Source organism: Henckelia pumila, chromosome 2 (assembly GCF_033568475.1).
Source record: "Henckelia pumila isolate YLH828 chromosome 2, ASM3356847v2, whole genome shotgun sequence".
Lineage (NCBI taxonomy): Eukaryota > Viridiplantae > Streptophyta > Magnoliopsida > Lamiales > Gesneriaceae > Henckelia > Henckelia pumila.
Genome location: NC_133121.1, coordinates 142,858,057 through 142,978,348, shown reverse-complemented (window position 1 = coordinate 142,978,348; position 120,292 = coordinate 142,858,057). Strand labels below are relative to the sequence as shown.

At 33.6% G+C, this 120,292-nt stretch overlaps 7 protein-coding genes across 12 annotated transcripts; 4 read left to right on the top strand and 3 right to left on the bottom strand.

Moving 5' to 3' along the window:
* The first annotated feature begins 33,218 nt into the window (after window positions 1-33,218).
* LOC140882874 (L-ascorbate oxidase-like) lies at window positions 33,219-41,466 on the top strand. The gene is made up of 5 exons (XM_073289106.1): window positions 33,219-33,687; window positions 34,171-34,263; window positions 35,244-35,456; window positions 36,551-36,748; window positions 40,282-41,466. Exons 1-5 carry the CDS (start codon window positions 33,421-33,423, stop codon window positions 41,257-41,259), a joined length of 1,749 nt encoding a protein of 582 aa, XP_073145207.1. The 5' UTR covers window positions 33,219-33,420; the 3' UTR covers window positions 41,260-41,466.
* Window positions 41,467-47,983: 6,517 nt separating this feature from the next.
* Window positions 47,984-52,619, top strand: LOC140880623 (GCN5-related N-acetyltransferase 6, chloroplastic-like). 3 transcript variants are annotated; one of them, XM_073285220.1, is made up of 9 exons: window positions 47,984-48,381; window positions 49,476-49,698; window positions 49,861-49,913; window positions 50,070-50,106; window positions 50,601-50,672; window positions 51,159-51,263; window positions 51,597-51,753; window positions 51,866-51,942; window positions 52,317-52,619. In XM_073285220.1, exons 1-9 carry the CDS (start codon window positions 48,269-48,271, stop codon window positions 52,380-52,382), a joined length of 903 nt encoding a protein of 300 aa, XP_073141321.1. In that variant the 5' UTR covers window positions 47,984-48,268; the 3' UTR covers window positions 52,383-52,619. The 3 variants fall into 3 exon arrangements, with proteins under 3 accessions (XP_073141321.1, XP_073141324.1, XP_073141322.1); XM_073285223.1 differs by having other exon boundaries at window positions 49,827-49,913; XM_073285221.1 differs by lacking the exons at window positions 49,861-49,913; window positions 50,070-50,106.
* A 1,736-nt stretch (window positions 52,620-54,355) lies between these two features.
* Window positions 54,356-86,010, top strand: LOC140880540 (uncharacterized). The gene is made up of 35 exons (XM_073285084.1): window positions 54,356-54,615; window positions 56,392-56,559; window positions 56,641-56,730; window positions 64,755-64,891; window positions 64,995-65,085; window positions 65,294-65,376; window positions 65,873-65,979; window positions 66,255-66,407; window positions 67,815-67,879; window positions 69,010-69,097; window positions 69,188-69,266; window positions 69,349-69,457; window positions 69,542-69,601; window positions 69,739-69,857; window positions 70,298-70,676; window positions 70,779-70,963; window positions 71,053-71,125; window positions 71,338-71,488; window positions 71,567-71,742; window positions 71,912-72,256; window positions 72,756-72,923; window positions 73,024-73,317; window positions 73,941-74,117; window positions 75,196-75,459; window positions 76,023-76,121; window positions 76,208-76,392; window positions 79,649-79,984; window positions 81,091-81,244; window positions 81,368-81,478; window positions 82,603-82,770; window positions 83,670-83,793; window positions 84,997-85,149; window positions 85,245-85,357; window positions 85,458-85,517; window positions 85,714-86,010. Exons 1-35 carry the CDS (start codon window positions 54,403-54,405, stop codon window positions 85,915-85,917), a joined length of 5,481 nt encoding a protein of 1,826 aa, XP_073141185.1. The 5' UTR covers window positions 54,356-54,402; the 3' UTR covers window positions 85,918-86,010.
* A 133-nt stretch (window positions 86,011-86,143) lies between these two features.
* Window positions 86,144-90,518, bottom strand: LOC140880544 (hydroxymethylglutaryl-CoA lyase, mitochondrial-like). 4 transcript variants are annotated; one of them, XM_073285086.1, is made up of 9 exons: window positions 90,173-90,518; window positions 89,704-89,882; window positions 88,772-88,964; window positions 88,454-88,633; window positions 88,271-88,351; window positions 88,031-88,194; window positions 87,814-87,950; window positions 87,589-87,704; window positions 86,144-86,930 (listed from the first exon to the last, which is right to left on the bottom strand). In XM_073285086.1, the coding sequence occupies exons 2-9, from the start codon at window positions 89,871-89,873 to the stop codon at window positions 86,679-86,681; spliced, it is 1,293 nt and encodes a 430-aa protein (XP_073141187.1). In that variant the 5' UTR covers window positions 89,874-89,882; window positions 90,173-90,518; the 3' UTR covers window positions 86,144-86,678. The 4 variants fall into 4 exon arrangements, with proteins under 4 accessions (XP_073141187.1, XP_073141188.1, XP_073141189.1 ...); XM_073285087.1 differs by lacking the exon at window positions 90,173-90,518 and adding an exon at window positions 90,032-90,165; XM_073285088.1 differs by lacking the exon at window positions 90,173-90,518 and adding an exon at window positions 89,956-90,070.
* A 3,224-nt stretch (window positions 90,519-93,742) lies between these two features.
* On the top strand, window positions 93,743-94,979 carry LOC140885130 (uncharacterized). Its single transcript, XM_073292064.1, has one exon. The coding sequence runs from the start codon at window positions 93,754-93,756 to the stop codon at window positions 94,819-94,821; it is 1,068 nt and encodes a 355-aa protein (XP_073148165.1). The 5' UTR covers window positions 93,743-93,753; the 3' UTR covers window positions 94,822-94,979.
* Window positions 94,980-95,024: 45 nt separating this feature from the next.
* On the bottom strand, window positions 95,025-98,298 carry LOC140880541 (calcium-dependent protein kinase 34-like). The gene is made up of 8 exons (XM_073285085.1): window positions 97,425-98,298; window positions 96,655-96,798; window positions 96,411-96,563; window positions 96,198-96,313; window positions 95,947-96,114; window positions 95,724-95,851; window positions 95,496-95,595; window positions 95,025-95,419 (listed from the first exon to the last, which is right to left on the bottom strand). Exons 1-8 carry the CDS (start codon window positions 98,089-98,091, stop codon window positions 95,315-95,317), a joined length of 1,581 nt encoding a protein of 526 aa, XP_073141186.1. The 5' UTR covers window positions 98,092-98,298; the 3' UTR covers window positions 95,025-95,314.
* Window positions 98,299-113,456: 15,158 nt separating this feature from the next.
* Window positions 113,457-115,622, bottom strand: LOC140878589 (uncharacterized). Its single transcript, XM_073282203.1, has one exon. It carries the CDS (start codon window positions 115,620-115,622, stop codon window positions 113,457-113,459), a length of 2,166 nt encoding a protein of 721 aa, XP_073138304.1.
* Between the last annotated feature and the right edge of the window lie 4,670 nt (window positions 115,623-120,292).

Sequence of the window (120,292 nt, the reverse complement as noted above, 5' to 3'; positions counted from 1 at the left end):
CCAAGGTATGCATTGGGGACTTCGATATATCCTTCAAGGAATCCAGCCAAAGACATTTGAAGAATTAGCTACTCGAGTCCATAACATGGAGTTGAGCATAACTACAAGTGGAGGGGAAGGGCCTACAACTCAAGAATACCATAGAGCAATAGAAACAAAAATTTCCAAGAAAGATGATGAGTATTTCACCAATACTCCTGACCCACAAGAGTATAAACTGTGAACGGTATCCACCAAGGTATTACATGTGTTTAAACTGTTATGTCCCCACCAATAGTGAATTCATGTAGTTAAAATGTATTTCTCCCATTTATGATATTTTATGTGGCTAAAAAATATTAAATCCCCACCTAATCTAGGATGGTTAAGAAATAGATACTCCTGGCCCGCATGAGTATAAACTGTGCATGGCACCCCATCTCAAACAATCAAATTTTTGAACTACGTTATGACTTGATCCCTATATTGGGTACGTAGGCAACTTAGATATATTCTGAGCACAATCATGAATTTGTTGTTTTCTTTTCACGAGAAATATTAATATGTCTTATATTTTCAGTGAAATTTTAACACAATCAAAATATCAACAAAAAAAAATCTTCAAGTTTTTTAAGGCAACTTCAAGATGGATCATCGACGTGTTCAAATTTCTGATAACGTCATCATCGGAAAGAGAAATATTTTCAATCATAGTGTATTTTTTTTCTCAATCTTATGAAGTGGTTGAGCAGTGAAAAACATTCTTCATTGCCTCTTCAAGAAAGTGGATGAGATTTTTTCACTTCTTCAAATCACCAAGCCCTTCAAATTATGCGCTTCCACCATCTTGAGTTGATTGAACTTGATCCACATTTCAAAATCTCTCGAAATATGTGATGTGTAATCGCAAGATTGAAAAAAAAAATTCAAATATCCGCTTCATCAATGCTGGTGAGTTCTTTGGAACTTTGAACGACTTCATCATATATATGTCCAGTGATGAAAAGACCCAACAAAGAATGAAAATCACACAAACATGTAAATGGTTCACAATGTAAAAGTCAATGGTTTATTATTGAGTGGACACCATGCTTCTCAAATGTCTTCATAATGTTGGAATATCGATCAAATGTGAATAATGACGCATACACGAGATCGTATATTTGCACCGCCTGGAGCCTATGATCACCCTGACAAAGAATATCTTCCGTACACTTTCAATATCATTTGATGTAATGAAATTCGCAAAATAATTGAAGTGTATTGTCTCGTATTGCCTTTTGTTCAATGATCCGTCGCTTCGATGATGGATATGAATAGAAGGAAGAAGAAAAAATTTTCATCCAAAGAAGATGCATGAAGGAAAAATAAAAGTTTCTATATTTCGCTTGCTTGGTGAAGAAGAAAATATGAATGCAAGAAAATTTGAAGGGAATTAAATTTGAATTGAGGATTCGTGAAACCTCAAAGAAATTGCTACAACTAAATTATCGTGACTTATTCACTCAAAAAAAATCATTTGTGAATAAGTCTCGAGGGGGCATTTGTAGACAATTAAATTTGTCAACCCTCAAATATGGCAAGTACAAAATAATTAAATATCAATAAACCAATTAGCTATTTTTGGGAATATTAAATTCCTAAAAAATAAATAGTTAATTAATTTATATTTTAATATATTTTTGATTAAATCAAGATTTTTAAATCAAGATTGCATCTTGCATAAATTGGAAGAGAATACTAATATTTTTAGTATTTGAGATCAAATCTTGCATCAAATAGAAGAAAATACTAATATTTTTAGTATTTAAAATCAAATCTTGTGATTAGTGGAAGATAATCACCAAATAAATCAAGATGAGCCAATCAAATTGCGACACCTCATAAAATAAAAATGGTAGAAATCTGCATCCTTCAGCTATAAATAGGGGGCAGATGATCAAGAAGAAAATACAACAAAGAAGACTGAAGCAAATAAGTTGAAGAATTCAAGATTTTTCTCTCAAGTCACATTCAAGAAGTTCAAGGCGCAATTCAAGACGTTCTTCTTAATAATCATCAAATTCGAGAAGATCAAGGCATGATTCGAGGGATTAATTGTGTTCTTCTTCAAATATACTTAAATTCATTCAAATTCAAGAAGATCGTGTTCTTCATCAAATTCAAGAAGTTCGTGTTCTTCATCAAACCAATCAAATTCAAGAAGATCGTGTTCTTCATCAAATTCAAGAAGTTCATCTTCTTCAACAAATAAATCAAATTCAAGAAGATTGTGCTCTTCATCAAATTCAAGAAACTCACATTCTTCATCAAATAAATCAAATTCAAGAAGATTGTGTCCTTTATCAAATTCAAGAAGTTCATGTTCTTCAACAAATAAATCAAATTCAAGAAGATCGTGTTCTTCATAAAATTCAAGAATATAGTGTACTTCATCAAATTCAAGATAACAAATTTCAAGGCGCGATTCAAGGAGTTTATCGCGTTCTTCTCAAATTTTAAAGTTTAATTCGATATCAAGGTGTTAACCCATTGAATTAACTTTATCAAGAAATCAAATCAAATCTCAAGACATCAAATCTTCCAAGATGATCAAATACTCAAGAAATTCAAATCCATCAAGAAATTGTCATTGAAGAGAAAAATCAAGGGATTATTTAGAGATCGTATCCACAAATATTTATTTAATTTCTCAAATTCACTTTGTATCAATTTTTTATTTTTTAATTTTAAGAAATAAAGAATTTTGCGCTACACACTCTCCCGGCCCCTGTAACACTCTTTATTTGGTTTCATGTTCACTTAATTCGGACTTGAAACTCTGAGTTTGGATTTGATATAGTTCATCAAATTTTAGATAGCACCGACTATTTCTTCACAAATCTATACATTATTTTTCAATACAATAAATTTTAAATAAAATAAAACAGTTCTGAATTCTCCACCGTGGGAGAAAAGTATTAATATATAAAAACTGGTATTCTAATTAAAGGCCACGAATAAGCGCAAAACATGATGAAAAAACTTCGTTTCGAGTAAAAACATAAATAGAACTATCAACATAAGGTCGACCATGTTAAACCCAAGAAAAAAACCTTGTATCTCGTGCTAAACTCACAACCGTAAAACTTGAAATTTCATGTTTTTTTAAACGTTAAAAGACACTAATTTTTTTTTTCTTTTCCAAAAAAAAAAAGACACTAATTTTTTTTTTTAACTGGAAAAGGTACACTAATTTTTACTCAATGTTTGGCGGTCTTAAGTAGAGGCTGAGGGGCCACATCTCGGATTCTTCTATTTGCATGGAGCGCCTCCTCGCTCTAAAATTTGATTGGTATATAATAAGCACCACCAAAAATATTGTAAATCTTAATACTTCTTCAAATTATACAGTGTATAATACTAAGAATGAGGAAATAGCGTAAATTAATAAGTTAATAAATAACTCAATCTATACCATGCATATGTTGTTCATTTTAGTGAATGGATAAAAATACTCATTTTCTCTTCTAATTAAAATTGAGAGCTAATTAGTTTCGTCAACACCTTTTATAAATTTAAAAAAAATATTAATAAAAAACTCAAAACACCCTACAGCAAATTAATATCACCACAGTTTTTTACGAGAATATCACCACAGTTAATTAATTGTATTGGTTAATTGGTTTTGGAGCCGAAAGTTGATGGGGGTAATATTGGATGCATGGAATCCTTTGCTTTCCACGTCTATTAATTATTAAGTACTCTTTATCTCTTTAATCTGGTCCTTTTGATGAAACAAAATAAGTCAAAAAATAATAATAATTATAATAAAGTGATATCTAACGTATAAACGAAGAATGTACGTGCGCCACTCACAATCATTAAGCGTGAGTTTTCTAGCTAGTTAGACAGTGTTTGGTTCAATTGATATGATTATTGAATGATTATTAAATGAATGATAAAAGAAATGATAAATAAAGATTGATAATTTGTGTTAAAAATAGTATTGTGTTTGGTTTGATTTTTAGGAATAAGATTAAATAATGGTTTAAAATTTTTTGCCAAAAATACCATTTATATTTTATTAGATGGGTGAATTTTAGATTGGAGGAAAAGGATAATTATGGAATTTATGAATAAGATAAAAACAAGGATAAATAATACTAGGGTGAGAGGAGGGTTTAGTTAACCTACTATAAAACAACTTTATCCTTTTTAGGTTAGTTTAGCTTGTTTTAATAAAAATCCTACCAAACAATGGATTAAATAAAAAATTACACACAAACCTACCTAATCCTTTGTACCAAACACTGCGTTACTCTACTGTTCTGCAAGTATGATCAATATGTAAATGTATTAATGTTTCATTCACCTACAAATAAAATATAATAAAATACAAACTCAAAAATGATATTAATAACTAATATATTAAAAATCAAATTTAACATAGATACATGGACTAACAAATATTTATATATATGATTTTGAATGTTTACCTTTTGAATAATCTATGTTCCAAAAAAAAAAAATTGTTTTGAATATATAATTCTTCCGGTTTAAGCTAGCTAGTTTCTTTTTGGCACCCACCTTCCATGCACCCACTTTTTGTCGACACCGGCCGTAGTTTTTTCAGCCATCTTGGAGACGTACGTTAAAGGAGAAATTTTGATGTTATATATTCTTTCGTGACTTTCGGTAATGTTATCGAATTAAGGGTATCGTCGAATGACGACTCAAATTCATTTGCACCTCACTTGTAAATGAATTTGGGTCGTGGATAGATGCTGATGCTGACACACATATATACATTGTCCGTCTACCACCATCGATTTTTCCTGTGAAAAAAATATATCTTAAAAAGAATAAGAAATGATTCGTTCGCATTGAAGAATATGAGATGTTCGATCTGTGTTCATCAATTCATGGCCCACATCACATAATTAATTATTGCCTGAGCTTTAAATTATCCGAGGGAGGATCATGCGGAGGCTGACAAAGAATGTGACTGAAAAAATCTAATGTATCACGAGTCTGTAAACCACATATTATTATATACATGGTCAATGATATGCCATACGCCTTAGTTTTGAATTTTGATACATTAAATATTCCAACCTACAACTTATACTCTTCATCCGATGAGTCGTATTTACTTTTTGCACGTGCATGAGTTCACATTCTGCAATAATAATAATAATAATAAAAACTTGACCCTTTGTGATCATTAAACCAAGAGTTAATTAAACGATAAATTGCTGAAAAATCTTCAATGCAAACATGTTTTGTTCTGCATTTTTTAGCCATTTTTTTGTACCACAATTTTTATTAATTTGTATCACATTTTATATGGTTTTGTACCACATGATGTATGATGTTGTACCAAATTTTATAACTAGGGATCCCAAAGCAAAACATGTTTGCATTTGGGGATTTTTGGGCAAATTACCCTTAATTAAGACACTACTCATATGCTAACATGAACAAATTCGTTTATGACCAAATGGCAAAATTTTAATTTGTTCAACGTGGAGTTAACCCGAAAAAAAAAAAGAGAAAAAGTCCACGTGCTTTTATTTATTTATTTAATATCTTTTTATATGATAATTACCAAAAATGACATAGCTCTATTAAAATAATACAATAGTCATTTTTAACATATTATTTATTTTATTAAAAAATATATTATTTATTTAAAAATATTAATTATATTAATAATAAATAAAATTATTAATATTAATTATATTTATAATATTTTATTAATAATTATTATTATATTAATAATACAAAAATATAGGCACGGTAAGTTGATAACAATGATTTATAATAGTAATAACATAAATAATCTTATTGGAATATAATAGAATAATTAATACAATCAGTTTATAATAATAGTATTCATGAGTAATAACTATCATTAATTACTAAGATTATTAGTCTTAATTGTTGAAAATATGTTATTATTATTATTATTTAAAGTTGAATGTTGAATGTTGAATATTGAGTTGTAAAATGTGAAAAATTAGTGTGTGATGATGTAGATGATGATGTTTTAATTTTTGACCTATCTCAAATGTGGATCTATAAATATGTCTTCATTTGTGATGAAAAATACAATTGAGTTGAGAGAAAAATATTATAAAGTGTAGAGTTTGATATATTTTGAGTTTTAGAGTTTTTATTTTTTTACCATAAATTTTTACTTTTTCACAACACGTTATCAGCACGATCGCTCGAAGATTCTCTATAATTTTCGACGCTCAAAAATACAAGAAGAAGTAAAAAATATTCAACAAGTAAGAATATTCATTTTTACTGTTTATATATTTTTATTGTGTATATATTAATATATAATTTCCAAGGTTCTAAAAAACGCGAAACGCGTCGAAACGTGAAGGTCAAGTTTCAAGTTTTTCAAGTTTAAACGAGATTACTACGAGTTTAAACGTGAAAAAAACGTTTTCAACTTTTATTAAAATTTTAATTATATTAATTCAAATAATAAATAAAATGATAAAATTATCATAAATTTAATATTAAACGAATAAATTTCAAGTTCTTAAAAACATAAAAGTATTAAAATTATATTAATTAATTGTTTTCTGCATATCTAAAAAATAATATAATAAAAATAAGCTCATTATCAATTAATAATATGTTCTAAAAAGCGCGAAACGCATCGAAGCGTGAAAGTAAGCAAGCGTATGTGGTATTAATACAAGCTTAAACGTAAAATTTTAAATATGTAACACAAATTAATGGAGTAAATAATGCATAAATATAATAAATTTAACTAGAATGCATTGATTTTTTTGCCAAAGTCTAATTCAATTTATTATATCATTCATTTTATATCAGTTATCATTAAATAAACTCAATTTAACTAGAATACTTTAAAATATTAGTATTAATATTCTTCAATATGTACTGCATATACTCATCATTGGTGCACTTAACTATCCAAGATTGTACAATTTTTACATTGCTAGCATTACTTACAAATAAATTTGATAATTCATGTTCTTTCCTCGTGTTATTAATCAATTTTATTATTTTAAAAAATTGCACTTAAGCATATTTAATTACACTTAATATGATCAACATGTGTTTGACCGTTTGTAGCCGAAATGAGTTTTTTACGTTTTTAGCTGAAACGAGGCGTTTTTGAGAAGTTTCAAGCTTAAACGAGATTAAATGAGGTTTAATCAAGTTTTTAAAAACACTGATATTTATTATGTATAGATACTAACTGTGTTAATGAAAGAGTGGGTGCCCGGTTAGCCAACTTGTGGCTAAGGGCTTTTATGACTCTATGTATAAACAATCTTTGTTTAATATAATATACATTCATTAATGACATTTTCTTTGTCTTTCTTCATATTGTTATATTGTGATATACTATTGTTGTTTTGATAAAGACTTTGAATATACTATAGTGTAAGTAAGATGAGATAGTGAATAAAGAGAGATCACTATTATGAAACACATCTTATAGTCACTGTATATTCTAAACAGTTTCTAGTCAATTGAGCCGTCCGCTAATAAGGATAAGGATCGTTCGAGATTGAGACTAGCATTTGTGATGCCAAGTACCACGTTTCATTGGTAATGGACATGGAGATATTCAAAGCATGCAAATGGATATTCATATGATGAATGATCGAACTACCCTATTCGGACTTTTCAAGTGGTTATTATTATTTGAGTGGATAAGTCCGCGGTTTTGGTTGTACACCATTAGTCCTTACTACTTGAAACATCATTGAGACTCTATATGCTAGTACTGTACTTTGACTCGTTTACCGACTCTATTGGGGTCATCAGGTGCCGGGATTGGGTACAGTTACGACACATATAGGAGTCGATGCCTTGTTGTCAAGGATTCACCACATACTTGCGAGTGTGGATATCCTATGCGATCTGAGGAGATATTAGTGTGACGAATCTCTGGCCAGAGTACATGATGTGTTTTAGGTTACTCGGTTTCCTAGTAGCACATGCGATGTCACTATTTGATCTTCAAGATGCATTGCATAGTTATCGAATCTCGAACGACTCTCGATGCACCAATGGTTGTTGATTCGATCGGGATATATGGATGAAGGGACTGTACTGTACGCTAACCAAAACTTACTGGTTTTTGCAGGCACTATCAGTGATACCTAGGGAATCATTGGGCAATGTTGCTAGACGCTCTTACCATGATTCGTTGGGTAAGTCGGAAATCATTGTTCCGAGTCACAAGGAGTTGTGAGCCCACGACTAGCTGTATCCCTGAACCATTGAGGGTCACACAAGTAATGGATTACTAAACCCCGTTGAGATAGTTAAATTTAAAGAGTTAAATTTAATGAAAGAGAAGTTGGACTTTTTAACTAAAGGGAGTGGAATTTCCTAAAATGACATATGGATGGGCATTTTTGGAAATCACTGAATTCGGATTCAGAAAAATTATCTTGACTTTAAAAAATGCAGAAATGGTTTCTGTGCACATTGGTGAAATCAATTTATCAATCGGAGTCATGATGAATTTTATATTAATTTCTATAATAACAGGCTTGGCTTGTTGGCTTAAGTTATGGATTATGGGCCCTAAGGAGTTAGAGTCCTAATATAATTATAACTTAATTTAGTCTAAAAATTATCTATAAATATAGGTGTAGTGTTCAAAAATTGCATGCATTTCATCCTTGAAATTTTCAAAAAAACACTTATAATATTCTAAGGGAATTTCGGATTCTCTATTATCCTTTTTGAGAAAATTCGGTATGTGATTTTTCTGAAAAGTCACTTTCTGAATTAACAGATCAAATCTGTTTATTCTCTACGATAAACATCTGATTAATTTCTAGTGCAATCAATCAGAGAGTTTTTGTTTTCTATTCGTGGACCTAATTCCGGAGATTGATCGAGCGAGTCATCGGTTCCCGGGATTTACAACAAGAGCAGATTAAATCTGTTGGAGTCCATAATCAAGCCTTAGCTTGAAGAGGTAAAAATATTTAATTGTGATTTTTATTTTTACTTGCAAGATTTTAATCGTTTGGATTTGATACCCACGATATGGAATCGTTCCATATCGAAAAATAAAATTTTTAAACTTCCGCTACTCCGGGTATCACATCCGTGTGATCAGAGAACGCGTGTTCCAACAGTGGTATCAAAGCCAGGTCATTCTTTGATCAAACGATTAAAATTAATCGATTGTACAAAATTTTTAAGCCTCGGTTTTTGGAAAACAAAACAAAATTTTAAACGAAAATTAAATTTGAACAGGGCAACGGGGCAGCGATCGTCGTTGCCCGGGGCAGCATGATCGCTGCCCAAAAGGGCAGCAAGATCGCTGCCCAGGGCAGCCAAGGGGCTGCCCTACACCCCACGTGGGGGCGGGGCTGCCCCAGAACGTCCCGGGCATCCCGAAAAATTAATTTTTTTTATTTTTTTTTCAAAATTTTAAATTTTTGAAATTTTAGTTTTTGGTCCGATCGAAAATTGTTTTTGATTGGTCCGCGAGGCGTCGGATCAAATTGTTTGAGTCCGAAATTTTTAAAATTGATTTTTGGATAAATTTAATTTTTTGGAAAATTTATAAATTTTATCCGTTAAATTAGATTTTATAAAAATTAATTATTTTGGTACAATTGATGATAAGATATGATCTTATGAAAGGATGAGATAAAATTTGATTTTATCTTTTTAATTATGATGTCATTGCATGTTATCTAATTATTTAATTATTGAATTAATTATTGGATAAAAGGATGATCGATTGCCATGACCAATATTGTAGGTGTATGTAAGGTTATTTACATTTGGTTTTATTGTTGTTGGGTTTTATTAATGGGCTTGGTTTATGGCCCAATTTGAATTGTCATTTGTAATAAAAAGTGGGCCTGGTTTATGGCCCGTTCCCACCCTTAAATATGTATCCCCTACTTGTCATCGAAATTTATTGTAAATTTATTAGACTTAGTGGAAGATAAATATTTGAAGACAAAGGTGGGCCCAACAGACAATAAAGACCAAGAAATGTAAATTGGAAGCTCAATGTAATAGGATTGCATTGCATACTTGCATATCACCTAGGATTGGACTTAGACTCGTGATTGGAAACCACGGGTCGATTAGTGATTGGGATCGATCATCCTTTAAATAATATATGATATTATTGTTGTATGCATGTTTAGACTAAATTGTATGAATCCCGCAAGCATACAAATATTGCATGATGAGACAATTTTCAAAATTAAAAATCCTTCATTTTAAATATGATTTAAAATTGATATCAAGATAAACAAAAGGGAATTTAAATATTGTTTAAATGTTCCTACCTTTTATCAACGATCAATGTATGAGATGCTACCCGCGGGCACGGTTCGGCTCATATTATTGGGGGGCCCGTTCGTCGAAAGCTGTACATTGGATCGACACATGTTGTAAGTTGTGTGGAACTCCCATAGGATTGACTCATATTATTGGGGATCCACATGGCGACCGTCCATCACAACTTAATATTGATGGGTCATCTTGACATGTCACATTAAACGGCGTCATATTATTGGGCCCTTATTGGACATGAGGTAAAAACATGGGGGTTGCTTTGGAAGCAATTGGGCTCTACCTTTTGAAAATTATGGTTGGCTGATATTATTCGGGACTATAGTTTGTCAATTGGACTCCATGTTCCCACTAAGAAAACCAGTTTTCCGTTTTCACTAGAGGGTAGTGAAATCGTTAAAATAGTGGGAGTGAAATTCATAAAATAAATTTCGCCATATTTTATGTTTTAGTAAATTAATTAAACAATCATCGATTATTGTCTGTTTTATCTCAGTATATCATTATGATGAATCTTCGTAATCCATATGTTTCAATTCTCGAACAAAACAAACTTTCTGGCGCAAACTATACGGAATGGTTCCATAAGTTAAGATTGTCCTGAGTTCGGAAAATATTTTCTAAGTGTTAGAAAAGGCTCCTCCGAAAAACAGCCCCGGCTGATGTAACTTCGGAAAGGTTGGCCGAACTAGAGAAATGGTAGGACCATGATCTCAAGGCCAAATGTTACATGCAAAGATGGACAAGTCTAAATAAGTTTGTCATCACTGCAAGAAACCCGGTTACTGGAAGCGCAACTGCAAAGAATGTATATCGAGTAGTTACGAACTACAAAGGATATATTTTATAAATGTTTCACTTAATATTATTTCTTGGGCATTGGATACTAGATGTAGATCTCACATTTGCAATGAGTTGCAGATGATGACAAGAAGTCGTAAGCTTAGGATGGGCGAGACCTAGTTAAGGCTCGGGAATGGTTCCAGAGTTGAATCCAAAAGCTATGGGAAACATTTGTTTAATTTTGCAAAAATAATTTAATCTATATTTTGAGAGAGATGTTTTTATTTGTACCAAGATTTCATTAAAACATTATTTCTTTTTTTATTCTTGATAGAGAAGATATTTCTTGAAAATTTGCGAATGAGATTTGCAATATTTACAAGAATGAATGTTTGATTTGAAATTGACAATTTAAAAACGATCTAACTTAAAATTAAAAGATGTTCCAATTAATTATGTTGATAAACCGGTAACAACAAATAAAAGGAAAAACGATAGTCAAAACCCGGCAAACCTTTGGCATGCTAGGCTAGGTCATATTTCCTCAAGGAGGATGAACAAGCTAGTGGAAGAGGGCATGTTTGATATGTCTGATATTAACTCTCTACCTACTTGTGAGTCCTGCCTAAAAGGAAAAATGACTAAATCTCCTTTCAAAGGGAAGCCTGAGCGTAGTCAAAATCTGTTGGATTTGATCCATACAGATGTTTGCGGACCATTTAGTATCGGTACTAAATTTGGTCACACCTACTTCATTACGTTTACTGATGATTATTCTAGGTATGGGTATTTATATTTAATGAAATATAAGTCTGAATCATTTGAAAAGTTCAAAGAATTCAAGGCTGAAGTAGAAAACAAACATGGTAGAAGTATTAAAGCACTTTGATCGGATCGAGGTGGAGAATACTTAAGTACCGAGTTTTTGAGCTCTCTAAAAGAGAATGGGATTCTCTCTCAGTGGACTCCTCCTAAGACACCTCAGCTGAATGGTGTCTCGGAGCGTCGCAATCGAACTTTGTTGGACATGGTTCGATCTATGATGAGCTTCACTGAGCTCCCTCCTTCGTTTTGGGGCTATGCACTTGAAACGGCGGTGTTGTTGTTGAACAATGTTCACACCAAAGCAGTGAATAAAACTCCATACGAGTTATGGAATGGCAAAGCTCCTAAGTATTCGTACTTGAGGATTTGGGGATGTCCTGCTTACGTGAAGCAGACAGTGGGAGATAAGTTGGATAGTCGATCCACCTTATGTTATTTTGTAGGATATCCGAAGAGTTCAATCGGATATTATTTCTATCATCCTACTGAAACAAAATTCACTGAGCTCCCTCCTTTGTTTTGGGGCTATGCACTTAAAACGGCGGTGTTGTTGTTGAACAATGTTCACACCAAAGCAGTGAATAAAACTCCATACGAGTTATGGAATGGCAAAGCTCCTAAGTATTCGTACTTGAGGATTTGGGAATGTCCTGCATACGTGAAGCAGACAGTGGGAGATAAGTTGGATAGTCGATCCACCTTATGTTATTTTGTAGGATATCCGAAGAGTTCAATCGGATATTATTTCTATCATCCTACTGAAACAAAAGTGTTTGTTTCGAGGAATGCCACCTTCATGGAGAAGGAGTTTTTATTACATAAGAAAGACAAGATGATGGAACTCGAAGAAATTCGAGAAGAACCTGGGATACAAAATAACGATCCCACACCTCAAGAACCTTCAGTGGACACGCCTACATCTAGGAGATTCGAGAGGACTTCTAGACCTCCTATTCGATATGGTCTTCTTCTTGAAGGGGATCAAAGTGAACCCGACATTGGATGTGATCCAAGAAACTTCAAGGAAGCAATTTTTGATGCGGATTCGAATTTATGGCTTGATGCTATGCAGTCGGAAATAGACTCGATGCATACAAACCAAGTTTGGTCTTTAGTAGATCCTCCCGATGAAATTGTTCCAATAGGGTGTAAATGGATCTACAAGAGAAAACTTGGGCCTGATGGCAAGGTACTCACATACAAGGCACGATTGGTAGCAAAATGTTATACTCAAAGACAAGGAGTTGACTATGATGAAACCTTTTCACCAGTCGCAATGTTCAAGTCCATAAGAATCCTTATTGCCATAGCAGCATGGTATGACTATGAGATATGGCAAATGGATGTGAAAACTGCATTTCTTAATGGAAACATTAAGGAAGAAATCTATATGATGCAGCCCGAGGGATTCACATCCATGGGAAGCGAGCATAAGGTATGCAAGCTTCAGAGATCAATTTATGATCTCAAACAAGCATCAAGAAGTTGGAACCAAAAATTTGATGAAACAATAAAGGACTTTGGTTTCATCAAAAACCCGGAGGAACCGTGCGTGTACAAGAAAGTAGTTAAGGATGCGGTGATGTTCTTAGTGCTTTATGTTGATGACATCCTACTCATTGGGAATGACGTAGGGATGTTGCAGTCAACAAAGATATGGTTATCAGGTAGATTCTCGATGAAGGATTTGGGTGAGGCCTCCTATATTCTAGGGATACAGATCTATAGAGATAGATCTAATAGAATGATAGGACTCACTCAAGCAACCTACATCGACACTATATTGAAAAGGTTTTCTATGGATGAGTCCAAGAGAGGACATCTACCTATGTGTCATGGAGTTTCTCTATCCAAGTCTATGTATCCCAAGACTGACGAAGAGATAGAGAAAATGACACACATACCATATGCGTCAGCCATAGGTAGTATTATGTATGGGATGATATCTACCAGACCGTATGTAGCCTTTGCTTTGAGTGTCACGAGCAGATATCAGGCCAACCCCGGTCAAATTCATTGGAAAGCCGTGAAGGATATTCTTAAGTACTTGAGAAGAACTAAGAATATATTCTTGGTTTATGGAGGAAGAGAATTGAATTGGAAGGCTATACCGACTCTAGCTTCCAAAGCGACGTGGATGACTCGAAGTCAACCTCTGGATTTGTATTCATGCTCAATGGCGGTGATGTCTCTTGGAAGAGTTTCAAGCAGGACACCACAACGGATTCCACCACTGAGGCAGAATACATTGCAGCATCAGCTGCTGCTAAAGAGGCCGTTTGGATGAGGAATTTTGTCCAAGAGTTGGGCGTAATTTCAGAAGCTGTTGGTCCAGTTCCGGTGTACTGCGACAACACTGGTGCCATTGCTCAGGCAAAGGAACCAAGGTCTCATCAAAGATCCAAACACGTACTGAGGAAATACCACATCATCCGGGAGATTGTGGAAAGAGGAGACATCACTGTCGAGAGAGTGACTTCTACAGACAATATCGCAGATCCACTTACTAAGCCCTTGCCAGGACCATTGTTTGACAAACATCGCGAAGCAATGGGATTACGTAGTATGACTAGTTGGCTTTAGGGCAAGTGGGAGATTGAAAAAGTGGATGCCCGGTTAGCCAACTTGTGGCTAAGGGCTTTTATGACTCTATGTATAAACAATTTTTGTTTAATATAATTTACATTCATTAATGGCATTTTCTTTGTCTTTCTTCATATTGTTATATTGTGATATACTATTGTTGTTTTGATAAAGACCTTGAATATACTATAGTGTAAGTAAGATGAGATAGTGAATAAAGAGAGATCACTATTATGAAATACATCTTATAGTCACTGTATATTCTAAACAGTTCCTAGTCAATTGAGCCGTCCGCTAATAAGGATAAGGATCGCTCGAGATTGAGACTAGCATTTGTGATGCCAAGTACCACGTTTCATTGGTAATGGATATAGAGATGTTCAAAGCATGCAAATGGATATTCATATGATGAATGATCGAACTACCCTATTCGGACTTTCCAAGTGGTTATTATTATTTGAGTGGATACGTCCGCGGTTTTGGTTGTACACCATTAGTCCTTACTACTTGAAACATCATTGAGACTCTATATGCTAGTACTGTACTTTGACTCGTTTACCGACTCAATTGGGGTCATCAGGTGTCGGGATTGGGTACAGTTACGACACATATAGTAGTCGATGCTTTGTTATCAAGGATTCACCACATACTTGCGAGTGTGGCTATCCTATGCGATCTGAGGAGATATTAGTGTGATGAATCTCTGGTCAGAGTACATGATGTGTTTTAGGTTACTCGGTTTTCTAGTAGCACATGCGATGTCACTATTTGATCTTCAAGATGCATTGCATAGTTATCGAATCTCGAACGACTCTCGATGCACCAATGGTTGTTGATTCGATCGGGATATATGGATGAAGGGACTGTACTGTACGCTAACCAAAACTTACTGGTTCTTGCAAGCACTATCAGTGATTCCTAGGAAATCATGGAGCGATGTTTCTAGATGCTCTTACCATGATTCGTTGGGTAAGTCAGAAATCGTTGTTCCGAATCACAAGGAGTTGTGAGCCCACGGCTAGCTGTATCCCTGAAACATTGAGGGTCACACAAGTAATGGATTACTAAAACCCGTTGAGATAGTTAAATTTAAAGAGTTAAATTTAATGAAAGAGAAGTTGGACTTCTTAACTAAAGGGAGTGGAATTTCCTAAAATGACATATGGCTGGGCATTTTTGGAAATCACTGAATTCGGATTCAGAAAAATTATCTTGACTTTAAAAGATGCAGAAATGGTTTCTGTGCACATTGGTGAAATCAGTTTATCAATCGGAGTCATGATGAATTTTATATTAATTTCTATAATAACAGGCTTGGCTTGTTGGGCTTAAGTTATGGATTATGAGCCATAAGGAGTTAGAGTCCTAATATAATTATAACTTAATCTAGTCTAGAAATTATCTATAAATATAGGTGTAGCGTTCGAAAATTGCATGCATTCCATCCTTGAAATTTTCGAAAAAACACTTATAATATTCTAAGGGAATTTCGAATTCTCTATTCTCCTTTTTGAGAAAATTCGGTCTGTGATTTTTCTGAAAAGTCACTTTTTGAATTAACAGATCAAATCTGTTTATTCTCTACGATAAACATCTGATTGATTTCTAGTGCAATCAATCAGAGGGTTTCTGTTTTCTATTCGTGGACCTAATTCCGGAGATTTATCGAGCGAGTCATCGGTTCCCGAGATTTATAACAAGAGCAGATTAAATCTGTTGGAGTCCATAATCAAGCCTTAGCTTGAAGAGGTAAAAATATTTAATTGTGATTTTTATTTTTACTTGCAAGATTTTAATCATTTGGATTTGATACCCACGATATGGAATTGTTCCATATCGAAAAATAAAATTTTTAAACTTCCGCTGCTCCGGATATCACATCTGTGTGATCAGAGAACGCGTGTTCCAACAGTTAATATATAATTTTATGTTATTATATAAAAGGTTGTCTATGACACTAATCTTATAATAACGTGATATGATATATATTATTGTGTATTTATATACTAATCATATTCGTATAATCTCATATTATTATATAAAAGAATGTCTATGACACCAAACTTATAATAATGTGATATGATATACATAATTGTTTAATTATGATTATCATTATATGCATCACATGATTATCACGAATTTTTATTCAACACATACTCGATTTTTTTCCTTACCCCTAACGGTCACAAAACGGCTAATTTTTTGCCTATAAATATGTTCACTCAAACTCATTTTCAATCACACCAAAATTCACTCTTTCTCTCAAAATATTTTTTCCTCGGTTTTTTTCGAAGACAAAGATGATGGCATTTCTATGGCTATTTTTCATAACGATTATGATCATCATGCTCACGAGTCTTGTACTCACCGGCGATTATCCACCGCACACTTTTCATCTATTTTTAAACATACTTGTACTCGTCGTTTATCCATTATTTTGTATTGTCATATTAATGAAAATTAACTAATAAAATGCATTGTTATTTTTCTAGTACCACCATGTCAAATTTGGCAAAGCTTAAATTTGTTGCTCTCGATATCACTAGAAAAGAACAAAGAATTGTTAATGAGAATCATCAATCCCGACCCAATGTATCAATGGCATTTCCAGAAGCAAATGTCGTAAGTAAAAATGAAAACCAAAATCAAAGGCATAAACTAGATTTTGGTCGAGGTCGAGGATGTGGTCATGAACGTGGACGTAGAAATGATCGCGGTCGTGGTTACGGCCGTGGATATGAAAATAATCGAGATAGTTACTTCAATAACTAATCTCAAAAGAATGTCGCAAACCACCCAAAAAGGCAGCATGAAAATATGAGTTAAAATAAAAATCACTCAAAAGATATGAGAGTGTTTGTTATAAATGTGGCACTCCAAGACATTGGTCACATACCCCTGAGCACTTATGTAAGCTCTTTAAAGTATCGATAAAGGGGAAATCTTGTTGAAAACAGTAACCATTTAAGTGGTTCAACTTATTTCAATGCTGCCGATTTTACAAATGATTTCGAGAATATTGATTAATATATTGGTGGGACTGGAATGTAACATGCTATATTTTTCATGCATTCTTATGAAACATGCTATATTTTGCATATATATATTATCCATGATTTTCTTTATTGCATAATTTCTTTTGAAGTTCAAAATGGAAAACGGTATGAGCAAATCTAAACAAGAAAATAATCTCATGGAAGTTTGCATACCCGATAGTGGTACAACGCACACTATTCTCCGAGATAAAAGATATTTCTTGGAATTAAAACGAACAAAAACAATAGTGAATACAATATCAGGTCCTGTAGACTTGATTGAAGGTTGTGGAAAAGCACATTTTTTGTTACCTAATGGTACAAATTTTTTGATAAATGATGCTTTATATTCACCAGGATCAAAAAGAAATTTGTTGAGTTTTAATGACATATATTCTCATGGGTATAATACTGAGACGATAACTGATGGAAATCGAAAATATATGTGTCTTACCACATATAAATCAGGAAAGAAATACGTGGTTGAAAAATTATCAATGCTCCCTACTGGATTGCATTATACACATATAAGATCAATCGAATCAAATATGGTGGTTAATAGTTTTTCAATATTAACCAATTGGCATGATCGATTGGGACATCCTGGTTCAATAATGATGCGAAGAATTATTGAAAATACGAATGGTTATCCATTGAAAGACCAGAAGATCTTTCAGAATAATGAGTTTCAATGATAAGCATGTTCTATTGGAAAACTTATTATAAGACCATCGCCAGCTAAAATCCAAACAGAATCAGCCATATTTCTTGAACGTATTCAGGGTGATATTTGTGGGCCAATTCATCCACCATGTGGACCATTCATATATTTTATGGTATTGATCGATGCCTCTAGCAGATGGTCACATGTATACTTATTGTCAACTCGGAATTTGGCATTTGCAAGATTAATGACTCAAATAATAAAATTGCGGAATCAATTTCCCGATTATACAATCAAGAAAATAAGACTTGATAATGCTGGAGAATTTACTTCCCAAACTTTCAATGACTATTGTACGTCAATGGGAATTACTGTTGAACATCATGTTGCTGCTGTTCATACACATAATTGATTAGCTGAATCATTGATTAAACGTCTACAACTGATTGCTAAACCAATTATTATGAGAACAAAACTCCCTATTTCTATATGAGGACATGCAATTTTACATGTGCGACATTCATTCGCATCAGAACAAGTGCATATCATAAATTTTCACCATTGCAGCTTGCATTTGGTAAATAACCAAATATTTCTCATTTGAGAATTTTTGGATGTATGGTATATGTGCCTATTGCACCACCTCAACGATAAAAAATGGGTCCTCAAAGAAAAATCGATATTTATATCGATTATGATAGTCCATCAATCATTCGATATCTTGAGCCTAAGACAGGCGATGTGTTTACAGCACGCTTTGCTGATTGTCATTTTAATAAAGAAATCTTTCCAATATTAGGGGGAGAAAAGAAACACATCGAAAAAGAAATCACATGGTATGTACCATCATTGTTATATTTGGATCCAAGGACCAAACAATGTGAGAAAGATGTACAGCAAATTGTGCACTTGCAAAGAATTGCAAATCAAATGCCAGATGCATTTGCAGACGCAAAAGGGGTAACAAAATCATATATACATGCTGTAAATACCCCTGCTCGAATTGAAATTCCAAAGAAACAAATTGAAGACACTCATGATGTCATAAAATGCTTGAAGCATGGAAGGCCAGTCGGTTCCAAGGATAAAAATCCTCGGAAAAAAAAGCATAGAGAAACACAATGATCATAAAATAAAAAATGGTGTTCCAGAAAAAACACCTGATGATGAAAATGTTCTGTCAGAACCACAAACTGACGAGAATAGTGAAATCTCTATCAATTATATTAATACTGAAAAAATATGGAACCGAAAAGATATAGAAAATATTGATGAGATATTTTCTTATAATGTGGCATGCGATATCATAAATAAAAATGAGGATCATTTGTCATCCAGGTTGAATTGGATTCGCTAAATAAACGTAATGTTTTTGGACCTATAGTCCTCATACCTGAAGATATAAAACCTGTTAGATACAAATGAGTTTTTATTCGAAAGCGAAATGAGAAAAATGAAATAGTTAGATATAAAGCTAGACTTGTTGCACAAGGTTTTTCTCAAAGGTCTGGAATTGATTATGAAGAAACGTATTCTCCTGTTATGGATGCAATTACGTTTCGATATTTGATTAGTTTGGCAGTATCTGAAAATTTGGAAATGTGTCTTATGGATGTTGTTACAGCTTACTTATAAGGATCACTTGATAGTGATATATACATGAAAATCCCTGAAAGATTTAAGATGCATGTAGCACAAAGTTCAAAACCCAGAGATTTTTATTCTGTAAAATTTCAAAGATCATTATATGGGTTGAAGCAATCCGGCCGAATGTGGTATAATCGGCTAAGTGAGCACTTGATGAAAAAGGGATATGTAAATGATCCAATATGCCCTTGTGTTTTCATCAAGAAAACAACATTCGGATGTGTAATTATTGCTGTATATGTTGATGATTTAAACATCATTGGAACGAATAAAGAAATTTAAGAAGTTATGATGTACTTGAAGGAAAAATTCGAAATGAAGGATCTTGGAAAAACCAAGTACTGTCTGGGTTTACAAATCGAACAAAAAGAATGTGGAATTTTTGTTCACCAGACAAATTGTGGGAACCTCGGGTTGCTAATCTCATCGTAAGGCAAATAAAGATTAATACACAATTCATCTAATCATTTAAAAGAATAATCAAAGCAAGGCACAAAAAAATTTTATTTTTTTTTTAAAAAATTTTGGACAGGATCGATCTTGGGAAAATCCAGGATCGATCCTGGGACTTTATGCAAGTTTCTGCCTAGATCAATTCTTGTGCCAGGATCGATCCTACAAGTTTCCAGGATCGATCCTGGTACCTTGTTTCAAAAAAAAAAAAACAGCAAACTTCAATTGCTGCCAACTTCAATTCAAGGCATAAAAATCTCAAACCAAATCAACTCAATTCAAGGTTTATCAATTCTAGAACATGCATATATACATGTACAAAGTCTAAAGCATCAAATCATGTAATTCTTACGTCGAATGAATAACGTATAAATACAAATCAACGATCTATTCAACAAGTCATAAAAAGTTCTTCACTAAATTTGATGTTATCTAACTACTCTTCTTCCGCTTAAAACCCGAGTCCTCACGTGCTAATCTTCTCTCGTGAGCTATCACATCATCTATGACAAGCTCTTGCCCCACCTGATTTCATGCACACATACAAAACAAGACAACAGCCGGATAAACTCCGGTGAGAATATAATTCTCAGTATAATTGACATATAAAGCGTTAAATAAATCATATCGACTCTAATCATAATCGACTCAACAATTAGAGTAAATAACGCATATATCGATTCAAGATATAAAATCAAAATCTCTCAAATCTATCCTTCGAATTTCTATAGCGCGCTATCTCAAGAATTGATTCTTATCACTTCGTTGCCATCAAGATTCGTATCCGATCTTAACATGGATATCCATATATCATCGTCTCATCAGACTAGAAAATAAGGTCATATCCGACCTTGGCAAATAATCAATTCATATCTTATCTCATCTCTTTTCATAATCAAATAAAGATCCACTACCTGTGATGGATCAACAAGAACAATAACAAGTTCTTAATCAAAATAAAACATAATCCGTATGTGATTTGGCGGACTACTCAAGATTCATCAATATTCAGTATCATAGTCCTGAATCTCGATGTCGTCTTATACCTGTCATTCTCAAGTTGACGGTGTTCCATATCTGAACTATCATCACACAATTCAACTTCCAACTTCAGCTCAATTCATCCTTTACACTTTAAGGTAGGATAATTTCAAATCGTCATCGAATCATTCTCAAGTCGAATCTGTATTCTTGAATTCTTCACATCTAAGAATAGCTGAGAATATAATCAAGAATACATATCACCATCTATTCAATATCAATCAACTCAAAATCAACTCAAGAACATAATTCCATCCTCAACAAGAATGATTCAAACCGTTCTCATTTCTTCATCGGTTTGAAGGCAAAGTTCTTGAGTTGTTCATTATCAATACAATTATGAAATTGAAGAATCAAATGGATACAACATCCTAACATCTTCAAGAATAGTTCAGTTCAATAATCGGCTAGCAAAACAGCGTCAAATCTCAAGTTCGACGAGTAACGATTGAAAATCGGTAACCGACGAAATATCGAAACCAATATTTATTGCATACACTTCATAACCAATTTCTAGTCAACATAACATCATATACATCCTCATATCAGAAGTATAAAGTCGAGATACATGCTGTGAGAATTCATTCAAATGCATACGATGTTAAATAACCAATTAGACGTCGATACAGGAAGATATAAACTGTCAAATATCCAAATTTATACGCAACGTCTGATTTTTCCAATAATCTGATTTTGAAACAGCATGGAAACATCAAAATACTTACACAAGATTGAAGCCCTTGTCTCAAGGATTCCAGAACATTTTTCGAAATTAAAATCGGACGAGCGGATCAAAAGATACGGCAGTTTGAAATAATCAAACTCAAAAGAAATATGAAGAACTCGGCTCCCCTATTTCGTTTTTCTGAATTCCTTCTCATTTGCGCACGTATCCATCTGATATACATGTAATAAAATCGGATATGTATTGCATAATTTGCAATCTAGTCCATAAAAACTTCATAAATTGCAATTTAGTCATCGGCCCTCTTTTTCATTCAATTTCAATCCAAAATAATTTAAGAATATTAGAATTTAAATCAAAACTCTAAATATTTCAAAATTAAATATACTCGGATTAAAATTAACTAAATTTGGATTAAATAAATTAATCTCGGCCATTTGCATTCTAGTCCTCGAAACTTCAATATTATCAAATCAGTCTCTGATCGGGTTTCACCTTTAAAATAACTCATATTAATTCCCGAAACTTGGAATTTAATCTAAAATTCCATAAATATTCAAATCGAATATTTATTCATTTAATTTAAGAAATCTCGGAATTTCATTCTCAAAATCCACAAATTCTCAAATTAAATCCTTTCGGCTCGTAAATTAAATCTATAATCTCTTTACCTTCTCAAATCAATATTAGCCCATAATATGGAATTTAATTCTCAAATCCCATAATTATTAATTTAATATTTCTGGGCCTTACAATTCCTCCCTTCTAATGAATGATTTCGTCCTCGAAATCGTAGTCAATCGAACTATTCAATCTGATATATTGAATGATTATCTGAAGTGATTCTCATTTCAATCATCCAACTCTGATCTTCATATATCATCTCTTCATCTTTTCCTTTGTACTTTAATTCACTGAAAAGAATTCTCTCCGAGCTGTTTCTTTCCTAAATCAAGGATCTGTCGAATAATCGACTTAACTCAGAATCTCGTCGATATCTATTTCATCTGATTAAAGTACATAGGAAAAAATCTAACTGATATTTCCTTAACTTAAATATGTGGAACAAATCAGATCCATCATATCAAACTGAAAGGAATTAAGCTTTTAATCAAATCATCAATTCGGTCTGATATCTCAGTCAATGAAATTCAGTTTCAGTGATGACTTGTTTCTTTTCTAGGTTTATGCAAAACATAGATCAAGTCTACACTTCCATTTTATTCATCGCTTCATGATCTGTGTCTCACATTCATATTCTAAATCTGTATAGCAAACACTGCTCTTTCTCGATTTGAAATCGAATTATATTTCATACATAACTTTTTCTCTTAACTAATCAGTTTCAGCTTCAAAAGTTATATCGATCATTCAATTGTTAACTCTGATTCTTATTCTCTGTTCTCATTCCGTACAGATTCATATTCATAATCTTTGTGTTTCTCAAATCACATCTGATATGATCTCGGACACCTTTGAAATATCATTTCAACACAAAGAAATCTGATCTCTTTCTCATCGTATCATCACAGCACTATCTCAATATCGACTCGATAGCTGTTACAGAATTATAATTATCAAGTGGCAACACATCAAGTCAAGTAATACCGAATCAGGTATTAAAGTTCTGAGAATATTCTCAACATCTGGAAAATCGACTCAGATAATCCATCAATCGAAGAATGGTATAATGCAATCACATATAACCAACTCTCAGAACATCAGTAAATCAATTGATGCCACATTCTGTCGAATAAATCTAAAGTCTTAATCCTGACAATAGATTTTAATCATTCCTGTAATTTCATCATATCTCTATCTTCTTCACAAATCTGAATAGCTAGCTGTTTGTTAGTCACATCTCGTACAGTGTATTCAACAAAATCTGATTAGTCTATTCGGACTATTCATTAATCATAGAATAATATGCTGTATTCATAGAGTTCAAAGTATTCAGAGCTGTGGATAATCGGTATCATGTCAGGTAAAATTCATTCTCAAACTTCGATTCATCTTCTCTGACTATTCCTCCAATTCAAGGATAATATGTTGTACCTTTACCTCAAAAAGTACTCAAAGTCTTCTAATCATCTGTATTACAATGTAATAGTAAACCCAATATTTCAATCTGAAACATTATTTCTTGGCTTACTGTTTATCTTGCAACAAATCTAATCATGATTTATTGATTTGATCATACAGACAACTCAGTGTATACAATAATTTCAATCAATCTGTTCATAACGACCACCTGTTTACATCACATAAACTGCTGCATCTTGGTAGTTTCACAAAATACTCTTTCAAATCATAATCTCATAAAAATTTGGGAGTTTCAAACTGTCACTGAACTAATCTAGTCAGCGATTTTCAACTTCATCAGAAACTCTTTGTACGGTTAACTTCGAAAACGTACTAATTCTGTTACCTCTCTTTGCTTTATCTTATGATAAAACTACTCTTAACTTCATTGTTGTGCATTTTCTTCAAAATCTGATATATCTTTTTCGACACTATCAAGCACAATCATCTAATCCATCATAACAGAATTCATTCATTCTGATCGGAGGCTTCAAGTCATATCTCATTCTAGCATTCATTACTGCATTCTCATCGCTTCAGTTTACTTTCTGTGTTTCTTTCATCTTCTGAACAGATCTGGCTTATTTCAAATCAAAAATTATTCTGATTGGTGATATATTCGTCTAACTATTCAAACCAGACTACACAGAAATCTGGAATCAATTCATCGGATGCCTATTTCATTCCTCATTTCTATCTCCAAAATACTAACCATTCATATCATCTAACCCAAAAATCATGGATCATATTCAAATTCTTCTATTAGTTACGAGCCACAATCTTAAAATACGCTGAAATATCATCAAAGGATCAATAATTCTCAAAATCAAAAGAAATAAATCAAGATTGAGAAATCCCTCAATCAAGGTCATCCAAAAATCAAAACTTCTGGATAACAAACTCGACACAGTGAAAACAACTCACTTGCATCGCATAACTCCGAATGAGTGAATAATTCAGGCGCCATGAATACTCAATATCAAATATTTCAAGAATCGTATCTCCATTTAATGTATCGATTCAGCATAATTAAAGAAAAGACTCAATTGCAACTGATTTTCATACTATCATATAACTTATAACCTCAAAAGCCGTATTCAAGTCATAAACTCATCAATTCATAAACTCATCAATTCGCTATTCAATTTCAGTTCACACCTTAAACTAAAGTCGACAATCTTACTGGAACATATCTATAATCTCTACTCATTGGCATAACTATCAATGCTGATTTAGATCTTGAACATATCTAGTGCATCGAATATACTGATTTCGGAATATTTTTGTAATCAAACATCATATATCAAACCGAAATCACAGAATCCTAATTCGAGATTCCATCACTATCATCATATTTATATGCACATCATGTTCTTGTTGATCTAATTCAATCATTTATTCTATTCATCAATTTTATTTCAGTTCTCCTTTGATCAGACTATTCATACGTCTCCTCAATAACTCGAGTTCTGATCAAGAACCAATTCTACTTTATTTTCACCTAATACATGCTTCCAATCAACTCAGATATTCAGGTAAACATGTACTTTGTAAAGCATAAAGCATACTAATTGGTTAAATCAAAAAATCAAGTGATTCAATAATCTGAAACTATCACTAATCAGTACTAGGTTATAGTCTCATCGTCTATCTTGCATCGTAACCAAATATTTCACATATGAATAACATCATGTTCAATTTCATTTCATCGAAGCAATAGTTCTATTCTTCAGTTCAATTCACAAAGTTTCTTTTCTGATACAGAGGTGATCATATAATAAGCTTTCAGCTATTATGTTTCTATTGCACCAATAGTAAACAGCTCAAAACAAAATAAATCTGTTACCTGAAATTTCATTTTCAGGTGCAATTACGTTCTGATTCTCTGTATACTTCTAGAACTGCTTTTCATTCGAATCTTCTTAGACTCTATGTTTCTTCGAACAGATTCTAGCACATCTGCCTCAAATATCTTTACACTGATTTGAGATATCTCCCTTCACAAGAAGTGCAATAAACTCTAACATACTCTACATTCAGAACTAAACTAATCTGTCTCGGTTCGCTAGAGTTATAGAATTATTTTTGTATCGATTACTTCATACTTGTTCTGGAATAGAAATTGTAACTAAAGTTGTGTTTATCTCACACACTGTAGCATCGTTACAATTTCATTCATTCTGCCTCGTCATTCAACTTCAGTTCTTTTAGACAAAGCTATGTCTTTCAGAAAATGTTTCAGTCGTCAACATTTATTCAAACATATTCTTCGAATTCAAGCCATTCTATAATTCACTCAATCTTGAGCTTTTCATCATTTACAATTCAAAGAATCATAATAGGCTTGAAAATTCTCATAAGGCATACCTCAAAATTCAAACTATTCAATTTCTAGAGGGTATATTTTTCTTTCTCATCAGTTCTATCTGTTGCGGCAAAGAAATATAAACAAAATTCTGTTCTCAGCACTTACCAACAATCAGTATACCTCTGCCTTCTCTTCATTTCTTCATCAGAATTCATCAGCTGATTGCTAGGTTTCGAAGTGGGTATTCATTCAATCTGATACGATATTCATCGGTATCGTAAAAAAACAATTTGATCAACTGATCAAGTTCTCCAAGCCAACCTCTACCTGCAATAACATCTATTCATTTGATGATAACTGTTCTGTTCAATCGGAGGTACCTCATTCAACTGAGCAATACGGTTCTGTTCAGTCTGGGGTGCTTACGTCACCCAAAGAACACTGTTCGATTCAATTCTGGGTGCTTACATCACCCGAAGAATCTTATAACAAAATCAAGAATAAATTCAGAAATTTACAAATCAGTAAATCAGATAATTTAATTTCAAAGATAGATCATGTTCACATGCAATTTATTAAATCATCAAATCATCAAATCAAGTAATGCATAATCATGCAATACTATTCATGCAGGCGACTCAATCTACCCCGCTCAGCTTCTATCTCAATCCAAGAAACTTATGCTCTGATACCACCTATTATGGGGACCTCGAGTTGCTAATCTCATCGTAAGGCAAATAAAGATTAATACACAATTCATCTAATCATTTAAAAAAATAATCAAAGCAAGGCACAAAATTTTTTTATTTTTTTTTAAAAAAATTTGGACAGGATCGATCCTGGGACTTTATGCAAGTTTCTGCCTAGATCAATTCTTGTGCCAGGATCGATCCTACAAGTTTCCAGGATCGATCCTGGTACCTTGTTCCGAAAAAAAAAACAGCAAACTTCAATTTTTGTCAACTTCAATTCAAGGCATAAAAATCTCAAACCAAATCAACTCAATTCAAGGTTTATCAATTCTAGAACATGCATATATACATGTACAAAGTCTAAAGCATCAAATCATGTAATTCTTACGTCGAATGAATAACGTATAAATACAAATCAACGAGTTATTCAACAAGTCATAAACGAACTTCAAATCTAAAGTTCTTCACTAAATTTGATGCTATCTAACTACTCTTCTTCAGCTTAAAACCCGAGTCCTCACGTGCTAATCTTCTCTCGTGAGCTATCACATCATCTATGACAAGCTCTTGCCCCACCTGATGTCATGCACACATACAAAACAAGATAACAGCCGGATAAACTCCGGTAAGAATATAATTCTCAGTATAATCGACATATAAAGCGTTAAATAAATCATATCGAATCTAATCATAATCGACTCAACAATTAGAGTAAATAACGCATATATCGATTCAAGATATAAAATCAAAATCTCTCAAATCTATCCTTCGAATTTCTATAGCGCGCTATCTCAAGAATTGATTCTTATCACTTCGTTGCCATCAAGATTCGTATCCGATCTTGACATGGATATCCATCTATTGTCGTCTCATCAGACTAGAAAATAAGTCATATCCGACCTTGGCAAATAATCAATTCATATCTTATCTCATCTCTTTTCATAATCAAATAAAGATCCACTACCTGTGATGGATCAACAAGAACAATAACAAGTTCTTAATCAAAATAAAACATAATCCGTATGTGATTTGGCGGACTACTCAAGATTCAACAATATTCAGTATCATAGTCCTGAATCTCGATGTCGTCTTATACCTGTCATTCTTGAGTTGACGGTGTTCCATATCTGAACTATCATCACACAATTCAACTTCCAACTTCAGCTAAAATTCATCTTTTACACTTTAAGGTAGGATAATTTCAAATCGTCATCGAATCATTCTCAAGTCGAATCTGTATTCTTGAATTCTTCACATATAAGAATAGCTGAGAATATAATCAAGAATACATATCACCATCTATTCAAGATCAATCAACTCAAAATCAACTCAAGAACATAATTCCATCCTCAACAAGAATGATTCAAACCGTTCTCATTTCTTCGTCGGTTCGAAGGCAAAGTTCTTGAGTTGTTCATTATCAATACAATTATGAAATTGAAGAATTAAATGGATACAACATCCTAACATCTTCAAGAATAGTTCAGTTCAATAATCGGCTAGCAAAACAGCGTCAAATCTCAAGTTCGGCGAGTAACGATTGAAAATCGGTAACCGACGAAATATCAAAACCAATATTTAGTGCATACACTTCATAACCAATTTCTAGTCAACATAACATCATATACATCCTCATATCAGAAGTATAAAGTCGAGATACATGTTGTGAGAATTCATTCAAATGCATACGACGTTAAATAACCAATTCGACGTCGATACGGGAAGATATAAACTGTCAAACATCCAAATTTATACGCAACGTCTGATTTTTCCAATAATCTGATTTTGAAACAGCATGGAAACATCAAAATACTTACACAAGATTGAAGCCCTTGTCTCAAGGATTCCAGAACATTTTTCGAAATTAAAATCGGACGAGCGGATCAAAAAATATGGCAGTTTGAAATAATCAAACTCAAAAGAAATATGAAGAACTCGGCTCCCCTGTTTCGTTTTTCTCAAATTAAATTCTTTCGGCTCGAAAATTAAATCTATAATCTCTTTACCTTCTCAAATCAATATTAGCCCATAATATGGAATTTAATTCTCAAATCCCATAATTATTAATTTAATATTTCTGGGCCTTACACAAATTATACAGAAAAGATCCTTAAACATTTTAATATGGATAAATAAAATCCATTAATTACTCCAATGGTTGTAAGATCATTAAACATAGAAAAGGATCCATTCCGTCCATGTGAAGATGATGAAGTTATTCTTGGTCCAGAAGTACCATATCTAAGTGTCATTGGTGCCCTTATGTATCTTGCAAATTGCACTAGACCTGATATATCTTTTGCTGTAAATTTATTGGCAAGATTCAGTTCATATCCAACAAAGAGGCACTGGAACGAAATTAAACATATATTCCGTTATCTACGTAGAATGACAAATTTGGGACTTTTGTACTCAAAAGACACCAATCAAAGTATCATTGGTTATGCTGATGCTGGATATTTATCTGATCCACATAAGGCACGTTCCCAAACCGGATATGTATTTACTCGTGGAGGCACCGCAATTTCTTGGCGTTCACAGAAACAAACACTCGTAACAACTTCATCAAATCACGTCGAGATTATTGCATTACATGAAGCAAGTCGTGAATGTGTTTGGCTAAAATAAATGACACAACATATCCAAACTTCTTGTGGATTATCAGTAGACAAGAATCCTGTGACGTTGTATGAAGATAATGCTGCATGTATTGCTCAAATGAAAGAATGATACATCAAAAGTGACAGAACAAAACATATCCCCCCAAAGTTCTTTGCCTACACTCAAGAGCTTGAAAAGAATAAAGATATTGATATCTGTTACATTCAATCAAGTGAGAACTCATCAGACCTCTTCACAAAAGCGCTTCCTACGGCAATATTCAGAAATCATATATATAACATTGGGATGCGCAATCTACGAAATATGTGAAAAATCACTCGTGTTAACATGAGGAGGAGTTTATGTGGCTGCACTCTTTTTTTCTTGCTATGGTTTTTATCCCACTGGGTTTTTTCTAGTAAGGTTTTTAACGAGGCAGTATAAAACACGTGATGAAGACAATCATCATATGATCACGATCATCATCATAAGGGGGAGTGTTAAAATTATGTTATTATTATTATTATTTAAAGTTGAATGTTGAATATTGAGTTGTAAAATGTGAAAAATTAGTGTGTGATGATGTAGATGATGATGTTTTAATTTTTGGACTAATCTCAAATGTGGATCTATAAATAGGTCTTCATTTGTGATGAAAAATACAATTGAGTTGAGAGAAAAATATTATAAAGTGTAAAGTTTGATATATTTTGAGTTTTGAAGTTTTTATTTTTTTTACCATAAATTTTTACTTTTTCACAACAGTAATAATTTTAGTCATAATAATTATAATAATTCTATTGAATTTTTTATAATCATATATTAATTAATCAAATATTAATAATAATTAATGTTATAATAATAGTAATGTTAATTATAATAATAACAATAAATAAATATAGGAGAATTAATTATATGAATAAGATTTGAATTGACTTGCATGATATTTTGTACGAGGATAGTTTCAAAATTGATAAAACTAACAAGGGCAATTTAGTCTTCAAGATAAATTAATCTTAAAAAATAAGTTGAGATAATCTTAATTTTTTTTTAGAAAAACAACTTACAACTTATAAGATGTGGAAGGACTTATTTTGACATCTTATAATTATTTGTTTGACTACATTGTTTTCAAATAAATTTAATAACTTATAAGCTCTAAATTTATAAATTACAACTTGTTTGAATAACTTACACCCTCTAAATCAAAATTTTTTTGTTACAAGTTGGTCATCTGGATTAATTTAAATTTTAGTATAAATAATAAAATACACTAATTCTCATCAATCTTAGTGTTCCACATATATAAATACGGGTAATCACATATTTAGATAGTGTTTGAGCTAGAATATTTATAAGAAGCACTTATGAGTTTTTTCATCACAAAAATTAAAAATATCATATCCTTTATTATATTTGGCTTTTAAAATGGGATCACTATATATGGGGTTATTATAAGAGAATTTTATTTTCCTTTTTCAAAAATATTTATTAAAATAATTTTGAAATGAATTGAAATATGGATGTTGGGATATGTTAACTAGAAATAATCGGTCCTCGAGAAGTGAAACGGCTAGGTAAGCAATTATCACTTGATATCACGGTAGCAGTTGATCTCCAAGTTGTTTAAACTTGGTTCAGTTGAGGTTGGTCAACTGAATCTTTTTCTCCCCGCATGTTGATGTTAATTTGTAAACAAGTTTGTTGTGCGGAATAATGCAAACTAACAGATTGAACTAGTGGGTTGGTGGATTGACTGATGTAGTGCGTGAGTGAGATAAACGGAAAGTAAGAACACAGACGTTTGTTTATGAATGTTTGGAGATTTCAAAAACTCCTACGTCACCCCTTCTTTCACCTCGAAAGGATTTACTCTAAAAGACTTTGACTACTACAATCGAATTGCGACAGCCCACTCCAAGACTAGGACTTATACTATTGTCTATCCCAGAACTCCTAGAAACACTTCAAGAGAACACTTCACGACTGCTTCTTGTTACAATGAGATTTGCAGCACCTCAACTGATATATTACAAAACTTTTTGCTACTACACTTAACCCTATATGATCTTGCTATGCTTGAGTGCTATTACTAGTGTTCTTCGACTCTTATATGATGATCTTCAAGATGCTCTCTTCTGAATTTCTCAATTAAGTGAGTAGATTGAATGAGTTCAGTTTACCTCTGATAATTGTAGTGTATATGCGAGAATTTTTATTGAGTCGGATGCCAAATCTGATCTTCTCGATGAGTATTTATACTTGGCGGGCAACAACTCTTTTGAATTTGAATTAATACGGTTAGCTTCTCCCATCCGCAGGCATTCTATGACATGCTCGTGCACTGATGAGCTCTGTAAATGCGGCGTGTTGTCTTGTACAAATAAGTCTATCCAAAAGACATTCGTTGAAATAGTTTAGCTTTCTCATTCTTTTGATAAGTTGGATTGGACATCAGTTTAGCTTTTGAGAGACTGATTCAGTTGCGTACACTTGTTTGCCTTTGAAGAACTGATTAGTTTAGCTCCGTAAATTGAATACAGTTTGCCTGTACTATGAGGTCGACTGCTCGATGCTCTTTGATGACCACTTGATGATTTCAGCTCCGCTCTTTGTCAAAGATAACTCAGTTGATATGGTCTGTTTAGCTTTAGAGCACTTTGTCCAGATTACATCCTTGTACTGGGCATGATCAGTTGATCATTGAGGTAGACTTAATTTGTCAATATCAAAACTCTGTAAGTTCCAATAATAGATTAGATATTTACCCTTTTTCAAAAATTTAATTATTAAATATTTTAAGTTGGAAGAACTTCCACAAATTATAATATATATGGATATAACTATTAGATGAAAACGATTTATTATTATGTCATAAAATTAGTTTGATTAAAATAATGAATAAAATTTGAACAAGAAGAAAAAACTTAATTCGAGTCGTTGTATTAATATTTCCATTGCCACGAGTGTTGCTTCTTTTATTTTCATTTTTATAATCCAACAAATCTACAAATAATGACATTAATATTATATTAGTAATTAATGATATAACTTTGATACTATCTTAATCCATCTTAAACCAAAAAATATTCAAAACGAAAAAAATTCTCAATCATAAACATTAATTTACTCGAATAAAAAAATAATAATAGCAATTGACCTCAGTACTTTATATTTTGATTTTCTGCAATCATACAATAAGATAAACAACAAAACATAATATTTAAAAACATCTTCAACAAATAATATTTTAATATTCTAAACTAAAAAATAACGGAGTAAATTATTAATCTATATATTGCATTTCAAAACCTTTTGAAAAAATAATTTTGGCAAAAAAAATTGAGAGGCTCCCATAAGTCATAACCTCATAAATATATAGGGAACCATTTTGGAAACGTAATTAAATATATATGCTTATAAAAAGGGGCAAATTAGTCTTACAAAAATATGAAATAATTGAATGCTATAAATTTGTAACAGAACACATTAAATCCCAAAGTGGAATGAACATTTCCTACTCTTCACAAAATGAACTATATGGGGTATCGTTGAATGATCGTTGTTTCTACGCTTGTATCACTCTATATAAGCACGTATCTCTATATCTACACATTTGCATATATATATATAGAAGTACTCAAAGCTCTGTCTCTTGATATATATACCACACACAGACCCAAAATTTTTTTAAAAAAAATAAAAAAAAAAAGTGGGATTTTTGTATGGAATCATCAGTTGTTGTTTGCTGTTTGGTGATTCTGATATCGATTATTACACCTGGAAGTTGGGGTGCCAAGTCCAGGCATTTCCGGTGGGAGGTGGAGTATATGCATTGGTCTCCGGATGGGATGGAAGGTGTGGTTATGGGGATCAACGGGCAGTTCCCGGGCCCCACCATTCGGGCCCGGGCTGGGGACACCATTCATGTAGAGCTCACAAACAAGCTTCACACTGAAGGAGCAGTCATCCACTGGCATGGAATCAGACAGGTTTAGATTTTTTTTTTAAAATTTAGCACTGATATATAGATCTCCTGCTGCTGCGGTTTCGGGCCCAAACTTTTAACTCTTTTCATTCCCTAAATTTAGAGAAGAAAATTCCTACGAGGCGGTCACAAGGTCGATTTTGTCGTACGAATCTTCTACCTGATCTCATCTATGAAAATATTATTTTTTTTTATAATAGATAAAGGTCGATGTTTTTATTGTGAATTTTACGAAATTTACTACTACTTTTTTTCAAGAAAGAAAACTTTTGACTTGGAGAGCGGCGGTGTTTGAGTATGAATTTGCCTTTGTATTTCGCATGATGGGAATCATGTAATTGTTGTGGATAGATCTCAAATTTTAGTTTCGAGTCCTCCCAAAATTTCAGTGATTTTCCTTCTTTTTAATAATGAATTCACACACAAGTGAAATATGTATCTTGTTTCCATATTTGTTTATTAAAGTTTCTTGATTCGAAAATATCAGCTGGGAACACCGTGGGCGGATGGCACTGCATCGATCTCGCAATGTGCCATCAATCCTGGGGAAACATTCGTGTACAGATTCAAGGTCGATAAGGTAATTTACATGATGTACCCGGCTGAATCAACTCTGATCATAATTACATATATGTATTTGATGACTCCAAAGGAAAAAAGAAAAAAAAAAAACTCAACTAGTGTGCTAACCTCTCACGAATCAGACCGAGGCTACATTACTGATCATTCGATGATTAATTCGAACACAAATTATATGTTTCTAAAAAAATAATCTCTACTTTCGTTAGTTTTTGATATCTATGCTATTGTTTAAATTTAAAATTAAATTACTAGAACAACGAACATTTCATACTTCTTTATTTTTTAAATTCTCAAAGTATCTTTAACCATACGACTTGATATAATGATTCTCTTCCTATCATATTTCCTCTCTACCATTTTAATTTTAAAAACCGATAACTTCTATTACAAACTTTTGAAAACAGATCTATGGAGTACAAGTAACGTCCAATGGTCCTTGACAGAAAATATCATTCATTGGTAAAATGGTACATGTGGGTCATGGGTAATTAAATGTGAGACTAAAAAGATTTCCAATGCATGTAGAATTAATAGATATTTATAAGCACCACCCGGTTCCCCAAATCATTGACTTAGATAGTATTTTGCAGAGTTTATAAGAAGTATTTTTCTTTTTTGTTTTTGACAAAATTTTCGAACATTTCTTAAAAATTCTCAAAAACAAATTTTTTTTAATGTTTCGTTTCAATTTGGGCTCACATCGAGCCCCTCCACTAGTATACAAACAAAGCAACTTGCTCAATAAAAATATATAATCTACTCATGAATTCCACTACCAATGCAGTCATCCCACTGCCACTTGAATTGATGACTAAAAATAGTCCATATGGTCCAATAGGACAAGTTTCCCGAGAATAAATTATCTGGTATCGATGAGACAAAGTCTTGGGTTTGAGATATATTTGTAATAATTTATTTTTACGATTCTATGTATTTGATGTTACATAGTGATGAAGTGTATTATTGGATATTTTATAGGCGGGCACGTACTTTTACCATGGGCACTATGGAATGCAGAGATCAGCAGGGTTGTATGGTTCTTTGATAGTGGATGTGAGGGAAGGAGACGAAGAACCATTTGAATATGATGACGAATTCAACATTTTGCTAAGTGATTGGTGGCACAAGGGATCCCATGAACAAGAGGTTGATCTCTCCTCCAATCCCTTCCGTTGGATTGGTGAGCCTCAGGTATACTTAATTTCAAACTAGGATGTCACCGCAAACGTCGTCGTATTTTATAAGATGGTGGATGAAATATAAATTTAAGATTCTAAACTAAATTGGAAAAAAAAATTTATTACCGAAAATACATTATAAGAAATAAGAAAATCGTGACATTGATATCAGATGAACCGTAATCGATCTAAGAATGTGAGATTTTAGTTTGGTAATTGTGGCTGTCTATGCAATTGCCATCTTAATTTGTTGTAGACGACCATTATAGAGGTAAACGACTGGTCCATACCTTACTACAAGTAGAATATATAATAAAGAAAGTAGTTGTATTCTATTCTGATTTCTTGGTAGTAGGGAACTATTCTAAAACAGGATTCCTTCAAACAAGTAGTTGGATTTTCAAATTTTGAGCATGATTTTTCAAATTTCAGTGTCACCCCTTCCTACATCTCTTCGTATTTTTGTCCATAGCTTACAGCTCATCCAGTACTAAAATATCAAATTTGGAATGCGATCTCAAATTCGAGACTCATTTATAATATAATAATCATCTCCTTAAATTTTTATTTTTATATTAAAAAAAAACTGTGTTCTTGCTAAATATCCTTTGACCTAGTTGTAAGGTGAGACTCTAACACCCATGTCGTCTTATCCCATTTATGTGAGTTGTAGTTCTATATTAAACACGAAATTCCACCACCTCACTATGTAAAAAAAATATAGGGAAAATTTTTGTTTAGTTTCATGTGTTTGTCTCTTTGCGATTTCGATCTTTTATATTGTTAGATTTGAGTTTTAATCTACTATCTTTGTTTTTTCGACAAATTTAGTTTTTTTTCCGACGTAATGCTGATTTAGAGCTAATGTCTAACTATATATTGTCATATCAGCATTTTCGACAAAAAAAAACTAAAATTTTCAAAAATCGGAACACGTAGGATTAAAAATGAAATCTGAAAATATAAGGATATCAAAATCACAAAGTGAGAAAATTAGCGGAGCAAAATTGCCATTTTCCAAAATAAATACATATCTTTCTATTTTTAGTTGCCAAAATGATTGATATCGGATATTTTAATAATTTTATTCATCATTTTTAACATCAGACCTTGCTAATCAATGGGAGAGGGCAGTACAATTGCTCCCTCGCACCGCAACTTAGCCATAGCCCAGCCAGCCTGCAGTGCAAGCTAAGAGGCAGCGAACAGTACGCACCGCAACTCCTCCGTGTCCGTCCCCACAAAACCTACAGGCTCAGGATAGCCAGCTCCACCGCATTGGCGTCTCTCAACTTAGCAATCGGGGTAACATTTTTACCTTAGTAGTGTAGTATTCGAAGCATTTCAAATTCATTTTAAATAGTACTAGTATTTTTTTTTCTTTTTTTATTTTTTGGCAATAATTCTAGTCTTTTTAAAAGCATACCATCATACATTTTCGTAGGAGTTGGTTTAGAAGTTCAATAAGCATCCATCACTTTTAACTGTCCAAAATAAAATAAAATGTGAGAACAAAAACTATTGTCCCATTTGCAAAAGGCATGATATAGATTTCTCGGGACTAGCATGAATTGAAGCTGCTGGCTAGATTTTATGAATAACTTGACAGAATGTATAATAGATCATTCGCCACTTTATACTTTTTTCCCCCGACATAAAAAAGGCAAGAAAGGGTGGATGAAAGTTAAGAGTGTGCGTCCAAACGCAAGTTGTCATTCAGTAGCGCATGCCTAAAAGAATTGGTTTGGTGACATTGGAGCTATGATTGTGTTTAATTGTTCCTTTATTTTTGTTTAATTTTATGAGTTGCAACTAGGTAAGAATCTTGCACATGTCGCTAAGAAAATTCTATCACGGAGTTTTACTGGATAATACATATTTTTTTTTTATTCATTTCATGTTTGTTTCATTTTTAGTCATTTAAATTTCATCAAATGAAAATTGGATAATACATAAATTTTTTTATTCATTTCATGTTTATTTCATTTTTAGTCATTTAAATTTCATCAAATGGTTCGTGAGGAGTGAGGACCCTATGTGTGAGTTACAACTCACATCATACATCTCTCTATATTAACATGATGAACGAATTATAATTAAATATGATATGAATGAGATTTTACAAATTAATTGTAGCATTTAATAATCATAATTTATTTAAATTTTACAAGGACATTCATATATCATAAAGAGTAAACAAAATAATCATAAGTTTTTTTTTTTAACACCAAAATAATCACAAGTTAAAAAAACATATCTAAAAATATTGTATTATTCATCTTTATCTAGTTATCACATATCTCCCCCATGGCATAAAATATTCATCTTTATCTAGTTATCACATATCTCACCCATGGCATGAAATAGTATCATAAATTACATGCTCTGACGAATATTTTTAAAATTTCCGTTACAAAATTGGCAATGAGCCTGAGAGTAAGGAGATACTTCCAAATATTATTTTGAAAAAACTCCTAATAAATAGCCTAAAATCTTACCCTACAATTCTTTTTTATAAAATTTTAAAAAATTCACAAATAATATCCTAATTTACGTGTTGAATAAACTATATATATATCATGCATGAGTTTAGCTTATTCTTTAATTCGTTAATAAATAATTAAAATTCGACATGTATAAATTTATAATACATTAGCTAGTTAAATTTTGTATTGATGATACATATATATGTTCCCAATGTGATACATATAATACATTAGCTAGTTATGACATATCTCCCCCATGGCATAAAATATTCATCTTTATCTAGTTATCACGGGTTTTTATTAAATTTAATGTAAAATAAAAAACTAATTTCAAAAATAATGTGTTTAAAATTATATATTACAAATATCGCAAAACTCTGTCAAAGACAGCGAACGCTTGAATATTATATTCAAGCGTCCGCTATCTCTGACAGAGGACAATGCCACATGGGCAGCGTCCGCTGTCAGAGACAGAGGACGCTGCCTATGTGGCAATTTATTATTATTATAATTTTTTTTATTTTATTTTCTTTTTTAATTAATTATATAATTAATAAATATTTTTATAAACTTATAATTTATTTATTATTAACTTGTAATTTTGTTTATCAAATTTTTAAATTAATTTAAAATTTTGATTTTATTGTCCATCTAAAAAATTATTAAGAAGATGAAAATAAATAACTAAATTGATTAAATGATTTTTTATCAATTATATTTATAAAAATATTGTTAACCTAAATAAAAATATTTTATAAAAATTCTACACTTACTATATTAATATTATTTTTTAAAATTTAAACACATAATAAAAAGTCTCGTTTATATATAATTAAAATGTGAAAGTTTAATTGTAAAAATTTAAAGTATACTTAGTATAAATAAATAAATATTTGTTAACACAAATCAAAATTTTACAAAATAAATATTAATGATGACAATATATTTTAAATATACAATTTTTTCAAACATAAAATATTTTCCGAATGAACTCATCTAGGTTTGTTAATATAATTAAAATACTATCATAAATCCAAACAAATTAAAATAAGTCAACAACAACTAATATAACAATTTTGTAATTAAAAAATAAAATTTATAATAAATATAAAAATAATAAAAATATATTTTTATTTATGTTAACCAATATTTTTATAAGTATAACTGATAAAAAAATTTCATTTACTGACTTTAATTTTTTATTTTTGTCTCTTTAATAATTTTTTAAATGAACATCAAATAGAAATTTAAAATTAAAATTAATCACTTTTGAGATAAAAAAATTCCACAAAAATATTTTTTAAACTTATAATTTATTTATTTTAAATGTGGAATTTTGTTTCTCAAAATTGATTAATTTTAATTTTAAATTTTGATTTTGATATCCATTTAAAAAATTATTAAAGAGACGAAAATAAAAAAGTATAGTCATTAAATGAAATTTTTTTGATCAGTTATATTTATAAAAATATTGGTTAACATAAATAAAAATATCTTTTTTGAATTTTAATTATATATAAACGAGACTTTTATTATGTGTTTAAATTTTAAAAAATAATATTAATATGGTAAATGTAGAATTTTTATAAAATATTTTTATTTAGGCTAACAATATTTTTATAAATATAACTGATAAAAAAATCATTTAATCAATTTAATTTTTTATTTAAGTCTCTTTAATAATTTTTTAGGACAAAAAATTCGAAATTTTATTAAAATTTAAAAAATTTGAGAAACAAAATTACAAGTTAATAATAAATAAATTATAAGTTTATAAAAATATTTATTAATTATATAATTAATTAAAAAATAAAATAAAATAAAAATTATAATAATAATAAATTGCCACATAGGCAGCGTCCTCCATCTCTGACAGGGGATCCGCTGTTTTGCTGTATTTATGATATATAATTTTAAACACGTTGTTTTTGAAATTAGATTTTTATTTTACATTAAATTTAATAAAAACTCTATCACATATCTCACCCATGGCATAAAATAGTATCATAAATTACATGCTCTGACGAATATTTTTAAAATTTCCTATGTGGTTACAAAATTGGCAATAAGTCCGAGAGTAAGGAGACACTTCCAAATATTATTTTGAAAAAACTCCTAATAAATAGCCTAAAAATCTTACCCTACAATTCTTTTTTTATAAAATTTTAAAAAATTCACAAATAATATCCTAATTTACGTGTTGAATAAACTATATATATATCATGCATGAGTTTAGCTTATTCTTTAATTCATTAGTAAATAATTAAAAAATTCGACATATATATAATACATTAGCTAGTTAAATATATTTTGTATTGATGATACGTACATATGTTCCAAATGTGCATGTAGAATCACAAAATGACGGTGGTGGAGGCCGACGGGAACTACGTCCACCCATTCGCCGTCGAAAACATCGACGTATACTCCGGCGAGAGCTACTCCGTCCTCTTCACCACCGATCAGGACCCTTCCAACAACTACTGGATCTCCGTCTCTGTACGAGGAAGAGAACCCAAAACTCCACCGGCCCTAACGATCCTAAACTACCGGCCAACTCCGGCGTCGAAGCTGCCGGAATCCCCGCCTCCGGTCGCCCCGGCATGGAACGATTACAAATACAGCGTGGCTCTCAGCAAAAAAGTCCTAGCCTTAAAGGGCGGCAGCACCCCTAAGCCACCGGCGAGACCCGACAGGCGAATCGTGCTGCTCAACACCCAGAACTTCATCGACGGGTACACCAAATGGGCCATCAACAATGTCTCCTTAGTCCTGCCCGCCACCCCTTATCTGGGTTCCATCCGATACGGGTTGACCCGCGCATTCGACCAGAAGCCTCCCCCGGATGATTTCGGCCGCGAGTACGAGATCATGAAGCCCGCGGGGAACCAGAATTCCAGCTACGGGAACGGAGTGTACAGGCTGAGATTCAACACGACGGTGGATGTCGTACTACAGAACGCGAACGCGTTGAAGGCCAACGTGAGCGAGATACACCCGTGGCATCTGCACGGGCATGATTTCTGGGTTCTTGGGTACGGGGAAGGCAAGTTCGCGGAGGAAGACGAGGGGAGATTCAACCTGGAGAATCCGCCGTTTAAGAACACGGCGGTGGTTTTCCCGTACGGGTGGACGGCGGTGAGATTTGTGGCGGATAACCCCGGGGTGTGGGCGTTCCATTGCCACATCGAGCCGCATTTGCATATGGGAATGGGAGTTGTTTTCGCGGAAGGTGTTCGGCGGATCAAGAACATCCCCGGCGAGGCTCTGGGCTGTGGTTTGACGGGGAAATTGTTGATGAAGAAGAAGAATGGTACTACTGGCATTTGAAGTTAATTCGGTAGCTGGATATATTAATTTATTTATGTAATGCAGTGCATGATTTTAGCTAACTGACCGATAGGTGTTTTTAAAGTTCGGATAAAACCGAAAAAACCGGAAATCCAAATCGGAAAAATCAAATATCGAACCGAAAACCGAAATTTGAAATTCGAATATAAATGTTAAAACCAAAATTTATTTGGTTCGGTTTCGGATTATATATCTCAAAATCGAACCGACCGAAAAAACCGAAATTTTATTAAATTAATAATTTTATTTATATAATTGTTTATATTATATATTTTATGAGATGATACCTAGTGAATAAAAAATTATTTTTAATAATTTTTAGTTGATTGTTGTTTATTTAAGTCATTTAGACTTTGAATTTAAATATTTTACAACTTATTTTCTGAAATATATTTGTGAGTTTTGTTTGCTTTGATTTATTAAAAAATAATTCAAAGAAAGAGAAAACAGCTCCATTTTCAGTCATGTTTCTTCTCAATTACTCTAGAAGTTTAATTTTTATCAAAACTTTTGTATTTTTTAAAATTATATTTTGTTATTTTTGAATTAATTGATTTTATTGATGTGTGTAATCGTGTGTTTCTTGTAAATAATTGTGAAGTGGACTTTTTGAAATGATTTAATCTTACTTTCTATGACTTTTTATGACATTTTTGTATTTTTTTAATTGGAAAATGGAAATGATTTTTATTTTCAAGTAATTTATTTTTAGGATTTATATATTTTAAGTTTTTTCATTTCTTTGATCTAAATGAGGTGTTTTTGGTTTTTTTTTTTTTTTAAAAAATGAGGTGTTTTTGAGTGGTTCATCTTTAAATTTTTTCATGATGTATTATATTATTTGAAATATCATATTTTTCATTTTGAGTATATTGTAAGGATATCAATTGAATGCGATGGTTTAATATATGTTAGGATCGAAAATATGTGTGTAGAGGGGAGGGGGGGAATACACACTTAAAAATATTTTAGAGCTACAATAGCTCGTTCTTGAAATGTTCAAAAATAAACCGAGCACCGATGAATTATATCGAGTTTGGTTTTCAAACCAAGCGGAATACACTCGAAATAATCCTTCGTAGAAACCAAATAAACATTTTGAAAGTCATTTGAAATAATGCAAGTTCAAATAATAAAAACAGTTTGGTTGAAGCATTTTATCAAACACTTTGTGTGTAATATTTTGGTCTCTGAAGAACACATAAAATGCTTCAACAATGCATCTTAAAACAGTGACAATAATAATGTAAATGCTATAAACAAATAGACACGAATTTGTTTATGGATGTTCGGAGCTCAATCTCCTACGTCACCCCTTCTTCCACCTCGAAAGGATCCACTAGAAGACTTTGATTTATACAAACCCATTTGTACAAACCCAATCTAATTTAGAACTTATCCAATGCCTAAACGAGAACTCCTAGTCACTCTCGATTGTAGGCCTCAACCTCACAATCCGCATATTGTTTAACATCTCTTATGCCAAGACTACAAACACAATGTTTAATGTCTTTGTGCTAAGACTCTTCACTCAACTAATCTATGAATACATCTCTCGAATATGTGAGTGAGTTGGGTGTGAAGAACTAAGGTTGCTCACGCTCAAGATTCTGATGATGTTCTTCACACTTTGGGCTTTGCTCTCATCTAGCTTGTTTTCTTCATGTAGGCTGCCCCACACTTTGAATCTCATGCCCAAGCTTGTGTTTGATCTTCAAAGTGTTGTATTTATAAGCTTCAAGAATGATTTGAATGTTAGATTCAATAATATGACCGTTTGGGATGTTTCTGGACACTTTCTGAAGTTGCAACGGTAATATTTGAGTTGCTGTCCATTTTCTGAAGTTGAGCTGATTTTACTGTTCATCGGACTGGTTTGACCGATTCGATCTGGTCAAACTCATCTGGTCTGGTCAAGCTTTGATCTGGTCTGGTCCGCTTTGATCTGGTCGAACTTTGATCTTGTTCTGGTCAAGCTTGATCTAATCTCGTAGTTGATCATCATTCTAGTTGATCTGGTTTGTTCCAGATTCAAGCTGATCTGTTCATTTGCTTCTAGCTCTTGATTCACTGATTTCTGGGCAAAGTGATAAACATAAAAGTTGTAGCCCTTTCTCTTGGCTTTCCATGGAATTAAGAATCACTCAATTTCGAGTTTGTATGTGAGAGATATACTCGAAATACTACGTTGTGTCAGAAATTCTGTTATGCAGAATTTCTGTGCAGATCTCGAAAATTCATCCTGCTTTATCTGCTTCTTACACTCCGATTCAGATTGAGCTTCTTGAAGATGGTTTGTATATCTTTGTCTCAGATTCGTAACGCATACTGAATAATCCCGTTTGGATAAGCGATCTGTAAGTTATGGCCAAAATACCAGGACTGGTCTGTTTGATCTGGTTTCTGTAACTTCGATCTGATTTGCATCCAGCTTGATGTTGCGACCACCTTTTCGCCTTGATAACATCCGAATTAACTCATCTGGACTGAGATATGACTTGTATATATTTGAGTAAGCTTTCCAACTGTTTTGGCCTCAAGTCATTTGGATCACCGAGCCATGAGATATGATTGATTTACTTAACTGCGCCAAATTGATTTATTTGATTTCCAGCTCAAACACTTCCAACTTTGATCTATCAACTACAACACTTGATTAAATATGTTAGAAACACAATAACAAGTTTTGTTATCATCAAAATCAAGATTGCTTGTGTTTCACAACCCAACAATATATTATATATATAACTTAATTTTTTTACAACCACCAACATTTTTTCGGAGTCATCTCACTTGTACATCGATCACATCTTTAGTAGTTTATATTTTTTGTCATTATATAATATTTTTAGTTATCATTAAATTTGCGAGTGTTCCTTGATTATAAATTATACTTTTAATATATTTTAATTTTTTAATATTTTATTTAAATTATTTTAATTTTTTCATCGAATTAGTCAGCCCAGGGTGAAATTTTTTCTGACTACGCCCCTGATTCACAATTTAAAAAAACTACACCCTTCTATTTACTTTTATATGTAGAATAGATTAAATATATAATCTCTTTTAATATTTTCAGTGAAAAAATATTTGTTTTTAACAAATATCTATTCTTTTTTTTGTAATATTGTTTTTAGATTTTCTAAAAATTATGCTTCGACAAAACGTTATTTTATCAAAAACTTTTTGTTACTATTCACATTTTTTTAGATACTAGTAAAAATCACGTGCGTTGCACGTGGGAACAACTTTTTATTATCGATAAATTTTTTAAATAAATGAGTTGAGATGAAAAGAGATAAACATGCAATTAGTTAATAATCTTCATGATATTTTAGTAAATATTAAGTTCAATGTAATATGATCTTTATAACATTTTTTATAAAATGAGTACGAATAATTTTTGTTTAAATATTTTATATGTTACAAGTCTAATTGAATTTATAGACATTATTGCAAATAATGGTTGTAACAAATACTATAATTTTGTATAAATTAGACATTGAGGAAAATATATAATTTGATGTCATGACATATTTAATAAATAAAATTTAAGAAAAAAATATAATAAATAATACATAGTGTTGAAAAATTATTTCACCACTACTGATTTTGAGAAAATAATAATAATAAAGATAATGCATTCTAAACTCTAAATTAAATTACAGCGTTTTTTTTTCTTTACATAACCATTTTTCTTCTTTCACGATTTTTTCGATTGCCATCCATTATTTATTCTTAAAAAAATTAATTTTCTCATCATACTCGATAATAATTCTTGTGATTTTTTCTCTATCAATTATTTTTATTTTTATATCTTTATTCTTTGATTCTTGTGTTATTATCTTCTATTACTTGTAAGTCAATATCGTTAATAATCAATGTGTTATTGGACGTTTTTTGTATTTTTAATTTCATGCTAAGTTGTTCGAAATCTACTATTGCAATAATTTTTGTTGCTAAACTTTTGCTCGAATTTTGAATGTTTTTGATTAAAATGTTAACATTTTGTCTTGTATTTCAACCTTATTATCCATTTTGAGAATAAATGTATATATTTTTTATTTTGTGTTTCTAAAATCTTGTAGTATATTGAAGTGGTGTTGTCCTATAAATAAAGAAGATTTTATTAATAATTTGTAACAATATATAAGACCGATCACTTGCTGCTTTATCGAAAGCTATAACTGGCGGTAATAGTGCAACTCAAATCTTTTAAACTGCACAGCAGTCAAGCGTCGTGATTCGATTGTTTTACCCAGCAAGGACAATTATTGCATTCAACAATTTTCATTGCACTCAGGGGCGTAGTCAGAAAAAAATTTCACCCTTGGCTGACTAATTCGATGAAAAAATTAAAATAATTTAAATAAAATATTTAAAAATTAAAATATATTAAAAGTATAATTTATAATCAAGGAACACTTACAAACATTTAATGATAACTAAAAATATTATATAATGACAAAAAAATAAACTACTAAAGATGTGATCGATGTACAAGTGAGATGACTCCGAAAAAATGTTGGTGGTTGTAAAAAAAATTAAGTTATATATATAATATATTAAACCATCTCATTCAATTGATATCCTTACAATATACTCAAAGTGAAAAATATGATATTTCAAATAATATAATAATACATCATGAACAAATTTAAAGATGAACCACTCAAAAACACCTCATTTTTTTTTTTAAAAAAAAACAAAAACACCTCATTTAGATCAAAGAAATAAAAAAACTTTAAATATATAAATCCTGAAAATAAATTACTTGAAAATAAAAATCATTTCCATTTTCCAATTAATAAAAATACAAAAATGCTATAGAAAGTCATAGAAAGTAATATTAAATCATTTCAAAAAGTCAATTTCACAATTATTTACAAGAAACACACGATTACACACATCAATAAAATCAATTAATTCAAAAATAACAAAATATAATTTTAAAAAATACAAAAGTCTTGATAAAAATTAAACTTTTAGAGTAATTGGGAAGAAACATGACTGAAAACAGAGTTGTTTGCTCTTTCTTTGAATTATTTTTTAATAAAACAAAGCAAACAAAACTCACAAATATATTTCAGAAAATATGTTGGACCAAATATTGAGCTAATTAAAAAATTTAATTTGGACTAGGAGTACAAGAAAAAATATATTTTTAGTCCTTATACTTTCATATCAAAACACTTTTGGTCCCTAAACATTTCAATACAACATTTTTAGTCCTTAAACTTTAAAAATGGTAACAAAATTAGTCCTTGCAATTTATTTTATAGTTAAATATATTTGTGAGGACTAATTTATGATATTATTAAATTTTAGGGTCTAAAAATGAATAAAATTAATAATAAAATATTGTGAAAAGAAAAAAAAAACATAAAAATAGTAAATGAAACTATATTTTTTTTTTTATAAAAAATGTTTCATCTTTATTTTAAAAAAATTAAAAACTAAAATTAAAATTAGAGTTTCAACTTTCAAGATTAATTTGTATACCATATGTATTTTTTATTCGTTTAATTTATTATTGATGTTTAATATTTACAAACATAATTATATATATTACATATTTATATTTGATATTTTAAGAAAATTAAAATTTATGTAGTTCATATCTTATTATTAAATAAAATTAAAATGCTTATATAAATTTGATATCAAATCAGTTATTTAGTATCAAAGATATTAAATAAATTTTATTTTAAAAAATTATTAGAAAATACATTAAGAAATTTGCTTATTAAAATATTTATAAGATATTTAATTTTAAAAACATATTCGATTATTTTTATGAAAAAAATATATATTCTAAAGTAGATATTTTATGTTTAATAAAAAAACCGTAATAAATTTTATTTACATATAATAACATCATAAAAAAGAATAAATATGTTACTAAAAAAAATGTTTGTGTTGTAGATATTATGATCTTTATTTTTCATGGATTTTTATTTATTTAGGTCTCTATAATTTAAAAATATAATAAATTACTTCCAAAAAATATATTTAACCATAAAAAAAACTATAAGGACTAATTGTGTTGCAATTTGTAAAGTTTAAGGACTAAAAATGTTGCTTTGAAATGTTTAAGGACCAAAAATATTTTGATGTGAAAATATAAGACTAAAACTGTACTTTTCCCCTCCTGGGCCGGAGCCCACCCCAGCCTTTGGGGTGGCTCCGCCCCTGTTGTGAATTATTACTTTAGAATTAAATTGTGCATTGCATAAATTAATTTCATGAAAATTTGATTTAAAAAATTGGATACAAAAAATTAAGGAAAGAAGATATTTCTTAGAATTTATTAGCTAAAACATTCAAGAAGTTGCATCTTTATGTGTGTGCCTTCACAATTATACGAATAGATTAGAGGTTTGCATGCTCAAAAAAAATATAAGAGAGAAAATGAGATGTTTAAACCCGTAATATAATAATATTAACTCATCAAAATTTACAAGAATTTTACAAAAGTATTTGTCGCAATTCATTGTGCGAGAAGACGACACGATTTTCTATTGTTACCCAAAAATCAAAATTAAACACCACGCTATGCTTTGCTTGCAACTGCACCAAATTTAAACGCATTCCGAGCCAGTCAAATATAGAATGCGACTTTAGTTTTGGGAAAAGAAAAAAAAAGGAAAAAAATCTTTTTCAACTTCCTTCCAATTTCCATTTCCACCATCGAACCAAAGTCGTAGACAATTTGTGGGTAAACCAGCGCCTATAAATCTCCTGCTGACCGCTCCACGCTTGCCATTTTCTGAATAAGATTAAAAAAAAAAATCCCAATTTCTATCGATCAGCTCCCACTAATGTGCTCTATATCCACTTCCGATTCTTGCTTTCGTGCGGCGTACTCCAGAAACTCATGAATTGAGATAGATTTTGCTTCGATCGTTCGTCTTTATGCTGATCGGTCGTTTGATGGTCGAGCATTTGATTTGATGACACACGGAAGATAAGATAAAGAGGAGAAGAAATGGAGCTTAAGAGCAGCTTTTTGCCGGAATTTAAAGTACAGCCCCCGAATTTAACGTTCTTGATATCGAGCAACAAACGCGATTCCACCCCTGTTCTCGACATCTTTACTAGGTATTTCTTATTTCACACCTCATCGTAATGTTCTCATGGAGTAAAATCATTTGCGTATTGACGTGTACGCCAATGATTTTTGTGTATTTGATCCTCCACAAATAACTGTTGTATTAAGTAGTGCTTTTGAGACCTAGTTTTTCATTTTACCTACTGAGATGGAGTTTGGAATGTGTGCTAACTTTGAAAATGGAAAGGGAGAACGGTTTGATTAAAATTAGTTTGGTTTGACTTGTTACTTTGAAAACATGTAAGAAAGTGAAGCATATACGGTAGAAGGAATTTTTATTTTTTTTTCTTTTCTCAAATGAAGAATTGTTTTGCTGTATATGGATAAGTTCAAACGTCATAACATGGTAAAACAGCCATAAACCCTTGTCCCGTACTAATATATCACCTTGGATTTCAAATTTCGTAATTTAATAGAAGAAATTTTGTGACCTGTTGGTCTGACTCACGCATTCCGTTTGGAGGAAGCTTCAAATGCTTTTATTGAAAAAAGTTGGGAGGATTACCTGAGTGGCGATGAACTGCTTAAATGTTAGCTGGTCTTTGAAATATTTAGTAACTCAAAATCATCCTTAATAGTTCATGGATTTGAATCTGTGGCTAAGAAACCTTCAAAAGAACCTGTTTGAGATTGGGAGCCAGAACATAGCTTTCAGTGATTGATGAAATTCAGCAATGATTTGTAATCATTTTCTTAAAGCCATTTAATTATTATGATTATGATTGGAGTGATGGTAAAATATTTCAAACCGTTTATTTGGAATATTCTGCAAATGAATGTTTATTGTGCCATGAGAAGATGTGAGAGGCGGACGAGAGTGTAATTGCTCCATCGTACATTTCCTTTCACCCAGTTTCCTGTTCTATGCCACCAATATCTAACTGATAGTCAAAGTGATCTATTGCTTGAAATCATTAAATTGCTCAGGCTTTCCTTTTGCCAATTTATATTCGATCTACCAGCATGTTACCACTTACCAGGAAAACAGTTATCAAGTACTTTTTTCTTCTTTGTCGGACCTTACTGCTTTCTTAATGAACAATTATTCAATTACTTATTCTTTGCACCTTACCTAACCGTATAGGGAGACGTTCCCTGCTCAATATTATAGATGGAAACATCTTGAAGTTCACTGCAACAATGACCAAAATATTCGGAACTTGGGTTCATTCAAGAATGAAACATCAAAGCTACCTGAACTCTCCTTTGACCGTCTTCAACTTACCGATCAGGAGTGCACTGGTCTTCAAAGGCGAAACTTTGGGCGTTTTGTTGCTCGTGGGGCTATCTTGGATGAAGAATATTGGGTTGGTTTTTTTCCTTTTCCCCCTTTCTTTTCCATTCTGTACAATGGATGTGCGATGCACCCAACCAAAATCATCATTGTAGTTGGTGTTTGTATCATGGTGTCTGTATTTTTCTGAAAGAACATCAGATTTCTTGTCTCCATGTTTGACTTAAAATGGCAGACAGCGGCATGGCTCCGAGCAGAAGCCCATTGGGAATCCTTGTCTTACACGAGGTCAATTATCTGAATTTTTTACTTTCTATTTTCTGCTTGATTGTGATTCAACATGCTCCACTAATGCCTTCTCACACAGATTAAATAATCTTTCTGGAGATCCTAAATTGTCATTTATTTGTCAATTGATTACGATGATTATTTTGTCATTTTCAGGCATGTTGATAGTTATAAAAGAAAGTATGCTGAGCAGGCAAGTTATATAGATTGGAAGTGGTTTTTATAGGATCACGTTGTACACCCTGAATTTTCTTTATCGCTGATGACTTGAATTGAGTTGATAAAAATATGTTTTTCTTATTCTATGGTAAGCTTTTTTGGGGGCGGCAAAAACTAATTAGTTTGTTCTAACCAATGCTCCTTAACTTTTACTTTTCAGAACTACGTTACTGTTTTGTCTTGATGCACCGTATCCAAATTATGGCACTTGGATTTTTTCTATGGTGCCAATGCCATTGGTTATGCTTTTAATGGCCCTGTCTAAGTTTTGTCTGTGCACACAAATTGGCTATGCGTTAAATATTATTTTCGAATATGCTTTCTATTTCTGTGAGAAGCTCACTTGTGCTTTAAATTTGGTTCATTACAAGTTCTTGTGATGACCCTCAATTCCTTTGGTGCCATGCAATTTTATGATCTATTCATGGACTATAGTCCTCTCTTAATCCATTCATCTCATATTGGCAGGAATTTTATGCTTTGAAGAGAAGATGTTTTGGCCAGGAAGGGAAATCGTTGAACTGCTTTTGCTTAGTTGCTGTAAGTAAGGCAAACAGTGGCACGAGTATTTCACTCAATCCTTTGAAAGTTTTGAGATAATCGTGTTTGCCAAGATTTTTCCTCTTCATTTGTTCAGTACCCTGACACTGTAGACTGTAGTAGTTCGAGAAAATCTCAAATTTTTTCCTATTTATTAGGCTTTGACACTCTTCCCTTTTTTGCCTTTTACTATTTATTATATTTCTGGTTTTATTGAAAAGAACCAAAACTATTCATATTAAATATGATTTTCTGGCAAAATAATTAGTAGTCTAGTCTATGTTGATGATGTGCCGCAGCTTAGAACCACGGTATATCAACCTTATCCTCTAACCTGTACCAACTTGATCTGTTGGCACCATTCCGCTCTTCCATTTATGTGCATCTTCAATTGTAGGTTATCTGATCATAAAATGTCGGAGCATCTTCTATCTGCTGTTCCTATCCAGGGGCTCAAAATTTACTCTTGTTTTTCTGACCATGCAGGTTAAGAAGGAAGAGAAAAATGTCAGAAGAACGGTCCTAAATAGTATCGTGGGAACTTTGGATTTAAGTATTCGGCAATTTGTGCAAGGGGAGACATATCCTGAGGTACAATCTCATGCCCATGAAATGTTGTGGATTTGAAACATGATCTAGCATTTACTGTGTGTGAGATAGTTTCTTGATTGGAAATGGTGCAGCGTTTAGCAGCTGTAACTCAAGAAGTATCATTAGTCTCAGCAGCTTCACATCTGTTGTTATTTAATTTTTTCCTGGATTGCTTTTCCACTTATCTTTCCGACGAGAGAAGATTCTGCAGCCTCCCATATTGAGCCTCCTTTTGCATTATATTCCACAGATGAACATGTGCTTTTTTTTATGTGATTTATAATTATAATGTGTTCCCCAAAACTCAGTGGAACTGTATTCCTTATTTCGTAGGACGTTAAGAGACATTCTGCTGTTTTGGCGAACCAGGATCCCCTGGATATGCACAAATATGCTTATATTGCAAATGTTTGCGTGGCAAAGTTTGCTCGACGTCAGGGTATTGCTTCAAACATGATATACTTAGCTACGGATGTTGCCATGGTGTCAGGTCTCATCTTAACTTTCAACATTGTTACCGGTTCTGCTTGTTGGTTTTGGTGTGATGTGTTACATATTGCCATCAATTAATATCTTTTCTGTGGTTACTGTTATACCAACAGGTATGAAGCAGCTCTTTGTTCATGTAAATGCAGACAACAGGCCTGCCCAGGATCTATACAGAAAAACTGGCTTCAAGGTACCCTTTCACTACCCTTGCTCGCATAGTCAATAGTTCCTCTTTAATTGTTGTTGAATCGTTATGTGTATTAAATTCTGCATGATGATATCACAAGGGCTTATGACTCTACTGATTTGGTTTTTTTGCCCATCATTAAATGGTGGCGAACAACGTTTATGACCAACTGAAAAGTTTTCACTGATTATACTCATTTAGAATGGACAACCATAGATGCTTCTTGTTTGATAAATCCTATTAATTTTTTCCATGTTACATTTGTATTATATTTTCAAAACTTAGGAAAACCGTTTTCTGGATGGATTGACATACCTTTAGTTTGCTGTAATCTTTATGACGTGAATCTAAAAACAGCTTTTTGGATGGATGTGCAGGTCGTCGAGGCTGCTTTGTCTCCTTTGTCAAAGGATCAAAAGATACTAATGTCCATGGATTTATAGTAGTAATGTAAAAACATACGTACTTCCATCCATGTTTTTTGCTCCAAGAGATCTCGACTCTCAACTCCTTTCACACGGGTAACATTCGCGTCGTATTGTATTTTAATGAATGCGTTCATTGGAGTAAACTTCTTGTGGGTGTTTGTGTATTTGTATTTTTCGATATATACATTCTTGAACTGTAAAAGTTGTAGAAACTATCTTGTCTAGTTACAGAAATTTACTGTTTACATCCATGATCGGTATCATTCTCTAGTTACCAGATTTCTAAATATGTAATACGTGTAGAAGGTCAGCTCAAGCTTCAATGACGTGGAAATTTCATAATATGTTTATATTTTTTCTTTAAACAATTTTTTTTTATGAATACATATGGCAATAGTTGTAAAAATCATCATATATAATCGTTATATTTATATGGTTGAAGGGACGAAGGAACCACTCATAATTTTTTTAAATAAAATCTCTAACTGCAATTTTTTTAAAAAACCTAAATCCCCTAAATGGAAGAAGTAATTTTTTCTTTTAAATGCTCTGCAAATATAAATTTTTAATTAAAAATTGGTGGAATTTTTTTATCAGTTAGCCATCCAATAAATATTCTCTAATAATTTATTTTTTAATGTAATTTCTCAATTAACATGTAAAATTTTAACAAATAAACTAGAGGATTTTTTTTACAAAAATAAATAAACTAAATAAGCATTTGAGATAATAATATATTTAATAATTTTTAACTAAAAAAAATTAACGATCACACATGACAAACAATCTTAACAGATACTTATATATATATATATATATATATATATATATGAAAAACGAACTTGGGTGTTATAAAATAATTTGGGAAAATGAAATTTTTTTTAATTCGTAACTTGAACAATTCTGGGTTGGTCCATTGAGTAGTTAACTTTTGTTTTTGATACATAACTTTTAAGTTCTAGTATTTGCTTATCTAATCATCGAGATCAAAAAGACAATAATTTTCGATGTTCATGTTACATTTCGAATGTCACATTAGTAATTTGATAAAAAAATACTCGAAAATTAAAACCAAAACTTAACTTTAAAAACTTAATAAACCAAAACACAAAATTAAAAAAATAAAATTATTTTCTCTTTGTTAGCACTTAGCCGTGCAAGAAGTCATCGGCTCAACAGAAGATTCAAGTCTAACTTATGTTGGCCCAAGAGATTAAGAGATTCGTAGAAGTATGTCTGCTCTACAAGTTCCTAATATTGAGCTAGTGTTTGAAAGAGCTTGTACACTTCTCGGCTTTTTTTTTTAACAAAATTTTGTTCCTAATATTGAGCTAGTGTTTGAAAGAGCTTGTACACTTCTCGGTTTTTTTTTAAACAAAATTTCAAAATTTTGTTAAAAAAAGCCGATTAGTATTTTCTAGAAGCTCTCCAAATACTACATAAGTGCATTGGTAAGACTCAAAGTGTTATTGCACTGATGTTACTTTTTTTGCTTCCGGTTTCCACGGGTCATTGATCCGAGAATCTGAAAACTTTTCTCATCTTGATTGGAATTTCTTCTAAAAGCCTACATGTACAACCAATTTTGTACAACAAATCTTACAACACAATGCAAAAATTAAATATATCAAAATCTCACGATAAATTGAATACAAAATTTCGCGATAAAATAACAAATATCACAATATAATAATTGTAAATATCGTTGTACACGATATTTGTTGTACCTTTAGCATTATCCTTCTTCTAATAACTCAACTATATCTTATAATAGAATTAAAAGGTTTTGCTAAAAATAAAAAAAAAAGAACTAAAGGATTTTCCAAAACTAAAAAATATTGATTAAAAAAAAAATTTCCTTCATTGTAGGAGGTTTTTTTTTTTCGTAAAAATTTTTCAAATGAATATTTAGATATTTTTATAATTTACCCCGTATTATTATTAACAAAAAATTTTATTGTTCCCAAAAAATAAATACCATACTGAAACAGAAGTTGTACAACTGTGAGAAAAACAAGAGGAAGCAAAGTAAATCATGGCGGAATCGTCCAGCACCACCACGCCCGCAGCCGCAACACCGTGGGCATCGCTTTCGGGAAAGTCGGAGGAAGAGAAAGAAGAACTTCTGGACAGAATTCTGACGCGCTTGGCACTATGCGATGACTCGAAGATGCAAGACTTGCTTGTCAAGATTCTTCCTATCTCCATTGCAGCACTCTCCTCTGCCTCCACCGGTCTCCGAAATAAAGTAATAATTTTCTAATATTTACTCTGATGTTCGTTAATTTGCTACACGGATGCGTGTGAACTTGGATGTTTGTCAAAAAATACAATATTGATTTAGGCCCGAGACAACCTTAAAAAAATGTTCTCGTTGATTCTTATATGTTGGTAAATTCCGTAAAGAAAGAATCTTGTTTGATGAATTTGTGAGAAAGTAAGTGTGGAATTACTTTTTGAGAGGGACAGTTTCATTGATGGTTGTGTGGATAATGATTAGGAATTGATGTTTGTGTGAAATGGTTAGGACTGATTTATTTCAAATTTTATTGGGATATAATATAATCTAACCACTGAAAATGATATATGAATTTAAAAGAAAGGTTATCTAGGGAGTTTTGTATAGATTCGGAACGTATTTTCGAGGATCAGAATGAAATGAGATGGCCATTTGGATAAGTTTTGTGAAATTTTAACAAAGAAATAAGTTTTAGTGTCTTTTACAAATTTGTTTTTGGGTTGTTTTGAAATGACATTCTTTAATGTCATAAATATGCTGGCTTACAAAAATATGTTAGTAATACTACACCAAGGGCACATGTGAAGTGATGATTAGAACCAGAGAGGTACTAAGGTGGCTAGATCGAGAAATGGTAGGTGAGGGCAGAAAATTGTGGAAGTGTGACTGTAAAACATTTTAGCTAGTACAACATAAACGGTAGAGGCAAGGACAAGTGTCTATACCGTTTATATAGTAAAAAACATATTTTAACTTGTCTCGATCAGATGAATATATCAGATAACATGAATATTAGAGTAAATGTAAAATATATAAAGCATAGATTTTCCCTCCATACCTCTCGTTGCCATTCATTTGCACTTCACAACTAGAAAATGCTTTCAGACAATAAAACCAAACATTGCATTTGTTTTTCTTGATCTTGAGAAGTGCAATCTTAGACTGACTAAGGATGTCTTTTGATTTTATTTGAAGGTACTTATTTTCGTTTCCGATAAAATAAAAAAAAAATAAAAATTTGAAGGTATTTATGTTAACAATAGAAAACTGATGCGTGGAATCTTTAGAGTAATTGGAATAGTTTCAATCTGAATTGATTTCTCATGAATTCATAATTCATGAATCTTGATTGTTGTTCCCATACATTCAAGATTTGAAGAAAAAATTGTTCAGTTCGATGATCTCCATCTTTTCCGTCATTTTCTATTATAGGGTTTTTTGAATTCTTATGGAGGGTTTTGCAAGATTGGGTTTATGTATTTTTCTGTTTGAAGGGACAGTTTTTAAGCGTGTTTCATGAATCTTGGGGCGAAACTATAGCAATAGTACATCATCAGGGGTTATGTGGAGTCTTAGAATTATAATGGGAACTGGTTGCTTTCCGTTTTTGGAAGAGAAAATATGTAGTTTTTTGATAATTTATTGTTCAAGTTATGAAAATCTAGAAGGCACAAACTCAACTTTTCATTGTAATTTTTGAAGTTTTGGGCCTCAACAGTGATGAGGGTTCATGCTTTGATAAAACTGCTTGCATGCAATATTTATGATTAAATATCGTGTACACGATGGAGGAACTCTGCACAATTGTGTATCTCATTGTTTCTTGCATCAAATTTCATTTTATTAACCAAACTTCAGCTTTGGGTTAAAGAGAAAAATTGGGAGAGGCAGGAAACTTTACCTCCTACATGGTGTTTATACCAAATTTTGTTGTTTCTTACTATTTGGAATAATTATTTTCTTCTACAATGCTCGCGTATAAACTGTTTGTCTTCTGTATGTTAGGTTATTGAAATCCTGAGTCACGTGAACAAGAGAGTAAAGCACCAGCTTGAGATTGGTCTACCATTTTCTGATTTATGGAAATTGTATGTGGAATCTACCAGTGCTCCGATTGTTAGAAATTTTTGTATTGTGTACCTTGAGATGGCAATTGATCGTGCGAAAAAAGAGGCATGTGTTTAATCTTTGGTAGTCGACATTTTCTCAAAAAAGAATATGTTTTCTTAACTTGGTTTCGGGATGACACCGCAGGAAACACAAATGATGGCTCCTGTTTTTTTAGCAAACATTTCAAAGTTGCCTCCCCAACATCAGGATGTATTACTTAGAGTTACAGCAAAGGTATTTTATTGTTTTATCCATTCTGCAACCAGATCTCCTTTCTTTATGCCATTGGATCGTATGATTTTTGTATTTTAATGTGCTTAGATGAAAATATTAAGCGCCAATTTATTGACCATCAATATTTATGGATTGCCATTATGTTACTTACAAAATAGTGATGTTGTTGAACCGTCCATGGAACTTCGTGTATCCTTGAGGACGAAATTCTTCCAAGAAGACGAAAATGGAAAACATAAGTCGAGACCTACCGTATATTAAATGTGGGAATTTAATGAAGCCTCTGACTTGCATATGATCTTATGCTCTTTGGAGGACGATTACCTTGACTCTCATATAACCAATAATTTTACAAATCCTGATATAAAATTTATTTTCTACTTGCTTAAGCTCTCTATATGTAGTCTTTTGATACAGAGATATGAAAATCAATCTTGGCAACATATTGAGAAATGTATGAATGATTATACCTAAATGACGAGATTCTAGAATGTAGGGGGTGAACGCGATATTAAAGAGGTCAAAGGCTTCATAATTAAACGCGCGGTTTTGTTCAAGGATTTATCGGTAGCTAAAATCAAGGTAAAAGGACCTGATGATGGATTCATTAGCAGTTCGATGCAAGTTCAATCGATGCTTGGTCCTATTGACATTCGCATTAGGTTGGATTCAATTAATTTTCTTGTGAATCCTATTAAGGAGCGCCGGTCTTATGCCCAGGTGGTGGGTAAAAGCGAGATGGTGGCAGATGCTACAAGGAAGGCTGGGGATTTTGAGTGTGTTCAAAAAAAGAATTCCCAGATGTTGTTGAGGAGTGCATGAGTGACGGACACGTGAAGATGATATCGCAAGAATCATGGTAGATGTTGGGTACCATGGGGTGGTGAATTAGGCTCGTTCTCTTAATCTGATGATCCCGATGGAGTCAATTCAATTTCCAGAATCTAAGGCCGTTGAGGTAGGATTGGAGTTGAAGGTTAGTGATATCCCTTCGGGGGGATACAATTCACTCGAAATTATCGAGCGCAATTATCACAGTTGGCGGGTCTGCCCCTCTCCCTAGGGTAGGTAGTTTAAGCTCCTCAAAAGGATTAACCCAAAAGGTTTTGGTGACTTCAAAAAAGGTTTTGTTCAATTATTGCCAAATTCGGTAGGTGGTGTCGAAGATAAGGAAAGAGTTGGAGACACAAGTGGACCTTTGGTTTCTAACTTTGAGAAAGTTTACATGAGAAGGCAATCGTGCTCGACTGTTAATAAAGTTTTTTCTGATGTTAATGCGTTGTTTGAGGAAGGGTTTTCGAGGCAAGAGGATGAGATTCAGGACAATGGAGAGCCAAGGCTGATTGAAGACTAGTCACTTCATGATTTGACTGAAGATTTTTGGTATGGAGGACATTAGCGACTTATTTGCATCATCTCAGAGTTTTCTTCGTTCAGGTAGGCTGTCCCACGACGATTATCTTGTCCCCAAACCAGGTGAGGTCAATCTTCTACTAATTTCTTCTCCCTTGAACAATTTTTTTACCTTAATCCTATCCTTCCATCTTCTTTTTCTTTGTCTGGTTTAATTCGGGGCGTCAATGGCTTCGATGCACATTCACTGACGAACCATGGGCTATTTGTGGCATTGGAATTTGGGTTGAAGGGGGTGATTGGTAAAATTGATTGTCTTTCTCGGATACAGGTGGAGAAGGTATTTATTTATTTATTTAAGTAGAAGGAGTAGAGCGGGACTTTAAAAGAAAAGGGAGTTGAATTGCTTGGCTTTTGGGATTAATTATGAAAGGGGCAGATTTATTCGGGTGGAGAAGTGATTAAATAAAGATTTTGTTTTGGAATATTAGGGTTGAGGGTTCGAGTGTTCGGAGGGGATTAATAAGAGCCATGTTGCGAAAAGAGAATCCAAGCATTAAAGTGCTTCAAGAGATTAAAAGACAGTGGTTGGGCGATAGGAGTTTTATTGCAAGTATTTGAAAGTCAAGGTTTGTCGAGTGGTTGTTTCTACCGGCAGTCGAATGATCAGGGGGTATTTTGGTGCGAGGGATTGTAGATCGGTCTTGGTCAAGGACTTATTATTAGGAGAGTCAGTTTCTATTGAAATTGAGAAAGATGGTGATATGAAATGGTGATTTTCACTTTTCAGCCGTGTATGGGCCGTGCAAGCCAAAGATAGACACGCTTTTTGGGATGAATTGGCTGGATTGAGAGTGATTTGTAGTGACAAATGATGTGTATGTGGGAACTTCAACATGGTGAGATCAATTAGCGAGAAACTGAATAGCAACTCCTTGACTATTAGCACGAAATGTTTTGATGCTTGGATTCGGGAGCCTTGAGTTGTGTGGCGGTGGCCCAACTCCTGAATGGTAAGTTTACCCTGTCGAATTTGAGAGATAATCCTATATGTTGTAGGTTGGGTAGGTTTATGTTCTCATCGGGGTGGATGAAGTTTTTTCTTTTCGCAGTCAGAATGTTTTGCCGAGAATTACCTAAGATCTGTTTCCTTTGATTCTAGATACTACGAATGGGTGTTTGGGGGCCAACCCCTTTAAGATTTGAAAATGCGTGGCTAAATCGGAAGTGTTTTAAGAAAGAATTTTTGAGTTGATGCAATGACAGTTTTTTTAGAGATGGGAAAGTTGCAAATTCATGAAAAACTTAAGGAAATAAAATCTAATCTTAGGAAGTGGAACGAAGAGATTTTTGGGAACATTGATGCGAGATGTGTGGAGTTAGAGAGAAAGATTTTCGAGAGCTAGATTGAGAAGAAACACGAGGGCCGGGGGTCAACGCTTTTATCGATTGAAAGAATGGAGGCCAGGCGTGAGTTAGAAAAGCTATTTTATGTAAAAAATCAATTGGATTGTCAAAAGGCCAAAGTTAATTGGTTGCGGGAGGGGGATTGAAATTCAAAATTTTTCCATTCGTTGCTTAACTAGTGGAGAAGCAGGTCTAACATCAATAAATTGGGTAAGGGGGATGGTTCAATTAGTTCTGATGGAGAGAAGATCGAATGTGACATTGGGGGTTGGGGTATAGAAGGTATAGAGTGGAGTCCAATCCATAATGAGGCAATGATGGAGCTTGAAAGTCTTTTTTAGAGTGGAGATAAAAAAAGTCTTTGACAGTGATGGGCGTTAAGTCACCGGGACAAGATGGATTTACTTTGGCGGTTTACCAAGAATGTTGGGACATAGTAAAAAGGGATTTGAAAAAGGTTTTCGATGAATTCTTCGAGGAGATATTATCAATGGCATGACCAACATACTCAAATATAAGTCTAACTGTATGGGCCTCGTCTGAAGACTCTTTAGACTCTAGAAATGTAGTACCCTCCTTGTAATTAACACACAAATTTAACATAAATTTAACATGCTTCTTCTTCTATCACTACATGCATTTGTCATAATCGATCACCCATTCTTTTTCGTGCTTCTTCAACAGTTGTTTTGTTCTTTCAACTTCAGCTTTCAAAAGTTGCTCCCTAAGTTGATATTGAGTTGGAGGCTTGAACCCGGGTCCAAATTGACCTAGTGTCTCCATTAGTTGTTTGAAGCTATCATTATCAACAACATTGAATGAGATTCCTTTTTCATAAGCCCCGCCCATCTCCCAACATATTGTTGAACTTGTTGAGTTCTCACTCTGAAAAGAGCCACAATTATATTTTTTTGAAGAATTACTTTACTCCCACTTGAACCTACATTTTCTGGAGTTATCACCGATGCATATCTATCCATGGGGCCAAGTCGAAGAGGTATTTCTATTCTGTCCATCCATTCAATTTCATGACCTTCATCTAAAGAAATATTCACCTCTGCTCTACAACTTTCTTCTTCCATTCTTTTGTTTTTCTTTCTGTTCCTACCTTCTAAAATAGCTTGTTTACACTTATTGCGATCTTCTTGAGATGCTTTTTGACAACTAGATACATTTCCGGGTATATTTCCCATGTGCTCCTTGATCCTATACACTCCCCCGACATCGTTTTCCCACACAACTTGCACTTAACTTTGTCGAGGTTCTCAGGATCAATCAACATCCCAAACTCCCATCCGATGTCATTTGACTTTCTCCTAAGAATCCCAGATTCGGGTTGAGTGATAGATGCGATCGAAGATCGATTGCTTGTCATTGTTACATATTGTTAACAACTTAATTCAGTTAATTCATGTAATAACTTGAAAATACATTTAAGAATAAAATCAGGAACTTCAACTTTGGAAGGTATGTGATTTAAATCACTTTAAATCTCTGGTCAGTGTAGGTGGTGGTAATTGGAGGAAACAAGAGAAGGATTTGGGAGGATAGGTGGCGAGGGATTATATTTTCCAGGAACTTTTTTTTTTAAAAATAAGAAATGATATTATATTAAATATGGAGGAACTCTTAATTACAAGAAGCGGAGAAGCAATCCCTACAAGACAAAAGGATTAACATAGACCCTAATCATGTCAACATACAAAAGTCCAATCTCTTCATAAGTTTGAGATTGAGACATTCTTATACTTTACATTGGAATAATCCAAGTAGATGTTAGAATCTTGATCTTATCCTAGCACGTTTCAATCAACTCTTCAAGGTTGTAAAAAATTATCCTATTCCACTTCAACTGAACAACCTCTCCAAAAAATTCTTCCTCTCTTACCAACAAGATGCGTAGTGAATAATTCTTGATTTCTTTGGTTCATTATCAGCCGATCTTTTCCTTTTGTCGAGACAGACTCGTCTCACAACTCTCAAAATAGTTATTGGAATTTGAACTTTTGTCGGGATTTGAGAGATGACAAGGTGTTAAAATTGAGTGAGTTGTTGGAGTTTTTAGACAAGGTTAGTTTGGTTGAGGGAGCTGATGATATTTGGAAATGGGTGTGGAATTCTTTAGGTATTTTCTTGTTAAAATCTTTCTTTCTATCCTTCTTTCCGAACAATATTTCTTCGTATTTTTCAATTTTTCAAATTATTTGGAAAGTGTCAATCCTATTTAAGATTCAAGTGTTTTCGTGGACTGGTGTGCTAGGGAAATTACTAACTTGTGAGATTATACTAAAAATGTATCCCTCTTGTGCTCGAGTTGGTGTGTGTTGTATAGGCAAGAGGTGGAGACTCAAGATCATCTGCTCATTCATTGCTGTTTACGAATATTCTCCGGTTCAGTGCTCTGGAGGAGTTGGGCTTGGTTTGTGTGTCCCCTAGTTCAGTTGGGGATTTATTTGAAGCAAATCTTGGATCTTTTTTTTTTTTTAAGAGAACAAATCTTGGATCGTATCTGGGTAGAAGGGGTAGAATCTTTTGGGTTGTGTTAGTTCATTGTATTTGTTTGATGATTTGGTTGGAGAGAAACATTAGACTTTCAATAAAGGGGAAGAATCGGTTGGCGATTGCGGGGGAAAGATAAAATTCAAGTTCTGTTTTGGATTTCGAAGACTAAAGAGTTCATAGACTTTTCGGTTACAGATTTGTAGAGGGATTGGAGTCTTAGGGCATGTTTGGAATGAGAGAATGAGGTGAAAATGAAAGGAGAATTCTCATCTCATTCCAAGTTATCATGCTTGGTTTGACATTGCAACGAGAAGCTCAATCCCATTGGAATATCATGTTTGGTTTGACATTGAAACGAGAATGCTCAATCCCATTGGAATCATGGGAATAGTCATTCCATCCATTTTGGATAGGAATGACCATTCCCACATACCATTCTTATTTTTGTACAAATGTTTCTATGTTTAGTTTGTTTCAAATAATCTACGCTTATATATTAATACTAATATTTTAGTATAATAATAATATATATATAAATATAAAATTATAAATGATTATATAATTATTGCTTATTATATAATAAATAGTATTGATTTAATATATCGATGTTAGTAATATGATTTATTTATATATAATTATTGTTTATTAAAATATTAATTAAAAATAAATTTTATTAGTATCATTATTGATAATTACTAATCATTATTATTTATAATTATTTATTATTATTATTATTATTATTATTATCTTAATAAAATAATTATTACTATATAAAAAATAATGATAATATACCAATATTATTATTATTATAGGTTTAGATTGGTTAAACTAACTAACAATAATTTTATAATAACTAATAGAGGATCAATAATTATTATTATTTTATTATTCATTAATAATAATAATAATAAAATATTTGGTAGTTATTATTTTTTATTTTTAATTAAAAAAATATTTGATTATTGAAAATAATTTCATTCAATTCCTTTTTCATTTCTTTCCGTACCAATCATTGAATAGAATTTAACTAACATTCCATTCTCATTCTTATCCTATGCCAAATTTGATTTCATTCCTACCTCATTTCATTTTAACGTACCAATCATGCCCTTATATTATGCTAAGTTGACTCTGGCTTTTATCTCTTTTTGTGTGGACCTTTCACTTTTTGTATTCATTACCTTGTATATCTTTATGAATATATTTCGCCTCCTAGAAAAGAGCCTCTTAGGGTGCTTTTAACAGTAGCATCTTTATCAAAAGTCCATAAAGGTATGTGTTAGTTTCAAGCACAGCGCAGCACCGCACCGCGCCGCCCTGCCCCGCCTTTACTCATAGATATAGGACAAGCACGCCTTGATCTTGAAACGCGAGCTGTGGTGTGCTTCAAAGGTTCCACCCCTATAAAAGCACCTTAAGTGGAGAATGGATCAAAAAACATGAATTGTATTAGTCATTCATTTTCATTTATATAGTAATGATACTGCATTTACTGTATTTCTCGTGAAGCAGATACTAGATAATATGTGATGAAATTTTCTTTAAATCTTAAGATATATAGAAGATATCCTTTATGGTGATTTACTTCAATAAGACGCGTGATGAGTTTTAGTAGTGCTTGATGAGTTTTAGACTTTTGGGGATTCAGGGTTCTGATAATCTAGATTTTTTTTTTGATAGGAAACAAAATATATTCATTAAGATATAAAATGTAATAATTACAAAAAGTGGACTAGAGGTCTACATAAGAAGAGATAAAAACCGGAGTCAGCTTAGCATAATACAAGACTCCAATCCCTATATAAATCTGAAACCGAAAAGTCTCTGAACTCCTTCGTCTTTAAAATCCAAAACGGGACCGCAAATTTTATCTTATCCCAGCAATCAGTAACCGGTTCTTCTCTGTTATTGAAAATTCTCTTGTTTCTCTCCAACCAAAGCATCCAACAAATACAACGAACTAACACAATCCAAAGATTTTGTCCCTCCTGCCCATATTACCACCCAGATTTGCTTCAAAAAATCCCTCACTGATCTGGGAGATGCCCATTCCAAGCCCAACTCCTTCAACGCTCTGAACCATAGAATTCTCGTAATCTAGTCTGGAACATTTCGTTTTTGAGCAGAAGAGCTGTCTGAACCATAGAATTCTCGCAATCTAGTCTTTCGATCAAATTAATTTTTTACATCATATTGCTCTGGAAATTGAAGAGTCCCTTTCTAATCTTAAGAAAACACTTGTCTTTATTTTCTCTTTTCCATTGATTACCAATTCGGGATCGTGGTTATTTTGCTAGGGCTGTTAGTTTTGATTTGTTCTCTTTTGCCTTTTGTTTTCTCTTGTGCTATGTATCCTTGTGTCCCTCCTTATTTCTTCTATTAGGTTGCTGGTCATGTGTCAAAATTAAAGAAAAATATAAACTAAGGTAAGCTGCTATCATCATTCTTGGAGTTGACCTGACTTGTTATTTGGTAAGACATTTAATATTTCGTTGTCCTACTTAGTTCTTCATTGAGTGTTGCCTAACACATATTTAGAAATGTGAACACTTGTCCTCTAGGCTCCTTGAGCAAAAAATATTTTGGTACCATGTAATCTGTATTTTAAAATATGTTTCCAAATCAAGATGATGGGCTCCTTTTTGGATCCTATTATCAGGAAATGTAAATATGACAATCTACATTTCTCAAAGGCTCCTTCTGTTGTTTACCATGTCGTCAGATACTGCATGGACTGACTAATGCAACTTCCTTGATTGTAGGTAATTGGTGATTGCCATTCGTCTCAAATCAGCGATGAAGTTGTGGCAAAATATAGGATACTAGTAGGTTCAAAGGACTGTGCTCTATTTCTCGACTTTTGTCTACACACAATTTTGTATCAGCCATCAGCTCAGAGGTTAAATTTTAACTAGATTTATTTGTCTCTATTCATGTATACTATAGTAAATTGAGTTGATATATAACTCTTCACAAAAGTAAGAATAAGGCTGTCTTCGCAGTGGAGGATGCCCAGCTGGACTTTCAATCATCCAATTTGAACGTGTTACTGGAAAACAGCCACTGAAAAGTGATTTGCTTCGGAATAGAAAAGTACGAGTTTTTGACTTGTTTTAGACTGGCATTAAAACTGTTGCCTAACATTTATGATAGAAAAGTACGAGTTTTAGACTAGCATTAAAACTGTTGCCTGATATTTATGCTTGGGATGTTCGCATGTGGTAATCTGTTTTTGTTGAAACATTTCTCGATTTCTCCTTACCCCCCCCAAAAATGAATTCTCTTTGTTTCCATTCTTTAGTTAGGGATGTTAAATATCATTGAAGCTTTGGAGCTGCTTCCTGAAGTTGTTTACCCCATCTATATCGCAGCATGTGCGGACAGGTACTAATTTGTTTGCTCGGTGGTTGTATCATGTGCTTTATGTGCTTTACCCAAACATGTAACATGGCATTTTCACCCTGCCAACTACAACAAAGCGAGAACATATTGAAAATTTAATCGTTCGCATTAGTTAACCTTTCAAATGGCTTGGCGACCAGTTTCTTCATTATTTAGCATCAGCTAGTATTTTTTTAATTATAATATTAACCCTCTGGGGAAATTGTGCCACCACTTGAATCGTGTTCTGTTTTGCTAAAATCAACCAGTACATGTTTTTAGTTTAATTCGACCTAACATTTTGAAGATGTGAATACAGTACTATGCATGCCAATCAATGCGAATCCAACAATTTGAAATAGGCTAAGTTAACAACATCAAATGTTTTGTTATCATAGTTTGGTGGCTTTTGTTATCATAGTTTGGTGGCAAGTGTTACATGTATATTGCATTAAACCCTCATTTCATATATCTGTGTCGTTGGTTTTGTTCTGTCTAGTCAGGAATCTGTTCTCAAAAAGGGGGAGGAGCTCCTGAAAAAGCATGCTTCTGGTGTGAATTTAGATGACCCGGACCTCATCAGCAGACTATATCTACTGTTCAATGGTATCAGACAAGTTTGTCTCAGCTCTGAATAAGCTTAAATATTAAACTTATGCGATTTAGATGTGGTTTTATGTGTTGAATCAATGCTTGATGAATGTTAAGTTTTTTATTAGGATATGAATAATTCAAGAGAGATATTCTGTACCTCCGAAAAAAGTGGAAATGGTATCTTTGATCGAGTCAGTTATTTTGAAGTGAGAATTTTTGGCAGTCCTTTCATCTGTCCATGACCAAGAGCGGTAACTTAGATTTGAGGTGTGTTTCTTATCATGTAGGAACCGCCGTCTCTGAAAACATAGCTCCAGAATTTAAAGTCAGCCCAGGAAATTTATCTTTGAGAGTAAGGCTGATGTCTACTTTCTGCCGGTCAATTACAGCAGCAAACAGTTTCCCATCAACTTTGCAATGTATTTTCGGTTGTATTTTTGGTAAGCTGAAAGCATCTCTATGTGCATTAGTTTTCTGCTAAACGTTCTTGATGTATTTCATTATCTTTTATCTTGATGTATATTCAAGCAACAGTGATGATATCGTACAAAAATTAAACAGCGAGAAGCCTCACCTATCTTTTGTGCTTTGTTTCATGGCCAACCTTAATCGATCACATGGTTTTTTGCGGTTTTACGGCATCTTGTTTCTAGCATGTGAAAAATGTGAAGCTTCAATTGACAAGTGTTAATGTGTCACCCATAGTTGTCAAAAGCGACCGAGGCGCTCGCTTAAGCGCAAGGCGACTCCAGGCGCAAGGCTAGCGCTTCAGGGTACTCCGAGGCGCAGCAGGTCCGTGAAGCGAGCGCTTCAGTGCGCCTCGCTTTGAGGCGAAAAGCGCTCGCTTGCGCGCTTCATGGAAGCCGCACAGATTTTTCATTTTTTTTTTTTGATTTGCAGGCTTAATCGCATCTTGAAGGTGCAATTTTAAGTTTGCAAGGCCCAAACGTTTAAAAGCCCAATAAACTCTTCTCAAAACTCACGACACTCACTGCCTCTCACTCACCCTGCGGCTCTGTTCACTGCCTCTCACCCTGCGGCTCTGGTTCTGCCTCGCCGCCCCACGGCCCCGCCAGTGTTTACTTACCACACCCCTTCTCTTTGCTGCCCAAATAGATAAAACCCTAATTTTATGAATTTCTGTAAATTGTATTCAAGTGTGCGTTTTTATTAAATCAATAATTTGTGATTGTTATTTATTTTTTTAGTTGTTAGAATCATGTCACAATCAAACACAACAGTTCCATCATCGAATCGAAAGGATATTGCTTGGAATTATGCAACTTTGGATTATGAAGATGATGACTATTTTGATATTTGATGTTTATCTGTCAAATTTGCAAAGATTCTTTACCTTGTTTTTATTATTTTGATAATATTTTGTTTATTGCGCTTTTTGTCCGTAAAGCGTGCGCTTCGCTTTACGCTTTGCGCTTTAAGCCCCAACACACTTGAGCGCTTTTTTGCGCCTCACGCTTTTGACAACTATGGTGTCACCTTTGAGTAGTGGTCTGTAACAGATAATTTGAATCTAATGAGTGGACTTAAATCATTAACCAGCATTTCTAGGTTACTGTTGGTAGTAAACCATATCGCAGCTATCAGTGCGGGAATATGCAATGTATACCCAGTGATTGTATCTCATTTTCCTGGTACGAGGTTTGAGTTAATTCTTTGTAGTTGATAAAAACGACAGCAGTACACTCCAATAATCAGAATGAAATTGTCATGACTTGTTTTAAATATGGTTTCAAATCTATTCAAATATAACCTAGTAGAGATTGGTCTTTTGGTCCTTGAACTTATAGTTTGTTGCACCCACCCTGAATCTTCTTGCTTAATTTTAGGAACGGATACTACCTCCAGGTTGAAGCAGTTGGGTATGGAGTTTACAGTTTGGGTTTTCAAACATGTAAGCTTCTGTAGTTTCTTTCATATTTCATGCATTAACACCTTGTAGGGGATGTTAGAAACGATTTAAATACATCTAAAGTGTTTTTCTTTTTTCCTTTTAGGAAATGGATCCATGACCTATCAGATATACTGACATATACATGCTTAATTATTTATATTTTTGTAGAATCACGTGAGCATTGATCTGCCATTTGATCTGTTTCAATTCATTTGCTGTATTCTTCATGTTAGAAAATGAATCAAGAAATGTTATTTACCAAAAACTCAACATTTGTTTTATGTATTATTAGTTCTTAATTTTTTTGTAAATTAGTGGTGTTCGGTAATGTTTTGGCATCTCTGTTCCTATATAGCTGCATTTCATTTTAAGCATCTCCATGCAACACTTACTATATTTTTCTTTTGATGGAATAAATTGTGGTGTTCAAATTTGTTTACTATGGTAATGTTTTGGCATCTCTGTTGCTGTATAGCTGCATTGCATTTTAAGCATCTCCATGCAAACACTTTACTAATTCTTCTTTTAATGGAATAAATTATTGTGGACCATTTAGTTATTTTTTTGGATATTTTCTTTTGTTGTGCTTTGTAATCTTGGTAGACTATTGTAATTCTGTTATTGAGAGGTCTAGTCCTTATCCCCCCCTTGTACGTGGTTTTTTACGTTCAATAAAGATGGCCTTGGTTCTTTTTTTGAATAAATAAGGAATCACTGTGGAATCGATGACTTGGAAGTTATTATATGGTGCGTATGCATCCGAAGAGAATATAATGGTAAAACAAATATAAGGAATTTTTTTTTGCCCCCAATTTCAGCTGAAAGAAAAACTTTCATTTTTTGTGAAATTGTTGTGTTTTCTGTTTCCAGGAAAATGATGCATATCTAACTGTTTCTCTAGTTGTCTGGTATTTCTTTATTAATAATGCTATTTACTGAACGAGTTATTATATTTACAGCTGTTAGATTGGTTGTTACTTAAATTTTCCATTACACCTATTTACTGAATTTTTTGACAGCTTGCTTCTTTATGTACTTGATTGTATTTGTCTGTGGGAAAGTTGAATGGACGTTAACACTACAATGTACATAGGCCTTTTCCCTGTGGTTTATTTCTGTCATACGCGCAGGCTAAGATGGATCAGCTGAAGCTCATGGGCCCTGTTATACTAACTGGAATTTTGAAAACACTTGATAACTTCCCATTGTTGAATTCGGGTCTGTTATTTTATGCTTGTGGTGCAAACTCATGTATCGTCTTGACCAACACTGACATTTATAATCATTATAATCGTCATATGCACACAGATGCTACTGTTAGGGATACAAGAAGTTTTTGTTTTCAAGCTATAGGAATGCTAGCACAGCGCATGCCTCAACTTTTTAGGTATTTTCAGCTTATCATTCCGACTTCATTTTCTGGTTGTTATCTATATTAATTTAATGTCATGCTGGTCCTCGCCATCTAGGGACAAAATTGATGTTGCTATTCGCCTCTTTGATGCTCTAAAGCTTGAGACGCAGAATCTTCGCCTCATCATCCAAGAAGCGACGAATTCGCTGGCTGTTGCTTATCAGGTGTAATATCTGTCAATTGTTTATTTTAAATTCCATTCCATCTTTCAACTTCTGTGTTTGACGGTGACTTGCTTTGAGGGTCAGGGTGCTCCCTCAAAGGTGTTAAAGGACGTGGAGTTGCTTTTGCTGCAAAATTCTCAAGTGGTATGTGCATTCATGCTTTTGTTAACATGTATACGAGTGATAACTCATTTTCTTCTTATTAACTTTGAAGTCCTCATTTGATTTGTTTGACATGTTTAAGATCTTCCACATGACTTTATTATCCTTTTGTGTGCAAGGAACAAAGTGAAGTACGCTTTTGTGCTGTGAGATGGGCAACATCTTTATTTGACTTGAAGCATTGTCCCAGCAAATATATTTGTATTCTTGCATCAGCAGATTCAAAGATGGACATCAGGTAGTTTGCAGCACAGGCAATTTATGCTTGCACCTAAGAGCAACATCTTTGTTTTTTGAGTTGTGTGCAAACTTCTTTTTTTTTAAAAAATAAAAATTAATGAAAACTTCTTTTGAATCACAGTGTGATTGCTTAGTGCAATGGCACAATTACCATGTCCAAGTCAACACCCAAATGCTAGTTAAATATGTAGTTTGGTACAAAGTATAAACTCACTGTTTCCTGTCTCCAGAGCCTTACATCAATAAAGTTTGCTTTTAGTGCCCAAGATACCTTTGTGCCTCGGGCTTTTTACAAGTATGACCCCTGTCTCAAGGGGTATTGATCCCATTGATGTTGTATTTTCCTTGATTGGCAATTAGAAGTTCAGTGCTGTTTATTTTCAAGTTGATTTTAGAATTTCTGCTGTCATGAAACACATTGAACTTATTTATGTCCAGGGAAATGGCATTAGAAGGTTTATTTCCTGGTGAAGACCAGAGAAAGACTGCTTCGCAAAACATATCTGCTGAGTACCCAAAACTTTCTGACATGCTAGCATATATTCTAGAGCAGCAGCCAGCAATCTTAGATTCAGATGGAATGGGAGATGTGAAGCTTATTTTTCCATCCAAAACTTATTTGGCTTTGATCAAATTTTTATTGAAGTGCTTTGAGGGGGAAAACACGCGAACTGACTTAGTTGAAGATTCTGAGTTTTTACACTCAGTTGAACGATTGTGCTTACTAATGGAACATGCGATGGGGTATGAAGGTTCTGTCGAGTTGCATGCAACAGCTTCCAAGGCAATAATCACTTTGGGATCCAAATTTCCTCAGGTTGTTTAATGACGCCGTAATCAAAGAAATTTGATTTTCTGTATTTCAGTGCTTGCTTTGGTGCCTTGATTTCCTTAAAATTCTGATGATTCTTAATGCTAGATGATAGCCGATCATTATTCGAAAAAGGTTGCATGGCTTAAACAATTTTGGAGTCATCTGGACTATGATACACGTGAAGCAATGACACGTTTACTTGGGATGGCTTCCTCTGCACTCCCTGTCCCTTCTTTGACTGAACTTATTGATGAAATTATACTCTCACTTGGTGGAGCACAAAAATTAAGGTTTCATTATCGTTTATCCCTGGAATTTCAGTAGCAATTAGACATCTACTATTGTCTCATTGTGAAACTCATTTCTTTTCCTATCGCAGATTTGAAACTCAGCATGGACTACTATGTGCTTTAGGATTTGTAACAGCAAATGGCTTACTGAGAAGTCCTTCTGTAAGATGTTTGTTTTCTTATTGAGTACTGTGGAATTGACTAGAAAAAATGTGATGAGATATTTGCATGAGTAGTCAGTTGCATACTAGCATAAAATATGTTTGTAAGCTGATGCTTGCTTGTATAAAATCGTGAAGATTTTGTTTGTTGAATTTTTATTCTACCTTTCACATGCATCCTTATCTTTGTCTTTTACTTTCCTGTTTTACCAGATCTCAGACTCACAACTTCAAAATATTTTGAAATGTTTCGTTGACATCATTAATTCCGAGACTATAACATTAGCTTCTGTGGCAGTGCAAGCCATGGGTCATGTTGGGATCTGTATCCCACTGCCTCCCTTGCTTCTCGACTCTACCTCAGGTGAAATTGCTATGTTCTGGTTAAGTCATAATTTATTAACTCATTTACTGAAGCTAGCTGCATTTGTCTTATGTCAAGCCGCTGTTTCCATTTGGACCATCCTGCATGAAAAACTACGAAAGCTTCTCTCTAGTGATGATATCAAAGCTGTCCAAAAAACTGTGATTGCATTGGGGCATATGTGTGTGAAAGAATCATCCTCTTCGCATTTAGATACTGCTCTAGATCTGATTTTCAGTCTTTGCCGATCAAAGGTAGGTGAAAAACTTTTGATATTGATCCTAGACATATCATTGCCCTCGGTAGTTGGCCGAACTTATACTTCATGGATCTCATGGAAATGCATTTCAATTGCTTTGAGAATCTCTGTGTGAAACGGATGTTTAAAAGTAATGGCTACAGTCTTGCTTTACATTGGGACAGGTTGAAGATATCTTGTTTGCTGCTGGAGAGGCGCTTTCATTTTTGTGGGGAGGCGTTCCTATCACTATTGATGTGATTCTCAGAACTAATTATTCTTCGCTATCAATGAGTTCTAACTTTTTGATGGGAGATGTGTCATCTTTTCCGAGAGCCTCCTTAATGAAATTCCAAGATGATGAAAGTTACCATGTTACAGTTAGAAACACAATTACCAGAAAGTTGTTTGATGTCCTCCTTTACAGTAACAGAAAAGAGGAGCGCTGCGCCGGAGCTGTCTGGCTATTATCATTGACAATATATTGTGGCCATCATCAAACCATCCAACAGTTGCTTCCAGACATTCAGGTTAACTCTCGAAATATTGGTTGTGTCAGTACTGCATGATTCCATTTGTTGGTGTCAATAATTTAGTTTTGCAAATGAATGTTATCAAATATCAGACCAACAATTACTTGATTCGATGAGAATTGTATTTCGAGTTGGATTTATGGCACTCAATTTTCTAGGTTGTTTTTCAGAGGTCGCCTGATTTTCATGAGAACTGTTCTTACATTTAACTTTTTTTGTTTTTATGTATCAAGCATGTTTTTTTTGGTGTTAGGTTCTCCTCTCTCTTCAATTTGCACTACTTCATACCACAAGTCATTTCTGTAATTTCTATACTTGAGAACATACTGCTGATTTTAATTAAAGAAAATCACTGGTAGAGAAGCAGAAACATGGTTGAGCAAGTTATGAGTTGGATATGGATCTATTCTCTGCCAGTACCATTAGTTGAAGTTTCTAGAAGAAACTCCTCCATTTGCTCTTTAAATCTCATAGCATTCCATTTCATTTAATTCAGGAAGCATTCTCACATCTGATTGGTGAGCAGAGTGAACTTACACAAGAGTTAGCATCTCAAGGTCTTAGTATTGTTTATGAACTTGGAGATGATGCCATGAAGAGAAACTTAGTTAATGCTCTCGTTGGAACTCTAACTGGCTCGGGGAAGAGGAAAAGGGCAGTCAAGGTGAGGGTTATTTATTTTTTGATTCTTTATCTGGTTGTGTCTCCTTCGCTGTTCTTCAATATTTCCAATAACAAATTTTACTTCTAACTCAAATTTTCAGCTTGTTGAAGACTCTGAAGTGTTTCAAGAGGGTGGATTTGGTGAAAGTCCTAGTGGAGGAAAATTGAGTACCTACAAGGAGCTCTGCAACCTAGCTAACGAGATGGGGAAACCTGACTTAATCTATAAATTCATGGATTTAGCAAATTATCAAGCGTCCCTAAATTCAAAAAGAGGTGCTGCCTTTGGGTTTTCTAAAATTGCCAAACTTGCAGGGGATGCCCTGCAACCTTATCTCCGTACATTGATTCCAAGACTTGTTCGTTATCAGTATGATCCTGATAAAAATGTTCAGGTAACAGTCAAATCATGAGATCTTTATCTCATGATTGATAATTTTGTAACATGTGGAGTATTTAAAATTTTTAAAATGTATAATGCTAACATATAATATAATAATAAAATATATGTGGAGTGGTGAAAGTTTGAAATATAAATAGTAGTTAAATAGTAGTTATGTTGAAAGATGTGAAAAGAGCTTTCTATGTTCTCGATTATAGATCTAGTCAGATATTGGAGCGTTATTTTGTGTTGATATCGGACACTAAGGTCCCATTTGTGGATTACTTATCCGCCTTTTGTAATTATTACATGATCCTCTTTATATACACACACATATATTCGTTTCTTATAAAAAAAAATGTTGAAAGATGTGAAAATGAGTCTTGTGGAAAGGAAAAAAATAACGTGTTGTTTTTGTTTTAAAGATTAACTAAAATTTGAATAGAGTTAATATTTATGTTAAAAGATGCGAAAATGAATTTTATAGGTAATCAGATAGTACTGTTTTTGTTATTAAAGATAAGAAATTGTTTTCTGAAAACATAAACAAACATAGATTGATATTTTCCCCTATCAGTATCATTTTAGGTTTTGCCCTCCATTCTAGCTTTGTTTTGACCTCCTACACTGCATCAGGATGCGATGACGCATATCTGGAAATCATTAGTGGAAGATACAAAGAGAGCCATTGATGAACATTTGGACCATATTCTAGATGATCTCTTGATACAATGTGGGTCTAGACTTTGGCGGTCTAGGGAGGCTTCTTGTCTTGCTGTTGCGGATATACTTCAAGGACGAAGATTTGATCAGGTTATTTTGATATATGTGGTTTTACCGGCAATGTTATTTCGTGATTCATCTTTCACTGAGTCCGCTATATTTGAAATTACATTCAGTTCCAATCTTCCTTTCATTCTGCTTAACCAGTAGTATGTCTGTTCCAACAGATAAATAATACATGCACATGTAGGCAAATAATTCACAGGTTTCATTAGTCAACGTTTTTTGTCTGGAAGGGCACTTTCTAATTTGATCGTCGATGGATTATGGATTTTGTCATAGTGAGAGACAGTTGGAATAAAATTGTCCAACTAATTGAATTCATTTTCTAGTCAATGACTTTGACTATTTTCTTTGAAGCAGTTTCATAAGATAGGATTAATTTGTTCAGGAAAGCTGTTTTATATATTGGTCTTCCAGTCAATTTTGGAATCCTATTTAATGTTTGTCATGTGCCAAATCAATCGGTGATCTTTCAACCTCTTAGTTGTAACCCTATTGATTAATCGTAGAAATTGATCACGCGATTTTCTTTTTCTCGAGTCATCGCTGATCGTATGAATTATTGTCATTCTCTGTTGCTTCCAATCACAGTTTATTCATTCTTGATATGTCTTACATACTTATTAGGAGCTCGTGAATTTGCGACCTGACATTTGTCAGCAGCACCCAAAATTTAGGTAGACCCTTATTATGCACGATAGTATGTATGTCGGATGATGGAATATTTGCTACAAAAATTTTATTTTAGTTTTCCGTTCTCTATTTAAAAATTGATTCAGTCAATCGAGTGTTTGAGTCAATGTTGAACTCTTAAAATGGAAAATTGGAAATTACAAATGTTATATCATCTTATCTTACTACTGGCAGTTGATTATAGGATTTGTAGTTTATTCGTTAAGTTATCATGTTCACATAGAGCACTCAACAATGTAATTGGCTTCTATAAATTGTTGATATGACGTGTTTTTCTCTTTTTTATCATCCATTGCATGCTAGTATCGGCGATCCTTGAGTTTGTTGATAGTGGTTTGTTGACCCAAAGAAGCTTTTAGGAGATCCCAGCAAAAAACCTAGTCTTAGTATTTCCTTTTCTGCTATGTTATAGGTCGGGAAGCATTTAAAAAGAATATGGACTGCTGCTTTTAGGGCCATGGATGATATTAAGGAGACTGTTAGAAATGCAGGTGACAGATTATGCCGTGCTGTTACTTCTTTAACTGGAAGGTTGTGTGATGTCTCTCTCACACCTGAGCCTGAGGCAAGACAAACCATGGCTACAGTTTTGCCTCTACTGCTTACAGAAGGGATTACTAGTAAAGTTGAAAGTATTCGCAAGGCATCTATCAGCATGGTTACAAGGCTAGCGAAGGTGATTTCTTTCATCTTTAAATAGCTGAGTGACATTAAATTTGTTCGTTTACAATTGGTGGCTCTAAGTTCATCTAACATTTTTCTCGCGACCGTTGTATGTATTTGTAGCAGACCTGTATTGTATATTATGAGCCTTCTTTCCAGCAAAATGTTATTTGTTAGTACATTGATGTGCCTTAATTTTTATTGGGCAACAGACTGCCTGTAATCAATATCTATGGTGCCATTCACTGTACTTTTGATTATTTCTTATATTGCACCATTGATGCCTCAGTCGCGAGTTAATTTTCTTCCATCAGTGCTCGAGTTAGATTCCGTTTTACAGAGTGGTACTTGACTAGTCGACTTGTTCTAACCCAAACCTGTGAATATTTATACTCAATTGAGGTACAACAGATATTTCTGCAAACAAACTAAAATATCCTTATACTCTAAGATATTCTTTGATATTTAATCACAATATTTTCTTGAAATCTCTGTCAAGAACAGATTTGAGCTCAAGCTGCATCTCGATTGCCTATTTTCTAACTCACTTTTATTTTTGTATGTGAACTATCTCAGGGTGCGGGTGTTACAGTTCGTCCATATTTAAATGATCTGGTGTCTTGTATGTTAGAAAGTTTGTCTAGCTTGGAAGATCAAGGAATGAATTATGTTGAGGTATGGATGATATGACCACCATTTGCATTTTGGCAAGTATCATTTTTTAACCTCGTTCCATTCCTTATCTTCCCCTCTTTTATTAGTTGCATGCAGGAAGTGTTGGGATACAAACTGAAAAACTCGAAAATTTGAGGATTTCAATTGCTAGAGGATCTCCAATGTGGGAAACTCTTGAAATTTGCATTGATGTCGTTGACTCCAGTTCGCTTGAATTATTAGTTCCTCGTCTTGCGCAGTTGGTTCGATCTAGCGTTGGCTTGAATACCAGGTAAGTAGAAAATTGTTTGCACTTTTGAAACTCATGAAAGTAAAGTTCAGCTACTCAGTTCATATATTGTGTCTGACATAATGTATCCAAACGTTGCTTCTACATGACTCTGTTTTGCAATGAGATTAAACAAAATTTCCTTATGACCCACATGTTGATGATTCAAAGGTGTGATACTGTTAATTTTAAGTTTGAGTCGCGAGATAATCTGATATACCACTCAAAGATAGCCTTAATTAAATGTGTCTAATAATTCTCCACCCATACTTTCGACTTTATTTGAATCTATTTACATCCTATAACCTACAAATTTCATCTCTGCCACAATTGATTGTACATTATTATCACACATTATATTAGTGCACATTAATGATTTGTCCGCTTCATTTTCTATATAATTGCATTTCAATATACTTTATATTGTGCTCCAACGAAAATGTGGATTGGAAATCACGAGACACAAGTTTCTTGTTTGGACCCTTTCAAAAATATAATATTTATTTACTTGAACCTCTTTTGAGGATTAGTGGATCACTGGTCCACAAGTTGTACTTTAATTATTTTAATTATTAATAATATTTGTGTTTCTGATAAAAAAAAAATGATGATTTATGAGGATTATTGAATAAAAATATAAAAACAAGTTTACTGTTTGGGCCATTTCAAAAATCTAATATTTATTTTGTTGATCTATTGTTATGATGAGCACTTGAATAAAGTATAAAAGTTTTATTTGATATTATTATCGAGTTTGTTTTGAATTAAATAATTGGATTTGTAATTTAACTTGGTTCTTTCTGGAGAATTTTTTTTTGTTGACACATGTAGTCTTATCTTATATATTAATAATTCGTTGAAAAAAATTTATTTAAAGGGACTCTAATAAAAGAGTCGAACGATGAATAATTATACTAAGGAGCTAAATAGTTTAAGAATTTCATGATTATTTTACAGTACTTATCATGAATTATATGCTTGAATATTTACATTTCAAATATTATTAAATTTGTTTTGTTGATCTTGATAATTTGTAACGTGAATGTATTTGATTATTATTGTAGAGCTTATTTAATATGAAATAAATAGTTTCCAAAATTACTTGACCAAAGATACACACGAATGTAAAAATACTAATATAATAACTAGACAGTAAATAAATGAATAAATATTAAAAATAATATAGCTACTAAAATATGCTAAGTATCAATAATAATGATAATAATAATAATCAAATAGATTAATTAATTTAGTGGAATGCCACTTGATATAATAACTTATAATTTAAATAGATAAAGTTTTAACTTGTAATAAAATATACTGAGTCAAAAAATAATGATGATTGTAGTTAAAAGATGCTAATTACGTATTTATGTTATAGAAATACCACTTAAAAGATTATATAATAATTTATCAAAAGATACCCGTGCGACAACTAGAAATTATCTTATAACCTTTAATCTTGAAATGAAAATTGAAAGATTAGGAATCAAGATTATTGACTAATCTTGACTACTATTAGAAATAGTACACATCCCAGAGCGTTGTTGGGGAAATGGTGGTGGAGATTTTCAGTGGAACAAGAGACGTTGTGGAAAAGGGTAATCAAGAGTAAGTATGGATTACAAGATAATGGCTGGGATGCTGGTTTGGCTATTAATGTTACGTTTAGGAGCCCATGGAAGTTTGTTGTTGGGGAAATGGTGGTGGAGATTTTCAGTGGAACAAGAGACGTTGTGGAAAAGGTTAATCAAGAGTAAGTATGGATTACAAGATAATGGCTGGGATGCTGGTTTGGCTATTAATGTTACGTTTAGGAGCCCATGGAAGTTTATTTCTAGGTCTTACTCGTCTTTTCAGCCTTTGGTAAGGGCGGTGGTTAGAGGAGGGAACAAAGTGAGGTTCTGGGAAGATAGTTGGTGGGGGGAGTCTTCGTTTCGAGTTCTATTTCCAGCTTTGTTTCAGGTTTCTTGTGCACATAATATGCATATTTCTCATTTTGTGTCAACGGAAAACTCGTTGAATAGCGGTCTTACTTCATGGGATTTTCATTTTCGGAGGGACTTGAGGGATTCGGAAATAGCTGAGGTAGGTGTATTGTTGATTCGGAAATAGCTGAGGTAGGTGTATTGTTAGAGGAATTGATGAGAGTTAGATTAGTTGAGGGGGCCGAGGATGTGAGAGTTTGGGTTGGGGATCCTTCTGGTACTTTCTCGGTCAAATCCTTTTTGGAGTCCTTATTTCCTGTTACTGATTATCCTTTGTTTTCCTTCTTCGATGTCATTTGGAAACTACCGATTCCCTCGAAAATTCAATTTTTTTCTTGGACAACAGTTTTGGGTAAGTTGCCGACTTCGGAGTTGATGCAAAGAAGATGGCCTTCATGTGCTTTGAACCCGAACTGGTGTGTATTATGTCGGAGTGAGGGGGAAACTCAGGATCACATGCTTATACATTGTTCTTTCACGTATGGATTGTGGTCAAGGGCTTTGGCGGAATTGAGGTTAATGTGGGTGACTCCTCGATCTATACAGGAGTTATACGATTCTGATCTTGCTTTTCTTTTGGGTAAGAGGGGGAGAAAATTCTGGTCTTTGGTGGTTCATGGCATTTGTTGGTCGGTATGGTTGGAGAGAAATGGAAGAATCTTTGAGGATATGGAACAAACGGCGGAAGAGTGCTGGGAAAAGATTAAGATACGGATAGCTATGTGGAGTAGAGCGTTTAAAGATTTTCAGAACTTAGCAATTTCGGATTTATTAAGGGATTGGTCCTTTATTTTTTGTTGATATAATAGGGAGTTGTTAGGTTCTTTTGCAATTAGCGGATATCTTGTCCGCATACCTCTTGTATATGTTTTATCCTATTATATAATATATAAAGTTTCTTATCAAAAAAAAAAAAAAGTACACATCCCAGAAAATAAAACAAATCAGTCATCTTAAGTATTTTAATATTATTCATTTTATCCCTATTAGTAAACGTGAGTAAAATTATTTAACTATTATATCATACTTTAGCATTGATTTGATCGAATTATCATATATAACGAGTATTTACTGTTCTTTTAACTTTAAGGAACCTGTCACTGCAACAAAGATTATTTGTGGTTGTGACAGTATTGCATCAGGGTTGTTTTGTGCTTGTGAAATTTGGACTCATGTTCACTTTTTTTTTCAATTGTGACTGGAGACTACCTATCAATGTCTTCATGATGTCCGGCTATCTGACAAGTTGAATTATCACACTACTACCACAGGGTTGGTGTGGCAAATTTTACCAGTTTGTTAGTCCAAAAGGTTGGTGTTAGTGTGAAGCCATTCACGCCTTTGCTATTGAAGCAGTTACTTCCAGTTGTGAGGGATGAAAAAAGTATTGCATCAAAACGTGCCTTTGCAAATGCGTGTGCATTGGTTTTGAAGTATGCAGCTCCATCCCAGGCCCAGAAATTGATTGAAGATACTGCAAATTTACACTCTGGCGATAGGAATGATCAAATTTCATGTGCACTCTTGTTGAAAAGCTATGCATCCATGGCTGCTGATGTATTGAGTGGATATCATGCCATTATAGTTCCAGTTATTTTTGTGTCAAGGTTAAATTAAGCTCTTGCTATCTTTCAGATCTTAATTGCAAGAAAGATTCCTTTACAAACTAAAACCTTGATGATTCTGTCTTTTCCCTCTTATTTCTCCATTGACGTCACATCTTTAATTGATGTATACGCATTAAACACCTTGTACTTAAGCGAGCATTTCAATTGTGGCCTGTGGCAAAGAGCCAGATATCTATGGGTATTCATGCTGTTAGTGTTTCGAATTTCATATGATGTTTTACCCCCCTCTTTTGAAGAAAAAGGGATGAATTTCTCTCTTCCAATACTTTTCCATGAAAACAAAAGCTAGAATGTTCCTTGCCACACACTTGTGATGGATATATGATGAGTTTAATTTTGAAATCAATCTTGATCGCATAAAAGTGATTATTTTGCTGAGAGATAATAGTATTAGCACAAAGACTAAGTGAACCAATGCAACCATTTGAATGAATGCTTTGTTGAGATACCCGTAGAATTATATTTATATTGTCACTTGGAATTGGGGATTGAGTGACCATGAAGGGAGAGCAACATGACGAAAGAGGGTTTTTCTTATTCATATTCACTTCGCATTTGGGAAAAAAAAGAGGATAACTTGGTTAGTTATTTAAGGTATTTAAAGGCTTCTCCTGTCAACAGACATCCCAAGGGGGATATGACTTATCATTATTTATATTCAGTCATTGAATATATCTGTTTACTGTAGATTGAGACAGTTTACTTTCTCGTCATTTTCTGTCTTCTGTCGGAGACCGAGTCTTCTATAATAGTTGTTTCTTGGAACGGACTTTGAAGACGTCACATGCTCATATTTAAGATTTCATGGCTCTGTTCATAGATTATAGAATTGTAACATTCCGAATACCTTTTATTGGAGATAATCAGAATGGTGATTCTTGACTTTGTGATGCAAGAATGTACCATATAGAATTACATGTTCTTTAGTTTTAACCCCCAAGGAGTTCAAGTCAGTTTGCACATTTCTGGCAAATCACAAACTTGAACCATTTGTTCTGATTAACTGTTACTGCTTGTCGATTTTATTCACCTTCTCTTATTAATTCTGGCGTTTTATTAAGATGAACATGCATATTCTTATGCAGATTTGAAGATGACAAAATCATTTCTGGTCTTTATGAAGAATTATGGGAGGAAAACATGAGCAGTGAACGGATAACTCTTCAACTTTACTTGGGAGAAATTGTTACTCTTATCAATGAAGGGATCACGTCATCCTCATGGGCAAGTAAAAAGAAGGCATGTTCAATCTCTTCTTTGTGTTTTTATTCTTCTGTTTTCCCAATTTGTTTAGAACGATTTACTAAGTGTCAACCTTTTTTTCCTTGTGTTGGAATTGTTAATTTTTCTTGGAATGTGCAGGCATCTCAAGCAGTTCGTAAGCTCAGCGAAGTCCTCGGTGAAATGTTATCATCGCATCATAATTTATTACTGAATTCTCTTATGAAGGAACTTCCTGGACGTTTATGGGAGGTAGGTATATTTCTTTTGTTTATGGTATTCAATCAATCACTTGAATTCTGTAAAACATGGATTTATCATGTAGTGATAGTGATAAATCTATACTATAATTAAAGTTAAACCCTCTAAAGAAACCAACTTTTGGGGTGTTGGTGAAGCCTTTTTTAAAAATCCATAAATGTCTCATTCTTTTTTTGAAAAGGCAAAATATATTACAAATTTATTAAACATTCTCCCACTACTTATTCAATTTTCCATCCAAATTAAGCTACTACTCCTCTTTTCAATTTCCCATCAAATAAATATATAGTCGTCGCCTTAAAATCTCAACACCTCGGATTTATCGTCAATTTTTGCACGTGCAATGCTTGTGCTTTGGCTGCTAGTATATATTATGTTGAGAGCCTGAGAACATGCTTCTAAGGATGTTTTCTCGCACAATTTTGGATTAGTGGATCCAAAAATGATATCATCAGCATAAATTTGGACTAACAGAGTATGATCACCTTTGTTGAACTTAAATAATGTCTTGTCAATAGTTCCAATAACATAATCATGTTCGATAAGAAATGTCGACAAAGTATCATGCCAAGATCGAGGTGCATGTTTTAATCCATATAGAGCTTTATTCAAATGATATGGTAAAGAATGATTAACAAAAACCTGGTGGTTGTTCCACATATACACTCTTCAAGTCCATTTGATAAACTTTGAAATCTTTGAAGGCAGCATATGCAAGAAACATTCTGGTAGTGATCTGAGATCATCTACTTATTAGCATTTAAGTTTCTTTGTTAGTTTATTATGTAAGTTAAGTGGATAATTGTGCTTTAATTTCATGCAGTAGACCCCTAGTTCTGTGCATACTAGATCAAAATTTCATCAAGCAACTTTCCATTAAAATAAAACCATTTAATGAGCTTGCAGCAGACATGGCATGTGATCCACAATAATTCATTCACGTTTCACAAATGTAGTCTACTATTCCGATTTGCTATTCATCTGATTTGTTTTCTTACCAGGTTTCTTGACAAATGTCTTATGTGTTGTGGCTTTCATTTTGTTTGATTGGAATGATACTGGTTCCCCATATCATTACATTTATATCACAGTGTTTTCATATCACTATGTGACAGGGAAAGGATGCAGTGTTATACGCATTATCTGCTGTTTGTACATCTTGCCACAAAAGTATATCTGCTTCGAATCCTGATGCCCCAAATGCTATATTGAATCTTATATCTTCAGCCTGCACAAAGAAAACACAAAAGTATCGTGAAGCAGCCTTTAATTGTCTTGAGCAGGTACAGCCTATTGCTTGTTGCTATTATCAATAATTCAAGATCTACGGCGATCGGTATTTGGTTGTGCTTTTTACTCAATTCAAAACATTCGGGGGGAAATTTTGCTCATATGTTGATGTTAAAAAGTTAAAACCTAAAGACATTATTGTAACGTGTGATATAGTATGATGTGTGACGATTGAATGGAAAATGAGAAATAAAATAATTATTAGTCATTAATTGAAAGAAGCAGCAACGAATAGCAGACTGTTATTTAGTTGAAGGAAGCAACTCTCCGTGATCAGTCATTTGAATATAGTAAAGAGAAAAGTGTGTGGTTGCTTCCAGAGGCTGAAAAGACGTGTAGGAGAGAAATGAAAGAATCTTCGAGGATAAAGAACAAACGGTGGAAGAGTGCTGGGAAAAGATTAAATTACAGATAGCTACGTGGAGCAGAGCGTTTAAAGATTTTCAGAACCTAGAAATTTCGGATTTATTAAGGGATTGGTCGTTTATTTTCTGTTGATGATATAAGTTTCGTTAGGCTATTTCACTATTCACGGATGTCTTGTCCGCGCTTTTCTTGTAACTTTTTACATTATGATATATTATATAAAGTTTCTTATCAAAAAAAAAAAAAAAAAGAAAAGCGTGTGACTCTATAATAGTTGTGTTTTAAATAGTTGATTTGAAATGTGATGTAATGATTCAATTGGAAATTTGGAAAGGAATATTTTTTTTATAGTTGGTTGTTTGTTATAAATTTTTGGTGGCCTCTTCTTGACTGGTTTTTGTCATGCTAGAGTTTCAAGTGAAATTTTAGGTGTAAAAAACTATACTTTGGACTGCCTTTGGTTTTATTTCAGCTTTTTCCCGTGCTTCATTTTCTTTTGGCTTTAATATTACATCATGTTTTTTAGGTTATCAAAGCCTTCAACAGTCCAGAATTCTTTAACTTGGTTTTCCCATTGCTGCATGGGATGGGCAATTTGTCTACTAAGGTCAAATCAGTCCAAACACAAATGGCAAGTGATGCTGAAGCAGGTACAAACCAATTCACTTTACTAGTCAGGTTCTCGTGACCATCTGTCTTCAAAAATGTTGAGAAAACATGGCATTTTGTTGCAACTTGCAACCACAATTTGAGAACTAATTATATTGTGGATTGCATGGAAATATTTCCCCAGAGACAAATTATGTCCACCAAATCCCTAGCTAACTGCTGGTATTTCCCTAGCCTAAGCTAGTGATTACATTCAAATTAAAATAACATAATCCCCAACCTACTCTCCCCATTCACATTTTTATATCCTCCCCCTTTCTAAATACTTCCAAGGCTTTATAAACTCATGGGCTTGTTTTTTTCCTGGGCCCATTATACCTAGGTCTGTGACACATTTGAGTGCATTAATGTTTGTAATTTATTTTATTTTATGCAAATTCCATACTATTGTGGATTAGAACTTGTTGCGTTGATTGGTATAAATTCTTTTTGGTTCCATGCTTCATGAATTGGGTCTCAAAAATGTTCTTAATTTTCAAGGTTTTCCAGGATCTAGAAATATTTTCTTTATGTTAAATTTGGTCCTTGTTCCATTTTTAACTCCCAAAATAAATATTAGATCCTCTAGTCTTGGATTTTGATGTTTTGCCACTGGTTGATTTGTTATAAAAATGAACCCTCACATGGCAGAGGCACGATGAGAAGAGTAAGAACATAAACTGTTCTCTCTTTAGTGGATATCATCATTTTAAACATATTTACCGAGAAGGTAACTTGGTGGCGGATCTTCTAATTATTTGGGTGTTCCTTGGCAAGAGAATGGTGTTCATTGGACCACAAGCTGAAAAACAGAGGCATAATTACACCAGAAGAATGTGAATTTTCTTATGTTCGGATTAGATGGTAAAGTATCAATTAGTGATTGTACTCCTAGAGTTGTGGATTCGACAATTCCTCTTTTAAGGTTTATTTACGTAAATGTTAGATAAACGACTAGTTGTCTATTAAACCCCACATTGTGGCATTGAGTGTGCTATGTAAAAATAAAAGCCAATTTTATGTTTAAAAAAAAATAAGTCCCAAAAGGACAAGGGGAAAGATAAAGAGTTTTTACATGGATAAAATGATGTGTTATATCAATCACACCCCGAGTTCAAGTTATTGGACTAACGAAATATTTGACCATTTGTAAGTTGAATTCCTCTGGTCAAGTGATTGGTTTGAGCATTGCTTTCTTGATGCAGATGAGGCAGATAGTTCTCCAGCTATACACGATAAAATACTAATATGCCTAACCGCATGCATCCATGTGGCAAGAATTGGCGATATTCTTGAACAGCGGAAGAGCTTGATTGATCTGTATTCATTCTCTCTCTCACCTAGTTTTCCTTGGACAGGTACATGCCATTCCACTATATTTTTCATTTTAATCCCGTCTTACTAGATGTCCTACTAGATTTCCATGCCGGTAAAATTCTCATGTTTTGAACAGTTAAAATGTCTGTGTTTTCCTCTGTCAAAGAGCTTCTGACGAAGTTGCAACATGGTGTAAATGACTCACAAGATTCTTTAGTAAAGACCAATATATATGTTTTCAGTCATGAGGTAATGTCAGTTCCCTTGATTCTTTTTACAAAAAATTTGTGTACTCTAGTTTGACTTTCTTAATGTTTTTCAGTAATTTGACTTTCTAAATGTTTTTCAGTTATTTTATGCCGTCTCACCTGAATTGCTTAAATCCCTCCGCACAATAAATATTGGACAGGTGACTCGTTCTTTCCGAAATCTTGCTTTGTTGTAACATGTTACTTTTTTTTCTGAGTTTTTTCACCTGTCCCCTACGTGATGGCGATATAACCCGAACAGGCATTAATTATTGATGCACTAGGCATATGCATTCTGTCCAGTTTTTAAACTTTTACTTGCACTGGGTTAAAAGTTGTTTAGTGCATCAATCTCAGGTTCATATAGCTGCCGCTGAATGTCTTCTTGAGTTAGCAAATCAGTTTGTAGTTGTTCCTCCAATCGATCTGAAAGAACTGAACTTCGTGTCTGAGCTTATAGACATATGCGAAGTGGAAAAAAATGAACATGCCAAGTCTTTGTTGAGGAAGTGCATTGACATCCTAGGAAGACTGAAGAAAGTTGGTGAAATTCAGAGCTGATAATATGGAGTCGTATGCCTCCATATGGACCCATTTCAACTTTCTGAAACAATTTTTTTTTTTTTTTGTTGAGAAATGTACTTTCAATATATACTAAGAGCACAAGTCTAGTTTTAAAAGATCAGCAAGCCAATATGGTATACAACCATTAATCCATTCAAAAGGAAAAGAATAACCAAGAACTCTTTGAGCCAACAGATGGGCAACATGGTTTGCCGAGCGACGCATTTGCTTTATGGAAACAAACTCAGAAGACGCGTTGCTTGATGGAAACAAACTCAGAAGGAGCGATGCATGTGCTTGATGGAACAAATCTTACTCTGGCATAGTTTGACAAAAGACTGTCTATGATAGAGAATGATTGACCTAAAATCTGGTGATTACTGAATTAAACTCGCGCTATCCAAACAATGTTGAATCAGCACACAAACTCCAGTTTGATGTGTACACCTATCCTGAACTTTAGTTTTATTAGGGTAGCTCACCTTATTTTAAAGCATCAATCTTGCAATATAGCGATGTGGCTGTGACATTTGAATCAACCAATTCTTAAACGATTTGAGATGGAATACATTGATAAATGCGTTATAAATGTTAATACTCTTATAATCCATGTGGGCTGATCACTTAACTCAGCTGTGGATCATGGTCAACTTGCAGTTGAGTTGTAGCATGCAACAATAATACACTGCCAATATTATATGATACCAAACATAAATATTAAGTTTTCTCGAAAGTGCGTGGTAGCAGCGGCCATCATCTTAAATCTTGGAGCTGCAATCTGCAGTGATGTGATTCAGTGCAATAGCAGTCTTGGAGCCCGACTGACGGCCTAAATACTTGCTGATGTATTCTCCAGCTAGCAGAAGTTTTCCCATGTCGACATTGGTTGTCACACCAAGACCATGAAGCATGTACACGACATCCTCGGTGGCAACATTTCCTGAAGCTCCTTTTGCATACGGACACCCTCCTAAACCAGAAACTGAGGAATCCACTACTCTAATCCCCATCTATTCAACCACAAAAATAAGGGAACTGAGTCAATCACTTGATATGAACAACAAATATGCAAGGAAACAAGAGTTTATAAGTGACTTGGACATCCCTCAGTTTATGTGATTCGAGCTCGAGCTGTGTTGTAGCTCACCTAGAATTTAGCAATGAGACAAGTCGACCACAGTTGCCAATTGAAAACTCAATTATGAATCACGTCTGTATCAAGTGCTTTGTAAACTCAACTTATGATTCGCTGAAGTAGCCCAAGCTCGAATCAAGTACTGACTAGTTTTGCCTCTATTCCGAATCCATACTAGGCAACTTTACCCTACCTCGTTCCATCTTCAAGGACTCGATATTCACAGGATAGTAATTAGTAGCTCTTATAATTATCTCATGTTTCATATACATGGTGTTTTTCTTTGAAGTAAAATAATCAATGGCCATGGCCAAAAACAGCAAGAGGTGGAGCGGGGTATATTATCCATTGAAATTAAAATAATTTTCTTTTTAAATTTATCTAAAAAAAATATTGAATTCCAAAATATATTAAGTCGCCCCGTTTTAACTAAAAACTTGGGTTCGCTACTATTGATATGACGAAGAATACTAAAGAATCCCACAGACGAGCTGTCTGTGCAGTCATGATAAAAGGGAAAATTAATTACTCACTTGGAGGGACAGAAGAATATTGGGAAGAGATTGGCCATATGTGTCGTGAAAATGAACCGCGAGTTTCTCGACAGGAACAACAGCCATCACTGCTTCAAGCATAGGAAGAACAGTACCTATGCAAATACACACTCATTAGGTTAGGATCTCAAAACTGCGCGTGAATAAAGCCAAGAAACATCAAGCAACTGAGTTCCAAAAACATGATCTAGTTCGGACATTTACCAGGCGTAGCAACTCCAATTGTATCTCCAAGTGAAATCTCAAAGCAACCCATGTCATGAAGTTCCTTTGCCACGTACGCAACTTTCGAAGGGGAGATTGAACCCTCAACAGGGCAACCAACAACACAAGAGACATACCTGTTGAATAGCAATGTCAGACTCATGAATTTAGTTTAGATATGTGATTTCATGCATTTGAACAAAACAAATATTTATACCCGCGCACAGGAATTGAAAGCTTTCTGGCTGCAGTAGTCACAGCACGATAACGAGCAAGGCTCTCTTCAATACTGCAGTTAATATTAGACTTTGAAAATGACTCGGAAGCTGATGCAAACACGGCTATGTCTTTTGCCCCGGCTGAAACAGCAGCTTCGAACCCCTATAAGTAAATTATATAAAAATTAGAAAACTTGTATTGACAACAAGAGAACTGCTGCAACAAATCAAACACTGACCTTAAGATTGGGTGTCAGAACAGGCAATTTAACACCATCAAAATTCTTAACTGCAGCCATTACATTTTTCGCATCTGCCAGCTATTTCAGCGGATAAGAGGGATTCAATAGGCATACTTGCATTTTGTACAGATATTAATCAAGAGATTAACTTGAAACAATGATTTAGAAAATATTTATTACCTGTGGTACCCACTTTGGTGACACAAAACTTGTAGCTTCGACAACCGATAATCCAGAATAAACAAGTTTCCGAATCAATTCAACCTTGACATTTGTTGGAACAATCGTCTTCTCATTTTGTAACCCGTCCCTGGGACCAACTTCCACTATTTTCACGTATCTTGGAATGCCTTTGAAAAACTACAAGTGGTATGATAGAACTCAGTCATCATATTGAAGGAAAAAAATCAGAGTTATCAAAGTGTCTTGCAGCTGTAATGTCCACCATGCAACAAAAGCTTTTTTGAATTTTCAGGTGAATTTGTGATAGGTAATTACCCAATATTCTGTTTCTCCTGTGTCTTTGCCATTGGAGTAAGCACGACACTGATAGTGAGGTGAGTATCTTGAGTCACTCATGGTTCCTTGAGGGTTGGTGCTCCTGCCTACACTTGAAGTTCTTGGCGGCAAATCTCTCCTTTTTCTTCTCCATGTGATAGCAGGATCTTGCATGTACTCTTCAAACTCCTCACTAACAATCAAAACACCTCCAAGTGAGTTTCAAACTCCTCACTAACAATCAAAACACCTCCAAGTGAATACAACAATAATACATACCTCAGGCAAAAACTCATAAATGAAACCAATGTTCTAAAAAGCGATAGGCAGTAAGCGGCCGGTCACCCACTGCCTAGCGCCTAGACGACTAGGCGGCCACGTAGATGGGGCCTAGGCGGTTTTTTTTAACCTTAATATATAATTCACCTAGATGGTTTTTATCTATAATATCTAATTCGCCAGAGACGGTTTTTTCTTTTTAGCCTGAATATCTAATTCTTCTTGTTAATCTTAATATTTTTCCAATAATTCCTCTTTATCGAATTCAAACTCAAAATTATCGCATGCATATTCCTCGTCTTCATCTGGAAAATTTGTCAAATAATCTTTTTTAAAAGTTTAAAATTAAAAAAATCAATAATATATATTATATATTGATCTAGGTGGTCACTTAGCGGATTTCAAGCCGCCTAAGCGTTCTAGACGACAGATTAATGAAATAGCACTCAAAAGACATCAGCAGTCTAAAAATCGGCGCGGACAACCACCTAGCGCCTAGGCGCCGCCTTTTAGAACAGCTAAGCAAAGTATAACGGTTCATTCCATTGATGCATTCTCCTATTTGCAAGCAATCTCATTCTCGCTGAATCACTTTTTTAAGGTAACACTTTTTCCCGGAATTTTGATTGGCAGAACAAATAAATTACACTCACTTGCAGCTATTTGATGAGCTGCAACTTCTCCCTTCAATCCAGCAGTTTCCCATTCCAACATCCTCTCCAATAGGCCTGCACCCATTCCTGGATGAAAACATGCGAACCCGATCGATTTCGCTCAAACTTGGCAACTTGTCAAGACCAAGAGGCTCCTCCAGACTCGACATAGTGGAAAACTGGCAAAAAAAAAACAAAACAAAACAAAATCACATCCATGAAAAGATGGTCACTACTCACTAGTGCACAAACCTCATACTAATCACTGCCGACAGATAAACTCCGAACAAAATAATTAACGAACACCAAACCACATATATTTCAATACCCAATTTCCACGAGAAGCAGCAACCTCACTCTTTTATAACTCATCAAATTAGTACCGACAAAGGGACGAAGAATATGAACCACACTTCTTTTTTTTTCCAAGAAAGAACAGCAAACGATGAGAGTGGAGGTTTAATCATACCTAGAACCCCAAAAAAAATCTGGGTTTTCTGAAATTGGAGTCCAAGAATCTCGAAATTCCCGAAATTCTTCAAAGTATTTTGGGGGCCTCGTAAAACACGGAAAGCAATAAGAGCCGCGGTTAGTTGGGAATTTGGACAACTGGACAAAACAGTAAAGAAGGGTCCGCAGAATACGTGACGGAGAATCCCCTACAACAATCGACGCTAGGATTTTGACATGGAATTTGGGGTTTGCTAGATTTTGATTTTGTTCGAACGAAATCAATGGCCACCAAACAAGAGGAGATTGATGTAATTGTAAATGAAAGGTGTTAGGTAATTTTCAGTTGGCGGTTGGTCTCCGTCCTACATTCATATTCTTTTTCTTTTGTTTTCTGAGGAAATAAATATATTATATTCATATTGGCGTGAGATTTAAGAATTATTTTATTTTATTTTTATATATATCACTATCTCTATTATATGTAAAATTTATTGTTGTTTCTTCAATGATTATAAATTCTTCGAACCTAATGTTACCTTAAATTAAACATGTTCTTTTTCTTAATTGGAAATAGTTTGTTTGGATAAGTTTTTGCAATTAAAAAAAGGGAATTTGGAACTTTTGAGTCAAGATTCGGTCGATTTAAGTAATGTTTAAATTGTTGTTTTAGTGTTGAAATGCGCCATAGTCAAAGTCCACAGACACAAAATATGAAAGTTGGAATTTCAAATAAAAATATTATACCATTAAATTATTATTTTTTTTGGAATAAAAAAACTAACTTTTGATATTTTGCTAGAATTTTTTCATATTTTGAAAAATATGAAAATATCATTTCATTGTTCGATTTCATATATTACAATTTTTCGTATCTCGTCTCATCTCATATCATTTCAATTTATTTAATTTTATTTTTAAAAAAACAATCACGTATATCACATGTGTCACAATTAGTTACTATGTTTCCTTCTATATAAAGAATCTGTCCTTTAGACACCATTTTTTTTATATCCAAATTGTCTTTATGTGATATAGATATTACACTTTTATTTTTTTTTTTATTTCGATATTTCAAATTATATTTTAATATCTCGATAATTTTTACAACTATGATATTACTCCTATTTGAATATAAATCAAATTAATTACAAAAATATTATATAAGCACGTGTGTGCATCAATACACTAGTTATATATAATACAAGATGTACCTATTTTTTTATTTATTTATGACTACTATATCTAATAAAATATTCTTTCATCTTTATCTATACTTTTGAGTTTTTGATTGATTTATGTCTTATTTAACATAAAATATTTAATTTTTTTCTATTTTGATATGATCTCTAGGATTTTCACAAAAATACAATATTTTGAAATATTTACTCTTTAATATTGTAAACTATTTATAAGAAATACTTTTAAATATAAATATATTATGTCAATGGCATATATAATGTATGTGTATTGAAGTGAAAAATAACAAGAGTTAGAGTCCAGTTATATAACAAAAATATAGTCAAAATTTAAAGATATAATTTTATTTTTATATTATCATTTTATTATTAACTGGGACACATTTTAATCAAATAACAGAAATAACTCCAAACATGCACTGAAAACACCAAAAAAAAGTTGAAAATGTTTTGTTCTAAATAGGAATACATAAATATTTTTTATAGGTTTCTTGTAGCAATAGTAGTATAAATGATATTTTTAAAATTAAAAAAAAATGTAAAAGAGATAATGAAATAAAAATAAAGAATATCTTCTAATGAAGATTCTATATATCTTGGGCCGATGGACCATAATATGTGGGGCCCTAGTTGTTAGGCTTGTTAGCCCACTTTGGTTGTGCATGCTGTGGCTCCGGGGCCTCCGCAAAAGTATGAGGTTAGAATTTTGTTATTATTATTTATTTATTTTCATTTTTTTTCTTTGAGGTGTAAGGTTAGCAAAACAAAGAAAATAAGAGGATGTTAAAAAAAATAAGAAACTAATCTCAAGTAGTTAACATATGTAAGAGTTAGTTTTTGAATTTTGAAATTAAAACATGTCAAATATAAAGTATAAAATTGTGAGAAAATTATATGAAAATAAATTAAAATTTCGAAAAGTAGAGCGAGTCTAGGGTTCGAATCCCATTTCCGTTCAATAGTTTTTTTATTTATTTATTGGATAAGGTTATTTTAAAAATTCACATAAAAATAACAAAAGATAGTTATTGTATACCACCCTAAATAGTAATAGATTACTAGTTCTTTTTTTAACTAAATTATAATTTTAAAATATATTGTTTTGATATGATTTTTTAAATCAATGTATTTTATTATTATATACTTTTCAATTATTAATTTTTTAATGGGGAAAAAGCTGAAATTAATTTAAAACAAGAAACAAACCAACTAAGCAGTTAAAAAAACATGTTCGTTAAAAAAAAATATTTATTGGAGGAGTTATTTTCTAAACTTAAACCGAATTATTATTAATATCCAAATGTGTGGATTCCACATATTTAAAAGCGGAATGTGGCTACTGTTTCCTCTCTTCATTTGTGAATCCACGTTTTCAAAATAGAGCAAGGTGGTTGGTTGGTTAGTTGTCGTAATACGATATACCAAAGACTATCTCAATTTTAATAAGATAAAAATAAAATTATTATTATTATTATTATTAATTGCTACGAATAATTTAAAGGAAAAAATTGACATATAACTTATAACTCATATAACGTCAAGATTCCAAATTTGAAAGGTGCTTTTACCTGTAAAACTTAATCGTCACAAGCACACGCACGAATTTAAATGAAAAATAAAACAGATGGAAGAAAAGAAGGATGGAGATGATGTTGAGACAAGTGATGCCTTCAAGTTAGAGGTCAATTTTGAACTTGACTGCTAAATTAGTATGAGGTTAACTTATAATGTATTCGCCTAACAGAACTTATCTTTAAGTTGAATTTTGTCGTGTCTTTACTTGCAAATTTCCATTATGACAAAATTTAGAACGGTAAATAAATATTGCTTTAAATTTGTCATTTGTTGGTGATAAGTACAAAGTATAGGATCATCAATTAAACCGGAAAATTTGGTTGAAAAGTAGTTTCAATGTTCAAACGTACACCACTATTTTTCGGATGTCCTAAAGAAATAATAAATAAGAAACACTTGAATTAAGGAAGGACTAAGATTTTGTAAATTGGAAATTGATAGAAACTAAAAGATGTTTTAAAACTTTAGGAAATTTTAATTTGAATGTAATGTGTTTAGTTTGAAAAGAGATAGATACAATTGAGTCTAAAACATAAGATCTCATCTCAAATTTAATATTTGGTTTGAAACGAAGATTTAATTGAATTTTTAGTTAGTTATAGTTTAATTTGTCATAGACTTTTATTCACTTGATATCTTGATTGGTCAAATAGAAGAATATTAAAATGATCACTTTTGGACACCTACAAGCATCTTTCTGCTTCTTGTCTAGCTTTGAATATTAGCTTGATATAATTGTTAGGCAGGCTTAAATTCAGGACCAAACATATTGAACCATAAACAGAATTTGAAAGGCCAAATGGAAGTACCAGAACTTCAACCCGCAATGTTTCCTTCCCCAAGTGTCTATGTAACTGCGCCTAATACACCAAACCCGATCACCAAAAGCAGCAGCAGCGCTCCGGTTAGCCCCCGAAGGAAGACGGGTGATTCGGGCTGGAATGTTGATGATTTCGAGTTTGAAACTGGCAAGATGTTCAGTGGCCAGCTGCAGTTTGAGGAAATTAGGCCGAGTTCAGGCTCTCCAAATGGTGATCAAGAAGATATTGGACTTGGAGATCAACCGAAAAGTCGAGGCCGTGGGGATTCGCTTCCTGCGATGGCGTTTGCCGATGAACTCTTCTCTAATGGCCTAGTCATGCCTCTGAAACTTCCTCCAAGGCTTCAATATGACAGTGATTTCAACAGTTTCAGCCAAAGGTCGACGTCCCTCGCGTCTTCGCCTAAGTCTCCGAGGATGGAGTGCAGATTCCCATTCGGACGTAAAAATGCTTGGAACGACGGGTTTGATCCATTTATAGTGGCTTTGCAGAAAGTGAGGGAAGAAAAATCTCAGCACAGGCGATCAAGATCACACTCACCATTCAGGATTGTATCAAAATGCCCGAGTGATCTCTGTATTCGCAATAAAGATATTTATGATAAGGAAGATATCCCAACACATAGATATAGTGGACCATTGGAATTCAAGGGCTCTGCTTATGCAAGATGGGTTCGAGACCAAACGAGAGAAGCGCTGAATCAACAGGAGCCTGCGAGCCCCAGGGGATTCATTTTCGGACAACCAGCTACGCCTGTGGAACTTGAGCATACCAAAGAGAATGTTGTTGGTGGAAATGTGGCCAGTGGGGAAACTAAGGTGCAGAAGCTGAAAGGATTTTTATTAAGGTATGCATCATTTGGCAAGGAAAAGAGTGCAAATTTGGTAGTAAAGAAAGGTACAGAGGCAAAAAAGCCAAGTTATTTCAGTAAGTTGAGCTTTAAATTCAAGCAAAATGGTAATGGGAGTGGGAAGAAGAGGATGCCTTCTGATAAGAGCATGGCAGTCGTCGAATACAAGCCTTCCACGTCGTTCGCCCTTTGCTTAGGCTACGGAGTTGCAAGCCCGAAATAGGTGAACTGATGAATTAAATGAATGTTGCAAATTATTTGCAAGAACAATGTGAATATGTGATTCCAAGACTCCTGCAGCCTTACATTTTTCATCAAGTTATTGTATCTATTTGATTGATAGATATATTTCCTATGTAAACATTCAAATGTTTGTGTATAAGAAGCCTAATACATTATTGAATAAATGCTCTAATAAATGTTATTCACAATCATTTCTGTTCTTTGAAGTTCTATAACAGAAGAAACTTTAAAAGTAGCTCCAATTTTTCCAAGTTAACAGAGAGCTTTCACACGAGTACTGTAATTTTCACAAATGGAAACTAAACTAACCAATCTGACAATCCCTCAAATCACATTTAGAGACTTCTATTAGAAGTAGCCTCAAATTAATTACATTTTCCCTCCAAATTTTTGCAGTTACAATAACGTCTTTGACTTTATATCAAGCCTAATAAATCATTACCATCTTCGCCTCATGTTAAACTTGTGCTAAATTACTCGGTGAAGACACCGTCTCTTCGTTTCTTGGGATTCGCTGCTGCATCAGGGTTGCCTTTCTTCATCATGGCAACAAATTCATCATAGTTGATCCGACCATCCTATATATTCAAACGATTTGATTAATCGCTAATTTCGTTGCAACAAAAACCATACTACGAATATTTCAATGCTTACATTATCAGCATCAACTTCAGAAATGATTTCATTTATGTCCTTTCCATCATGCATACCGAATTCTCTGAGTGCCTGTTCGAGTTCTTCTATAGTAATGTACCTTAATCATAAGATGAAAAAGATATAAAAATGTCGATTCATGAACTCCAAAATTATGAACAGATTCCTTCTTTAGTGTCATGACATTATATTTTTTTTGTGTCTTTATGCAAATATATAATTCATTACCCGCTACTGTCTTTGTCGAAATACTGGAATGCAGTGTACAGATGCTCTTCTCTGTCCATTCTGTTCATATGCATCGTTGCTGTAATGAATTCTTCATAGTCTATGGTGCCGTTCCCATCAGCATCAGCCTAAATTCGACGAATAAATGACACAAAGAAATATTACCATGATTCATAGAAAAATTTACAAGAGTGAAAATATGTAGTTTGTATGGGAAACTTACAGCTTCCATCAGCTGTTTAACTTCATATTCAGTTAGCTTTGTCCCTTGTTTGGCCAGTCCTTGCTTTAGTTCTTCGAGAGTTATCGTCCCACTGTTATCCACATCGATGGCTTTAAACATTTCCTTCAATCCCATGATTTCTTCCTCTGACAGGCACCCTGCAATCACCTACAGATCCATGAAATTTATTGTTATTCGTTCAAAATCGCCAAAAAAATTGATCTTCTGTTTTATTTATATAAGTATAGTACCCTCAGTGCAACTTTCTTGAATTTGTTCATGGCCCTGAATTGTTTGAGCCTGTCAAGTACGGCGTTGTCCAGTGGAGTATCGGGCGCCTCGCCATCTTCCTTGATCCATGGATGATCTTACAACATCAAACATGCAAGAATGTTAACTTAATTCTCATGATCAAGAATGTTATATATACAGCTAGTCAATTCTGATATTTTTAATCATCATACTTAGAACTTCGAAGGCTGTGAGCCTTAGCTTGGGGTCTGAATTCAGCATCTTTCTGACAAGATCCTTTGCTCCATTAGAAATCGAAGGCCAGGGGTCGCTGCTAAAATCTACGTGTCCCCGCAAAATCGCATTGAAGATTCCATTCTCCGACTCTGCAAAATGAATGGGATCATATTCATCGCGTAACATAGAGTCAAGTGATCATTGTATGCAATATAATGATATATATATATATATACATACCTGCCCAGAAAGGAGGAACCCCACTGAGAAGGATATAGAGCATAACACCAACACTCCAAATATCAACTTCTGGTCCATATCTTCTCTTCAAAACTTCTGGGGCAATGTAATATGCACTCCCAACTATGTCTTTACAAACTTCTCCTACATTAATGAACGTATCATTTCATATATAACATGTGCTGATAATCCTTATTCGATATAGGTAATTATATATAGGAAAAACTGCAATTTTGGTCTTATATATTTGTCAGTTTGCGATTTTAGTCCTCTATGTTTTCATATTTCAGTTTCAGTCATGTATGTTCTGATTTTTGACAATTTCAGTCTTTTTTATTCGAAAACGCTTACGTGATACTGTACACGTCAGCTCCACATCAGCACTTCATTGGTGCCACATAAGCGCCACATCGGAAAAGGGATTAAAATTGTCAAAAAAATAAAGACAGCCGACTAAAACTGAAATCTGAAAATACAGATGACCAAAATCGCAAAACGACAAACATATAGGACCAAAATAAAAACAATTTTCCCATATATATATATATATAGAGTTTCTTTCAAATGCCCACCTATCATGCCCACTACCATGTCCACCAATGATGTGGCACTATTCTATTGGACCTACAATTTATCACATCTTTATCACATCCAATAGAATAATGACACATCATTGGTGGACATAGTACATGATAGGTGGGTACTTGAAAGAAATTATATATATATATATATATATATATAAAAGAATGAATGAAGTTGAAATGTAATACCCTGTTTATAGAAGACAGATAAGCCGAAATCAGTAACCTTGAGGGGTGCATCCTCATCCTTGTTCAAAAGCAAGAAATTCTCAGGCTTGAGATCTCTATGTATGACCCCCATGGAATGGCAGGTATGGACAGTCTGTACAATAGTCCTAAGCAGGGAGGCGGCGGCGGCTTCGGTGAAATGGCCGTTGGCGATGATGCGATCGAAGAGCTCCCCACCGGCGCACAGCTCCATCACCAAATGCACGGAATGCTTATCCTCGTAGGCTCCTTTGAGCTCCACGATGTTGGGTTGGCCCGTGAGATGGTGCATGATCTGTACCTCTCGCCTCACGTCCTCGATATCCTCCTTGTTCGCCAGTTTCCTCTTCGCGATCGTCTTGCATGCGAACTTCTCCCCCGTTTGCTTGTTTGTGCACAGATGGGTCACCCCGAATTGTCCCCGCCCCAGCTCCTTCCCCATCGTGTAGCTGGACCGCACGTCTTCCATGGGCCGGTTCAGCACCGGCCCCATTGGGGTCGGCTTAGACGAAGGCTTCGTCGAGTGGTTCGGGGAAGCCCGAGGCGGCGGAGTTGTGGAGGAGGTTATAATTTGGTCCGGAACCGTTGCGCCAGAGGTGGGTTCCGGTGGACCATCGTCCACGGTGCTCCCGGAGCAACAGTTACCCATCGAACAATTGATTAATTAATGGAGGAGGAGGATATGTACGGCGGCCGGAGGAATATTTAGAATTTGACGGGTTTTTTGAGGGATTATGTTATATATATATATATATATACGATGAAAGGATGTTTGCATGCATGCAGATTGATTTCAGAGAGAAAGCTAAGCTAAAAGGATCGAGGAGGAGGATGGAGAGATCGTAGGGAAGAAAGATTTGTGTAATTCTCTCTCTCTCTTTGTTTTGAAGATATTTTGGAGAAATTCAGACACATTATTGTGTTTTAGCGATGGTTTGGAGGGATTTCCGGTCCATTCATTTTCAACGTCTGGTTTTCTATATACTTTTGCTATCATGGCAAAAGGATAAGAACAAAACATGTAGTTTCATTTATTCATTCATTAAAACTTTAAAGTTGTCTATGAACATTTAATCGATACTCATCACTTTGATTTTCTCGCCAACACTTTGCTTAAACGAGTTTGTCATGTAAGATTTTTAAGTGTGGTTTATTGATTATTATAGCCTGATTGTTATTGTGTTGGCTCGATCTCGACAATTTACTCAGTGCACGAAAGATAACGACTCAAAATTTTATCATAATAAAAAAATTAAAACTTTAAAATTTCAAATGGGAGCATTAAATTTCTCCCTTGGAATTTGCATATTTTTTAAAAAAAAATTTGGTCGTATTATATGTCGATTTACATTATTACTACAAGAATTTGCACTTTTATTTCGGTTTAGTTATTTTTCATCAGAATGCTTATGTGACGTTGTAAAATAATAAATAATCACGTGATATTGAAAAGTATTGATATGTTTGATATCATGTCAATACGTCAGTAAAAAATGAAAAAAATTGGGAAAAAAATTATAAGTTAATTGGCTAAAGCCATAAGTCAACTAATTAATAATGTAACAACAGTGATGAGATTAAACTCTCGGCAATCAAAAACTCCAATCCTCCAAGATTTAAGGGGAAAATGAGGGATATGGATCCCGTCTTATTTTTATTTGAGCAAATAGACCTCAGAATGAAAAAGATAATTTTACCCTTAAGTAAAAATCTTAAGTTGAATAAAAAAAATTCAAAATGAGATACAAACCATTTTAACCCTCCTCGACTCGGTAAATGATTTCTCGACTGATGTAATTAATTGGTTTACTGCAATTTCCATTTTCCCAAATTTTCCCTCTGTCCGCTTTTCAATTTTTAACGGAACCGTCGGAACGGAACCCTATTGAACCGCCGTTGAAGCCCTTCTTCGTCGTCGTCGTAGCTCCTTTACTCCCCGTAACCTCTTTCGTTCTCGACAAGCAGCATTGCAGCAATAGCAGAGGAAAACGTTACTGTAAGTCATCGAGAAACCTAGGTTTTTCTATTTTCATATGTTTGTCCATTCCTAGGGAAACAGTAGTACAGTCATAGTAGATTTCGACCATTTCCGAATGTTTTGTTTCATATCTCGACTTATGTTTTAATGAATCTCGACTGTATTACGTAGCACGATGATATGAATCTCTACTGCATTACGTTGGACGAATCTCGACTATGTTCCGACCGATTTGCTTCATATATCGACTGATGATGATATGAATCTCGACTGTATTACTTAGCAGGAATTATCGACCATGTCCCGACCGATATCTTTCTTGACTCGACTGTATCATATTTTAATCTCGACTGATTCATTTAACTTATTATTTTGATATTGACTTTTTTTGAACATTTATTTCTTCTGATTTAAGTCGTAAGTAGGTATTCATTGATTTAATACATTTTCAGGTTGTTCTTAAAAGGAAAGGTTCAAAGTTGATCGTTTTTCTTGCAAACTGACTACATTGGGACGGTACGTAGATGTTTCTGAAAAGATAATGAAGTATCTTAATCCGGCCGAGATGGAAGTCATGATGAGCAGAACACAATTTGGTCACCTGATATGTAGTGCAAATCGTTATAAATTGTCTGAGAGTTTGTTATGGTATTTGATAAGTAGGCAGACATTAGACTCACCGAGAAATGAATTCTGGATGGTGATTCGAAAGAGGCCTATAAGATTTTCAAAACTAGAGTTTTGTTTGATCTCAGGACTTAACTGCTCCAAAGATATTCCTAAGATTCCAATGAATTTAGATTTTAAATCTAGACATTTTGGGGATATGGATGTGGTCTTTGTGCGGAACTTGGAGGATAGGCTTGGTGTGTTGAGCAGCGAGGGCGGTGATGAGGTCAATCTTGAGAAGTTAAAACTAGCGTGCCTTCTTTTTGTCGCTGGTGTTCTGTTGACCAAGAGAACTTGGCAATCTATGACTGTGGGCACCGAGTGGCTTAGGTTAGTGGAAGACTTTGATGTTTTTAATAGATATCCTTGGGGGTCTTGCGCATATGATGTAGTCCTTTCTAGCTTGCGGTCGATGAATTTAAGTGAAAAATTGAAAGAAAGGCATGAAAAAAAAAAAGAATTCGCTCACATACACCATTGTAGGTTTCATCAATCCATTACAAGTAAGAAGTCATCTTGATTTGTCATTTTTTGTAATAATATCATTTGAATCATATTTATATATTAAATAGAAATGTTATATAATTGCAGATCCTGTCCTATGAATGCATACCTGGTGTTGTGGACAGTTTTGCAACTCATTTAGATGAGGCTGGTCTACCACTTCCGCGTATGTGTTGTTGGAGCACGAAGGACTGGAGCAGCAAGAATGCTCCTAAGAAGGAAGAAATTAATTCATGCTTCAAATCCCTTGACAATGTAAGTAAAGTAATTGTTTTGTCTCTTAGATATATGGTATTCATTCATAAATCCATTACTCGCATTAAATTATGAGTATTACTTGTAGGCTGTCATTGTCGGGATCCTTGCTCCCACTGACAAGGAGCGTATGTCAGCACACTTCAGCACTGGAATATTTGAAGACCCTTCTCCAGATCATGTGATTGATCAAATCGTTGATTTTATGGCCCAGGGGAAGAAGGTGTACTGCTGCCAGCGTCCCCCTTCCCGTTTTGTTCATACACCGGATGTGAATATTCCTCCGAGAAACCCTCTGTCACACATCCATGATCGGTCACCTGATAACCAAAATGAGATGACAAACCCTCTGGTGTCCAATATCCCCAATAATTCCACGATCCCGCCACCATCTCCAATCAATGCCAGTGGCTTGCAGCCGCCTAAGCCAAATGAAATTCAGATGTTAGGAGACATGATGCGTGCCATGCAGACATCCATTGATTTCATGGGGACAGTGATGCAAACTTCAATGAACGAGATGCGAGCCGAGATGAACGAGGTGCGAGGTGAGGTCGCTGAGATGCGTGGTGAGTTTGCTGATATGAGACAGAAGATGAAAGAGTTGGAAGATATATTGCGAGCCCATCTTGCTGTCTTTTCTAGTAGCACTCAGCAGCAGCCAAAACCTCATCAGTCACGTATGAATTTGTTTTGTTTATGTCCAAATACCATACCATTCGTCTGAATCCTAACAACATGCTAAAATGACATGTTTATTTATTTTTCTATACAGAAGAAATGTCTTCCAATGAGGGAAGAGAGAAGGATCCTCAGTCACCACCTCACCATGAACCACGTACGTGTTTGTCATGTTAGAATCCCTTACTTTTTTGTACTCCGAACAACATTCTTAGATCAATTGCATCTTTCGATCCTTAATGTCAAATTCCTTACCCTTTTTGTGATCCTAACAACATACTAAAATCACTTGTGTTAATCTTTGACGATTAGTCGTCACTCCGCCTAATGCGCAGCTTGGATCCCGGACAGATGAAGAAGCGGATGGTGATGCAGATCCGAAGTCACCCCCACATTCTGAGCCATGTATGTGTTCCGACGTATTAGAATCTCCAAGTTTTCTGTGATCCTAACAACATCCTAAAATCACTCTTGTAATATTTGATCACTAGTCGTCAGTCAGGCAAAAAATCATGAAGAAGTGGCTGCAGATTCTACACTGCAATTACGACGAACATCACCTACCGGTATGGTTTAAGTCATGAAGTAAATATGGTTTGGGCCATTTATTTCATCTAGTTGACTTGTTTATTTATTTTTCTATACAGAAGGAATTTCTTCCAATGAGGAAAGAGAAAAGGATCCTCAGTCACCACCTCAGCATGAACCACGTACGTGTTCGTCATGTTAGAATCCCTTACTTTTTTGTACTCTAAACAACATTCTTAGATCAATTGCATCTTTCGATCCTCAAATCTCAAATTCCTTACCCTTTTTGTGATCCTAACAACATACTAAAATAACTTGTTTTAATCTTTGATGATTAGTCATCACTTCGCCTAATGCGCAGCTTGGAACCCGGACAGATGAAGAAGCGGCTGCATGTAGTACACTGCAATTTCGACGACCACCACCTACCGGTATGGTTCAAGTCCTTAATTAAATATGGTTTGGGCCATTTATTTCATCTAGTTGACTATTTTATTTATTCCAATGTGTTTAAGAATACTGTGTTGAGGATGAGCTGAAGATGATTGTATTCAGTCACCTGACACCCGAGCGCAGGAGGAAGGTGCTGAGATCATCTGTCGTTTCACCCCTTTCACGCACCCATGTATGACGCCAACACTGCATCTCAAGGTCAAGAGTTTGAGAAGCGGTACTTGCTTAGAGTCAGGCGTGATTGGCCCAAGGTTGAGATGGAGATAAGGAAATTTCGGGCCAAACAGAAACATGGGAAATATGATCGAAACTTTTTTCGTATTCTTATGACCCCTGGACAGTGGTTAGAATATGATGTGAGTGCCCCATGTCAACATATTTTGATTCAATTATCATTACATGCATTTGTATTTTGTTTTATATATACCTTTAACATATTTTTATGATCCAGCATATGACAGAGTGTATGCTTGGCCTCCTGAGCTTACAGAAGTTGTACCCCGAAATATTAGCTGAGAACGTTTCTTTGATGAACATTAATTTCGCACAGTTGTTCCAAACAGAGTACTCAAGCATGGACAACCCAATTGACGTTGAGCAACTCACAAGCTACATTACTGGATGTGTAGAAGATTGGCCCTCGTCCTCTTGGTGGTCTTCGAGTTTGGTTCTAGCTCCTATCCATATACCCAACCATTGGGTTATGATGATGGTTTACGTCAAGGAACAACTAATTTACTTTCTGGATTCAGATATAAGTGCGACAACTCGGAGCAACTTCGACAAAGCTGTGAAGGGCATGATTAGCTTGGTCCCGGAAACTCTGAGATCCCTGGATTTTGAAGGTGCTGAAAGGAGTTGGACGTGCGTTAGGTTGTGTGCATTTTCCCAGCAAAAAACAAGGTCTTCCATTTACGTTACTTCTCATCAATGTTTTGTACTATAATGTTTAAGTAATATTTGGTCTATAGTGAAAGCTAATTATCTTCTTTAAGTGCAGTGGCGAGTGTGGTGTGTATGCTTTGAGGTCAATTGCTGCTGAGATGAGCAATGGCGATCCATATCAACTAAATGATGATGTCATTGCCGATCTCAAAAAAATTTTGACCATAGCGATTTGGCTCAATGACTGGTCCCTTCCAGCTATTGATGAGATTTGATGTAAACACAATTAATTTGTTCATGCGAACAATATAAAATTGGCATTGTACGCTATATTTATTTGTAGTAGAAATCAATTTTGTCAGTATGAATGAGTTTTAATCAATTGATATATGTAATTGTAATCTGGTCGATAGCAAAATCATCAACGACCGATTATTATATGGAGTCGACCGACGTTATTCACACTCGATCGAAGGCATTCTTTATTCATTTACTATGTATAATTATAATTGTAAACTAATACGATGAGTACGAATATTATTAGGAGGACGAGGAATATAAAAACTATTATTTTAATCAATTGATATATGTAATTGTAATCTGGTCGATAGCAAACTCATTAACGACCGATTATTATATGGAGTCGACCGACGTTATTCACACTCGACCGAAGGCATTATTTATTCATTTACTATGTATAATTATAATTGTAAACTAATACGATGAGTACGAATATTATTAGGAGGACGAGAAATATAAAAACTATTATTTTAATCAATTGATATATGTAATTGTAATCTGGTCGATAGCAAACTCATTAACGACCGATTATTATATGGAGTCAACCGACGTTATTCACACTCGACCGAAGGCATTCTTTATTCATTTACTATGTATAATTATAATTGTAAACTAATACGATGAGTACGAATATTATTAGGAGGACGAGGAATATAAAAACTATTATTTTAATCAATTGATATATGTAATTGTAATCTGGTCGATAGCAAACTCATTAACGACCGATTATTATATGGAGTTGACCGACGTTATTCACACTCAACCGAATACATTCTTTATTCATTTACTATGTATAATTATAATTGTAAACTAATACGATGAGTACGAATATTATTAGGAGGACGAGGAATATAAAAACTATTATTTTAATCAATTGATATATGTAATTGTAATCTGGTCGATAACAAAATCATCAATGACCGATTATTATATGGAATCGATCGACGTTATTCACACTCGACCGAAGGCATTATTTATTTATTTACTATGTATAATTATAATTGTAAACTAATACGATGAGTACGAATATTATTAGGAGGACGAGAAATATAAAAACTATTATTTTAATCAATTGATATATGTAATTATAATCTGGTCGATAGCAAAATCATCAACGACCGATTATTATATGGAGTCGACCGATTGGACCTTCGATCGACCGGATTCCTGTTTTATTTAATATGTATAATTATAATTAAATTTGTACAACTTTTCAAAAAAAATAATAAAAATTACTTTTGTACCATGAGGATGTTTCAGTTTCTACTGTCATTTCGAGCAAAGTTTTTGGGTACCATGTCTTTCACGAACCATGATCATGCAAAGAGAGTTCTCTATCAATCTGAGTGAAAGATATAATATAGTTCTCTCTCAATCTCGGTGACAGATAACTCTATTTGCATTACCGATAAACTTTGCTCCGACTGGCAACAAAAAGCTAAAAATTTCGAGGCTTCTGGCATAATCTGCTTCGTGGGTGATCACCTTAAAGAACCATGATCAATCTTGAGGATAGCATAATCAAGTTTAAGGTATTCTTTGATATCCCCAACAGGCAGCAACACCTTGATAATGTTCCATATTTTTCCTGCCATTCCGAGCAAAGTTTTTGGGTACCATGTCTTTCACGAACCATGATCATGCAAAGAGAGTTTGTGTCAATCTGAGTAAAAGATAGAATATAGGTCTCTCTCAATCTGAGTGACAAATAACTCTATTTGCATTACCGCTAAACTTTGCTCGGAATGGCAAGAGAAAGTTGAAAATTCCGAGGCTTCTGGCATAATCTGCTTCGTGGGTGATCACCTTAAAGAACTTGCTCCGTCCATATTTGCTCATATTGTAAACTTAACCTTCGATTTGTTTGTTTCAAAATGATCACAGATGTTGTGCTTTTATAATCAGAAATAAGAAGTCAGGGTAGGTTAATGAAGAGTTTGGGAACCCGAACAGTCGCGTGACCATTCGATGGATTTGCATAGACATAAAGCACTGTTTATAGACAAACATAGGGGCGGTGAATGTGAATGTTGTAGATTAAGATTTTCTTTTTTTTTTCGTCATAATTCACAATAAAAATCTAACAGAACAAATACAAAAAAATAATTTATATAATAACAATAATAGATTGTTGATATGAGATTTAATATAAGTAAAATATAAAACGTATTTTAGATCGTAATAAATTATTAAACATTGAATACGAATATAATTAGTAGGTCGATAGCTAAATCCGCGACGACCGGTTAATATATGGAGTCGACCGACGTTATTCACATTCGACCGAGGGCATTCTTTATTATTTAATTATTCTCCGTTCGGTAGCAAAATCATCGACGACCGCTTATTATGTGAAGTAAACCTTCATTCACAATCGACGACCGTTTATAATTAAATATAATATTTTTAACTAAGACTGTTGACAATTTGGTTGTATTGTTATTATTATCTTCATTACAGTTTCAAGAATTATCAACGCATGTGTAACGAAAAACTCATTAACGAAACATAATTTTATATAATAAAATGAAATTTTTACAACCTTAATTCTTGAAGTAGTGAATGTTTCCATTCAACAACCCAAGAGTGCAAGTCAGAGTTAGGGTGATCATAGGCGATTTTCATAAAATTGTAAGAGTAAAAAATTTTCCTAACATGTTTAGACTTTTTCATTAACATTAAACGGAGAACATTTTCATCTTTGAAAATGTCCATGGAATTCGAAATGCGGAGCTTCCTCTTAAATTTTTCCTCTATGCGATCAAGTCTTCTGGCGTCTGACATTCGCCGAGGAGGTATTGGCGCTTGTCTGTACATCCTCAGCTCCTCAATCTTCGACTATGTAGACATTGTCTTCTCATAGACAAAGTCTTCATACATCCTCTTCACATGTTGTATGTAGTGGTTGACGTTGGAACCTTCGCCTGCCATTGGAAAGTGAATGCGAGAGAGGAGAAGAAAATAAAGAGTAGAGTGCAATAGTTTGAGCAGAACGTAATATTACGTAAACACGTAAATGCACTATTTATAGACAAACATTGAAAGTTGCAAATGTGTATTCATCCTTATCGTGAGTAGCCGATGCGATGGGACGTTTTGAATGCATGTTCTCAATTAATACGCTATTATTGGTTGGCGTCTCTTCGGTGAACTAATCGTAAACGTAATTTCGTAAGTACTGTTTACACGTGATTATTATTATTATTATCATTATTATTATCTTTATGAAAACAAATGAATTAAACCCTACTGATGGAAGCCCAGTTACACACAGGTAAGGTCCGTAAGGACTCTTCTTGTATTACCAACATAAACAACATAGTGGAAAATAGATACTATTTAAAATTACAATGCAAGAAAAACAAAACAAATTACTAATGGAAACACGAAATAATACGATATAGGAATGAGAAAAAAATTCTATCAGTACTGATGGAACCCATAATACGTATTTTGAAAATAGATACTATTCTGGGGAGATGTCAAGGAAGAAAGACAGACGATGAGAGTTCAGAGCCTCTCAGAGTGCGTGTACCGGCCTTTTTAACGAATTTCGCCTATAAACATTATATATGTATAATAATATCATAATAACATTAAGTTATAAAGGGAACCTAGTAACCAGCAGACAAAAGAAAAAAATAAAAAATGAACAACGGGACAAAAATAAATATAATTGCGGTTTTTAAATACCTCGATTTGTGTGTCGTCTTCGGGTTGCACAAACAGCATGCGCATGCGTGCTGAGCCCTCGGTATGCGTGTCTTATTTGGAGTAATATTATTTGGTTGTCGACTGTTAAAAACTTGATATTTGACGTGATCGATTGATATTTATGAGAAGGCCCGTGACAATCCTGTGAATATTTGTACTTTACTTTGCTATATAACCTCGAATACCGCGAAAGTAAAATAGCGATAAAGAATCGAATCCAGATTCAGTAGCGTGTCTTTTTGGGGATGCGCGCTTGAAATTTGCTAAACCCCAAATAATGCTAAACCCTAAACCCTAAATTGAAAACCCTAAACCCTAAATTCCATGATTATGAAATTTGTTCCATGGATATTGTATCATATTATTTCAAAGGTCATGATTGTGATTATTCAAATTTATAAACATGATTACCTTCCTATCATAATGTAAGATTTTGATTAGTGCGACATTTGGTAGAGAAGAAAGTATCGTTCTCACCATTGGATTAAGACTGGAATAATCATGTGCGACCAGAACCTATTCAATATAATGTGATACAACATGATTTGACCAATAATAAACACAAAGGATGGCCATGCTATCGTATCGACCGCTGTCCGACCGAATATAATGATCGATCGACCGAATATATTTCTTTGTCGACCGATTTACGTTGAGCTTGAAAAGGCTCTGTTTTGACTTCTATTTCCCCAACATTTGTATAGGCTTAACCATAGTCCTCTGACCTCTCATAAGTCATAACTAACAAGCATCATCGGCCTCAAAAATAAAATATCATATACAATTTAATCTGAGATTACGATACAATTCAATAATCAGAGATATGCTAAAATTTTTCTAAAAACTTGACATAATGTATATATATATTTATTTGTCCTGCTTGAGAGAAAGCATATATGTTTTTCTTTTTTTTAATTTTTATGGAAAACCATCATATAAAAACAAATTTTGTTATTCAACTAAACCAATTGGGTAATGATTATGAATAACGTTATTGCTTACGATTATGATTAAGATTACAGTATTATGTAATATGTATATGTTATTAACCAATCGGCGTCTATGTAATAGGTGACTGATCATTATTTGGCTGTCGACTGTTAAAAACTTGATATTTGACGTGATCGATTGATATTTATGAGAAGGCCACGTGACAATCCTGTGAATATTTGTACTTTACTTTGCTATATAACCTCGAATACCGCGAAAGTAAAATAGCGATAAAGAATAGAATCCAGATTCAGTAGCGTGTCTTTTTGGGGATGCGCGCTTGAAATTGTCGGGTTTCTCCGGACCCGCAATAAGAAACCCTAAACCCCAAATAATGCTAAACCCTAAACCCTAAATTGAAAACCATAAACCCTAAATTGAATACCCTAAACCCTAAATTCCATTATTATGAAATTTGTTCCATGGATATTGTATCATATTATTTCAAAGGTCATGATTGTGATTATTCGAATTTATAAACATGATTACCTTCCTTTCATAATGTAAGATTTTGATTAGTGCGACATTTGGTAGAGAAGAAAGTATCGTTCTCACCATTGGATTAAGACTGGAATAATCATGTGCGACCAGAATCTATTCAATATAATGTGATACAACATGATTTGACCAATAATAAACACAGAGGATGGCCATGCTATCGTATCGACCGCTGTCCGACCGAATATAATGATCGATTGACCGAATATATTTCTTTGTCGACCGATTTACGTTGAGCTTGAAAAGGCTCTGTTTTGACTTCTATTTCCCCAACATTTGTATAGGCTTAACCATAGTCCTCTGACCTCTCATAATTCATAACTAACAAGCATCATCGGCCTCAAAAATAAAATATCATATACAATTTAATCTGAGATTACGATACAATTCAATAATCAGAGATATGCTAAAAATTTTCTAAAAACTTGACAGAAAGTATATATATATATTTATTTGTCCTGCTTGAGAGAAAGCATATATGTTTTTCCTTTTTTTAATTTTTATAAAAAACCATCATATAAAAACAAATTTTGTTATTCAACTAAACCAATTGGGTAATGATTATGAATAACGTTATTGCTTACGATTATGATTAAGATTACAGTATTATGTAATATGTATATGTTATTAACCAGTCGGCGTCTATGTAATAGGCGACTGATCATTATTTGGCTGTCGACTGTTAAAAACTTGATATTTGACGTGATCGATTGATATTTATGAGAAGGCCACGTGGCAATCCTGTGAATATTTGTACTTTACTTTGCTATATAACCTCGAATACCGCGAAAGTAAAATAGCGATAAAGAATAGAATCCAGATTCAGTAGCGTGTCTTTTTGGGGATGCGCGCTTGAAATTGTCGGGTTTCTCCGGACCCGCAATAAGAAACCCTAAACCCCAAATAATGCTAAACCCTAAACCCTAAATTGAAAACCCTAAACCCTAAATTCCATGATTATGAAATTTGTTCCATGGATATTGTATCATATTATTTCAAAGGTCATGATTGTGATTATTTGAATTTATAAACATGATTACCTTCCTATCATAATGTAAGATTTTGATTAGTGCGACATTTGGTAGAGAAGAAAGTATCGTTCTCACCATTGGATTAAGACTGGAATAATCATGTGCGACCAGAACCTATTCAATATAATGTGATACAACATGATTTGACCAATAATAAACACAGAGGATGGTCATGCTATCGTATCGACCTCTGTCCGACCGAATATAATGATCGATCGACCGAATATATTTCTTTGTCGACCGATTTACGTTGAGCTATAAATTTAATTTTTTGGGCTATATATTTATTTCATAATTCGACCCATTTCTAAATACTTCAAATTTTTCGTATCATTTTATAAATTTTCAAACCTTCCCAAATCATACATTATCTTTCAAGGATCACGATGTCCTCAGTTTCTCAAGGGGGAATGATATTCTGTCAATGTGGACTACGAGCAAATTTAAGGGTTTCTTGGACCAGTGATAATCCAGGTCGGAGGTTCCATGGATGCAAAAATTGGAGGGTGAAAGTCCTGTTTTAATTTTTTTCACTTTTACGGGATTATCTTTATTTCTTATAATTTATTGCTCATTATATTGTTCTAATCTTTTTTGGTCCTATACCCTCCCTTACCGTGGCAGAGTGGTGGATGTAATTTCTTCGCATGGGAAGATCCGCCGATGTGTCGTAGGGCGATGACTATAATTCCCGAGTTGAAATGGAAACTGGCCGTGCTCGAAGATTACAAGAAAAAAGCTGAAAAAGATAACCGACAGTTGAAGTCCTTGCTTGCTGGTTCATGGTTGATTTTCATTTTGTTTACTTTGTGTTATTGGATTGGAATGTTATATTGAATGCTTGATTATCTCGAAGCTGAATAAAAATGTTATTTTTATAATAATTACAATTTAATTGTAAGGATAAGTACATTGTCAAGCATCGATATGCTATTGTCTATTTACTAAATACAATTAATCGAAAACATAGATTACATGACAAGGGAAAATAATAATTCAAAATATATATATGGAAAATGAAACACAAAATTGAAGAACTCCATAAGTCTAAATCACCTTCCAAATCACCTTCTCGTTCACTCCCCCGGAGAGAAGGGTGCTTTCCAAAAATATTGAGGAGAACAACCAATCACTTTCTCGTTGTAATATGTTGAACCAATCACTTTCTCGTTGTAAAATGTTGGATTCACATTAGGACACCTCTTGTATTCTTCTCATAATAATGGTCACTAATAACTACCAATCAATACATTTATTTCGGAATTTTATTCGACTAATAATTAATAATAATTATCGGACGCAACTTCATGGCTATTTATATAGCAAAAAAAAAAAAAAAATGGGATTGGGATTGGGACCCCAAAAGACTTGACTGTTCGACCATGCTACTCTCAAGACTAATTTCACGGGAATCGAAATCTATCTGTCTTCTTCGGATACACATTCCAAGAAAAAGGAATTTGATTCATTCTCACCCGTGACCCGATATGTAGGAATAATTCAATGCATTCGGCGATTATAAGGGGCTATAATTATCATTTATTACTAGCATAACGCATGTATATAAAATAATAATAATTATTATTATTATTATTATTATTATTATTATTATTTGAGAAATATATGATAATAACATATGTAGACTATTTCAAAATTAATTATTTATAATTTTAATGTGTAGGGACAATTTTGGAACAAAAGCTAAAGTGCTCAACCGTATGGATTATGATTATTCACTCACCCCCCCCCCCCCCCCAATCTTCTTCTTCTATAAATAAAGATAAAAGGCGTTTAATTTTTCATATTCATATTCACCATTATTAAAAAAATTTCCATCTCTTCATCTCCTTCTTCGTCTTCTACCTACTCTTCTACTCTTCTCCTCTCTCGAATACAAAATTACAATAATTAATATTTTATCACTATGATTGTTGTTGATCAACTTATTATGTTGGATATTCCACACCCCGAATGGATTTCTGCCGATGATACCCAACCTGGGTTACAAGTTCCATCCAACTACAATAATACGAGTGGAGTCCTAATTGCAGTCCTACGTATCCTCTGTATTACCTAATAATACAAGAGGAGTCCTAACGCTGCCTGCTACCGCCATGTTCACTTCAAGATGGCAGCAGTGTTAGGTTTTTATTCCAAATCGCCTATCTCATCCTGCATGATTTCATGATTTCATGAATCAATGTAAGGCTTTCGAAAACTTAGGCATCAATGGTTTATTTTTGATCGTCGAATAAACCGTTTGAAGGCCGAGATAGGTGGTGAAGAAGAAGTACTGGGATTCGAGTTAAGAAGAATTGTTGCTGCTCCTTGGTAATATCTTTTATTTAGGCAATCAGTTTTTTTACACCTAAACCCTAAACCCTAACGTTTGAAAACAACAAAACAGATTTCCGTAATAATTTTCATTTATGTTTATGTGGAATTTTAGTTAGCAATATTTTTTATTAACAAACTTGTACCATTTTAAAATTTTTTTTATACCAACCAACTCTTCTGGATGAATTAGGCTTCGTTAAAACTCTACACTAAAAGCGGTCGAGTTGTTTATATTAACAGTCGACACCATACATTAATCGGTCGACACGTACTTCGCGCATACACTACAAAAGTTAAATACGAATAAAATGCAAATAATAATAAATACGAAAAACCCTAACGTTTGAAAACAACAAAACAGATTTCCGTAATAATTTTCATTTATGTTTGTGGAATTTTAGCTAGCAATAATTTTTATTAACAAACTTATAACATTTTATTTTTTTTTTTTTACCAACCGACTCTCCTGGATGAATTAGGGTTCGTTAAAACTCTACACTCAAAGCGGTCGAGTTGTTTATATTAACAGTCGACACCATACATTAATCGGTCGACACGTATTTCGCGCACAAACTACAAAATTTAAATACGAATAAATTGCAAATAATAATAAATACGAAAAACCCTAACGTTTGAAAACAACAAAACAGATTTCCGTAATAATTTTCATTTATGTTTGTGGAATTTTAGCTAGCAATAATTTTTATTAACAAACTTGTACCATTTTATATTTTTTTATTACCAACCGACTCTCCTGGATGAATTAGGCTTCGTTAAAACTCTACACTCAAAGCGGTCGAGTTGTTTATATTAACAGTCGACACCATACATTAATCGGTCGACACGTATTTCGCGCACAAACTACAAAAGTTAAATATGAATAAAATGCAAATAATAATAAATACGAAAAACTCTAACGTTTGAAAACAACAAAACATATTTCCGTAATAATTTTCATTTATGTTTATGTGAAATTTTAGCTAGCAATATTTTTTATTAACAAACTTGTACCATTCTATATTTTTTTTATACCAACCGACTCTCCTGTATGAATTAGGCTTCGTTAGTAACGAATAACGATCGATTGAAAAGAGAAATAAAACTCTACACAAACCGATCGAGTTGGTAATATTAACAGTCGACACCATACATTAATCGGTCGTTGCATGCTGAATGAGTGACAACTAAAAATCAACGTCTTCTGCCATACTCCCCGACTGAAGGTATTCTTTTTACTTTTTTCCGTCCACGTCGGGGAATGACTAGAGGCGGCAGCACCAATATTTCCTCCTGCACTGTCCATTCACCTGGTACTGGATAGACAGGGTCCGTATATGCTTCTAACCAATAACGTGTGGTGTAATAATCTGTACAAAATTCATAAACAGAAATATTTGCTTTGTAGGCAGCAGCAATGGCATGTGAACATGAAATCCTGTCAATGTCGAATTTACGGCATGTGCAAGATTTACTCTGTAAATCAACTAACTCGTTGCTTGTGCTACCATACATGCAATACTTCCCCTCAGTTGCTTCAATTACTTCATATTTTCTAGAAATGATGAAATTCTCACGAACGATCGACTCTATCGCTGGTGTGAGATGTGTAGTTGATGCAACCGCTTCTTGACGATATTTACTTCTCCAGGTTGATGTGATTCTTTGCAGTGCTTCCAATAATGCAATTATTTGAAGCTCCCTCTCCTCACGCAACCTACCATTTATTGATTTCACTCCATTTGTGGTCATGATGGAGTAACGGTTCCCGGTTTGTTTCGCTCTAGACCACCTTTCGGGATAAGTGTTATCCTCCAAATATTTAGCAACCTCTGGAAATCTCTCTCTCAATTCTGTATACAAGAAATCAAAATCACTTTCCTTGTATGCTTTTGCCACCCGAATGAATAGCTCGGCAGCTCCCTTTTTTTTGTTGCTCTTGCCTTTGATGTTTTGTGACATGTGCCACATACAAAACACATGATGTGCACGATTGTATAAAGATGCAACTGCATTTATGATGCCCTGGTGTCTATCTGATATTATCACCAATTCGTCGTCGTCCTCTACTATGATTTTCAATCTGCTTAGAAACCAAGACCATGACTCAGAGCTTTCCTTGTCGACAACACCCCATGCAATGGGAAATTGGTGGTGATTTCCGTCCTGTGCGGTTGCTACAAGTAGCACACCGTCATACTTTCCTTTCAAGAATGTACCATCAATGCAGACAACGTTTCTCATGAATTTGTATCCCGTAATACATCCACCATATGCCAAGAACATGTATTTAAATCTTTTTTCTTCATCGACTTCTAAATCCGTGAAACTACCAACATTTACTTTCTCAACCATTTTCAAAAATGATGGCAACTTCCTAAAATTCTCAACAGAATCGCCCATCATGGTGTTAAGGGCCAGTTCTTTACCTCTACGTGCCTTGAAGTATGATACTTGAACTCCCTGATTATGCATCATTGTGATTATTGATTTCGGCACAAGTGTAGTTCTTTGACCACCGAAATTTTCTAGCAACACAGCTGACACTAACCTAGAAGTAGCCTGTCGATTTTTTATAGTCATGCGCATCAAGTCACAGGTGTGAATGTTACAATATGTTCGAACGTTAAAACATGTTGAGTGTGGATCTTTCTTTGCACCTCGAATCCTCCAAGTACAACTATCAGCAGCACATCGAACATCATACACGGACTTGTTAGATTTCACTATTTTGAACTCAAAAGATGACTTTATTGCAAGTCGGGACAATTCAATTTGAAATTCTGCCTTATTGGAAAATACCTGCCCAATTGAAATGTTGGATCCATCATGGAACGAGTAGGTACCATTACCACATGACTCAGCTCTATCTACCAACGAAATTCTCTTACGGATCCGATGTCTATTTAGATACCCTTCCGGCTCGGACTCAGACCGTCTTAATTGCTGCTGGTGTAATGAAGGTTCTCCTAAAATTAAAGGATCTTCAAGTTGTTTGAATGGACTAGACACGTTGAAATTCTCAGTTGTTTCCTTATCATTCTCGTTAGGAATGACAAAAAATCCATCAAAGTATTCGTCATTATGATTCAACCCCCCCCACAGGACAAGACACGTTGACATTCTCAGTTGTTCCTTATCATTCTCGTTAGAAATGACAAAATCTCCACCAAAGTATTCATCATTATGATTCAACCCCGCCACAGGACAAGACATGTTGACATTCTCAGTTGTTTCCTTATCATTCTCGTTAGGAATGAAAAAATCTCCATCGAAGTATTCGTCATTACGATTCAACCCCCCAACATTTACATCCAACGATCTGTCATGATCCTCGTCTTCACCATCAAGACCCCGCATTTCATTGCATGATCTACCACAATCAGCGACTTTACAATTGCCACATGTATCATCTCCATCTAACAACAAATTCCTCCCAGTACGATTGATCCCCCCCCAACAGTTTCATCCATCGATCTGTCACAAACATCAAATGATTGTTCAAAATTAGCGATGTTATTAAATGTCATGCTATCATTACTGAGGTGCTAAGTGCTTTCAAATGCATGCACCTCGTTGTCCAGTCCAACGTTCACTTCCTCTTCTTCCACCATAACATTCAGCACAGGTCTCTTGTCTGGGGCACCAAAGTAAAGGTACGCACGCAGAGTTCTATCATCCTTAATATAAAAGGGAGGAGGATGGAAATTAGGAACAATCGGCAAATAGCTGAATTTGGTTCTGTTAATATCACATGCCAAATCCAGAATGTTAACAACCTCATTCTTAAAGGATTCGAAATTGCATGTCTCATCGTCCACTGTGATTAAATCCCATTTACAACTTTCATGTGAAGACCATTTGAAAACATCGTGCTCATCCCGTATCCACTTTCCATTACATTGAAGGACAACATTACTGATTGTCATAACCTATAAAAATAATTAGATTAAGCAACTTTCAAAAAGAAAAAATAAATACACATGCGTTTTAAGAAATTTTATTTGAATTACGAAGAAGACATTGTCATGTCCAAAAGGTCGCCATGCTTTACATATCAACCGAGATTTCATAATAATGGTCGAAATAATATTATGCCAACGGTGGAAACTAATTAAAGTCTTATAGTGCAGTCTATACACTTGAAAGAGCAGTCAAAATGATTCAAAAATCAGTCGATATTGGAGGGTATAAATCGTACTAATTATATGCAAATGGTCAGGTTGACTAAACCATTGCATTCTACACCAGCCGGCACTACAACAAGTCGATCGATCATTACAATAAGTCGGTAGAGATTCATGAAATAGCAGTCGAGATTACGGTCGGTATGACTTTACAAAATGCATTCTTCCTCGGTCGAAATTACAAAGAGACAATCGAGCAATAGCCTATGTCGGTCGACCAAATGTAAACCACTCAAATTTCTTCCCCGATCCAACAACAATATAGTTACTACTAGAGTCGATACAAATATTTATTAAACAGTTAGCATTAAAGACATCATTGTAAAACATATACACTGAAAAATAAAAGATAAATGTCATTTAACATAACAGAAATAAAATAAAGGGGGCAGATTTGGAGCATTAATGATATTGCTTACTTTTTGTTCCCTCTTGGAAAATATGAGGGATAAAACAAGGGAAAGAGTTTGTTTGGTACAGGTGTGGGACTTTAAAGCAGAGTGGTCCAGTTGGAAGGAAGTTTCTGAGAATATTTTGGTCGGAGAAAGGGGGTCCCGGTAGAAAAGGAGCTGCGTTTGCACAGCAGGGGAATACGCACAAAAAAACAAAAAAAAAAAAAAAAACAGGCCCCACGAGTATATGGTCGAGATAAAGGATTACCTAACCATTAACTAATCTGAGCTGGCACCACTTAAGAAATTAAGACGCATATTTAAGGGCCAACTAAGACAGTACATTAAATGAGTCCCTTTGACTTAAAAAAAAAACACGCGAGTCCCTTTGACTTAAAAAAAAACAAGACCGAGCCTATATATTTAAATGCCCCAAGATTTAAGTATGATAAGAAAACAGATCTAACACACCATAATCAAAGATAAACCTAATACAAGCAATTACTAATTGCACACAATACCACAATCAAGTCAACCACAAGCAATTCAATGAACAATACGATATACGTGGTTGGTCTCGCAAGACCTACATCCACGGAGGAAAGACAGCTGCTCTTTATCGAAAGATTTCTAGTTTAATCACCGTAAAAACTAATCGAGTATTCAAAATATACAAAATTGAATTAACATAGATTTGATCAAGCTTTCATTGCCCTTGACCAACGATTTCTCCATCTCTCCTTGATGTTCGCTTCTTTCTTGATTTGAGCAATATGACTTGTGTTTCTTGAGTTTGTGCTTCTCTCGATCTCACAGAATCTTGCGCAGAAGGAATGAAGAAGACGATGTCATCTTAAATCACTCCTCTCGACCCTTATAACCAATTCTTGAATTAGTTTGGGCTCAGCTACCGGCATCTTTCATTTTCAACTTGAAATCTAGCAAACCCGAAAGATGTCCAACACTCGGGCCTTCCCAAGCCCAATCTTTTGAGAAACATTCGGCCCAGAAATAAAATTATCAAATATAAAAAACATTCAATCGTAGCACAAAAAAGCACAATCATTTATATCGATCATTGCAGTGAAAATAAAAATATATGTGTTGTAAAATTTATTACTCATTCTTGTACTAGAGTGACATTTGAATTGAAAGGTGGACACTTTTATAAGTTTATATTGGAATTACCAATATTAGACATTTTAAGAAGTGATGAAATATAAGTTAGTTAAAAAAATTTACTAGTTATAAATTTTAATAAAATAACAAGCAATATTGTCCTATATTTGGTAATTAGTATCAGAAACAAAGTCACATATTTGATTATCGTGTGTTGTGATGAATGTAATTATTGATAAGAAATTATCGGGGTACAATAATTTTTCTTAATAGCAGAGGAGTCAAATGGGCTCGGCCCGACCCACCATGTAAAATAAATGAGTTGGTTGGTAATTTTTCAACCCACCAAATAACTGACTGTTGTTCCATCCGGCCTAACAGTGAGTTGGGGCGGGCTTGTGGCGGATTGCGGATCACCCGTCCGAACCATCAAATTACATATAAGTCCGTCAGGTTGGCCGTAAAACAGGTGGGTTGGGTTGGTGTTTTTTAAATTCGTCTAAAATGCGGACTGTTATGCCCCGCTTAATGGTTGGTTGCGGTGAGTTGTGGGCCGACTCATCCCACTAGCCTGTCTTGAGACCTTACAAGGATATCCGTCGAATCGTAATATTAAGTTATTATAAGGTTTAAAAAATTTAAGTTACATAATTACCATTAATTATAGTTTTTGATAAATCAACAAACATTCGGTCATATGCTTAAAAATCTAATTTTGGAGTTCCATTGGCATATAGATTTTACATGTCAGTTGTTTAAAACAATCATTGGAATCATTATTAATTAGTGTATACTTAAAATTTGCAAATTACGTCGAACTGATAGTTATAATCATAATCACTTAATTATGTCAGTTTTATTATTTTGCATGAATTTCTCATTCTTCATGAGTTGAGGTTGGATCCCATTTGACCAAAATAAATTCTTGTATTTTTTTAGAGTAAATTCTTGTATTTATATTAAGGAATACTTATAACTTTATTTTGAGAATAATTATTATGTGGGAAAAGTACATTTTTAATCCTTATAATACTTTCATATCAAAACACCTTTGGTTCCTAAACATTTTAGAACAATACTTTTAGTCCTTAAACTTTGAAAAGCACAACACAATTAGTCCTTATCATTTATTTCATGATTAAATATATTTTTGGGGACTAATTTATGATATTTATTAAGTTATAGGGACCATTAATAAATAAATAAAAATATTAAAGAATAAAAACCATAAATAATTTCATACCTACAAGTACATAAATATACTTATTATTTTTTAATGTTACTCTACATGTAAATAAAATTTAGTATATTTTTTTATTTTTAAAAAAAATATCTACTATGAAGTTTATGCATAAAAAGTAGTCCTTTTCAAAATTATAATATAATATGAATATTTTAATATGCACATTGACATCTATTAATGTGTTTTCTAATAATTTCTTAAAATAAAATTATTCAATATCTTTGATACTAAATACCTAAATTTGATATCAATCTAATTAATCATTTAGTTTTATTTAATAATAAGATACGAATTAGATACAATTTTAATTTTATTAAGATATCAAATATAAATATAATATATATATATATAATTATATTTGTAAATATTAACATTAATAATAAATTACCAAGAAAAAAAATGCATATTATACAAAAATTATTATCAAAACTCTATTTTTTATTTTAGTTTTAAAAACAATTTTTTCCAATTTGAATATAAAACATAAAAGTATTTAAACAACGAGAGTTTCATTTAATATTTTTATGTTTATATTTTCATAATATTTTTATTCATTTTGGTCCCTAGAATTTAATAATATCATAAATGAGTCTTCACAATTATATTTAACTTTAAAATAAATGGCAAGAACTAATTTTTTTTGCAATTTTTAAAGTTTAATGACTAAAAATTTTGCATTGAAATATTTAGAGATCAAAAGTTTTTTTATATTAAAGTATGAGGACTAAAAATATATTTTTCTCTTATTATGTTGCATCCATCACGTCTAGGATTTAAATTTTAAGGCATAATAAAATACGTGAGATTCGTGTGTTTGGAAAGTTAATTGTTAATGGTCGAATTAACGTCGAAGATCATTTCGCATCAGCATAGAAAAAACAAATTAAAAAAAAAAACTTTAGGAATTACTGAACAATAATGAACCCAAGTTAAGTATTATCCCTAGTTCTTTATGCCATTAATTAGGAGCAAAAAAAAAAAAAAATATATATATATATATATATAATATATAACTCTTAGCTCAACTGTTAGCTACGCGCATATATAAATGAATCATTAATTAGCGGCCAAAGTTGTCTTAATTTGTAC

What these genes read in the sequence shown, in the direction of transcription:
- LOC140880544 (XM_073285086.1), bottom strand. Translation starts at nt 89,873, where the DNA reads ATGTCGAGTCTGGAGGAGCCTCTTGGTCTTGACAAGTTGCCAAGTTTG. An exon ending in AGCTCATCAAATAGCTGCAA is followed by an intron (nt 88,965 to 89,703) that starts GTGAGTGTAATT and finishes TTTGATTGTTAG; the next exon opens with TGAGGAGTTTGAAGAGTACA. An exon ending in CACCAAAGTGGGTACCACAG is followed by an intron (nt 88,352 to 88,453) that starts GTAATAAATATT and finishes CCGCTGAAATAG; the next exon opens with CTGGCAGATGCGAAAAATGT.
- LOC140878589 (XM_073282203.1), bottom strand. Translation starts at nt 115,622, where the DNA reads ATGCGGGGTCTTGATGGTGAAGACGAGGATCATGACAGATCGTTGGAT.
- LOC140885130 (XM_073292064.1), top strand. Translation starts at nt 93,754, where the DNA reads ATGTTTCCTTCCCCAAGTGTCTATGTAACTGCGCCTAATACACCAAAC.
- LOC140882874 (XM_073289106.1), top strand. Translation starts at nt 33,421, where the DNA reads ATGGAATCATCAGTTGTTGTTTGCTGTTTGGTGATTCTGATATCGATT. An exon ending in ACTGGCATGGAATCAGACAG is followed by an intron (nt 33,688 to 34,170) that starts GTTTAGATTTTT and finishes CGAAAATATCAG; the next exon opens with CTGGGAACACCGTGGGCGGA. An exon ending in CTCTCAACTTAGCAATCGGG is followed by an intron (nt 36,749 to 40,281) that starts GTAACATTTTTA and finishes ATGTGCATGTAG; the next exon opens with AATCACAAAATGACGGTGGT.
- LOC140880540 (XM_073285084.1), top strand. Translation starts at nt 54,403, where the DNA reads ATGGCGGAATCGTCCAGCACCACCACGCCCGCAGCCGCAACACCGTGG. An exon ending in CAGTTTGGGTTTTCAAACAT is followed by an intron (nt 67,880 to 69,009) that starts GTAAGCTTCTGT and finishes TCATACGCGCAG; the next exon opens with GCTAAGATGGATCAGCTGAA. An exon ending in TCAGTCTTTGCCGATCAAAG is followed by an intron (nt 71,743 to 71,911) that starts GTAGGTGAAAAA and finishes ACATTGGGACAG; the next exon opens with GTTGAAGATATCTTGTTTGC.
- LOC140880541 (XM_073285085.1), bottom strand. Translation starts at nt 98,091, where the DNA reads ATGGGTAACTGTTGCTCCGGGAGCACCGTGGACGATGGTCCACCGGAA. An exon ending in CACAGCCTTCGAAGTTCTAA is followed by an intron (nt 96,314 to 96,410) that starts GTATGATGATTA and finishes TGATGTTGTAAG; the next exon opens with ATCATCCATGGATCAAGGAA. An exon ending in TTCGACAAAGACAGTAGCGG is followed by an intron (nt 95,596 to 95,723) that starts GTAATGAATTAT and finishes CTTATGATTAAG; the next exon opens with GTACATTACTATAGAAGAAC.
- LOC140880623 (XM_073285220.1), top strand. Translation starts at nt 48,269, where the DNA reads ATGGAGCTTAAGAGCAGCTTTTTGCCGGAATTTAAAGTACAGCCCCCG. An exon ending in TCTTGGATGAAGAATATTGG is followed by an intron (nt 49,699 to 49,860) that starts GTTGGTTTTTTT and finishes TTAAAATGGCAG; the next exon opens with ACAGCGGCATGGCTCCGAGC. An exon ending in ACTGCTTTTGCTTAGTTGCT is followed by an intron (nt 50,673 to 51,158) that starts GTAAGTAAGGCA and finishes CTGACCATGCAG; the next exon opens with GTTAAGAAGGAAGAGAAAAA.